At 38.3% G+C, this 144,179-nt stretch overlaps 2 protein-coding genes across 2 annotated transcripts; one reads left to right on the top strand and one right to left on the bottom strand.

Moving 5' to 3' along the window:
• The first annotated feature begins 89,057 nt into the window (after positions 1-89,057).
• GALNT5 (polypeptide N-acetylgalactosaminyltransferase 5) lies at positions 89,058-135,865 on the top strand. The gene is made up of 10 exons (XM_072810852.1): positions 89,058-90,475; positions 103,485-103,651; positions 104,911-105,030; positions 113,734-113,869; positions 114,484-114,603; positions 116,895-117,012; positions 118,002-118,325; positions 123,543-123,623; positions 126,664-126,825; positions 129,933-135,865. The coding sequence occupies exons 1-10, from the start codon at positions 89,073-89,075 to the stop codon at positions 130,071-130,073; spliced, it is 2,772 nt and encodes a 923-aa protein (XP_072666953.1). The 5' UTR covers positions 89,058-89,072; the 3' UTR covers positions 130,074-135,865.
• A 117-nt stretch (positions 135,866-135,982) lies between these two features.
• On the bottom strand, positions 135,983-143,646 carry ERMN (ermin). Its single transcript, XM_072811469.1, has 3 exons — positions 143,173-143,646; positions 142,410-142,502; positions 135,983-139,106 (listed from the first exon to the last, which is right to left on the bottom strand). The coding sequence occupies exons 1-3, from the start codon at positions 143,411-143,413 to the stop codon at positions 138,589-138,591; spliced, it is 852 nt and encodes a 283-aa protein (XP_072667570.1). The 5' UTR covers positions 143,414-143,646; the 3' UTR covers positions 135,983-138,588.
• Between the last annotated feature and the right edge of the window lie 533 nt (positions 143,647-144,179).

Genomic DNA, 144,179 nt, shown 5'->3' with positions numbered 1-144,179 from the left:
AATAGAGAAGTGCCTTCTTTTTCTTTGTGTTCTGTTCCTTGAGAAATCCTTACAGTCCTTCATCCCAGGGATGTGAATGATAGCTACATTTCTTGTGTTAAATACATGTCTGGCACTTTTCTAAGTGTTTTAGATATATTGACACATTTCATCTTTACAAAAGTTCTCTAATATAGATATAATTATCTCCACTCTGCAGCTGACAAGAGGAAAACACACAGAAGCAATTTACTCAAAGATACCAGGCTATTAAGTGGCAGTGATGGGATTTGAACCCAGGCAGTTTAGCTCTGAAACCTGGACTCCCAAACACTACAGTACTCTACAGGAGCTTGGAATATCATGGGTTTCTTAAAGGTCACATGTTCTTCCCCTTTATCTCCCAGGGCCTGTTGGTGACTCTGGCATTTCTGGTTAGTTATCATTTCCCCATGGAAGGATTTTTTAACTAGGGATTTTCAATCAAACCTCTATAATTCAGCTCCTCATCTCAATTGAACCAAGGTGACAGGCATTCTTGTATGCCATCTGTTGTGAGATCAGAATTCAAGATCTTTCTCAAGAAGATGTTAGCCCCATATAAACTAAAAGATGTCACTAGGTAGTGAAGAAGGGTTGCCTAACTCACCGGCATTGCTTAGCCTAACTAGTCTCTGGATCAAGAACCTCCTCCTACTTGTTGACTACTAGGATTCATCAAATGAACTGTGACATCTCCCAGAGTTGTCTTTGTCTTCTATGTACTTGCAGCCATACATAACACATAGTAAGTACTCAATAAAAGTTAAATGGATACAAATGGATATAAATAAATTAGTTGGATCTTTTAGTTGTAATCTAAGTGTTAAGTAAATCTAGAGTTTCAGTTCAAGGCCTAAAGGGATAGGTTAAATGTCTACTAATAGATGTGCAAATATTTACTGTAATACCATTAATGCCTAGAACTCACACAACTGGCTTTGAGACTCTTCTAAGCAGATGTTAGGTAAAACATCATAATCATAAAATTGTTGAACCAACAATGGAATAAGAATTCAAAAATGAGTGTACAAGGAAATGATCAAGACTTTATTACTTATTATTGATTTTTTTTTCACATTTCTATTATTATGGGAGAAATCAGTTCTGGTAACAAGTTTGACTTTTTTAACAATTTAAAATATTTACTATTAATCTATAATTGCCACTCTGTTACCAACAGTAAAACGACAATCTACAAATTACTGTCCTAGACTATACACAAGAGTAGTTACTAGCAACAAGCCCTCCATGAAAAACACTCCCCCAGGAAGTCCTGCTGTTTATACTTGAAAGCCATCAATAGACATGCATAGAGAGTGCATGGGGCATAGGCCTTCTCAAGAATACATGGATGGATATTTGCATCTGCTCCCAAGACTTCAAAAAGTTCATCTCTGACAATATAAATCCATGCTGTAGGTTTTTTTTCTGTTATATCCTTCTAATGTGACTTCCTTTTGTTGATACTTGGTGTATTACTTTTCCATTGCTGCAGCAACAAATTACCATAAACAATAGCTTAAAACAACACAAATTTATTATCTTACAGTGCTGTAGGTTCACAGTTCGGTCCAGGTCTCACCAGGTATCAGCATTCCTTGCTGGAGGATCCAGGAGAGGACCTGTTTCCTACTTAGGGGCACCGTTGGGAGAAGTCAGTTTCTTGTCATTGCAGGACCAAGGTCTATGCATTCTTGCTGCCTATAAACTGAGGGTCACTTCCAAGTTCTAGAAGACACTGCATTACCTGGCTCATGGCTTTTTCCCCTATCTTCAAAGCCAAAAATGGTGGTTTAGTCATTCTCATGTCATATGTCTCTGACCAAATCTTCTGCCTTCCTCTTCCACTTTTAAGAACTTGTGATCAGATCACGTTCACTTACTTAACCCAGGATAATCGATCCATTTTAAGGTCCTTAACTGTACTCACATCTGCATAGTCCTTCCTTTTTCCATGGAAGGTGACAAATTCACAGGTTCTGGGGATTAGAGCATAGACATTTTGCAGGGGCTGGGGGGCTGCATGAATCTGCCTCTCATACTTGGGTTACCAAGGATGCTTGGTACGAACAGTCATTCTCTCCATCTACAGTATCAGAATGCTACCACCATCACATCTCCATGTAATTGTTTTGCACATTTCCCTATAATCGAGAAATGCATTTGTGTTCATACATAGTTTTACTTAAAGGCCAGAATTACGTGATATCCTTCCCTGGGACACTCTACAGTTTAGCATTTGCAGATTTACTTTGGCTCCTAAGGCATGGAGAAGACATTTTTATTCATCAATGTGTTTGAGATTGTGATCTTTAAGTGGAACTGTGCAAACAACCACGAAGTCCTAATATCACCCTGGAAATGCAAAAAGTTGATCTTTATTTTCAGACTTCAAATTGCTTATCAGACTCTATGAAAGACAAAGTAAAGACCATAAAAACAAACATATGGCATTTTTATCTGCGGATGGAAAACTAGGAGAAAAGAAAATCACAACACAATTTTGTCAGCAAACATTACTCCGAAATTCATTTATGGACTCATTTTTGAGTGCTTACCTTCTTCTTTCACTGCTAGGTCCTATTTCACTACACAAACCATTAATTTAGAAATATAAATAAGGCTTTGAAAGTCATTCTTAAAGCATCAGAGAAAAACAGGATATAATAAAGAAAACCAAAACGAAATCTGCTTAGATAATTACAATAGGCAGGTCATGAATTAAGAATGGTAGTACTGCAAACAAAAATATGGATTCCAGTGCACAGCATTATTCCAGAGTATTTATTCTAGGTTATATTTTTGTTATCAATCAATAAATTCTATTTCTTATCAGGCTGTCTGTGATCATGAAATGCTCCCTAAAGTGAGTATTTGTCTATGCTTGCATTATGGTAAGATTTTCCAATCTGACTCTTGTGTAGTATTTTGTGTAAATACTACTGCTCCATGCCATGTAACTAGGGACTTCTTTTCTAAGAAACACAACAATAGGGAAACTCAGTATATCTCAAATTTACTGAACCACAACACTTTTTTAAAAAAATAAATAAAATGAATAGACACAGGACTATTGGATATGGTGGAAGGTAACAATTTGTTTGAATAAGAGAGTGACATGATGAAAGTGGAGTTTATGGTAGATTAATCTAGTAAATGTGTGGGGTAGAGAGGAAGCAAGAGGCTTGATTCAAGGAGGGCAGATAGGAGAATGATGCAGTTAATATACAAGGGCTTGATTTAAGAGAAAAGACATAAAAATTAAGCACATTGCCATGAATCTAAAAGGCCCATATCCACAGTGGGCTGTTTCTGTCACTAAATCAGGTTTCCTTCATTTTTTCTTTTAGCTATGTCAGGGCTTACTAGGCTCTGTATTATCTGTATTGTCATGTCTTTCCAGGTAGATGATTATAGATAGACATAGACATAGATCTAGACAGATACCCTCCAGGCTAACTTTGATCTAAGTCATATAAAACTCAATCAAATGGTAGTAGTACTTCCTATACTGAAAAGAATTTTGAGACCTGGAAGGGGCTCAGTTTGAAAAGAGTGCTTTGGTCAACTACCAAGTTCTGCCATAATACAGAGGATTGGACGGACCTAAGGTAGTGGCCGTACATGCACCCAACATCCCTTTTATGAATTGCTTTCTCTTGATGAGACTAGAGCATTGTGATAAATCATTAGTTTTGGACCTCAGCAATAATATTAGCTGCTTTCCTTTACAAATGTCTTTGAAAGTCCTCCAGAGAAGTCTAGATTTGATGCTGAGCGAATTAGGATTCATGAAGACTGTGGGGCAGAAAAATTCTCTTCTTTCCCTCTCTGTGTGTACATTTTCCCTCTTTATGTTCTAAAAGAATAGCATGACAGCATGTCCTCATATTTTTTTTCTCTTCCTTGTGGTCTCCTGGCCAAATAGTGTGTTTTTTCTGTCATCGAGCATCTGTGGAATGAACAACTGTAATTACTGTTCACTTGAACCAAGAAGTCTAACATTTGCTATAAGATAAAAATTCTACAGTTTTTGGATATCTCTAGACAAAGCTGCTTCCAAATCAGGCTGTTATTGAAGTAAGAGTTGAAAACAATGAAAATTAATACCGACCACTATATATACATTTTGCTTGGCATAATTACGTTTAAAAAAACTTGGATGTGAATATATTTAGAATATATGCTTTCTGTTTCACCGTAGTCTTCAGCATTCCCTAAACATTTAGCTTTAATCACTGAATTGCTTCAATGACTACATTTATCTGCCTAACCATTTACCTCATAAATAGTAAGTTCTGCTTGAAGTCTCAAGTGATCTTTCTTCTTCTTCTTCTTCTTCTTCTTCTTCTTCTTCTTCTTCTTCTTCTTCTTCTTCTTCTTCTTCTTCAAGATATTTATTTATTTATTTATTTATTTATTTATTTATTTATTTGAGAGAGGGAGAGAGAGTGGTGGGGGAAAGGGCAGAGGGAAAGAAAGAATCTCATGCAGACTTCCCACTGAACACAGAGTCCTACAAGGGGCTCAGTCTCAACCCTGAGATCATGATCTGAGCCAAAACCAAGAGTTAGATGTTCAACTGACTGTACCACCGGGTGTCCCATGATCTTTCTTCTTCCTTACATTTAATCTCTTTAAAAACAGTTTATTGGGTACAAAATAGTTAGAAACAAGCAAACAAACATGCTGCTAGACATATAGCAGAATATAATGAGGATAAAACTTAGGTCTTGTCTTAAGAAAACACTACCTTATAGAACTTTATTAAACTATTTTTTAAACATTGCTGTTCTGTGGTGTAAAGTGAACTCTGCTTAGAACAGAGACTTGGGTTTGAGACTTTACTTTGACATTTATTACTCAAGCAACTTTAGTTAATCACAATTGTGCTTAATCTTCACAAATAATGCTTTCATCAGTCATGCAACAGATGCTTAACAAGCAGTTTAAAGTGTTGAGGAAAAGCAAATGTGAGACTGACGGGGAAACTGGGCCAGAGCTGCTGGTGCCCCTTGGCAATGACAAAGCATCAGAACTGATAGTAAAGGCAGAGAAGAGCCACTGTGATGTAAATGAAGCCCTGTGAGAGGACAAAAGGATTCTGGAGTCTGTGGGGAGGGGCAGAAAGTAAGGGAGAGAAACATTAAGGCAGGCAGAGGTAAGGAATTTTTTTTTTTTTTCAAAGATTTTTTTTTTACTCTTGAGAGACACAGAGGCTGAGACACAGGCAGAGGGAGAAGCAGGCTCCATGCAGGGAACTCTATATTGGGATCCAAGGATCCTGACCTCAGCCAAAGGCAGACCCTCAACCACTGAGCCACCCAGGTGCCCCAGGAAGTTTTAAAATAAATTGTGGAGCAGCTAGAGATTGGAAAGACTACAAGAGAGCAGTAATAGGAAGACAGTGACAGTGAAAACTAGGAAGAAGTGTTCGGGCATATTAAATGCTCCCCTGCAGTCAAACAAGAAAAGGAACAGGAAGTTACATCCTACTGAGAAGACAGTGGTGATGAGATCCAGGTAATGCAGGATGAAGATGGGATTGAATTAAAGGCAACAAAAATATAGGAAGTCTCACCAAAATCCAATAAGAAAAGGGAGAAAGATAAAAAGCTGTTGCAAGAAATGTGGGTTTGTAAAAGGTTTACTTAATGGAAGAAATTATATACATATAATTTTGTAGACAAAACTCAAAACATTTTCCTCCCTTATTCTCATACTCACAGTACTTCTGACACCAGATGTTCAGGTTTTCCACACCAAGCAATTCTGACAGTAACAACTGGGAGTTAGTATAGGGCCCAGACTTGAAGGGCTCAGGCCCCCCACTTCAGACACTAATCTTAAGTAGTAGGTCCTTAGATTACACACAACCTCTGTCTGACTTGGCTGTAGATGAGAGGTTCCCACACCCATTCACTTGCTAGAACAATTTACAGAACTTTGAGAAACATGTTTACCAGTTTATCATATAATAGATGATGTGATAAAAGATACAGATGGATGTCCCTGTGGAGTTGGGGTGGGCCACACTCCTAGCACATAGATATGTGCACTAACCCAGAACCCCTCTAAATTTTACATTTCAGAGATTTTTATGGAGGCTTCATCATTAACTCAGCCTCCCGCATCCTCCCGACCCCCACCCCCACCTCCACCTCTTCATGGAGAATAGGGAGTGATGAAAAAAAGGTTGAGGCTTCTACTTATAGTTTGGTTTTTCTGGGAGCCAATGTACATCCTAAAGCTATCCTGGAACTCACAGAGAGTCACCTCATTAGAATAAAGACTCCTATCTCTTAGTAAATACCAAGGGTTTTAGGAGCTTTCTACTAGGAACTGGGGGCAGAAAGCAGTATGTGTATCTTCTGTTATTTCACAATAGTTTAACAAGGATGAAGAAGAGTGTTCAGAAAGGAAAGTTTGAAGATGAGGAGAAAGGGAGGATAACTGGCAAATGGAGGTGCATCCAGAGCACTGGTGCACACAGACTGAGTCTACATTGAAAGAGATATTATTTCCATTCTAGCAGAAACCAACAAGGCAAGTATGGATTTAGACTCAACTAAATTTGTAGCAGGAGCACAGAAAGTTAAAGACATTCTCAGTGATTCAGAAGAATAAATATTCCACTGAGTGTGAACCAAAACAGAGTAAGAGTCAAAGCTTACTAAAGAAATGAAGACTGATCTACACAACGATACAAGGCCACAAATTGGTAGTGGCAGGCATAACTATGTGATATTTTCCAGGAAAGTTTGCAAAAATGAAGAAGGTAAAATATTGTATTAACTCATGGTTGGAATTTTGACAGTTGATTTGGATGGAATGACAAAAGGGCCATTGATGAAAGAATAGGGAAAGGATTAATTAAATCCTAAATAATGTTCCAGATGGATCTAATCTGGTGAGTGAAGTTAAACGGGACATGAGGAGGCTGATAGTTTGGTTTAAGAGACTGGAAAACCTAAAGTGTCAGTAAAGAGTGCAAAGGAAGTAATTGAGTTAGGATTCTGGAAGCATAAAAACATAGGAAGTAATAAGAGAGCCAAATATTTAAATTTAAAACTTTCCAAGGTGAAGCAGTTGTGAATATTATCTCATGGTTTTTATTAAAGTGGATTTAAGATTAGGGGTGCCTGGGTGGCTCAGCTGATTAAGCATCTAACTCTTGGTTTTGGCTTCGCTCATGATCTCATGGGTCATGAGATAGAGCTCCCACAGCAGGCTCTGAGCTCAGCTGGGAGTTTCCGCCTGAAGATTCTCTCCCCAGTCCCCTCCTCCAACTCAGGTGTGTGTGTGCATGTTCGCACTCTCTCTCTCACTCTCTTTCAAATAAATAAATAACTCTTTAAAGTGGATTTAAGATCTCAAGTGAAGTAGAGGGAGTGAAGTAGTTGAAACAGAAACTAGGTTTTAGGGTTTTGTTTTGTTTTGGGTGGCTTTTTAGGATGAAGGAAATCCTCCAGAATAATAAAAACACTTAAGGGTTGAGGGAAAACAGCCTCGTTCCACATTTTCCAGTATGTTAAGGAGGAATACCTAAGAGATAGCAGGTGACAGAAATTGGGAATGAACCAAGTGTGATATATCCAAGTAACCTTAAGGCCAAAAGAGCAGAGAGTTTTACAAGTGGCACTGGGAAGCACATGGACTCCAGTCTCAACTCCTACATCTAAGGATGTTAAAAATGACCCACAGATCTATTATACCTATACATGGATAAGCAAGCTTCAATTAAGATACAAAATTGAAAGAATTCTGGATGGTGATGGTAAGGAGGGCACTTGTGATGAGCACTGGGTATGTAGGTGATAAATCACTAAATTCTACACCAAAACTAATATTACACTTTATGTTAACTAACTGGAATTTATTTTTTCTTTTTTTATAGATTTTATTTATTTATTCATGAGAGAGACAGAGAGAGAGAGAGAGAGAGAGAGAGAGAGAGGAAGAGGGAGAAGCAGGCTCCATGCAGGGAATCCAACATGGGACTCGATCCTGAATCTCCAGGATCATACCCTGGGCAGAAGGCAGGTGCCAAACTGCTGAACCACCTAGGGATCCCATTAACTGGAATTTAAATTAAAAAGCGAAACTAAAACAGATAATAATAATTTTAAAATATTTTTAAAAGAGCAAACTTCTATTGAGTGATCACTATGAAACAAGTGTATAGTAGGCATTTCAAAAAATAATTTTATCCTTCCAAAGACCCTTTGAGATACATACTGGTATTATATCCATTTTACAGTTGAGAATAGTAAAACTCAGAGAGATCACATAAAGACCCCAAAGTGCCTAAGTTGTGGAACAAACATTTGAAACTGAGCAGTTTAAGTCCAAAGTGTACACACTAAACCTTTTTCCTATGCTGATTTCCAAGCTAAGAATAACAAAAAGGAGTTCATCTGTTTTGAAATGAGGGTTCCAAGAGACAAAGAGGAACAACTTGGAAACTATGTAAGTTTGGTTATGCTGTGATAACGATCCCCAAATCTCAAGAAGCCCACAAAATTTTATTTCTCCTTCCCATTATATGTTGCCTAGGGATTCATTTCCCATGAGTGGGCTCATGGGTCTGCCAATCTCTAGAATATTGTTCTCTGATGTTGCAGAGGAACCATTTTTGGAACAACTTGCATCTTCAGTGAATTGCTTTCCCCCAAGAAGAAACACATGTTCCTTCTCCTCACATTTCATTGGTCATCAACAGTCATATGACTAATAACAAGAGAGTAAAAAGTACAAACATGTTATGTGTCATGAAGGCAAATAACTGCAAATACTAAGAAATATGTAATAATGGTTACTGCAGGAATTAAGAGAGCGGTATTAACTACTCTCCATTACTTCCTGCTTGAAACAAAAAATAATGAATAAGTTGACATCAGGAGAAGTCTATGAGAAGGAAGAAATACTTGAAATAACTTACTCTTTTGGTGGTAATCAAAGACAACAGAAACTCAGCTGTCTAGAAGGAATTAGCCTTTGGTGAAAATTAAGTGCATTCATAAACATAAAATCAAATCACACCTGGCACATAGTCAAAGGCTCAGCCAATATTGTCAATTATTGATAAATTGCTAAGTGACAAGCAAATTACTATGTTTTTAAATAAATATTTATACTCAAGTATTTTTTTAATAAGTAAGATTGGTAACTTCTCATCAAGAACTTAGAACAGTTCACTATTACAACGAGTTTATTGTTACATATTAATTAATAACTACAGGACATATTTTTCTCTTTATCATCACAGCCAAGCTTCTTTTAAGAGCTGTCAATGTTCACATTCCACTTCTTTTCACTGTTCAACAGTTTGTACTCTAGCTTCCTCTTCTTATCTTCACTGATGGTATTATCAGTGACTTCCTAGCCAGAACCAAAGCCAATGGCTACTTTTAGCTCTTTCCTAATTTTATCTCCATCTTTAAAAAGCCAAGTTGTTTTTCCCATAATAGCACATTCTCTTAGTTTATCTCATGCTTCTCTGGCTCCTTTATAGGCCCTTCTTCATTTTCTCATTCTTATATTGGTAGTTGTTGGATTTCATCCTTAGCCTGCCATCCTCCTTATTCTACACAATTCCTTTATACATTCTGTGTCTTCAATTGCAATTTGTATAAAACTAAAGCCCAAGCACATAGTTCCAGCCCACATTTCCCTTCTTTACAAAACTGTCTATCAGATATCTTCCTTGAAATATTCCACAGGCTCTTCAAATTTAGGATGTCTAAAAGTAAACTCACCATTTTCCTCTGTAATTCTACTTCACCTATTCTCTGCATCTGGACTGGAAGATGTGCAAAGTGTCAATGGAGGCTGAAAGGAAAGAACCAGATAATAAAAGATCTATTACATTAGATTGAGCCATATGAAATCACTGAATTCATAATTTTTTTGATCTGTAAAAATAGCATCTTCAGGGTACCTGGGTGTCTCAGTGGATTAAGCCTCTGACTCTTGACTTCAGCTCAGGTCATGATCTCAGGGTCATGAGATCAAGCTCTGCATTGGGCTCGGTGCTGGGCTTGGAGTGTGTTTAATATTCTCTCTCCCTCTCCCCATTCTCCCCACTTTGTGCTCTATCTCACAATAAGAAAAAAGAAAAGATTCTCCTTCTCCTTCTGCCCGCCCCCACCCCCGTTTACATGCTCTCTCTCTTACTTAAAAAAAAAAAAAAAGGCATCTTTTTCAACAGAGAAACTGTACTTTATTCCAAAGGCAATGTGAATTCATTGAATCATTTTTGTGTGAGAGTGATCTTATCTGATTTACATTTTAGAGAGACACCTCTGGTGTCAGTGTGAAGAACAATTTGGGGAAGTAAGGCCAAGGGAAATAATATCAGCTAAGAAACTGTGGAGTAATCCAGACAGGTATGGCTACGGTTATTGAGAGAAATGAAAATTTTGAAGATGTTTGGGAGGAAGAATTGACAGAGGTTGGCAGTTAGCCATGGAAGGGGAAAGAGGGAAAGAGAATATGTGAGAATGATGGAAGATTAATGCATTCAGCAACTAAACATTGAAGATCATAAAGTTCATTATTAGGTATGATGGATTTGAAGTGGAGATATTTATTAAGGGGTTGGATATAAGGATCTGAATTTAGATCCAGAGAGCTAAAACCTGAGATCTATATGATTATTACTGAGCCATTCACTGAAATTAGAACAAATCCTGTTTTGTTTTGTCTTTAATGCAACAGTGACTGAGAATGCAAGGTGAGCCCACTTTGCCTGTAGGATTCATTTTGCCTCGACCAAAGATGGTCAAGTAGATTCAAATATTACAAGACAGAAAGAACCATGTTGTCTTTGCTGCAATGCAATCATCCTGCCCCTGGTCATTGGGCGTCCCCTAATGATTTCATCATTCCAATAAGTGATTTCTCCATCCATGGGGATAGAGAGAGTTCTTCTCTGCAATATTGGGCTTTCGTGGGTCATAAAAAGGACATGTCTATCCCTTATTGAAATATAACAGAGGCAATTAAGTGTCTTCTCTCAATAGTGTGATTACTTCCCTTCCCTGGGAGATTCCAAGTGGCTTAAAGGCAGTGATCTCATCTAAATCCTTGCAGCTTGGAAGTTAGAATACATTAAATAAAAAGTTGCTGGATTATGTTAATCCCACAAATGATGTAACATATTCAGGTAAATACTGAATACTTATTTTACAAATGGGAAGGGGTAATTTCAACAGCGATTAGAAGTAGATAGATGAACTCATTTTTTCTGTTTTCAGGATGTATATAAAATTTGAGTTAAAAAAGTGTCACATTTGTTGCCTTTTTGCTGCCAGATCTTTTTCTTATCCTTTCCCTGCTCATCCTCATAGCACATGGTATGCTATTTCAGGTTCTCATGGCAACTGGTTTCTAGTAGATTCAACTCATGAGAGGAACTGGTGGAAGATTGGGGGACAGGAGTACAAGTTGGGGTGCTTCTTTTTCTTCTGAGTCTTTGTCTTCATTCTGTCTCCCTCCCCTCACTCCTCTCTGCTGTTGATGATATCCCTGGTGTAGACACTTTTCTTCCATGGCTCTAAGACCATGACTCCAATTCCTCTTGAATAGTCCCTCCCATGGTGCCTCTATCTTCTACCAGGTAGACTCAGATCTTGGACTCTGTTACACTATCTCCTATTTTTGTCTCCCCAGCCTTACACATACACAGAAGCTTCCTCGTGTGGCTAATGTCTAGGTTGTCTCTCCTTATTTTTTTAACTTATGCATTACCTGTGTAACCAATTATTTCTATCAGATTTTCTGTTTAAAATATCTAGGGCAGTTTCTGATTTTCTCTTGATATTTTAACTAACAAAAAGTCTAAATCAATCTGAGGAATACTGATAGATTTATGAAATTAGAGAGACTAGATTAAGAGAAGTTGCAGTCCCAGTGTTTTGTAGTGATCCAACCACAACTAGATTCTTTGGTTTGGTTCATTTTAAGAAGAATATATTGAAGCAGAGTGTCCAGAATAGGACTGACTCTGTTAGTGAGAGATATAGACCTCACCGAATGAAGCAGAATAAAGGTCTTGGGGCACAGATACAAGAATCATTTTGACTATTGAAGGTGTAGTCACACTGAAAAAAAAAACAAATATACTTTATATTGTTCTATGATGAGAAATAAAAAGGATCAGATTATGAATGAACACAAAAGAATAATCTTCTAATAAACAAAAATGAATAGACTGCCTCAGTGTCAGTCACTGAAAATGGCCAAGCATAGGCTGTAGGGCTATTTTCAAGAGAGTCCTGTATTAGTGTGAGGCTGTACTGGATGATATATAAAATATTTTCTAAATTAGAAGGTACATGGCACACAACACCAAAGACATGACCCACGAAAGAAAGAAGTGATATGCTGCAGTTTATTAAAATGTTTTTAACTTCTGAGAAAGACAAAGTCAAGAGAATGAGAAGATACAGACTGGAAGAAAATATTTGCAAAAGACACTTCCGACAAAGGACTATCCACAATATACAAAGAACTCTCAAAAATTAACAGTAGGAAAATGGACTACATGATTTAAAAATCGGCCAAAGACCTTAATAGACACGTCACCAAAAAAGATACACAGATTGCAAATAAGCATATCAAAAGATGTTCCACATCATATGTCATCAGGGAAATGCACACCTAAGCAATAATAAAATACTATTACACACCCACTACAATTGCCAAAATCCAAACTACTGACATTAAATGCTACAACACCAAGTGAGAAAGTGAAGTAATAGGAATTCTCATTTATTGCTGGTAGGAACGGAAAATAACATGGCTACTTTGGAAGACAAGTCAGTTATTTCTTAAAACTAAACATACTCTTACTATATGATCCAGCAAGTACACTTCCTGGTATCTACCCAAAGGAGTTGAAAACTTACATCCATAAAAATACTTGCACATTTTTTCATAATTGGAAAAACTTGGAACCAGTGAAGAGGTTCTTGAGTAGGTGAATACATAAATGAACTGTGGTCCATATAAACAATGAAGTATTTTCAGCATACATTTGTCCAGACCCATCGAATATATAATATCCAGTAAGTCCTAATGTAACCTATGGACTTTCAATGATGATAATGTGCCAATGCAGGTTCATGAATTGTAACAAATGTACCACTCTGGTGGGAGATGTTGTTAATGAGAGAAGCTATGCATATGTAGGGTTAGGATATATACAGAAAGTCTCTGGACCTTTTAATTTTGCTGTGAACCTAAAACTACTCAAAAAAATTAAAGTCTTTAAAGAAAAAATACATGGCTTACCCAGGTCTCTGCAATCACTCCAGCTAAAGTAGCCCAATGAGATCACAGTATCTGTAAATTAAGGAAGGCCTCAAATTTCCTCAGCATCCTCAGATGCTCATTTAAGCCAATAAAATTCAAGGCCATCTACCTGTTTCCAAAGTGCCTCACAGTTGGCAATTTACATTTGCAAGACTAAGATATGCCTCATTTTATATCATGTTCCTCTCAAAATAGGCTCTGACTATTGGTGGCATGTTATTTGTGTAGAAATTATCAAGAAGGAAAAAAAAAAAGAAATTATCAAGAAGGAAAAAAAAAAGAAATTATCAAGAAGGCTGCTATTTCAATAGAATTGATACTTGCCCATCTGGGTAAATCCATATCACAACAGTTCGCTGACAGACATATTTTTATGTAAAACCTAAATCTTGTTTTACCTCTACAGATTTTCTTCACCTCGCTTTCTCCTTGATTTATCCCAAGTATTCTGAGAATGATCCAATTTTGACATCAATCCAATTGCGGAGAACTCTAGCATAAAATGAAGAAAGACACATGAAAAGAACAGCATTAACCATATAAAACATATTCATGCCACATTTATAAGGCAATCAGAGAAAACATGCTTATATACCCAAGATATACAGTCTTACGTGTATAACAATCCATCTGATAAAAAAATAAATCTTTCACTATACATACTGACCAACAAATTGTATATTTTCTTGTTAACAAAGCTAACATTCAGATGCCATTTAATTGCTATATTTTTCCATGCTTGAAACAAACAAAAAATTCATTAAGTATCAGTTGTAATGTACATATTTATATCTATTTTTCTCAATACTCTTATATTATAAATATCTTTCTTCTTTGGGCCCAACCCATATACAAGTAAAGTATTTCTATCTGCTGCAATAACATTGGATGATAAAACCATCCCTAGAGCTCAGTGGCTTAAAATAATAAGCATGTACTCAGCTTGCAAACCTTCAACTGAGTTTATCAGCTCAAACTAGTCTGGGTTGGGCTGGGTTGGGCTCACTCATATCTGATGGTTAGTCACATAGCTGTGACTAGGCCATTTGTCTTCCATCATTCAAGAAGGTAGCTTGAGCATATTCTAAGGGCAAAAGCAGAGAAGAAAGAAAGAAAATAGAAATCTGCAAATGCCTTTTCAAAAAGTCCCTTGGTTTAAGTTTGCTACCAATCCATTGGCCAAAAAAAGTCACATGGCCTATCACAAAAGCAACCAGTGGCTGTGGGGACAATGTGGCTGAATAAATGGGGGCTGCTGATGTCACATAAAACAAGGAAAAATCTATAAGCGAACAGCTCATACCATTATACATGTGTAGTAATAATACTGCATATGTAGTATATAATAAAGGGATCAATCCCTTTATCTGTGCTGATCCATAGCTAAATGTTTCTACTGAGCAAAAAAATTAAAAACTTAGATGCCATCTATTTACAGTATTTTTCTTGACTTAAACTTTAAAATAGTCCATGGTGATCATTTGCTGGTGAATTTAGGTATTTACATTTGCTCTACCTGATTTCTTGACTCTAAGAGTCTTTTCACTTCCAGTCCAATGAATAAATAAAACCACAAACCCCTTCCTGGTGTGCTGGTGTGTTGGTTTGCAGGAGAGCTTCTGTCCTGGACTTGAGGTGCTGACTGTTTATTTCCATGAGTCTAAAAGCAAAATTTAAACATATCAAATTGTCCATAGCCCATGGTTGGACCTTTAGCAAACATAATGCAGCAATTTAAAGATGTTTATGGAAATAATTATTCCTGGCTGAAAACAGAGAAATATTTATCATCAGCTCTTGCTTTCCATTTTTTATCTCTTTCTCAGGAGTAAGAGATCACCATTAAGTGGCCATATCTTAAAAAATTAGTAGTTATAAGCCCTGACTCTTTTACCAAATAAGTTTTTAAAAATATTTTTTTAAAATTATAGAACAAACAAGTTGCTTTTGTCCTCTATTGAACCATAATTTTATTAAGGGTTTGTATAAACCTGTGCCTTCTCAAAGCCTGAAATAATTGAATAGGTTATATTACAAAAATAGGCAAATATTATTAAAGGTCTTTTTTTTCCTCTTCAAAGAGGCTCTTCAGAGAAGATGCTAGCTACTGTAGTAGATAGAAACCAAAAGACTATTTCATGTGAAATTTCCCTTTTGCTTTATTTTCCTGGATTCAAAAGGACACTCATATATTGGCATGAATATCACTTGTCTCATTACAAGTACGTATCCAAACAAATGAGCACATTTTAAAACAACAAAGAGTGTATAAAAGTTCAGTCTTCTGGAAAATGTTTGAAAGATATTGTGGATTTTTCCATTTACAGAAGCCTTATTGTTATTTTCCTTTCCACATCTGCAATTCATTTGAATGACTTCCCGACAATTCAGTGAGTAAAGGTGCCAAAATGTTGCTATTAATAATTCTCTAGCAGCGTCTTCCTTTGCTTTTAAATAAAAGATCTTTAGTACATAGAAAGGTACTTACTTTCACGTGAACCTGTGTTCAGATTTCTAACTACAAATCCTTAGTTTTGGTGAACAGATTTTGTGAAATACGATGCACTGGCATTACAGGAATTGAAGTGCAGGAGCGTTTAGTTTGTATTCTTTGATTAATTAAATGCAAGAAACTAGGATCAGTTCAACCTGGGTCTCACAAAGATTACTGTGAAAACTTGGCAACTTTTCTAAGCCCCAACTTCCTTATCTGCTTATCACTTTTATAACTGTAGCTATGACATAAATGTCCCAAAGAAGCTTACTTAAGAAAAAAAAATAAAGTCCGTAGAAAATCATTCAGTAAAGGACAGTATTCTGTGATTTAAACCCCCAATCTCCTTTTGTAAATGTAGATTTTTGCATTTCGAATTCCCTAAAAGGTGGCACACCTATATTTCTAGAATAAACAACCACAGAACTTCCTTAGTTGGGGGCCGAAAATATAAAAGTAAAGGTGTTTTTGTCCCACTGGCACAGATGCTTGAAGCTTTAAAAGAACCTCCTATTTCCTAATCCCTCTCTCCATCTTCTTGCCAAGCTCTCTGGAAATCGGAGTTTTGGACACCCTCCAATACCACATCTCATCCATATGCCTGCCCCAGAGGAAGACATTCCGCAGGCTCTTTCCTTCACTCTATGAATGATTCATGTGTTAAGATCTTAAATACTAGCTGAAGCAAGGACCTTAATGGCTTAAAAACCTGATCTGACGTCAAGGAAATGTGCTGTTTTAGTGACATGCTCCTAAGGCTGGTTGTTTATCCTTGTTCAATCCAATCAGAGAGTCCTTTATTGGGCAAGAAGAAGGCTTGACCATGTCCCTTCTTGAGATCTTTTCTGAAGCATTTCTGATGAGCCCGTCAGTTTTGATATCTAAGTTGGGGAATGGACCCTTGTTGACAACAATAAATTTAAGTATACACCAGAAAAAGTAAGTGGAAAGTTAATTCAATTATTTCCCTCCAAGAAAAATAAGCAATAATGAAAAGTCACGTTCACCACCTACAGCAAGATCACAAATTAAAATGCCTCCAGAGAGAAGATGCTAACTAAAATAAGCTGGCAGACAAGTGGAGATGGTCAAACAAGAGTGCATGTCCAGAGGGAAAGGAGGCCGCTCCTAAGAGACACAGTTGGAGGGTTTTTAAGTGAGCACACAGAATCAGAGTTGCTGAAACCTCCAGACCTTGCATAGAAACCAGAAATCTGTGTTCTTATGTGAAATCTCCTGATTTTAAACACTGGCAATTAATTCAGACAAATATAAATACTGGATGAGCCAAACATACACATTGGTAAGCCAGATTTGGCCTATACTAACAAGTTTGCAGTACTTCCCATTATTTTATTTAAAAGTTTAAAAAATTTGGAGAAAAATAAAATGGAGTTCAGATTCTTTAAAATATCAGCAGCACTCTGTCACAAGACAATAAAATGGCAAGAAAATAATTTCACTTTATGGAATGGGGAAAGAGTATGGGCCTTTAGCTGGTTATGAGTTAAAATCTTGGCTCAACCATCTCCTAGTTGTGGGAACTAGAGGATGTCATCTAAACTCCCCAAACCTCATTTTGTGAAATGGTGATGATAATATTCACTTTATGCAGTTGTTAGAAGATAGTGTGCTGTTTACATGAGTTTCATAATTACATAGTTCCTAGCACATAGTAAGTTCTATTCATATCAGTACAATTTTGATGATCATTTACATAATTAAGCTACTTAGGTTATTTAGGAAACTAATTACATTAGCGGATATTACCAAACCAAATAATGGGCACAGTTCAAGTTTTAATATTTTTCATCATTAAAGCAATCCTATGAAGTAGGTTCTATTTTCAACTCCACTTTACACATAAGGAAACAGGACAGGTATGGCTGATTAACACACTCAAGATCACACAAATAATAAACGGATAGTTGGAGACAGGGTGGGATTACACAAAGGTGCCTGACTCTGACCCCTGGAGTCTTAACCATCACACTAAATTTAAGAAGTATCTTATGCTCAAATTAATTTTTGAAATTGTTCAGTTCAAAAACACATAGGAAAACAGACAACAGGTCCAAAATGCAGTCACTTGTGCTAAGACCCACATCACCAAACAAGGATTTTATACGTAACTGAATTATAGCCTCAGCCTCCCTCAGGAATGGAATCTTAAACCAGTCAGGCTGGAGTTACCTGGTCGGCACGAGTGAGGCTATGGGCTTGATAGACCCCCTGGTGCCTTCTAAAGAAAGGTGATCTTGCCACAAACAATCAGCTCTTTGCTAGGAACTACTGAGTTCCACCCCCTTCTGCCTATAAAAATTTCATTTTGTACAGCTCTTTGGAGCTCCTTTCTTCCCATAGATGGGATGCTATCCAATTTGTGAATTGTTGAATAAAGCCAATAAGATCTGTCAAATTTACTCAGTTGAATTTTGTTTTTTAACAGTTCGAAGCTATAAAGGTCTTGGAATTGGGAAAGGCATTTCAAGAAAGAGGAGATGCACTCTTTTCTGACTGCAAAAGACCACCCCAAGAAATGCAATGTAGACATTTCTTTTTTAAACTTGGAAGAAAAATCCAGATTTATTTTAAACAGTGCATGGTAACCTCTGGAAGTTACACAAATCTCTCTCCCCTCCCCCCCTCCTGTTTCTATGACTTTAAATCTCTTGCCTTGGTGTAAATTGAATCATTCTTTATATGAGTAATTTGTAATTAATTAATAGGAGTTCTTTGATAGTTTTATTTAGAAAAAGTACATGAGCCCGAAAAAAGTGTAGATTATATGTTTATTGAAGGCAGAAAAAAAGTCTTTTTCACTTTAACTTACATCATTTAACACTTTGAAAAGTTTGAGTGGACTAGCCAGCTTCCATTTCCTCTCTTTCGGCTATCAGAAACTCATCCCCACCTTTTCCTATCATGAAAGGGAAGGTGAGTTCATTCCCAGCTCCAGAGATAGATCTTGGTTTGTCCACAAATGGCTCTTCCCTGGAGCCCGTGACCTGAGTTGGCCCAATCATCCGAATGTTGAAGACTTGCCTTCAGTGCTTGACGTAAAAGATTTGTCTCTCTGGCTCTTGCTGCTGGGAACAAGGCCTGTAGGGTCAATTGACATAGCAAACCAACTTCCTCTTGCAACTACAAGAACCAGATTCAGAATAAGGTCAACACTTAATACAGCAGAGTAGAAGTTCAGAAAGAAGTAAGGTTTTTCATGAAATTATTGGATTAGAATCCACAGATCATCTTCTTTTTTTAGTTTTGTGTGATAGTAAATCATGTTATTATTAGGGGGTTTTGTTACTTACAGTGAAAACCATTCTAAATGATAAACTATAGTTTTCACATACCATATAATTAGTAAATATTTGTATAATTTTAAGTCATTCAATGTATTTGTTTATTCTACTAACTCTGCCTGTGGGAGACCAAGGAACTCAGATCTCATGGCTATACCCCCAATACCACCATCTTTCTCATGGTCAGATGTTGTCCTGGTATCTAAAGAGAGACTAGGCAGCCTCTGCCAAGTTAAGCTACTAACCTTAGCCAGTGACATGAAGATTCTCTCCATTCAAACTGATATGCCCAGCATTGAAGCTAATATCGTCTTTTTTGTGGAGGCCAAAATATTTATCTCTGTTAATTAGTAAGTTCCATGAAGTCAGAAATCACATTTGTAAATATTTGTCAAGTGCAATTAATGCTTTCTCACTCCCATTTAGCTGAGATCAGAAACTAGATACATTTTCTTAATCTTGTGCAAAATAAAGAAAAGAGATATCTAACCAGAAGGTGTATTAATAATTTTTTCAGTTTAATCATGGCTCTTGCCCTTAGAAAGAACAACAGAATTACATGTGGAGCTTTTAAAAAATATCTCTGCCTTCTCCCCATCCCCAGAATTTTATTTTCCATTGGCCTGAGGTGGGACTTAGAGGTAAGTAGAGTATTGAAGTTCCCAGGTGATTTTAATTGCAGCCCAGGTTATAACACAGCAGTTTAATTACCAAAGTAGAAAGCTCAAAGCTATATTACTCTTTCTTCTTCAGATGGACCTTCAGCAGAGGTGTCATGTACAGATAACATATTTCTATTCTCTGTAAGCATTTTTTAAAAGACTCAAAAATTCTTGGTATAACCGGAACACATTCAAATGATTATAATATCTGAGATATTGAATGGTTATTTAAACATCAAAACTTTTTTCAATTTTGTAAGCATAGAAGAAATCCAGAGATTTTATGAAGATTTTTTTTGTCTACAACTATGTGATTTATTAAAAGAAATGCTTTGCTCATATTCCTGACAAAAATTCAGGAAAACACTTTCAATGTAAGTAAGTTACTCAAGTAAGTGGAAGTGCAGATTGGCCTTTGAGATCATCTCCTTCGGGATTTCTCAAAGCGTGGTCTTCAGCCCACTTTTATCAGGTGCTTATAAAAATGTGGTTTGGGGGCCCTATTCTAGATCTACTGAATCAGAAGTTCTGGGGCTGAAGCCCAAGACATTTCTTTTATTTTTTTTTTAAGATTTTATTTATTTATTCATGAGAGACACGCACACACAGAGAGAGAGAGAGAGAGAGAGAGAGAGAGAAAGAGACAGGCAGAGGGAGAAGCAGGCTTCACGCAGGGAGCTCGATGTGGGACTTGATCCTGGGATTCCAGGATCAGGCCCTGGGCCCAAGGCAGCGCTAAACTGCTGAGCCACCCAGGGATCCCAAGAATGACATTTCCAATGAGACCACAGGTGATTGTTTTTACTGTACACTGATGAACTATAAACTTTGAGAATCACTAATCCCTATTCAAGAAATTCTTAAAATCTTTCATCTTTTTACATACTCCCTTTTGGCCCATTGGGACTCTTACATTTGATTAGTTGAAGAAGAAGGGGGGGGTTGCAAAAAGAAAGAAAAGAATAGAAAAAAAAGAAAATCCCTTAATCTTCCCTAGCTTGGCAGGGATTTGGATAACCTACTTTTTGTGACATCCTCATTTAACCACATTTACTACACATTTACTACACAAATATTTTTGGATTAGTTCCTCAGGAAGCAGCCACTTCTGAAAAAGAAGACACACAAATACTCAGATCACAAGGTTGACATTTGTTTCTTTGAATGTATAATATACATGCAACCTCTCAAAAGCATTAAAAACTTATCAAAAACCCTAACATGGTAAAATAAACTCTTTCAAACTAATCACTAGCATTATGTGATCACACACTTTTCAACTTATAAAGCACTATATAAATCATCGCACAACATCCCAGAAGTAAATGTTAGTTTTAGATTGGTGACGTGACTTGTCTCAAATCATGGGGCCAGTGTGTAGCAGAGGTGGGGATCTGCATGTTCAGGCTTCCTGATGACTACTCTACTCAAAAGCATGTATTTTCTCTCTAATCTCTTGTCCAGCTGCCAAAGGATTCATTCTCTTCCCACTATGATAACTTGTCCCTCTCCCTCAGTACCATATAACTAAACTTTCCTTGTTATGGGTTTCTCAAAAGCAGGAGTAATAATCACAACCCTCTGTCATTCAAACAGAGGGACATTTCCTACTTTTCCCAAAGGACTTTTGGTACAACAGGGATGTTTCATGTACAGCAAAGATAAGGGTCCATCTCTGGATCTAGCAGACATTTTGTGACCCCCGCCCCCACCCAAGAATTCACTCTTTTCTGTCACTGCTACCCCATCACCAGAGACCAGCTTTTGACCCCTATGTCAGGAACTCCCTGCCAAATAATTGTACAGTTGAGCCATTGCACTCCACATAAGGCATCAGCCAGGAGGGTACCAGGGCCATGGGAAATTTAGCCCAGGCTCCTCTCAGTCAGCCTTGAGTCAACCTAAGACAGGAACATCTTTTTGCAATTGATATGCCCATAAAGGGATACCTTTTCAGCATTTGTCCACATAGGAGAAGCACCTTTTCCTAAATTGCATGAAGACACTGTATATGGCCCTGGTGTCCCTGCCTATGTGCATATCAGAAAGGGGAAGAAAGAAAGAAAGAAAAGAAAGAGAGAAAGAAAGAAAGAAAGAAAGAAAGAAAGAAAGAAAGAAAGAAAGAAAGAAAGAAAGAAAAAGAAAGAAAGAAAGAAAGAAAGAAAGAAAGAAAGAAAGAAAGAAAGAAAGAAAGAAAGAAAGAAAGAAAGAAAGAAAGAAAGAAAGAAAGAAGAAAGAAAGAAAGAAAGAAGAAAAAAAAGCTAGTGCTTTATGAGGCTAAGTTTTATTTTGTTTTGCATACCAGAGACAGTCACACTATAGTTTGTGCAGAACTGGAAGTCTATATTCAAAATCACATCCAGTTTCTTATTTATTGCCCAGTCTAAGCTCGTGATGTAATTGCTTCTTCATTCACTACATTTCACGTTAGGGATAACAAAATCAGCCTTTACCCAACTTCAGGCAGCCATAAAACTGAGATTTGCAGCTACCACTGAAAGTCAGTGGGTGTTACAAGAGCCATGGATGAGAACAGGAGTAAAGAATCTATGTAAGAATAGGAAGCTCCAGGGCTGTGTTTCCCAGATCTTGGTGCCACATAATCCCCACCTGGGCAGCTTATGGAAAATGCTGATTCCTGGACACCCCAGATATCCTGATTTGGATCTGGGGTACGGCCAGCTCCATCTCCAGAATTCTGTGAAGGGTAGGGCTTAGGGGAGGCCATCTGGTTGGAAGAGGAAGCTGGGAGCTTTGCCATCAGGCTATGTTTGCAAAGCAAGCACACTCTTTTTAACTTGGTGTGTATGTTACAGAGCAATATCGATATTAAAGTTTCCTAAATACACTTTTCTTCACACTTTATGTAAGAATGATTAAATTGGCCATATTAAAAGTAATATTTTTATTTGAGAATGGAGGGGGCCAGTGGAGATCAGGGTGGCTACAACCCTGAGCACTAACTCTGAATGGAGCCCAGCCATCAGCTGTTTCAGCCATCACCCTAAAAGAGCCTTGTTTTTGGACTTATTCATTCACCAAAACGTTACCTGAGTTACCAGTATGTGTCTATGTGGCAGGCATTGTTCTAGGTAGGGTCTTGGGACACAGCAATAGTACTACTCTTACTACTACTAATAATAACAACTGGTAAAAATTCTTCCCTGTGGATTATATTTTAGTTAAGGAAAATAGGCGATGAACAATAAACATAAGATACCAGAGAGTCTTATGGTATTTTAAAAGGTATTTCTCATCTCTGAGAAACATGATCTTAGGAAGCAATACATTCCTTACTAAGACACCCCCCGAATATATATATTTAGACCGTTACTAGGGCATTCTCCTAGGAAGCCAAGTTACTAGAGCTAGAGGCCAACTGGATGTGCCTCCCTAGGCTTCAAAGTGAAAAATGCTTATCTTGTGTGGGTTTGGAGGGGACACGTGTGTACACACCCAGGTACAAGTTTCAGCACCTTGTAGACGGCCATCAGATCTCACCTACGTCTCTTTAGACGCTAACTCCTGTATTGTTTGCACCTACAATGCTGCCTTTCAAGCAGTGAAGCAAGCCTTGTGAGCTCTATGAGGGGACGGCTGTGAATGGAGCGGCTCCGTGCCTGAACACTTACAAAGTTACCAAACACCCATATACAAATGGATATAAGGATAAAAATAGCTCAATCATTCCTTTTCTTATATAGGAAGATGTGCGATTCATTTAGAAAGCTAAGGAGAGATAAAATGACTTTATACTAATTCCCTTAATTTAATCACACCAAATGTCAGGACAATGTCATTTAAAAGCCTTTAATGATTTTAAAACAAATGGTCCCTGTAGCAGGAAAATAGTTGAACTAACATTGCTAAAATTAATTTAATTTCTTCGGAATTGAAATACTAAACGAGCCCATTCTATCCCATTTACTTTTCAAATAGTGGGAGAGAATACCTGAGGACCTCTGAGCAAAATCTAACGGAATCCTTCGGTCTGTTCATCAATTCAGCGCAACTGTAATTGTACGTGAGTTTAGTCTTCAGTCAGTTCTATTCGATACATAGAAAAGAGTCTATTATCACTATGTATGTCTCTCTACAACCTTCCTTTGTGAAGATTCCAGACTCGATTTATCAACACCAGAAACTTACTTAGCATGGTTGTGTATTCTATATATATTTTTTCCAACGTTAATGTGAGTCATCATAGCATATCTCCTTAACCATATGTGCTAGAGCTAAGGACAGACAGTTATTTTAATATTCCTGGCCTAGAATCCTTCCCACAACAAACACATTTGATGCTCATACATGGTCCCTTTCTTGCCGACACTCACGCCTGTCAAAATGGCATGGTGCCTACTCAACATATGGACTGCTAGCTTTTCTCACTGGGGCACAGTTGCCAAAGAAAGATGGGTTAAGCTGGGCACCCTGCGTAGCAAAGCAGGTGACAGCTCTCCCATCCTCCATCATGTGGCTGCAAACCCCTCTAGCCACATGCCACTCTCCAACCTCTCTTTGACAGGAAAAGGAAAAGGAGAGCGAGCTTTAACAGTATACCTTTTACGTTCAGACAGTTTCTACTCACTGTCTTTGATCTCACTACCTTTTACTCAAAGTGAGGAAATCTATCCTCTGCCAAAAACACACTAAAATTTAAAAATCATTTGGAAGCACAAAGTTGTAGGAGAAGTTGATAGCCAGCAAAGGCACTAAGTATATGTGTGTGCATGCATGTAAGCACACACATACATACATATACACACATGCTCGCACGTGCTTCACACACACACACACACACAGGAAATGTTTGTGCTTTCCTCCCCCTGCTTCTCACTTTCCACCTCGAATAGACCAAAGCAGGGCAGCAACAGCAGCACTAAGTATTGCAGAAAGAACGTAGTGATTGTTTAAGTCTTGCACAAATAGAGCTATCTCATTACGTTAATCCAGTGAATCATTTCCTCCCTAACCAGGCTGCATCCTGTTTGGTTTGCAATTTTTATTCTAAAATTTCCAAATCAATTTTTATTTGTCCAAATGAGTTTGTTTTGGCAATCACAAAAAGTATCAAGTTTCCCCAAACAAAGGCTTTCACTTCATGTCTTTGTGTCTTCGTCATTCTGCAGGAAACCCAAATAAGGTATTTGATCTGAATCTGGCTGCTGAGTCCAGAGACCACGGGGACTTTTGCCAAACAATGTCACCCAAGTAGACCATGAACTCAAAGATATCAGATTGAAATTGTAGCCTGGAGTTGTGGGACGTGGATTAGCCAATTAATAATGATGAATGCCGGCCCTGCACCAGACACCTTTCTAGAAATTATTTCATTTCACCGTGTCTACATCCCTGCAATGTAGGAGCCATCATTATTTCCATTTTAGAGATACACAGAAATTTGATCAATAATTGCAGCACACAGCTATTTGGCACTGTTCCCTAATGATAAAAATAGTTACCAGTAAGGAAACTGTTCTAAACACCGTATGCCTATTAGTTCATCTCCAAAGTCACGAGGTAATCTCTGTCAGGACCCATGCTTTATGGCTAAGGAAAGGGAACATTAAAAAGAACTGGTTTATCTAAGGTCACAGGTGGTAGGTGCTGATGCCAGAATTGACACCTGGCTAGTATTCCTACAGAACTATCATTCCTGACCACTGCTCTGACTCTAGTAGGCGATCGTAACAGACACTCAGATAAATTCTTTAGTATTGTCCTAATACCTTAAGGACTAAGACTCATGTTTCCTTTCTTTAAAGCACTCATTTCATCTTGCATATCCTCTGATCAGAGTCTCCTACAGCTCTGCATCTCCAAAAGAATGAAAACCCAGATTGTCATCTTGACGTTCAATAGACCCCAAATAGATCCTGGCTTCTATCAAATCCTCCAACCTGAATCTTGCAATTTGACCATTTTACACATTTTACTCATGTGTTTTACTGTGTTTCCCAATCTAAGATGTCCTTGCTATTTTGCTGTATCCATGCAAAGCCTACCCTTCAAACACATCTCAGGTTCTACTTCTACCCTGAGTATCTGCTCCATCTAGCTCAACCCATTGCCATTTCTCTAACCACTAAATGTCTGGAATGCTTGTCAATATACCACTTGTTCATAATGCTCAGCAACATTGTCATCACAGGCTTGCTCAGAATATTTAGAACCTGCTATGTACTATTTTCAGGTACGTATGTGTAACCTCCTCAGATAACCTAAGAACTCTTCGAGGAGATGGATCATGCCTTGCATTTTTCCTAGTATATTATAATAATGATATTTACCTGCCATACTGGTTGAGTGATACTTGTTTTGATCAGTCTCCAGTCTTTTTTTTTTTTTTTTTTTTGGCCATTACTACATTCTGTACTCCTTGTGAGTGACTCTTCTTAAGAGTGTAGACTGTAGAAAGCCCCCAAAGTTGGGGCTTTATAGTTAGAGTTGGGTGTGATTACTTTATAAAAGGTTACTTTCTAACCAGTACCAACTATTTGTATCATTCTGAAAGGTCAGCATCAATTGAAGGTAAAATAATTTCATTTCAATAATAGACCTCTCAGAGATGAATTCCTCCCAGACATCATATTTTACAAAAGAGCAAAAGTTGTTTTTATTTCTTAATAGTTTGGTGACTTATGCCAAGACATGGAAAGCCATTATTAAGCTTATTTCATCTTTTTAGCTTCATAGTACCTGTCATTTGTGTGAATGAATATGTTACCAAAACTGGTAACTTGTATTATCCTAAGCACTTAAGTTTGTGCATTCAATTTTCAATTTTTAACAGTCAATTGTTACTTAGAATTAATGTAAAAGTTCATTTAGTCATATGTGAGCAAAATGTTAGTGGTATTCCTGGACTGGGTTTTTTGCAATCATGCCAAGAGTCGAGAAAATTGCCTAGTTGACTTCTCAAGTCTATTTCAACTCACTAATTCTGAGAATCCAGGATTCTTTGCCTGTCTACCCGCTTCTGGTTAAAGGCAACCACTTTGGTCTCATTCTCTCTCACACATTTTGGAAGGTCTCCAAGTGTAAAATGGTACAACATATGTAGCCTGCAAGCAGGGCAGGCATAAGAAACACCATAAGGATACACTAAAGCAAACTTCAAGCTGTGGAATGCTGGGAAACAATCACAGGCAACACACCAACTTGGCATAAAACAATCAGAGAATGAGGTGGCTCTTTTTGAGCAAAAGCATAATACTGGCTAGGAGGCAAAGAAGGCCACAAGATAGAGATACTGTACCCAGCAGTGCATGCTGCTAGCCGAGGGTGATCTTCAGAGGTACTCGGTGTGAAAGAGCTGATGGCCATTCCTTCTTTCCATTTGCATTCATAGGCCTGAAAATACTACCCCAACAGCAGCCTCTTTGACTAACTGACCTATCCCCAACACTAAGGAAAACTTGTTCTCCCTTTCTAGCCATTCTCTCCCAAGTGAATTCCTACTCATTCAAAGGTCACCTTTTCAGCAACCTCTGACTTCTCCAAGAAGAGTTAACAGCTCCTTCTTCTGCAATCTCTCAGCATTTGGTGGCATTTATACCAATATGCTGTATTTATTTACTTATGGGTCTGTCTTCCCGGATATACTCTAAGCTCCTTCAGAGCAGAGACCATTTTCATTTGTCATTTTTCACTACCATGTCCCAAGTGACCACTATAGTGACCCACACATAGAAAGTACTTCATAAACATTTGTTGGCAAGATAAATGAAGTTACTTATTTTTCTACCATTCATTTATTCATTTAATAAATATTTATCAGTGCCTCTTATGTACATTTTTCCAGACACATGAGACACAGCAATAAACAAGAAACATATACTCTTCCCTCATGGGGGTTATATTATATGGAGAGGAGACAGAAAATTAAAATAAAAACCCGAAATGATCAGATGGTAACTATACTTAGTGTGGTGAGCATTTCACAACATATATAATTGTCGAATCACTATGTTGTATACCTGAAACTAATATAATATTGTATGTTAACTATACTTCAATGAAAAATAAGAAAGATATTGTTGATGTTGCATCATGACAAATAATGGGAAAAGTAACATAAAGCAAGGCAAAGGATAGGGAATCTTAGACTCAGTAAAGACTCAAGGAATTCTGAGATGGTCTCTGAGTTCTTAAGGTGATGTAGTTCCTTATCAACTCAATGAAACTTAAATTCTGTGTATTGCCCTAGTAAATGCAACCATCTTGTTAGGGTGGGTATATGTATTCATAAATAGGGAGGAATCCTTTAGGCCCAGTCAGACCAAATAGGGAAATCTTAGTTTTTCTTCCCAAACAGACCCACCTCTGGACAAGACTTCAGCATGGTCTGGCAAATAGAACTTTTTCCAGTTCACAGGTTTTTCCTAGTTCCTGATTTATGCAGGATTCCCTTCCTCTTTCCCAGTTGTACTAACTCTTTAACCTCCATTCTCGCACTTCCTATTTCTGTCCTTAACTCCCAAATCTTGTGGCCCACCCATCTCTTTACTACCACGGCAAATGCTCTGGACAGACCACCAGAGAACCTGAGACTTACAGCCTAGACTCTGCCCATCAAACTCGGAAATCAACCTCATGGTTTTGGGAATTCTCTTGCTACTCTCACTGACTTAGCCATCCCCAAAGTTTAAAATAGTCAATCCTAGTAGGTAAAGGTCATCCCTTATTTTGCTTCCCTGCTCTTTTAAGCTACTACCTCTGAGGTCCATCTATAATTCTAAATACAAAGTTCTTAGAAAAATAGTAAGTTTTATTTTATATATAAGTTTATTTATTTAAAATAATGTATCTATGATCTTATGGGTGTGAATAAGTTTTTTTGTACCATAATTATACTATAATAAACACCTTAACCTCGCATCATTTGGTAAATATGTGGATTTTCCAGAGGAGAGAGCCTATGGTCTTCATCAAATTCCCAAGTGTGTCAGTTATAAATTTTTTTAAATATTAAAAACTAATAAATATATTTTTTTAAAAATTAATTTACACAGGCCAGAAAGAAAAGACTTTTTGAAATGAAATTTGAGCACGGAAGGTGGCATATATGTATCCAAAGTATAGGTAATGTTGAAAGAGATCACCAATCAACGTTAACTTACATGTTGGCCAATGATCTGTGTCAATTAAAATATCTAAAAATGCCAGCTAGAGAAATAAATATGCATTCTCATTCTTAGCTATGTATTTCTTTGTGAAAGTTTATCTGAAGGAGATGAATCTTGGATATGTGTTATTTACATGGAAGGTTACAACTAATAGCTTTGATGGATAGCAACCTTACCATAGAATTAAAAAACTGTTTGCATACATGCATAGGGATGTAAGTGTATCCTTTAATAGTAGAAAATAGAAATATTAAAAACAGCAATGTAATTGTTTCAGAACACTGGGCTTGTGGGCCTACTTTCTATTCCATCTTTTGCCTGAGGCTCACTCCATGAATCTTAGGAAAATGACTTAGTCCTTATATCTCCATATTTTCCCCCATAAAGTCACAGTCAGCCACTTGTAAATCACTTACTTTTAAATCTATTCAGAGCAAATTTTTAATCTTGAGCCATTTCCATTACTACTCAAGATACTCCATTCAGTACCTCATACGAACCCCATCAGGAGATGCAAATTATTTTCAATATTATCTTAAGAACTGCTAAGTGAAGTCAAAGAATCAATCAGTAAGTCACATAATATATGTCCTACAGACAGATATAAAATAATTTTAAATTATGTTTTTGTTGTAGCAACAATTCCATTAATGTTCTCTGTTAGAATAAAGCAGCATTCAGCAAAGGTGATGCATGAACCTCAGGGTATTATACAAGTGAGTCAATTAAGTTTGAAAAGAAAACAATCAGCCTTGTGTTTATATTTATATTTACTTCCTTATATCATGCTCTTTGTTTTCTATCTGTTGTATATATGGTACCATATAATGTAAACTATATTATTTTATAATATACTAGATACTAGTTTGCACTAGTCTATATAAATATACTAATTTTAATATGCTATGTTAATTATACTACTACTATATTTTTTCTAAATAGTTAATATAATATGAAATATATAGTATAGTGCTGCAATGTGATGATTAAGGATTCACTCAACAGACAGGTAAAACTCTTAATGTAGAGAAGCACATTGGGTAAGGATAATGTTTGTTGCAATTACTGTTGATACCTGTGAAGTGGAATTTTAACACAGCATATTGTAGGGTAGTTAACAGAGAAGATTATGCTGGTTAGCATATGGGTGGAAGCTGTTTCTTTAAAAAGAGCATGGAACACTCAAAAGTGTCCGGCTGAGAAGAGAGAAATAGCAAGGGGGCGCCTGGGTGGCTCAGTCTGTTAAGCTTCTGTCTTTGGCTCGAGCCATGATCTCAAGTTCCTGGGATCCAGCCCCTCCTACAGAGCCTTTGGGCACTCTGAGCCTGCTCCTCCCTCTTCCTTTGCCTACCACTCCCCCTGGTTGTGCTCTCTCTCTCTCTCTCTCTGTGTCAAATAAATAAATTTTTTTTTTTTTTTTTTTTTTAGAAAAGAAAAATTGCAGGGGTGCCTGTCTCTCTCTGAAGTAGCTTGCTAACCTACTTCTCTTGGGCAGTTTGTAATTAAGAGCCACCAGTTTCCACTGAACATGTAAACTGGATTTTGATTGGGACTGGGATAAAGAGATTATACATATCAAATAGAGGTCACACGTCACAGTGCCTGTAGTTCCTGGGAATGAGGAACAACAAAAAACCCACTTCAACATACCAGTGAGCGCCCCATGACCCTGACCACAAAAAGTGAGAATTGAGAGGCATATTGTATCTTGTTTCCGTTTCAGGATTTTTCAGAAAATAAATCAGAGCAATGATTTTTTTTTCTAAATGTTGTCTAAACTATGTATGAAATTCGCTTATTTTTGAGTTGAAATAGAATGAAAATTCCAGGTTTTGCCTTTGAGGACAAGGAAGTGAGGTTGGGTCAGACAAGTTTTAGTTGCAGAAGGTAAACCATATTGTTCCTATCTAAGGAAACAACTCAATGACTAATACTCTAACAGAACACAGCAGAGGAAGAAAGGATCTGCAAAGGACTTGGTGTTCCGTGGCTGACAGGCGCTGCTCAAATCCTAGTACTTCCTACACGACCCATGTTTGTGTTACTCTAGTAACGTTCAAAAATTATGGCATTCCAATTGGGGACAGGAACAATAATGCCCAACCTCACCGGAGATATGAATATGGCTCAGATTTTAGAAAATAGATGTGGAACTCAAGAGTTCTTTAGCTTTCTTCAATTTCCTGGAATTTTTTAAACTCCATAGTTGTTGGTGAGTCAGTCCACACACCCGTCCTCACCTCCCCACCCCCACATTCCTGGGGATGCTCTGGGACATTCTCTGATGCGCACTGACGCCCCAGTAGATGGTTCGTGCTTGCCTCCGTGTTTTTCTCTCTCCTTCAGCTGTCATTCCTTCTCAGTTTATCATCATCATCGATAAAGCCTAGAGGTAACTTGTCTGCCATAAATACTTATCTGATAAAGAAGGGAAAAAGCCTTTTGGAACATGACTAGGTGGCCTGTCTTGTCCTTTATTTGCCTGGGGAAATGTGAGAATTTGTAATCCCTATTGCTAGAGATTTCTGGTCATTTTGAAGCACCATTAAAATGATTATCAAAGCTTTAAATTCAGCAATGAAACACATGATTCTCTTAATGACAAGGTCAACTTAATTGGGTGTCTGTCCTAAGTGAAATATTGCTCATAGCTTGCATCCCCCAATGCAGTTTAACATAAAATAATATAAGTTGGAATTTTTAAAAAGGCAGTGTATAGAAAATGAAACTAGAAAATATATCTCCACGCTTGAGTTTTCTAGTGGAAAGTACAAGAAAATATAACTAATCAACAATCCGTATCAATTAAACATATTTTAATTAATTCATGCTAGTAGGCAGATCTGACTCATATCATTCCCCAGCCCCATCTTTTAAGAAAGACTTGTTTTAAAAAAAACAAAAAAGAAAGACTTGTTTAAAATATGTTAACTTGACTTCTCATTTACTTTCATTACTAGCAAGATGCTATGACCTTGCACCTCTTAAGTCTTGTGATTATGTTTACTGATAAAAATGTTAATATGCGACCAAATTCTCAGTCCAATCCATGCATTTAACCTCGATTTACAGATTTGTAATGCGTTTGTACCTCGTCTTAATTATTTTCCAATATTCACTGGGCTAAGAATTTTTAAAACTGCCTAATGTGAAACCACATTTTCACCTACTCTCTTTCTAAAAATTGTAAATACATGGCACAGCAGAAGCCCTCCCTCCCTCCCTGACCTCAGGGAAACTGAATTAAATAGCACTTGGCACCAAGTGTTCAACGTGTATAATCATTATGGTAGGCCCTGTGCCAATCCCAGTTATGCACAACCTTCAGTATGCAGTATTAAGGAACAACAAGGATGGCAAGCATCCCGTTGAAGAATTAATTAGCGGACCGCCTGGACTCATCAGAATGGTAAATAATTATCCTCTGACAAACTTAGTCAGATGTTAGAAGAAATTGCAGTTTGAATTGCTGTCAATGGTCACAATTCATTATATAAAAGCTACCAAGGGCTACATTTTTACATAGGACTTGAAAGATGCCCCAGTCAGATGGTGAGACATCAATATTATGCTCTCCTGTCTACAGACCTCCCCAGCTATCCTGCCTTCCCCATCTCACCCCCAGATTCTTGAGCCAGCTTTTCCTTTTCTTTGAACTGAGTCCTGAGACCACACTTCCATGCCTACGTGTTGGATTAATTCAAGATTCTGACCTACCTTGTTCAGCACGATTTTAATCCTATGACTTCAAAATGCAAGGACAGCTTCTTCCTATTCCCATCCTTGGCAAGAGAAGAGATCTCACGGGTGTTGTTCATCCTCTTCCTTTGGTACGATTGTTAATTTTGGTCAGGTGGTAATGCTGGAGAACTAAATGACTGACCCTTGGGCAATCTACTGAAGTTACAGGTACGAGGACTACCTAGAAGTGTTACTTTTTTCATGCTCTAAGTCGGATAAGAAATGTAGTTCGATGTCCCCCCAGAGAGTAGGCATCCTTAAATTATACAAACTGTAAACTGGGCCACTTGAAGTAACTTGAGAGTAAAAAGAAAAAGACAAATCTGGTCATGTTATAGACTGCGCACACTGACTACCATACTCAGAATCACTCTCTCATCCTCGCATCAAAACACCTCATATACTCATGAGGAGAGTGTAGGATACTTTCCTATCAAAATATAATGTGACATCCATAAAAATGTATTTTACAGCATGACAGATATTCCCTTCTCAATTTTTTTAAAAGATTTTATTCATTCATTCAGGAAAGACACAGAGATATAGGCAGAGGGAGAAGCAGGCTCCCTGGAGGGAGCCTAAGATGGGACTCAGTCCCAGGACCCCGATCATGCCCTGAGCAGAAGGCAGATGCTCAACCACTGTGTCACCTAGGCGTCCCCCTCTTCTCAATTTTAACAGGACAATGGTTGTCTAGACCTGGAAAAGAAAAGTCATCTGAATTATTTTTACCTCAGCGCCGTGTGCCAAATAGTCCATTTATCTCCTCAAGCAGCTAGACACAAAAGCAGACACTCACTGACAGGTCGCCCTAAGTAGTTCATGCACTTTAGGCGTTACTAACCCAAGATGGGTGCACATCACAAGTCAAGTTTCCTTTACTAACACCACCCCCCCCCCCCGAAAAAAAAAAAGCATTCCTTTTTCACAAATAGGAGTGCTCTGACTGTTCAATCTTCTCTTAGGAGTAAAGAATTCAAGAAATAATGTCACTCAAGATGGTGGTAATCCTAGCAAGGCGGGATCCCTGGGTGGCCCAGCGGTTTAGCCCCTGCCTTCGGCCCAGGCTGTGACCCCGGGTCCCGGGATTGAGTCCCACATCAGGCTCCCTGCATGGAGCCTGCTTCTCCCTCTGCCTGTGTCTCTGCCTCACTCTCTCTCTCTCTCTCTCTGTGTGTCTCTCATGAATAAATAAATAAAATCTTAAAAAAAAATCACAGCAAGGTAACATAATTCTTGAGTCAGGAATTGTAACTGTGACTTCTCCTGCCCCACTTTTAGATTACTAAGGATTTTTTGGTACTACACAGGAACCACATGGCTTGATACAACTTTAATACACAGCAACAGAAAAACCCGTCTCAACTCTTCACCCTTGGGAACAAGAAAATCAGTTGCTTAGTAGATGTGGTTTTTAACAAAAGGTCAAATGAAATTGTTTTGGAGACTTTGGGAGACTTTAAATAGCTGCTTAAGACAGAGAACCACTTGCAGAGGTGAGTCCTTTATGCAGGTGTCTCCTTGGTGCTTCCATGTAAATTAAGTAATGCTGCACCTTCTTCCTTGGCCTTCCCTTCCCTCTGCTTCACTCCCCTTCAATCTACAACCCCACTCACACACAAAAGCTTAAGAGAAGTAGAGATATGTAAGAGCTTACCAATTTAGTGAACATTTTTATTTGAAAATTTAAAATAATAGGGGCTTCTGGGTGGCTCAGTCAGTTAAGCATCTGTCAGGGTCCTGTGATTAGGCCCCACCTCCGGCTCCACACTTGACAGGGTGTCTGCTTGTCTCCCTCTCCCTCTGCCCTTCCACCCGCCCCCTCTCTGAAATGAATAAATAAATCTTTAAAATGTAAAATAATGATTACTGAATGGAAAAAAGACTATGCTTCACAAAGACAACATTCATTCTTGTGTCCTGCTATTGGGATTAATCAAAAGTCTAGCAGGTGGAAAAAGAAACATCTAATCAGTTTGAGATTGAAATTTGAAATTAGGTGAAAGCCTAGTCCTAGGTGAAAACTCTGAATGTATTTTATAATTTTTCCTTAAAGCTTTATGAAAAATTTTGGGATGTAATACCTCCAAAAACTCTACTGGGCAGGCAAGTGATGAATCTTTCTTCAAACATAATTTGCTTTAATTCCTTACATTTCAAAAGACAAGATATAGTAAAACTATGAGCTATCTGATCTTCAGGAAACTCTCTTAAGGCAGCAAAGTCTGACACAGGGTTAGCAGATTAAAAAATAATAATAATAATAAGCAGAGCATTTGACAAGAAGGGGGGTAAAAAAGCCATCACAGAAAGGTTCTTGTTGGTGGGATAACAACTGGAATAATCAAGAGATGATATACAAAGAATGCCTTCTTTGGCAAAGTTTGAATGAAAGGTATTTACAGGCTTTTTAACTCCCAAATGTAAGAAGTCCATGACTGTCTTGTGGAAGGAATAAATTCAGTATGGTATTATCCAAGAAATCCTTCTGGATAAAAAGAGAAAAGAATGAAACAATGGCATATATGAAAAGGAAAGCAAAGCATCTTGGATATGAAGCTCATGACATCCATTTGTGGAGGACTCTCTCTTTTTACCTTCTCAGTTTTGGACTTGACCACATTGACAGAACCACATACCATGACTAGCATTTCAGAAACTCTGGTTTGGGCATCTTAATAAATGGGTTTCTGCTATGTCAGGGATTATACAGTAATATACTTGGAGGGACTTCCCTCAGTTATGAACAGAAATAACAAACACTCTAAGAGTCACAACCCTGCTTAAAAAGAGATAAAATGAATTATCCCAAAGGATTAAAAAAATGCTTTTCATTTTCACCTTCATATTAACATTTCTTACCCAAGGGTGTAGTGAGGAATGTTTTTTGGAAATGATAGCAAGCGCTTTGAACTCTAATGATTCTTATAAAATTAAAGTCTTTTGTCAACCATTTTAAAGATATTTTACTTTCTCAATGGAGATACAGAGTGCAAAAGCACCATCTTGTGGCTGAAAAGAAAATATATTTCAACGCAAGCCAATCTGAATCACAAATAACTTTTTTTCACACATATTTTTTATGAAATATTTGTCAAGTTTAATTTTAAGCACTTGGTAACTTTCTCTGTAACAGATGGCTAACTGGCTTAATACAATTTAGAATTGAATATACCTTTAATACATTTGATACAGATAGGATTCATGATTACAAATCCCAGTACATAATAACCATATAAGACTTAAATACAATACCATGGGCAAATTTGAAACAAAAATAAAATTTAGTTATAATAAACAAAAGCTTAGTCTTTGTAATTTATTGATAAAACTTTTTCTATCCATCATTTTAAATTAGAAATATAGTCAGTAATTTGTCCATTAGGAAGTAACATTTTTTTCCCACAGAATTAATACAAATAGAATCAATTTTTTTAAATATTGGCATTTGTATGTGGCGAATTTCATTCACCGGGAAAAGAGAAGGATTGAGATAAGAATGATTCAAACAACAATAGATATGCTGAAAGAATTTGGTAGACAATAGGCACAGAACCACAGGATATTTTTCTCTTTTAGCAATACTGAATATCATCTGTCTTCTTTTATATTGCAACTTTATTACTGTTTTCCATTGCTTCCACTTTAGGTTTGGAATAACCGATGACGTATGGAGAGGTAAAGTAATTTGCACAAATTCACAGCACCGGGAGAAAGCCGAAGCAGAACTTGAACCCAGCATTCAGGGTTCCCTTCCTTATTTTTTAGTGGCTTCTAAACTTCAGGTGTAGCTGAACTGGCTGCCCCAGAATTACCAAGGATGTGCTTCCAATCCTGGAGATTCTAAACTGTAGATTGGCTCTGAAGTCCAAGAATCTATGTTTTAAAAACTTCCTGGGGTCCTAGTAAAATAAATCACCTTATTTAAGCTGAAAATAACAGGCATGATGATTAAACAAAGACAAAATTGAACATCAGGGACTCTCTTCATTTTAGCTATTGGTCTTAGACTACCTTAATCCATAACTTCACTTCTTCAGTCTACTCCAAAGTGCACCTACTGTAAAGGGTTCCCTGAAGAATCCAACTCCTCAATTTCTCCTTCATTAAAGCTACATTAAAAGTAACTAACTAAAGGTAACATCATCAACCATCAACCATCAACCATCATCTATGCAACACATATCACGCAAGATGTTCTAGGCATTTTATCAAGCTTAATGATAAAGTATAAAATAATTTTTTATTGTAAATTCTTTATAACCAACTCTTTCTCACAGAATGCTTTCATTGATGTTTATCCATCTCTTTATCTGTAGCCAACGTACAGGTGCAAGTGAGAAACAAATGTAGTTCTGACATGAATGTAATTGATACTTTATTTGGGTTAATGAGTAAGACAAAAATGAAAAAACACATGTTGGATTGCATTCATTCATCAGCAAGTGATTATTTTGCTGAATTGGATAATTGTTTTCAAATACTAGAAGAATATATCCTCAGTTTTTTGTGCTATTCACAATGTAGCATGTACAAAAACAATACTCTTATAAACTTAATCCACGATAATAACATTCATCACCACTTTCTTAATTCTAGAAATCAATGAAATGATAAAACATGATCTATATGGTTGTCAATTTGTGTACAGTATATACAAATGTGTTATTTCTACCCTATAAGTCTATCATTGACATAAATAAGTTCAAAAGCTTATGTCATACTAAAATGTAGCAAAATAACTAGGAACTCTTGAGTTTTGAGCCTGTTACCTTTGAGTTTAACATAATTTATTTAATTAAAGGTTTATATAATTTAATTTTTTAATAATGACAATTTTAATAATTGGATTTCCAAATTCCCTAAAATGTAACAATTGGCTTTTGCAAGCCACTGTGAGTAGGCTTCAGCACACCTCTGATTATTAATCCAAGTGATTGATATATCCTGTCTTAAAGGAAATAAAGTGCAAGTCATAATTCAAACCCAGATCTCTTCAATTCCAGTTAGTATTCTTGACCTCAGTATTACCTACCTACCCAGTTCATCTGTACAATAGTAATGATATCTTATATATTGCTAAAAATATTTTTCAATCATTTATGTGTGAAGTTTCATTCTTTAATCTGAATTTTGTGTCGTTTTCATTCAAAATCTCCTTTAACATCTGGGTTGTTCTCAAAATTTTGTTACCTGGCAAAAAGAAATTAAATTAATTTAAAGCTAACTGGTGTCTAACTTCAAGCTAAAGTTTAGAAATTAATTTAAAGTTAGCTTTCGGTCTCCCACAGAAAAAATGCTTTCTTTGAGGTGCATTCTAATTCTAGAATTCCCTTTTGGAGTTATATATTAACTATTTTTCTAAATGGAGAGCAAGATTATATAACCTAGAACAAAAGTCACTTAACAAAACAATATACCCTGTCATCAAAAAATTAATTCCAACAATAGAAGAGGGAAATGAATAGTGAGAGAAATGAAAACAAACAAAAAAGTGATGTAAAAGAGAATTCAGTTTTTTCTCAACTAAAAGGAATTTAATTCATATTTTTCTAAAGTTCTTGTGAATTTTAAAAATAACAAAATTTTCAGGTAAAAAACATTTAAGCCTTACTTATCCAATTTTGTTTTCTTTCTCACTTATTTGACATGAAAAATAAAAACTCTAAATGGTAATAGCAAATGTAAATTTTATTTACACTTTTAACTAGTTGTGGAAATTTATTTTGGTAAATATATTGCAAAGTTAAATTAAAAAAATAATGGGCAATATTTTGGCAGCTACTTTGAAGGAAACTAACCAGGAAGTATTCTTAGCAGTGTTTGATGGATAGCAAAAGGAACTAAATTACAGCACACCAATATAATCGTGACTCATTTGAACTATAATTTGATTACTTCTGCCTCTTAAAATTAGAAATATTTGAGACAGCATGGATGGACCTAGAGGGTAGTATGCTAAGTAAAATAAGTCAGACTGAAAAAAGACAAATACCGTGTAATTCCACTCATACGTGGCATTTTTTTGTTTTTGTTTTTTTAAATAAATGAAATCTTTAAAATGAATAAACACACAAAAAGCAGAATCAGAACTATAAATATGAAGAACAAACTTATGGTTGCCAGGACGGTGGGGGGATTGGGCACAATGGGTAAAGGAGAAAAGGAGATACTGGCTTCCAATTATGGAATGAATAAGTCATGGGAATAAAAAGCAGAGCATAAGGAGCACAGTCAACGATATCGTAATGATGTAATGGGACAGATGGTAGCTATACTTGTGGTGAACATAGCTTAATGTGTAAACTTGTCAAATCGCTAAGTTGTACACCTGAAACTAATGTAACATTGAGTGTCAACTATACTCAAATAAAAATAAATATATTTTAAAAAATAAATACTGAACAATAACTAAATATTGAAGTGAGTGGGATTAAAAGTGACCCTAAATATTAGGAGATTACATGTTGTATATAATATTATGAGAGAAACACTGGAAGTTTCCCATTCATCATTTTAATATATCCCTAGTCATCAGCAGTCTACCACAGTTGCCTAAATTCTCTTATTAGCCTTGTAGGTATTTCAAAAAATGGAACTTCCACATCTACCAAATTGTTATTATCCATTAACATCTCACAGAAATTACTTTATCATATTAGCTAGTCACTTTCAAAAAACTATTTAGGAAACTCAAGTTATGAAGTAATTAGAGTAAAGTTAGATTTGTGAAAATTTGCCAGCATTAATGAAAACCCAGAGTAAGGGGATATAGGAGACTCACAACACAATAAGTGGTCCAAATAAAAATGGAGCAATACCAAAATGGTACTAATGTGCTAAGATACATATCTTTTGTAGAAATTTTGTTTCCCTGGAAAGAAATAGTTAACAAAAGAAAAAGTTTAGGTCTTTTACAGTTTTCATTGCATTCAATTTAAGTAAAATGATGTTAGTTCATAACTCAATTGCTTAAAATTTTATTATTATTCAGCTAGAGATTTTTATCTAATTTTTGTTTTGTCAAATGAGTGTACTTGAGATTATGGAAATATAAAACATCCTATTTTCAAGTTCCGGAATAAAAATCAGCAATTAATTTTAGTTTCAGGTTAGCTATTACCTGAACTTGATCACAATGAATAAGGTCCTTAGTCCCCCTGAATTTGTCCCTTTGTCTAGAAAATGAAGATTTTTTTACTAAATAAACTCTATGATACTTTTCTATTATGGATTATGATCAGCAAATTTCAGGCATAATTTCATTTCAATAATAAATACTTCAACACATACCTCTAAAAAAAAGGTTTTTTTTTCACACCTAATTGCGATGCAATTATCACAATAAAGTCTCAACACTGTCTAATATCCAATTAACATCCAACTTTCCCCTATTGTCTCATAATTTATTGTTTATAGTTGATTTATTTTTTTCAAATTGAAATCCAATAAACACCACAGAGTGCAAAAGCTATTAGGTCTTTTCTGAAACTATGTATCATCCCATCTCCCTATTTTCTTTCTTTTTTTCCCCCCAATGCACTTGCTTAAGAAGCAGAGTTTTCTCAGTAGAATTTTTCATACTCTGGCTTTTGCTGGTGGGATCTCCTTGGTGTCATCTAGCAAGTCTCTATCTTCTTTCCCATGAGCTGATAATAAGGTCTTGAAGCTTGATACAAATAATGTTTAAAAATTTTTTAAAGATTTTATTTATTTACTCATGAGAGACACAGAGAGAGAGAGAGAGACAGAGACAGAGACAGAGACACAGACACAGACACAGACACAGACACAGACACAGACACAGACACAGACACAGACAGAAGGAGAAGCAGGCTTCCATACAGGGAGCCCGACGTGGGACTTGATCCCATGTCTCCAGGATCCCAACCAGGCCTGAAGGCGGCACTAAACTGCTGAGCCACCTGGGCTGCCCAATGTTCAATATTTTGACAAGATTACCTCACAAGTGGCAATGTGTACTTTCTATTGTGCATACTGTTTTGACTGTTAAAACTGATCAAGGTGTTATTCTGAATTGTTCATTTAAAAATTCCCATCAGCTTTTCACTGTTGACCATTGTTCCCTGGATACAATATTTTATTAGAGATAGTAAAAGGATGATATCCTGATTTTATCATTTTCCCAAACTTACTAGTTGGAATCCTTCCTTAAAGAAAAGCTCCCAACTTCCAGTTTCTGGTCCAACATTAAAAGAGCTTAGAAGTCAGCACTCCAAACTATCAACAAGTAAAAAACTAAACAGACTGAAAATCAACAACTCCTCTTGGATCTAGTACAGAAGTGAGGTTATACAGCAAACTTCTGTCCTTAAAATTGGAGAGACAGACAGATGGATACAGAGAACCACTACTTATGAAAGCAGAAACCCACAAGCAGAAAAGTCTGTGGGAATCAGTGACAAAGTAGGAAAATCTGAACTGTAATTTGACAAATTATTGGCAGCTAAGCAGGGACAACTCTGAGAGTTAAAAACTCCAAAAGGTTCCAGTCATGGCAGGGGGTGGGCTAGGAGGAGGACCACACTTTTCTGAGTTTTACCTCCAGGAGCTCTAGAAGATTCTCATGAAAATCAGAGAAAAAAAAAATCCCCTCATGCTCTAGCAAGAGGAGAGGAAAAAAACCATTTTGAAATATACCAGAATATTACATTTTTGTTAACAAGGCTTGCCCCCAGGAGACACTATTTTACTAGAGTCTAAACTGCTGGGACTTTACCAGAGCTTAACCAGCCTGGGAGAATAGAAATATCTAACTCCAACCCACTCCAGGCCATTCTTTCTCACTAAGGGCTCATAGTGGGGAGAAGCACTGATGATGTTTACAGTCCAAGTGCACAGCCTCACTAAAAGAGACTTAATCAAAGGACTACAAAACATTTTCCCTGCCCCCAAAACTTCCCACTACATTAGGGCTATTTACCCAGTTTCTTTTACTCAGGACATCATGTCCACCTTTACAACAACAAAAATCACAAGGCATCCCTAAAGCCAAACAGAGCCAAGACAAAAACAATTTGAAGGGATGGCATCAGAAGCATTCAAACCACAGTCAGATACGGCAGAAATGCTGGAATTATCTGCCCAGAAAATTTTAAAACTATGAGTAGTATTCTCTGGACTTTAAGAAATAGACAATATGCAAAAGCAGATGGATAATATAAGCAGAAAGACGGGATTTCTAAGAATCAAAAAGAAATGCTGGAAAAAAACCCCACTGTAACAGAAATGAAGAATGCCTTTGATGGGCTCATTAGTAGACTGGACACAGATGAGGAAAGAATTTCTGAGTTTCAGGATTTAACAATAGAAATTTCAAAAAGTGAAAACAAACACAAATAAAGACTAAAAAGAACCACATAATATCAAGAACTGTTGGAAAACTAGCTAACCTGACAGATAAAAGTTCTATCAAAATAATAAAAACAATCTATTTGAATATGTATGCTTATATATATATATATATACACACATATATACTTTTATACTCACCTATGATTACATATACTTGTGTGTAAGTGAAATGACAGCAATGATGCAAGAGATGAGTGGGAGGAATTAAGAATTTTTATTACTACAAGGTACTTTCACTACGCTTGAAGAAATACGGTGTTCTTTGAAAATGGACTTGGATTAGTCATAAATATATATTGTAAACTATAGTCTAGCCACTGAAAAAGTGGAAGGAAAAAAGTATAACTGATATGCTTAAGAAAGGCGGGAAAATGGAATTGTATAAAATGCTCAGTTAAAACCACAAAAACCAGAACAAAGTAGAAGGCAAAGATAGGAACAAAGAAAAAGGGCAACACATAGAATACTAACAAATATGGTAGATATTAATCCAAGTATATCAATAATCACTTTAACATCAATGGTCTTAATACACCAATTAAAAGACAGATGGTCAGAATGGCCAAAAAACAAGATTCAACGGGGGCGCCTTGGTGGCAGTCAGTTAAGCACTGGACTCTTGATTTTGGCTCAGGTAATGATCTAAGGGTTGTGATCTCAAGGTCATGAGATCACGCCTTGTATCTACCTCTGCACTCTGCATAGAGTCTCCTTAAGATTCTCTCGCCCTCTCCTTCTGCCCCTCCCCAGCTCTCTCTAAAATAAATAAATAAATCTTTTTAAAAAAAAAGATTTAACTTTATGTTGTCTACAAGAAACCCACTTTATTTTTTTTAATTTTAGTTATTTATTCATGAAAGACACAGAGAGAGGGGCAGACACATAGGCAGAGAAAGAAGCAGGCTCCCTGCAGAGAGCCCAGTGTGGGACTTGACCCTGGACCCTGTGATCATACCCTGAGCCAAAGGCAGATACTCAACTGCTAAGCCACCTAGGTGTCCTGAAACCCACTTTAAATATAAAAACAAATATAGATTAAAAATTAAGGGATAAATAAATACCATAAAAGGCTAATCAAAAGAACACAGGAGTGTCTATATGTATTCCAAACAGAGCAGATTTCAGGGCAAGGGAAGTTATCAGAGATAAAAAGGGACAATATATAATGATAAACAGATAAGTACTCTAAGAAGACAACAATTTTTAACGTGTATGGACCTAACATCACAACATTAAAATATGTGAGACAAAAACATAGAATGAGAAGAAGAAATGGGTGAATCTATTATCATTTTTAGAAACTTTAACACCTTATATCAGAAATGGGCATTTCCAGCACATAAAAATTCAGTAAGACATAATTGAATCCAACAATATTATCAATCAATCAAGTCAATTGTTTGATTATCAAACAATCAAATTTGTTCAACAGTAACAAATTATTCTTCTCAAGGTCACATAGAATATCCACCAAGATAGAACGCACTCTGGGCCATAAACCCACCTTAACAAATTTAAAAATAGAAATTATACGATGTCTGTTCCCTCACCACAATAGAATTAAACTGGAAATGAATAACAGAAAAACAGTTGGCAAGTCCCCAAATAGTTGCAGATTAAACAACACACATCTAAATAGTACATAAGTAAAAGAAGAAATCTCAAGATAAATTTTAAAGTATTTTTAGTTAAATGAAAAAGAAAGTATAACTATCAAAATTTGTAGGATGTAGAAAAAGGCATACTTGGAGGAAAATTTTTTAGTATTGAATACATTTATGAGAAAAGAAAGAAAGAAAGAGAAAAAAAGAAAGAAAGAAAGTGAAAGCAGAATTCAATTAAATTAAAAGCAGAAATCAATAGAGAAAAATCAACAAAGCAAAAATCTGATGCTTTCATGTGATTAATAAAGTAAATAAACCTCTAGCCAGGCTAACAAAGAAAAAAAGAGAAATGACACAAATTAGAGCATCAGAAATAAAGAGGATACATCAGTAAAAATCATATGGTCATTAAAAGGATAATAAGAGAATACTATGAACATCTTTATGCCCAGAATTTGTAACCTAGTCAAAATGAACTAATTCCTTGAAAAACAAAATCTGGCAAAAATCACACAGGAAGAAATAGTCTGGGAATCTATATCTATTAAAGAAATTGAATCAACAATTAATAGCCTTCTAAAACAGAAAGCACCAAGAAAGCCAGCATTACCTTAATATCAAACTTAGACAAAGACATTACAAAAAACCTATAGGCCAATATCTCTTATAAACACTGATACAATAGTTCTCAACAAAATATTAGCAAGTAAATCCAATAATATCTAAAAAGAATTATATATCACAACTAGATGGAATTTATTCCAGGTATGCAAGTCTGGCTCAACATTTTAAAATCAATTGATGTAATCGCATCTATAGGCTAAAAGAGAAAAAACTGCATGGCCATATTAGTAGAAGTAGAAAATGCATTTCACAAAATCCAACATCCATTCATGATAAAAACTCTCACCAAACTAGGAATAGATGGGAACTTCCTCAATTTGATAAAGGACATCTATAAATACTGACAGCTAACATCACATCAATGGTGAGAAACTTCAAACTTTCAACTAACTGCTTTTCAATATCATACTGGAAGTCCGAGATAATGCGATAAGGTAAGAAAATAAAATAAAAGGTTTAGAGAGTGGGAAGAAGGAAATCAAATTCTTTTTGTTTACAGATTACATAATTGCCTAGGTAGAAACTCTGAAAGAATTAATTTCAAAAGTCCTGGAACCAATAAGCAATAATAGCAAGATTGCAGGACACAAGGTTAACATACAAAAGTCAATCACTTTCCTATATACCATCAATGAACAACTGGAATTTGAAATTAAAAATACATTACCACTTACATTAGCACTCCTCCTGCCCCCCAAAAAATTATTGAGAAGATCTATATGAGAAAAATTACAAAACAATAATGAAAGCTTTCAAAGGTAACTAAACAAATGAAGTGATATTCCATGTTTATGAAAACAAAGACTCAATAATGTCAAGATGTCAGTTTTTCCCAACATGACCTATAAATTCAATGCAATCTCAATCAAAATACCAGCAAGTTATTTTGTGGATATTAACGAACTGATCTAAAGTTTATATGGAGAGGCAGATGACCCAGAATAGCCAACTTGAGATTGAAAAAGAATAAAGTCATAGAATTGACAGTATCTAGTTTTAAGACTTACTAAAAAAAAAAAAAAAAAACTTACTACAAAGCCATAATAAACAAGACAGCATGACGCTGGTGAAAGAAGAGATGAATAATAGATGAATGGAACAGAAGAGAGAGTCCAGAAATAGACCCACCTGAATATAGTCAACATCACTGACTAAACAACAAAGGCAATACAATGAAGCAAAGATAGTTTTTTCCAATAAATGATGCTAGAACAGCTGGGCATCTAATGAAAAGAAGAAGGAAGAAGAGGAAGAAGAAGAAGAAGAAGAAGAAGAAGAAGAAGAAGAAGAAGAAGAAGAAGAAGAAGGAGAAGGAGAAGGAGAAGGAGAAGGAGAAGGAGAAGGAGAAGGAGAAGGAGAAGGAGAAGAAGAAAGAAGAAGAAAGAAGAAGAAGAAAGAAGAAGAAAGAAGAAGAAGAAAGAAGAAAGAAGAAGAAGAAGAAGAAGAAGAAGAAGAAGAAGAAGAAGAAAGAAGAAGAAGAAGAAGAAAGAAGAAGAAGGAGAAGAAAGAAGAAGAAGAAGAAAGAAGAAGAAGAAGAAAGAAGAAGGAGAAGAAGAATCTAAATACAAAGCTTACAACCTTAACAAAAATTAACTCAAAATGTATCACAGACCTAAATGTAAAATGCAAAAGTATAAAACCCCTAGAAGATAACATAGGAGAAAACCTAAATGTCCATGGGTACAGCAGTGAGTTTTCAAATACAACACCAAAGGTACAATCCATGAAAGAAATAATTGATAGCCTGGACCTTATGAAAATTAAGAACTTCTGCTCCATAAAAGACAATGTCAAGAGAATGAGAAAACAAGCCACAGACTGGTAGAAAATATTTGCAAAATACACATCTGATAAAGAACTGTTATCCAAAATGCAGAAAGAACTTTTTAAACTCAACAATAAGAAAATGAACAACCCAATTTAAAAATGGGCAAGAGACTTGAACAGATACCTCACCAATGACACCAAGTAAGTATGTGGAAAGATACTCAACATCACATGCCATTAGGAAATACAAATTACAATGACAGTAGGACACCACAACATACCTATTAGAATGGCAAAAATCCAGAACAATGACAACACCAGATGCTGAAAAGGATATGCAGCAACATGAGCTCTCTCATTTATTCCTGTTTGGAACGCAAAAATTCTAGTATACTATAATTTTATACTTTGGAGAACAGTTCAATAGTTTCTTATGAAACTAAGCATACTTGTACCATATGATCCCACAATCATGTTTCTTGACATTTATCCAAAATAGCTAAAAACTCATGTCCACACAAAAACCTGCACACAGATGTTTACAAGCAGCTTTATGCATAACTGCCAAAACTTGGAAGAAGGCAGGATGTCCTTCAGTAGATGAATGGATAAATAGAGCACATCCAGACAATGGAATTTTATTCAGTACTAAAAGGAAATGAATTCCTAAGCCATGAAAAGACATGAAGGAATCTTACATTCATATTATTAAATGAAAGAGGCCAATCTGAAAAGACAACAATACTGTATGATTCCAAGTGTACGATATTCTGGAAAAGGCAAAACTATCAGGACAGTAAAAAAATCAAGTGTCTCCCAGGGATTATGGGAGAGAGAGAGATAATTAGATAGAGAACAGAGGATTTTTTAGGGCAATGAAACTATTCTGTATGATAAGACAATGTTGGCTACATGTCATTATAATATTTGTCAAAACCCATAGACAGTACCATACAAAAATGAACCTTCATGGAAACTGTGAACTTTGAGTGAGGGTGCATTAATGTCGGTTCATCAATTGAAAAAAATGTACCACTGTCGTGTGGAATCCTGATAGTGGGAGAAGTTTGGCAGGGTGACAGGGGTGGAGGATGGTAAAAGAAACTCTGTACTTTCCGCTCAATTTTGCTATGAACCTAAAACTACTCTAAAAAATAAAGTTTATTAATTTTTAAAAAGATATATACCAAAAATAAAGCAAAGAAAACTCCCCTTCATCAACTATTCAGTTACCCTGAGATAGAATTCATGCAAAAAGTCAAGATGGCAAGACGGCAAAAGACATAAACAAGACATTTCTCCAAAAAAGACAAATGACCAGCAAACACATGAAAAAATGCGCACTATCACTATCAGGGAAATACAAATCAAAACCAGAATGAGATAGGACTTCAGACCAGTTGGATGGTTAAAATTAACAAGTTAGGAAACAACAGTGGAGAAAGGGGAATCCTCTTACACTGTTGAAGGCAAGCTGGTGCAGCCACTCTGGAAAATAGTATTGAGGTTCCTCAAGAAGCTAAAAATAGAGCTACTCTACAACTCAGCAATTGCACTACTAGGTGTTTACCCCAAAGATACAAATGTAATGATCCCAAGGGGCACCTGCACCCCAATGTTTATAGCAGCAATGTCATAATAGCCAAACTGTGGAAAGAGCCAAGATGTCCATTGGCATATGAACGGATAAAGATGTGATATGTATATATATACACACAACATTGCTCAGCCATCAGAAAGGATGAAATCTTACCATTTACGTCAACATGGATGTAACTGTATTATGCTGAGTGAAATAAGTCAATCGGAGAAAGACAATTATATGATTTCACTCATATGACGAGCATAAGAAACAGTGCAGAAGATCATAGGGGAAGGGAGAGAAAGGCAGAATGGGAAGAAATCAAAGAGAGAGACAAATCATGAGAGATTTTAACTATAGAAAAGAAACAGGCTTGCTGGAGGGGATGTGGGTAGGGGGATGGGGTAACTGGGTAATGGACATTAAAGAGGGCATGTGATATGATGAGCACTGGGTGTTATATGCAATGGATGAATTACTGAACTCTACATCTGAAATTAATGATGTTCTATGTGTTGGCTAATTGAATTGAAATTAAAAAAAAAAAAAGTCAAGATAAGCAAACGTGTTATTTTCCATTACTTACCAGTTAGAATAATGAGAGATTCTCTTGCATTTTCCAAAGGTTCACTGACCTTTAAATATTAACTAAATATTGAAAAATAGGAGCAAGAATATATAATATAGTCCATATCTTTACTTTGCAACCAGGTACATAAAACCTTTTAAAAATCATAATAATCTTTTACAATTATAGTTTAGAGCAATTTGGTATATGTATGCAAAGCAATTGATAGAAGGATGCAGTGAGGTAGAATATGTTAGGAGTCAAAACACCTACATTTAAAATGCTAATAGCATTACCTGGTCAGGAAACCTTGAGATGGTGTTCAACCTCCCTTCACTTCACTTCCTCCATATGTAAGTGGCAAAATAATACCTACTGTGTTGTGATAAAGACTAGACACAATGCATCTAAAATGTTGGTGGTTGACCAAAAAAAAATATATATATATATATGTATTATCAAATAAGACTTTCATTTATGATGCAAATCGTGGAACAATCTACTTTATTTTCCTGCCTCTGGGAAAACAACTTTTTTGATCAGAACTGTCTTTGTGGTCCCATGAAACTTCCTCTAGTTTTCAATTATCTGAAAATGCAAGTAATAAAAGCCTAAGTATTAAGTTCTTTTGAACCTTTATAATCACATTTACATACCTCATTGTTCTACTGTTAGCAATTTGTTATAGTAGTAACAATACTATGAACACTAAATATGTTCAAATTGAATTATTTCTCTAGACATTAAATATAATAATTATGTTCAAATTGAATTATTTCTCTAGACATTAAATATAATAATTAGAAATAAGATTATGGTGCAAAATCTTTCAAATAATCACTTTAAATAGAAAATCATAAAATTTTCATGCTATATTTTGACAAGCTTTTTTTTTTTAATTTTTATTTCTTTATGATAGTCACAGAGAGAGAGAGAGAGAGAGAGAGAGAGAGAGGCAGAGACACAGGCAGAGGGAGAAGCAGGCTCCACGCACCGGGAGCCCGACATGGGATTCGAACCCGGGTCTCCAGGGTCGCGCCCTGGGCCAGAGGCAGGCGCCAAACCGCTGCGCCACCCAGGGATCCCTATATTTTGACAAGCTTTTAAGAGATAAATTGAAGATTACAAAAATCAATCAGTTCCCCATAAGACATCAGCAAACATACAGTCTTCAAGCAAGGACCTTCTAGGAACCCTAAAAATAATACCTCTTCTTTTAGTCTAGACCCACCTAGAAGACCCCATGGAGACCTCGACCTTTTGTCACCTTATACACCAGGAGTGACAAGTCTGGTCTGAATAAAAACTTATTTTGACTAAACTTGCAGCAAGCTGTTCACCAGAATTTCTAACAAATTAGCCCTTCTGCTCACTTATTAGAGTCATAATCAACAAGGAGCCAAAATAAAAATGCTGTTAATCCGTTAGGTTCTTTAATCACTGAAGAAAGATCGGGTTACTCATCTGGCAAAGTATTCACCGATGGCTTAAATTGGGGCATATAACAAAAAGCAAAAATTTTTTTTTCTAAAAATCAATTTCTAATATCACGCTATGTGGTTATACATTTTAACATTCATGTCAAAGATAAACTTATACACAGGCTGTTGTTTATGGCTTTGTCATGACAGAAAATGACTTCTAGTAGGAAAAAACACATTTAAATTAACATTTCCCATAATTCAGTTTGTTAGACTTATTAACTATTAATATTTACTCAATATAAATTCATCCTCATTGACCAATTATAAGGAGGCATCAAAGCAATCTAAATCTATCCGTTTGATAGATTTGAGAAAGTCAGGGAGAAGGAAGAAAAAAGATCAGAAGAAATGGATTTCAAATGCACTTTGACTCATTTTCTAGTGACCACACCCTCCAAAATGACTATACCTACGAAGGAAGAAAAAAAAATATAAGTTCTACCATAAATTTTCTTTCTGATCTTTGCAGGAACTGTTTAGATACTTATAAGCATTTCCTATCGACAAGATAAGCTTTTGTAAGCAAGAAAATTCTTGAAGAGAATCATCCTGCTTTAGATGTCACTGTTAATATTACTGCTAATAGAAACAGTAATTACAAATAGTTACCACTAATTTCAGCAGCTACTACATGCTTCATGACATATTAATGAAGGTGGGATTGTTATCTGTCTATAGATAAGAAAAACGAGAGCCATATTAAGCAGGTAACTTTTTCAAAGTCACATAGTATGTATGCTCAAATTGTTTTCCTTTCATGATTCATGGTGTGTGTGTGTGTGTGTGTGTGTGTGTGTGTGTGTGTCCCATCTGAGAAATCTCTGCCAAAGGTAGAGAGGTAGAAAGATTTTTCTCTATGTTTTCTTATGGAGATCATTTTAGCTTTAGATCTTACATTTTAGATCAATAATCCCTCTTTTTTTGTTCAGAGACAGAGTGTACAAGTGGGGGGAGGGGGTTGGCAGAGGGGGAGGGAGAGAGAGAATCCCAAGCAGGTGCTACACGGTGCATGGAGTCCAACATGGGGCCTGATATCACGACCCTGGGATCACGACCTTGGGATCACGACCTGAGCCAAAATCAAGAGTCAGACCCTTAAATGACTGAGCCGCCCAGGCACCCTGAGCCAATTTTTTACATCATCTGAGATAGGAATTGAATTTCATTATTTTCATTTAGATCTGAAGTTTTTCAATCTCACATGTTAAAAAGTCTATTCATTCCTATTAACTTACCTTGGTACTTTTGTCAAAATCCAATTGACCAAGGGACATCTGGGTGGCTCAGCAGTTGAGCGTCTGCTTTTGGTGCAGGATGTGATCTTGGGTCTGGGGATCAAGGCTCCCCATGGCGAGCCTGCTTCATCCTCTGCCTATGCCTTTTTCTCTATGTGTCTCTCATGAATAAATGAATTAAATATATTTTTTAAAAAATACAATTGACCATATATGTGTAGGTCTATTTATAGATTCACTTCTGTTTCATAATTCAATTTGTCTATCCTTAAATTAATACTGCACTGTTTCATTTCGTGTAACTTTATGGTAAGTTTTAACATCAACTAATGTGAATCGTCCAAATTTTCGGATGTTTTAAATTGTTTGGGGTAATCTAAGTCTTTTTAATTCCCATATAAATTTTGAAATCAGCTTGTCAATGTCAACCAAAAAAATCACCTCCTGGGATTTTGATGAGAATTGACATTTTATCAAAATTGAGTCTTCTGAGCCATAAACACGGTATTGTTTTCTGGTTTTTATATCTTTATTAATTTCTCTCAATAATGTTTTATAGTTTTTCTCAGTAATGGTCTTGCACATATATTTTAAAAATTTATTTCTAAGTATTTGATATATTTTTTGCTATATGAATGACTTTTTTTTCACTTCAATTTCCAATTGTTTGTTGCTTGAAGTACAATTGATTCTTATATGTTGACTTTGTATCCTTTTCTATGTTCATTAACATAATGCTATGACCATTTCCTTTTTTAGGAAAGGAATCTTCCTTCTTTTAATATAATAAGATACATCAATGTTGTTTAAAAGGTTTAGGCAACCTCAACCTGGGATTAATCCAAGATGGCAATTATGTTCTATTATTTTTCTATATTGCTAGATTTGATTTACTAATATTTTGTTAATGATTTTTCTGTCTATAATTATGAGATATATTGGTTTGTAATTTCTTATCTTGTAGTGTCTTTCTATAATTTTTGTATCAAGATATGAAGGTAATATTGACTTGATAAAATGAGTTTAGAAGATGATTCTCTTATTTTTCTGGAAGGATTTGTAAAATGTTGCTATAATTTCTTTACTAAAATGTTTAGTAGAATTTACCAGTGAAGTCGAGCAGTCTTGGAAGTTTCTTTGTTAAAAGATTTTTAACTACAAACACTATAAATTCAATGGTTTTAATAAATACAGCACCATTCAGATTATATATTCCTTCTTGCATGACATTTGGCAGTTTCTATCTTCTAAGAATTTTTTTTCCTGTATCTAAGTTGTCAAATTAATACCATAAAACTGCTCATAATATTTCGTTATTTTCTTTTTAAATGTCCTTTTAGGGTCGGTAGTAATGTAAGCTTTTTCATTCCTGATATCTGTAATTTCCATATCCTCTTCTTTTTCTTTAGTCTGGGTAATACACTCTCATTTTATTAATCTTTTCAAAGAGCCAGCTTTGGGGTTCATTTCCATTATTAGCTTTATTTTTTCTATTTCATTGATTTGTCATTACTTTTATATTTCCTTCCTTCTTTCCTTTATGTTTAATTTTCTTTTGTTTTTATCGAGTCTTAACTGGAAGCTTAGATTATTGGATTTAGCCCCCTCTTTCCTTGTCTTCTCTTTTTTAGACCCAGCCTTATTGAAATATAATTGAATATAACATTTTGTAACTTTAAGGTACATAGTGTGATGGTTTGATACACATATACAATATGAATACCATAATAAGGTACATTGACACATCCTTTACCTCATATTATTAATATTTTGTTATTATTGTGAGAACATCAAAGCTCTACTCTTAACAACTCTCAAATATACAACATTATATTGATAACTATAGTCACCATAGTGTACATTCTATTCCCAGAAATATCCTTTGTATCCTTTGGCCAACATTTCCTTATTATTCCCACCCTTCATTTTCTTTATTGCCCATCAGAGGACACTAGGCCATTTTCATGTCTTGGCTATTATAAAGAATGCCACAATAAACATAGATATACAGATCTCTCTTCAAAATAATGATTCATCTTCCCTAGGTATAGTCTCAAAAATGTGATTGCTGGGTCATATGGTAGCTGTATCTCTAATTTTTTGAGGAAACTCCATACTGTTTTTCACACTAGATATACCGACTTACATTTCTATCACCAGTGCACAAGGGTTCCCTTTTCTCCATGTCCTTGCCAGCATATGTTATCTCTTGTCTTTTCGATAATAGCCATTCTAGTAGATTGTGGCTTTGATTTGCATATTTCTAATGGTTCATGATGTTGAGCACCTTTTCATGTACAACCTATTTTGATGTCTTCTTTGGAAAACATGTCTGTTTAGTTCTGTCTATTTTTTATTCACATTGTTTGGGTTTTCTGCTGTTGAGTTGTTGGATTCTTTTTATATTTTGGATATAGCCCCTTAACAAAAATATTTTTTTTGTTTGCAAATATTTCCTTCACTATATAGTTTGACTTTTCATTTTGTTGATTGTTCTTTTTGCAGTGCAGAAGATTTTTAGTTTGATATAGTCCCACTTGATAATTTTTTGTTCTGTTGCTTATCCTTTTAGTGTTGTATCCAAAAAAACAAATCATTGTCTCCTTTTTCTAATATAAGCATTTGATGCTATATATTTGCAATGCAGCAACTCTTTGGGTGCATCTTCCCAAATTTAATACATCATATTTTTATTATCATTCAAGTCAAAGGATTTTCTAATATATCTGTAATTTATTTTTTGACCTATGGGATATTTGGAAGTATATTGTTTAATTTCCAAATATTTAGGGATTTTCCAAGTATTTTTCTGCTACTAAATTATAATTTAATTTATTTTGGTCTAAACATCATAAATTATATGGTTTTATTTCTTTATCACTGTGGCATTTTGAATGGTTCAGAAAATATTCTTCATTAATGTTCCATATGCATTTAAAAAAGATGTATATTTTACTATTGTTTGTTGAAATAATCTATAAATGTCAGTGTGATAAAGATGTTTAATAGCACTGTTCAAGTCTTCTTACTGATTTTTTTTAAGATTTTATTTATCCATGAGAGACACAGAGAGAGAGAGAGGTAGAGACACAGACAGAAGGAGAAGCAGGCTCGATTCAGGGAGCCCCACATGGGACTCGATCCTGGGTCTCCAGGATCACACCCTGGGCCAAAGGCAGCGTTAAACTGCTGAGCCACCTGGGCTGACCCCGATTTTTTTTTCTCTGTGAGCCATTTATAAACAGAGAAATATTGAAATATTCAATTGTAATTGTGGATGTCTCTATTCTTTCAGTTTTATCATTTTTTGTCATACATTTTGAAGCTTTAATTTTAAAGAATACATATTTAGGATTGTTAAAGTTCCTGGATTAAATTATTACTTTATCACTATGTAATGTCCCTTTATATCTCTTGTAATGTTTCTCATTCTAAAGTCCATATTGTCTAATGCTAATATAACTACTTCAACTTTATTTGACTAGTGCTTATATATCTTTTTCCATCACTTAATTTTGAATCTATCTATATCCTTATTTTAAAGTGGAATTTTTGCAGACAGATCATGGGTGAATATTGCTCTTGTTAATCCGGTCTAATAGTATTTAGTTTTTATTTATCTATTTATTCCTTTTTTTTTTTTTGAGAGAGAGAGAGAGAGAGAAAGAGCAAGTGGGGGGCAAAGGCAGATGGAGAGGAATTGAGAGAATCTTTAGCAGACTCCACACTCAGCACAGAGCCCAATGCAGAGCTTGATCTCATGATGCTGACATCATGACCTGAGCTGTAACCAAGAGTCAGATTGAACCACTTAGGAGCCCCAATAATATCTGGCTTTTAAATGACACGTTTGTACCACTTACATTTAATATAATTATCAATAGAGTTTATTTAAATCTACCTTTTCCTTCTTTTTCCTTTTCTAAAATTTATTTATTTATTTTAGAGAGAGATAAAAAGAGAGCAAGTCAAGGGGGAAGAGCAGGGGAGAAAGAATCTCAGGCAGACTCCATGCTGAGCACAGAGCCTGACACAGGGCTGGATCCCAGGACCCTGAGATCACAAGCCGAAACTAACAGTCAGACACTTAAATGACTGTGGCACCCAGGCCCCAAATCTACATTTTTACTATTTGCTTTCTAAATGTGCAATATATTCCTTGTTTTCTTTTTTTCTGCCTTCTTTTGGATTAAATGAGTATTTATCTGACTCAATTATACTCCACCATTGGCCTATTAGTTATAGCTTTTTGTTTCACTTTTTAGTGGCTTTCTGTAGGATTTACAATAAACATCTTTAACTCCTCGCCACATGTTTTCCTAAAATATATCATTTCAGTATGTTTTAAGAACCAAGAAATATTATCTCCTCCCACTAATTCCTTGCCTTTGTTGTTGTATTTTTTACTCTTATGCCATAAAGACCACAATATAGTGTTACTATTTTCACTTTAGAAACTCAATTACCCTTTTAAAGTGTTTTAAAAACAGAAAAAAATGTTTTATATTCTCACCTTTTTCATTCACACCATTATTCAATCTCATAGATCCAAATATCCATCTTGTATCATACTTCTTCTACCTGAAATTCTTCCTTTAACATTTCTTATGGTGCAAATTTATTGTTGATGAATTTTTTTGTCTTTTGTTTGCTTTGGTGAACAAGTCCTATGTTTTATTTTCATTGTTTAAAACCATTTTTGCTTGCTTCAAAATCATGAGTTAAAGCTTTTTTTTTTTTCTTTTCAGCACTTTAAAGATACTTGTCCATTATCATCTGCCTTGTTTAGTCTCTGATAAGAAGCCTACTGCCATTCTAATCTTTGGTTTTCTGTATGTAATATTTTTCCCTCCCCAATCCAGATGCTTTTAAGATTTTTTTTTTCATATTTGGTATTAAGAAATTTGGCTATCATGTGCCTAAGTGTGTTTTTTCTTTTAACTTGTTGTGCTTTAGAGTTTCTAGCATCTTTGACCTGTTTGTGGTCTTTCATTTATTTTAGAAAACAATTGGTCTTTATCTCTTTGAATGTTAATTCTGTGGTATAGTCTCTATCTTCTCATGAAACTATATTCATATATGTGTTTTAAATATTTTATATTATCCTGTTGTTATTAAATACCCTATTCTGTTATTATTTTTTCTTCTTTTTAGTTTGTTCTCTTTTGTTTTAGTTCAGATAATTTCTATTGGTCCAATTTTAAATTCACCAATTTTTTCCACTGCTACATCCAGACTTCTGCTAAGCCCATCAATTGAAAGTTTCTTCTTTTTAGCATATTTTTCATTTCCACCATTCTCATTACATTTTTTAAATCTCCATATGCCTGTTGAGATTTCCCACCTGTTCATGCATGTGTTCCTCCTTTCTTCTATACACTTTAACATATTTAACATCATTATTTCAAAGTACTTCATATTTCTCAATCAGGGTCATATCTTGGTTTGGGTCTGTTGACTGTTTATCTATTGTTGTTTATATCAATAATTGGTTATTGTTCTGCTGCTGCTTTTTTGTATATTATATGATATTTGATCAGATGCAGGTGTTGTATATAAAAGAATAACAGCGAATTTAAAACAGGAAATGGGTACATTTCTTCTTCTGTCAGTTCATTAGTGTGAAAGTTGGGTAAATCTAAGAAGGTTAACCTCAGTTGCATTTGGTTATTGCTCTAATTACTTTTGTTCACCATAAGCTTCAAACTCCTCCAGTGGTTGACTGTTACTATCTTGTGCTTAGTGTGAGATCTAGAGTTCTGGAGGATTTTTTTTTTATCAGTATTTGTGCTCCATCCTGATCTTTCAACAAACTCTGCATGCCTGTGCCACAGAGGAGATCTCTCTCCAGAATCTTTACCCTCCCCCAGAGATAAGCTATCTGCTTTAGTGTCTTACTAAGTGTAAGACTAACGTGGATGCCTTATTCTATATCTTGTTCTAGCTTTTTCAGTATTCCTTCACCTGCTATAATGGCAGCCAAAATCTCCCCTGTCCCAGTTGAGTGTCTTGTGCAAAATTGAATTTCATGGTCCTATCCTGTAGCAGAACTCTGATGTTATCAAGATCTTGGGCTCAAATAAGTTTCCTATTCCACTTCCTATTGGCAAACAACTTTTTTCATTCCTTCTACCCCCAATCACAACCAAACTTTGTCTGGTTTCGGGGTGAGGCTATAAAGAGTTATCTACCCTTCACCCAGTGGCAAGCACTTTTTGATTTATTTAGGTAAGAAAAGTATTCAGAATAGGACCAGATATTTGCACCTTTTCCTCTGTAGTAGCCATTCACCATCCACATGCCTGCACTGCTGAAGAGTTTCCCAGGTGTCCTACTATGCCTCCAATCCTATTCATGAGTACCCAGCTAGTGCCTGAATAAGCATTGGTGAATACTTGCAGACTTTCCTTTGCCTAAGGTTTCCAAGGGTTCTAAACTGTCATATTGGCCCATATTTTATTTTTAGGAATTTATTAAATTTTTAGTTTACATAGGTCAGAGTTCTCCATAGAACCAGAACCGATAGGCTGTGTATGTGTATGTATAAAAAAATTTATTATAATGAAATAGCTCACATAATTATAAAAGTGAAGAAGTCCAGATCCAGGAGAGCTGAAAGTATCTTTTTAGTTTGAGTCTGAAGGTCTGAGAATTCAGAGAACCAATGGTAGAAGTTTCAGTCCAAGTTCAAATCTGAAGGCAGAGAGACCAATGTTCTAGCACAAAGACAGGCAGAAAGGAAGAATTCTTTCTTACTCAGATTATTATTCTATTCCAGCCTTCATGATTGGATGAGACCCACCCACAATAAGAAGGTCAATTTGCATCCAGGTGGCTAACAGACACATGAAAAGATGTTCAACATCATGTCATCACGGAAATACAATTCAAAACCACAATGAGATACTACCTCACACTTGTCAGAATGGGTGAAATTAACACCACCAGAAACAACAGGTGTTGCCAAGGATAGAGAAAAAAGGGAACCCTCTTCCACTGTTGGTGGGAAGGCAAACTGATGCATATACTCTGGAAAAAATTATGGAGTTTCCCTAAAAAGTTAAAAATAGAACCTACATCACCCAGCAATTGCACTACTAAGCATTGACCCAAAGGATGCAAACATGCTAATTCAAAGGGGTACAGGCACCTCGATGTTTACAGCAGCATTATCAACAGTAGCCAAACTATGGAAAGAGCACAAAATGTCCATTACTGATGAATGGATAAAGAAAATGTGGAGCATTACTCAGCCATGAAAAAGAATGAAATCTTGCCATTTGCAATGACATGGATGGAGCTAGAGCTTTGTATTATGCTAAGCAAAATAAGTCAGTCAGACAAAGACAAATATATGATTTCAGTCATATATGGAATTTAAGAAAGAAAGTAGGTGAACACATGGGAGCAGGGAAGTAAAGAAAAAAAGAGAGATAAAACTATACTTTTATCTCTAGATTTTTCACGTGCAGAATATTTGTAATAACTTTGTCTTGTTATTTGTCATCATTTATAAGCTTAAATTAAGCTTCTTTATTCTTTACATAATCATTCTAGGCTTCCTAAATTTTATTCCTAAATTTTAATAAGCTAGCATCATGCTTAACATCTTCTTGTCCTTTCTGAAGAGTATTAGAATTAATGGCTAAAATGTGATGGCGTTCAACCCATAGTAAAGATGCACCTTGTTCTCTCTGTTGAAAAAAAGCATGGAAATAAGAAGGTAGTTTGTCATATTGACTACATTTTATGTTAAAATTTTCCTCATTACAAACACAAAAATGAACTCACTTCCCACAATAAATATTATTTATATCTTACTGTTGAAGAGCTTAGTAAAATAGCAATTGATTACCTTCTTTTTTTAATTACATGTTTTAAATGGGTAAAAACTTATCAGTTTCAATGTTGGTTTCATATTATAAAAATAAGTTTTTAAAGTTTAGGATGCAAATATTCTCTAGAACCTTAAAAAATTCAAAGGTTCTTGGCACAGTGCCTGTAATGTATTATAAATAAAATAATCTTACCCCTACTTCTTTTCCTGAGTCCATGGGTGGTAATAAAGGCAGGGAAGATGACAAAGGCCAAAGCGTTAATATCAGCAGCTCTGTAGTTTGTAAATCAAACAATTTATAAACTAAAACTAGCAGAAAGAAACATACTTTGTATCCTAATGGGGTAAAGGGAACTGTGCCATTAGTGGATCAGATATGTTTATAGTTATTCAGGTTCATATGAGCAAACACATGAAAAAAGAAAGTGCTTAAAAGAAAACACAGGAAAACATTCCTGTGGGAAGGGATAATAAATTGTTTCAAAATTGCATAAATCTCAGCAGGTATAAACCACGTAATATTCCCATCACATTTGGAGAATTCCCTTAAATAATTCAGATCATATTTTCTCCAATAAATGAACCATGTTTCCATCCAACATGTTCACTCCACACCATCTTCAACTGTTTATTGTCCATGTTATGGGTGCTGCTGCCAAATTCAAATCTATAAGAATTAACCAAATCTAAGTACCTAAAAAAAATTATTCTTCCATCCCATCCCCAGCTATATAGCCAAGAATGACCTGAGCATGAAAATTATTACAATTTCAAAGCCTTAGAATTTTCTGGAATCTCATGAAAGATGAATTTGTTTTATAAGATTTTTATTCCAAAAATCTATTTCAGATTCTCTAAGAATTATTCATTAAGAAGTAACAGCATCAGGGCACCGGGGTGGCTCAGTAGTTGAGCACCTGCCTTCAGCTCAGGTCATGATCCTGGGGTCCTGGGATCGAGTCCCATGTTGGGCTCTTGCAGGGAGCCTGCTTCTCCCTCTGCCTGTGTCTCTGCCTCTCTCTGTGTCCCATGAATAAATAAATGAAATCTTAAAAAAAAAAAAAAAAAAAAGAAGAAGAAGAAGAAGAAGTAACAGCATCAGGGAAATTTTGTGGGCAGTGGCCAACTTCCATTTGCTCTTCTCCCTCTGTTTTCCCTGTTAACAGGCAGTGGAAAGATGTCAGTGCAATTGGTATTCCCTAATGGGAAAATTTCCCACTCATTCTACACTGTTCAGCCGGCTCAGTACAGAACAAATTCATGGTCATGGGTCAGTGCCCACAATTCTTTGCTGTTTGTCTTGTTATTTTTAAAACTATGATATATGATAATGGTCCTCCGAATTTCAATTTTTTGAAGACAATATTACAAATTTATTTCCACTATTCTGATGTAGAAAGCTAATTAAGTAAACTAGTTCAGCAACTGATCACATTTCACTAATTTCAACCATCTGCCTCAACATTTGTTCCTATGTGCACCAGCTTTCATAGCTTCGTTCTTCTAATAGCAATTAATGAAACTGTTAATAAGCTACGTATATCATACAATGTTGTAACAATTTACAAAAGGATAACATTATGAGATAAATTATATTTAACAATTATAGAAAAATGACTCTGATTATCAAATTTTGTACATCAACTAGTTTTCTCCTTAACTCATGCTTCTCAATTAATTATCTAATTAATTTAAAACACAGATTATGTATAATTTGTAATTTTAAATTCTTGGTCAGATATGCCTTCTATTTTTACATACTGTCTGCCTGTATGAGACACATATTGATGAAACACAACCTCTGCACAAATTACTAAGCTTTGATTTTATTTTCATTTACATTGTGAAGTTCACTTTTTTTTTTTTTAAGAATTACTTTCAATCATTGTGGAAGGCACAAAAAGGCAAACTCTACTATTACCCAAGATTTGTCCTATATTCAAAGAATGGTACATGCACAAGTGCACATTTATTTTAGGATTATAATTTTTTAAATGAGATTACTTTGTAAATACCTGAATAAAACAGTGCATTGAGAAACAAAACATTAATGGTTTGGAAAAAATAAGCCTTATCAAGCTAATTTTATCTTTTACAATAGCTTGACAGCTCTAGTAACATTTGTACAAATAAAAAAAAACAAAATATCATTTGAGTTTGCCAAAGATTTGGGGTTTATTTTCATAGCAATTCAGGAAAAAATTAAGAAAAATATATTAACATGTCTTTAGTATGTTTTCACGAAACACACAATAAATGCTGAAAGTTCACCTCATAGATACTAAGCAGCCCTATATTTAGCCACTACTCTCAAATATACACCCATACTCATGTACTCAAAACTGCACTCTTCTTGATGGTGACCAACACCTTCTGTTCCATACCCAAAATTAAAATACTGTTAAAGAGTGAAAAAACCCTGGATATCATATCCTGTACAAGACATTTTTACAAAGCCACAAAGTGTAGATGACTTTACCCATTTCTCCTCCAATGTTGGATCTTACACCAAAGCCTGAAATTTTCAAGATATTTTTTATCAATTTTTAGTGAATGATATGAACAAGAAAATATATCTGAAATCATAATGATAAAAATATATAGCAAGTTTCCAAATGAACTAAGTAAAAAGACAGTTTGGAATCTTAATGAATCATAACATGGATATATTTATAGAATTATTCCCATTCTATGCTAAGCTACGCTCACCCTATGACTCAGGCACAACAAGACTGGATATAACTAAAGGACCAATTAAGTAGACTTCTCAAATGTCTGTTTACAAGAAGGACATGTTTACATAACAGACATAAAAAGGACATATTAACTCATGAGAAGATTAATGTTTAAAGAATTTTTGGTTAATATCATAAAAGTCGAAGTATGACCATTAAGTTATATAGCTACTTGACTAGAGACATAACTAGTATTGTCTGTACACAGTTCATCAGTTGTTCATTACTCCTTCCCTGCTCTTCACTTAGCTTGCAGATTATGTTTGTCCTTCCCTGCCCCAAACTTAACCAACCTACTAAGAACACTTATACATACATCTTACGAAAAGTTACTTTTTTGATTTTGCTTGATATTATCATTTTTAGAGATAAACAAGTACATGGATATAGTTAAGTTTGGAATAAGTGTCGAAGGACTATAATGTGGTGCTAAGTAGTCTTGTATTTCCTACGTTTTGCCTATTTATATAAAACTTAGCAATTATTATGGAAACTACTGCTATTTCACAGTTGGTATATAGAAAGAATTTAAAGAACTCAGAGAAGAAGAATAGAAATAGTTCAAAAATAGGAACTTGATTCTTGGAAGAATGATGATAAGAAATTTGGAACCATACTAGAAAGATTAAGCTCAAAATGCTAATAAAGGTAGTCTGGCTTCCTTTAAATTTGAGCACTTTTATTACATAAATATATGTTATTTTAAAGTTGCTTGCTTAATTAAAATAATCAGGTGAAAATCCTCTAAACTGAAGAGGCAGTGGAACTGACGAGCACTACCCTTTCATTTCCTAGGAGAATAATCTCACCTCAGTCTAGGGTTCACTGAAATACTTCATCAGTTGTGTCCATATTAATTTAATTCTTTAAAATAAAAAAATCCATTTATATTTTGCATTTCATCCTAAGAAACATTCACTCTGATGTCTTGTGCCTACTATGCCAAAAGCAAGACATACCAATCACAATCCTGTAATTTCTAAATAACAGAACTAAAATTATATACCATGCCCCAGTGAAGGAATCTGTGCATGGGAGAAAGACAAATTCTCTCCCTTGTGTAAAAGGAAAGAAAGGAAAGAAGGAAGGGAGGGAAGGAGGAAGGAGAAAATATTTCATGATTATATATTATGAAAATATCACACCCAAAGTCAAAACCCAAATAATCTGCATTTCACTAGGGATCATGTCAAAGAAGAATAAGTGAGAGAAGAAGTGTGCCCAGTTCAAGGCAATATCACCACAGACAAGCCACAATGCATCTCATGGATTGATTATTATGACCTAGGGCAATTTGTGTTTCAAAGGGGATAGCTCAGGTGCCTTCAATATTTATTCAACACATAGGAGAGCTTTTACGTTTCATTTGCCATTTCTTAACATTGTTGTTCACCATCCCTATCGCTCTATTGTTTGAAATATTCCACCTTTTTTTCTTTCCTTTCTCTTTTGGAATTTTTCTCCCTTTTTAACGCTTCTTTCTATTACAAGAAGCCTATGGAATCCTTCACGTTAATTTTCCATCAAAATTTACTATAAAAAACACATATTAGAAGACATAGAAGCAACCCATTAAGACCACCACAATAAAAGGGAAAAAAATAAGCAATATGGTACAACCTGAAATAGTTGTAATTTTTTTTAATGTGGCAAAAAGTGGCTGCCATATTTCAACACCAAGTTTAGCTGTGAACTCTCTTGCAACCAAGGCAAAAATAAGATGAAAATATTGATTCTACTGCTCTCACGATTCAGTCTTATGAAGGAGCCTCTTGTGGTGAGGAGCAGAATACAGGCAGCACCAGCAGTCATGATAAAAGACCCCCAAATTAGCTGATCCTCTAGACATAACTGAGGCCTAAATTCATTCTGGCTCCATTCCTCTTTCCTAAACTACCTCTTAATCCTGACCTCTGTAACCTGGGCAGTGGATAAAAATGGAGACCCACACTGCAAAACTCAGCAAGTACCACTCATTGATTGGCAATGAGAAATCGGGTTTTAAAGATTTCATAGATCAATATCGAACGATGCAGGCTTGCAATGAGTAAAGGCCTCAGACCCTACCTCTTCCCTTTACCACCATTCCAAACACAGCCCCTTAGCAGTCATATTTCTTTGTGTTGGTGAGACAGGCATTCCAAATTAATGACTTTCCTCATTAGCAATCTGCCAGTTATTTCCCAACCAAGCCTTCAAATATTCAAATGTATCATCTGGATACAAAATAGTAGCAAAATCTAATATGCCTAGCATTATCAAGAAGATCAACTATTTAGCATGGATTTTAGAAGCAAATCCTTTTAACAATAAAACTCTTTAAAAACCACCTTTTTAAAGAAAATATTTAAACTTCTGTAATGATAATTTTAGGGTTATCATTTTGATTATGATTTACTGAACCTAGGAACTCAGGAGACATGTAAGGTGCCTTGTTCTGGGTAAATTGTCTCTAATCAGCTTCTCCTTTACACAAGGAGTCCTCTAGCCTTCTTCGAAATCAGCTGTTATTTCTCATGGTTGTCATTGTGTTACCATTTTTCATCTGCTCTCTGTTTATACACAATTGTATAGATTTTGAAAATGTGCCAAACTCTTTTCTGGAAAAAGTTCTGAACTATCATTTATCATTTAGAGGGTTTTTTCATTTATTCCCTTGTTTATAATTTGGTTTCAGATTGTGGACTAAAATCTGCCTTCTGGACTCAAAGGTCACGATATTGTATATATTATTGTTGTTTTCCCAGATAGCATCATATGTTTAAAATAGATTGGCTTAAGTAACCATAAGTAAGAAATAAGAACTTGCCAGGAGCTTAATATATAGCCTACTAGCCTTAAAGATATGTAAGGAGCCTTGAAGTTTCATTGTCATAGGCATCTTGGGTTTCCAACTGAAAAATCCACTTAAATAACAAAAAGTGTATTCATTTCTATTATGGTCAGCTCCAGCTCTTTAAACCAAGTCAATTCAAATACATGCACATACCACAAGCCGTTAACACAAACTTTAAATATCCACAAAGGTTAGCAGCTTTCCTCATTAGCCTCCTCTTACTTATTCCCCATCAATTCCCTCAGTTCACCTTTACTAAGCCCCAGTCTTCTGGATCTGTGACTCTCAACTTTCTTTCTGCTTCTGATATTTGAGTTTCAGCTTTTCCAGTGAGCTTGGATGTTCTTCTGGCTTTTGACTCCATGGGTAATTTCTGGTAGAAAGAAATTGCTTGCTATGGCTCCATGGTTTCTTTTAACATGTATTTCAAGCACTTCACGGTATTGAGTTTGCAGAAATTTAGTTAGAAACATGTAAAAAAAAATAGTAATTGCTTAATAAGAAGATTTAGCTCTTTTCAAAACCATGGAAATTGCCAACCAGCTGACTACTCTATAAGGGAATGCAACAGAACATTGAGGGAATTTTTCCTATTGTTGTAGAAAATCTGCTGAAACTCCCATAATGAAAATCTTAGGCAAGAAGTATATTCACCTCCCAAAAAAACAATCTGACATATACCTACGCTAGATTTTAAATGGCAGAAACGATGTAACGACTTTATCACTCACAATGAGCAACTTCCTGCTTCTATAGAGTAGAAATAAATTGGAAAGGGCATTTGAGATGGACCATCAAATAGAGAGCACTGCGTCATTCATTTCCTTTCCCCAACATGTAAGGAAGAGAAAGGAACTGCTTCCCACTCTTGAGCAAAAAACGATTGGAGTGCCTGAAATTCAGACAGACATTTCATTTTCCAGCTAAATATTTGCTAAATTAAGAAGATTTTAGGGAACCAGAAGGGAGTGAAGTGATGAGGTGATTGGAGAGTTTGCAAAGTGTCCCATGGAGACCGAGAACATCAATGAACAGAGATTAGAATCTGTTTCATGCTTGGAAAATTTTGAATGCAAGGATCTGGGTGGCTTGTAAGAGGAGACAGTTCAGCTATGAGATCAACCGGTCTTTTTCAGCAGTTGATGTGCTTAGAAAGCCTAAGTCTCTGTAGGCCAAATGATCACTACTTAAAGTAGGTGGGTTCAAAGCAAGTCCGTGGGATTCTGTCCAAGACGGCCACCTCCTGGGCTGAGGAACCCCATCAGCAGTGGCTAAGTGAAGTCCCCTCGCTCAGGAAGTAAAGGAGCTCAGGCAGCGTCATTGCTGTGTCACAGAACCAGGCAGGCTCGGGACAGAGCCAGCCATTCCCTATGATCCTGACCTGGCCAAACCATCCTGTGTTCTGGTCAAGGGCCAGATGACCATTTGCCAAAGGAGTTTAGGAATTTAGTATATTTAGCATGAATTTCAGATGTTAGATCATAATTAATTCTAAAATATAAGTCTTAAAAAATCCATAATGGACTATGCTGCAGAAACAGGTTTATGCTTAAAATAACACCAAAAATCATGTGTTGGAGCATTCTGGCACATTTTGTACTATCAATATTCTGTGCCTGATATGGTTCTGAAGGCTGTACAGTGAAACGAAAGAGAGAAATCTGAGTATGAAAGCCCTAAGTCATTTTTAACATAATGAAGTGGGGCCTTGGTTTACTGTTAACAAATAGAGATATTTCAAGTAATATCTAAGATAGTTGAAAACAGATACAGAGGAGGGTTTCTAGAGAACAGTGTGGTAAACTTGGCAATACCCTCAAATTGGTGGGCTATCGCAACTAAAAGGCAAGGGCACAGCAGAAGTGGCCACCCTCACTTCTCCACTGACACAGAGCGGAAAGCTTGGGATTTATGCCAGGATCAATCGAAATACTAAATATGAATCCTTCTCTCCTTTCTAAAAATAACCATCTGATTTAACACAGCAAACCCACTGAATACATGAAAAGACAATCCAAATCTGATATTTTTAAGCAAAAATTAAAAACAATGCTTCTGAAGCGAGAATTGTATTCAGCTCCAAACCTGAAAACAGGAAGATAGAGATCAAAACGTACATCATTTAAAAGAAGGGGAGAGATTTTAAACTTAAACAAGTGATTTGATCATGTGGTGAAATCTTCCATTATGAACCACATGTCTTCCAATACATTCAAAATCTACTGTTTCTTTTCTAGGCACAATTCTGCTAAGTTTAGATCCAATTTTCAAATGTCACAATTTTGATTTCTAAAATGATCTTGTTTAGATATAGCAAGCTGCATCTTCTTGTGTTCGGTTTTTTAAGCTTATTTGAACTACTGTAATGATCTTTTGAAATAATACCCAGAATATCAGAAAAAGTGTCCAGATTATGAAATTCACCTTAGATTCAACATTTTGGGGAAAAAAGAGGGAATGACATAGGTTACACATTTGGAGTTTTTTGTTTTTCTTCAAGATTTAACTGAACAGAGGATCTTTCCAAACCCTAAATGTAGGGAGTTTCCTATTCTTCCTGGTAAAAGAAGATATTTTTTTTAAAGAAAATTTTAAATTGTAATCATATTCTCATTTTCTTCTGTCCTATTCTTCATCTGTCTACTAAACCTACAGAGGATTGCTAGTCAATTAAAACATGCTTATATTTTCTGAGTCCCAGGAGCCACTTTAAAAATGTTGCAATGTTACAGGCAAATAATGTCAACCACATCTTTAAATTTACATAAGAGTGGAAAGTAAATGCTGTGATTATAGGTCCAGATTCTATTCAGGCATGTCTTGTCTTTCTGCCCTGCTTGCCAGTGTGGTAGGTGAGTGTGGCCCAGCTGTAGAAACACAGTGAAGCATGACTGGGATAAAAATGAACTGCAGGATGTAGGGCTGGTGTGGTTTCTTTCCTCTCCAAAGATCAAGCAGGATATATCACACAGGTGAGGTTCAGAGGATAGCCCCAGGAGCCAACTCTCTCTCTGAATCCTTTATAACTAAGGAATGATTACTTTTCTACCATTGTGTCCAAAGGATACAAGAAAAATACAAAAAAAAAAAAATTCTTGCATGTGTTAGGTACCACCTACATCTGCCTACAGATCTTCATGACGCAGATTGAAAACAACCTGCATATGTCACTAGACAGAGGGGGTTGGAGTTCATAGCACGAATCCCATTGGCAAGGATTATTTTAGTGGGTTGAAATACACCCAGCTGACAAACAACATTTGGGATCACCGCAGGGAGGGCTTGGAAAGAGAGAGCTTGCTCACGAGGAGATACCGACACCTGGGAAGAGGCAGGGAGGACGTGTGACAGAACTAAACCCCATTTAACTATTGGTGATGGCTTCTCTGGCATGAGGCTTGGCTGTCCACTGCCATCTTGGAGGAAGTGGTGCAGGTATTAATATGCCCAGGTAAAAGAAAAATAGGCTCCCGCTTCAAATAACTTCTTTCACTTAAAGTTATTCTTCAAATAACTCACAATGCCACACACTTATAGGATTCTACTGCAAAAGGACTGTTTTTTTTTTAAAAAAAAAAAAAAACTTTAGAGGATTTTAAAGCCATTTGGGATAAAATCTTTTTTTGCAATTTCAGTTGGATTAAAACTAATTCCACTTCTGAGTCTGTCTAAAATTTTGCAGTTGGCTAGGTGAGTTAGCTAACATTTATCTTTGAAGTTTATTTCAACTCTGATAGCATGTCATATAGATGAATGCAACTGACATTTTTTCAGTTGGCCTCTTACACAGCAATCTTGCAAAATTAACTTACAAATTCTAATAATTTACCAACAGATGCCTCTAATTTTTTTTTTTTTGCTTATGCGACCAGATCATCTTAAATATAATGGCAATTGCATTTCTTTCCAATTATCATGGATACTGTGGATGAACAAATAAGAAATGATAGAAAGGAAGGAAGAGTCTCCAATTACTTGAGGATCATGAAATGGTCTCCTGATATAAAATTCTTCTCTTCTTGAGTGGGGGAATGCACAGAGACTAGAGGCTTAAAACTGGATTCAATACAGTATCTTGAATATCCTGACATTAAAGAAGATAGCTATTTCTATACTAAAATGAAATAAGAAACTCTCTTTAAAAGGAAATAAACGTATATTTCTTCCAGTTATAAAGTAAATTAAATTTCCAATAGCAATTTGTCTTTTTCATTAAAAAAAATTATGATGTTTGGGCAGCCCCGGTGGCTTAGCGATTTAGCTCCACCTTCGCCCAGGGTGTGATCCTAGAGTCCCAGGATCAAGTCCCACGTCGGGCTCCCTGCATGGGGCCTGCTTCTCCCTCTGCCTGTGTCTCTGCCCCTCTCTCTCTCTCTGTATCTCTCATGAATAAATAAATAAAATCTTTAAAAAATAAATTTAAAAAATTACGATGTTTGAAAGAGGTGGAGGAAGTTTTTGAGAAAATGATGTCTGTTATTTGATAAGACTCAGTTGGATAGCTGATCATTCATAGTTTCTCATAAGGAACCCCCAAGATACCCTCTATGCTTTTAAATTTTGTGCTCTTGGCCTCAACTCTGAAAAATATTTCTATTAGCCTGGCCAAACATTCCCACTGCAAGCACTATAGACTCAGTTTCTTTACAAATACAACATATATTCCTGTCTATTTGAATAACATTTCCTCTCTTGAGAAAACAGTCTTCTCTGTATGGATAAATTGATTGGTTAAGTCCATCATACTCCAATTTTAAAGTAGCATGAAAAGCTCTAGTTCAACGCTCAAGGATGAGAAGCTTCTTAGGTTAGTGAAATAGTCTTCAAGGTAGTAACAAAAGCAGAACAAGACAAATACTCTGTATGACTAGAAAGCTCCTCCAGCTAATGATTAAAAGAAAATAAAAAAATGATGACCCAAAATCTCATATAACATAAGGAAAACGGGATCCCTGGGTGGCGCAGCGGTTTAGCGCCTGCCTTTGGCCTAGGGCGCGATCCTGGAGACCCGGGATCGAATCCCACGTCAGGCTCCCGGTGCATGGAGCCTGCTTCTCCCTCTGCCTGTGTCTCTGCCTCTCTCTCTCTCTGTGTGTGACTATCATAAAAAAAAAAAAAAAAAAAAAAACCATAAGGAAAACAACAAAAGAGAAACCAAGTCTATTTGAGGGATTTGTGATCTTTGGGGGTTATGCTGATACATTGTCCATATAAATGTCTATGTACAAATTGTCTGACTGCAAGGTGGGCTACTGTGCTCAAAAAACTTTTTTAAAAGTATTATGGGTAATTTTTAATCTACATTTAAAATTTATTTTTGCTGCAAGTGGAAGCATGTACTCAGGGCAAGGTATCAAAGAACAAATAATCATGGCACTTTCTACCCACTCCACTCAACACCTTAGAACTCAGTGCTGAGACTAGCCTTAAGTCAAGAACAAGAAGATCTCATTTTATTTTACTTATTACGGACAATGTTATTGCGGTTTGTCAGAAAATTGAGCTGAACAGGATGTATGAATAGATAGTGAAAAGCATAGCTTAAGGAAAAATGGAGTAACAATCAAGCTGAAAGCAGATAAATATTATGTGCTTACATACCACGCAAAAGTATTACACAACTGCAAGGGCACCATTTTCAAAGAATAAAATAGTGGTGCTTGCCAAAATCATGCAATGGCATTTCCTCCAGGAACTTGCCTGATGATGATATATGAAATCATGGTCAAGACAGTAAATGTTGCATCTGATAAGAAAAACGGCTTGATTAGCGAGAAAGTCCAGAGTTCGATGATTATAGTTGCTGTCCAAAGTAGATCAGAATCTTGCCAGACTGCAGTAGGTATTGATGATTTGTCTAGTGCAATTGTGGCTTTTGTAATTCTTTTAAGTTGATCACTAAAATTTATAGCAAACTCTGAAATTGAAAAGAATGAGAACCCACTGAATTTTAGCAAGGAAATTCTTCAGTGTAGCAAAATCAGTGATCTCCCTGGGTTGAGTGATTTAAGAAAAGGCCAAAGCCCCCTCTGCTCAGAGTATCTCCCAAGTCAGCCTACTGTGATACCACTCCACCCATGGAAGTCTGTCTTCAGTTTCAACTTTTGATCTTTTGTAGTAAACAATGATCTTTTGTAGTAAAGGTATTTCTTTCTCCCCATTTTTTATTTAATTCAACAGCCTTATGTTTTTAAGGAAAAATTTGAAAATGATTTATACTTACACAAGAACCTGCACACAGATGTTTACAGTAGCTTTATTCATAATTGCCAAAACTTGGAAGCAACTAAGATATTCTTCAGTAGGTGAATAGATAATAAATTGTGATACATCCAGTCAATGGAACATTATTCAGCACTAAAAAAATGTCAGCTATCAAACCATAAAAAGACATGGAGGAAGCTTGAATCCATATTGCTAAGTGAAAGAAGCCTATCTGAAAATGCTGCATATGGTATATTTCAACTATATTTGACTTTCTGGAAAAGGGAAAACTATGGAGACAGTAAAAAAATCAATAATTATCAGGGGGTACATGGAAGGAAGGATAAATAGGTGGAGCATAGAGGTTTTAGGGCAGTGAAAATATGATATTGTGGTATCATGACTCTGTATGATTCTACGGTGATGGATACTTGTCTTTTTACACCTGTCCAAACCCACAGAATGTAAAACCTCAAGAATGAACAGTAATGCAAACAATGACAATGATCTTTGAGTGATTATGATGTGTAGATGTAGGTTCATCATATACACATTTTAGACACATAGAGTAGTATTTATGTATCTTGTCCCTAAGTCTGTGGCCATTATGTTCTGGGACCTATGGGCTTTCTGCCTGCTGACAAAACAGCAAATTATTGGGCCAATCTCCAATCTTTTTGTTGTTGTTATTGCTGCTACAGGCACTACCCCATAGTGTCATAATTGAAGACAGGTGATAATACTTTAATAATACTCATTTATCAAAAATTTTAACATAAAGATAATAATACCAACTGCCTTCTTTTTCGTATGTCTGTTAAGCCATTTGTATATCAACAGCCGTTGGTCACTACCAGTTGGAGAAATGTCTGTTCATGTCTTCTGCCCATTTCTTGATTGGATTATTTGGTTTTTGGGTGTTGAGTTTGATAAGCTCTTTATAAATCTTGGATATTAGCCCTTCCCTTGATGTGTCATTTGCAAATATCTTCTCCCATTCGGTCAGTTGTCTTTTGGTTTTGTTGACTGTTTCCTTTGCTGTGAAAGAGCTTTTTATTTTGATGAAGTCCCAATAGTTCATTTTTGCCTTTGTTTCCCTTTCCTTTGGAGATGTGTCTAACAAGAAGTTGCTGTGGTTAAGATTGAAGAGGTTGCTGCCTGTGTTCTCCTCTAGGATTTTGATGGTTCCTGTCGCACATTTAGATATTCCACCCATGTTGAGTTTATCTTTGTGTATGGTGTGAGGAAATGGTCCAGTTTCATTTTTCTGCATGTGGCTGTCCAATTTTCCCAACATCATTTGTTGAAGAGACTGTCCCTTTTCCAGTGGGTGTTCTTTCCTGCTTTGTCAAAGATTAGTTGACTATATAGCTGTGGGTCCATTTCTGGGTTCTCTATTCTGTTCCCTTGATCTATGTGTTTGTTTTTGTGCCAGTACCACACTGTCTTGATGATTACAGGCTTGTAATACAGCTGAAAGTCTGGAATTGTGATGCCTCCAGCTTTCGTTTTCTTTTTCAACATTCCTTTAGCTATTCAGTGTCTTTTCTGTTATCATACAAATTTTAGGATTATTTGTTCCAGCTCTGTGAAAAATGTCATTAAAATTTTGATAGGGATTGCATTGAATGTGTAGATTGCTCTTGGTAGCATAGACATTTTAACAATATTTGTTCTTCAGATCTGTGAGTATGGAATGTTTTTCCATTTCATGTCTTCCTTAATTTCTTTCATAAGTGTTCTGTAGTTTTCTGAGTACAAATCCTTTGCCTCTTTGGTTAGGTTTATTCCTGGGTATCTTATGGTTTTGAGTAAAATTATAAATAGGATCCATTCCTTAATTTCTCTTACTTCTTTCTCATTGTTAGTGTATAGAAATGCAACTGATTTTTGTGCATTGATTTTATATTCTGAAACTTAGCTGAATTCCTTTATGAGATCTAGCAATTTTGGGGTGGAGTCTTTTGAGTGTTCCACATAAAGTAGCATTTCATCTGCAAAGAGGGAGAGTTTGACTTCCTCCTTGCTAATTTGGATTTTTTAAAATTTCTTTTTGTTGTCTGATTGCTGAAGATAGGACTTCTAGTACTATGTTGAACAACAGTGGTCAGAGTGGACATCCCTGTCATGATCCCTACCTTAAGTGAAAAGCTCTCAGTTTTCCCCCATTGAGAATGATATTCGCTTTGGGCTTTTTGTAGATGGCTTTTATGATATTGAGGTATGTTTCCTCTATCCCTACACTCTGGAGGGTTTTAATCAAGAAAGGATGTTACATTTTGCTAAATGCTTTTTCTGCATCAATTGAGAGGATCATACGGTTCTTGTGCTTTCTTTTATTAATGTGATGTATCACATTGATTGATTTGTGAATGTTGAACCACCCTTGCAGCCCAGGAGTAAATCCCACTTGGTCATGGTGAATAATCTTTTTAATGTATTGTTGGATCTTATTGGCTAGTATCTTGGTGAGGATTTTGGCATCCACATTCATCAGGGATATTGGTCTGTAAATCTCTTTTTTTTGGTGGGGTGTTTGGCTGGTTTGGGGATCAATGTAATGCTGGCCTCATAGAACAAGTACGGAAGTTTTCCTTCCAAAAAATAGAAACAGCTTCAAAAGAACAAGTATTAATTATTCTTTAAATATTTGATAGCATCCACCTGGGAAGTCATCTGGCCCTGGACTCTTTTTTGTTAGGAGTTTTTTGATAACTGCTTCAATTTCTTTGCTGGTTATGGGTCTGCTCAGGATTTCTATTTCTTTCTGTTTCAGTTTTGGTAGCTTATATGTTTCTAGGAATGCATCCATTTCTTCCAGATTGCCTAATTTGTTGGCATATAGTGCTCATAATGTGTTCTTATAATTGTTTGTATTTCTTCAGTGTTGGTTGTAATCTCTCCTCTTTCATTTGTGATTATTTATTTGGATCCTTTCTCTTTTCTTTTTGTTAAGTCTGGCTAGAGGTTTATCAATCTTATTAATTCTTTCAAAGAACCAGCTCCTAGTTTCATTGACCTGTTCTGGTCTTTTGGCTTCTACTTCTTAATTTCTGCTCTAACCTTTATCATTTATCTTCTCATGCTTGGTTGAGGCTTTATTTGCTATTCTTTTTCCACTTCCTTTAAGTGTAAGGTTAGCTTGAGTATTTGAGACTTTTCCTGTTTCTTGAGAAAGGCCTGTATTGCTGTATACTTCCCTCTTAGGACCACCTTTGCAGCATCCCAAAGGTTCTGAACAAATAATCCAGTCAAGAAATGGGCAGAAGACATGAACAGACATTTCTCCACAGAAAACATACAAATATCCAACAGACACATGAAAAAAGTGTTCAATATCACTCGGCATCAGAGAAATATAAATCAAAACCATGAGATACCTACCTCACAGCAGTCAGAATGGCTAAAATTAACAAATTTTGGTGATGATGTGGAGAAAGGGGAACCCTCTTATACTGTTGGTGGGAATGCAAGCTGGTACAGCCACTCTGGAAAAATAGTATAGAGGTTCTTCAAAAAGTTTCAAATAAAGCTACCCTACAACCCAGCAATTGCACTACTAGGTATTTACCTAAAGGATACAAACTTTATGCTCTAAAGGGGCAGCTGCCCTCCAATGTTTATAGCAGCAATGCCCACAATAACCCAACTATGGAAAAAGCTGAGATGTCCATCAATACAATGGATAAAGAAGATGTGAGAGATAGATAGATAGATAGATAGATAGATAATGAAATATTACTCAGCCATCAAAAAGGATGGAACCTTACCATTTATATCAATGTGCATAGAACAGGAGAGTATTATGTTGAGCAAAATAAGTCAATCAGAGAAAGACAATTATCATATGGTTTCACTCATATGTGGAATTTAAGAAACAAAACAGAGAAACATAGTAGAAGGGAGGGAAAAATAAAATAAGACAAAATCAGAGAGGGAAACAAACCATAACAGCCTCTTAACTATATGAAACAAACTGAGAGCTGCTGGAAGGAAGATGGGTAAGGGGATTGGGGTACTGGGTGACGGGCATTAAAGAGGGCACGTGATATAATGAGCACTGGGTGTTATATGCAACAGATGAATTAAGACTAATGATACCCTATATGTTAACTAACTGAATTTAAATACAAGAAGTTAAATTAAAAAATGGCAACTGCCATTAATTCTTACCCTAGCATGTAATAAGCATCTACTACGTGCCAAATACAAGGCCAGTTGTTTTTACTCTGCTTGTATCCAATTTTCACTAGAGCTCTAACAAATAAACATCAAAATCCATAGCTTGCACATGAGGGTTCTGGTGTGGCTAAGCCCCATCATAAGAAAACAACACAGCTGAGATATAAATTCAAGATCCAGTGACCTCAAAATCTATCTGCACTTTACTATATCAGGCTTTCTCCCTAAAAGATTTTTTTTTAAAGAATTTATTTTTTTTTAAGATTTTATTTATTTATTCATGAGAGACATAGAAAGACGCAGAGACATGGGCAGAGGGAGATGCAGGCTCCTGGCAGGGATCCTGATGTGGGACTCAATCCCAGAACCCAGAGATCACTACCTGAGCCAAAGGCAGATGCTCAACCACTGAGCCACCCAGATGCCCCTCTCTAAGAGAATTTTGTACATGTGGTTCTTTATTCAATGTTTTGTTTTTTTACGCAACTAGACCCTTAAGGCACAAAAGCACTGACAAACAGAATAGTAAAGATGAAAGAAAACAAAGCAAATGATACCCAAATCATGGTTGGAGGTATATTATGAAAGAAAAGAAATAATTTGAAGTTTTGGTTTTATAAACCCTAAATTATTCTATTATTATTATTATTATTATTATTATTATTATTATTATTATTTTCTATGTCAATCTTAATCCCAGTAGTCTGTTTGAGCATTTAACAGACTTTATTTTTTTCCAGAAAACTCTATGCCCAATCAACATGGCGGCTTGAACTCATGACCCTAAGATCAACAGCACATGCTCTACTGACTGAGCCAGGCAGGCACCCCAATAGACCTTAGTTTTTAGGGCAGGTTTATTTCCACAGCACAACTGAGCAGAAAGTACATAGAGCTCCCATAAATTTCCTGTCCCCAACATTCACAGCTGCCCTTACCATCAAGATCTTAGAACAGAGTGGTACATAGAGTACTCCTATTTTAATAATTATACAATATTTCCATCCTCTCCATGAAATGTTTTGAGTGCCGATTCATCATGTTCCAGCTCTCTGAAAACTGGTTAAGGCATACAGAAATTCTCATATGGTCAACATGTAAAAGGAATCCAAATAGCTCATTCCAACCATTTCAGAAATACCAAAATTGTAGCTAAAACTTGTTGAATGTCTTGTCTGTGCTTTTCTAACCCTTGACTTGTAAGAAGTCATTTAATCCACATAACCAATAGTGAAAAGTGAGTAGGTATATATATATTTTAATATATTATAAAATGTCTCCATTCTTTCCACGGAATTTGTGGCATCCACACATGCAGGCCACATGTGTCACAGGTAGATCAGCAAATGCATCCAGGAAAGGCAGGGAAAAGTTTAACATTTCTCAATATATATTTATAGAAAAATATAATAGTCATCTCATAGAGGAATAATATGATTCAGACCACATATTGTCATATATACCTGTGTTTCCCCCCAAATAGCCACTCAAAATGGGAAAGAGAATTTACTTAAATAAATAGGGCTAACATCAATTGGAAATATTGTTCATTGTACCCAAATACATAGTATTATGAAGAATCTTGACTCTGTTTGCATAAAATAAATTAAAAGTAAACAAGCTAATGCCAGGGATTTTTTTTTTCTAAAAGGAATTTCTATGTCAGTACAATGTTCTAGCAGATTCTGCTTAATTAAATGTGCCTCCTAGAACTGGTTTATGACAGAATTATCATTAAAGTCCATGATTATGACCTTGGGATATGACAAATCTTGAAATGCCTTCTGAGTCATTCTTTAAAAAGAAAATAATCTTCATTATCAGTGTAGGATTAAAAATGGTCTGTGGTATGAATCACAACCTGTTCAAGCATAAGAATTAAAGAAAAACCTTTTTAAAAATTCTGTTGTCCTGATATGTTGTAAATGTAATTTTGTTTCCACTTACGGAGCAAATATCTAGTGACAAAACCCCTAGGACTTTAAATGAATTCACATTTTATTAATTACAACTGTGTGTGTATGTGTGCGTTAGGGAAATGGTTAGGGATGTTTTGCATATGTGCAAGAAGGAAAAGAGAGACTAATTTTATCTTGCAGATGCTTAGTGCATCTGTATCCATGGTGGTGTTCCAGCCACTTCACAACTTGAAGGGTCCATAGGCCTCACTTTCTTACGTACTGGTTCATTATGTTCTACTTCCCTGAAAACTGATTAAAGCATGTAGAACCTCACATATACTCAACGTGTAAAATGAGTCCAAATAGCCCATTCCTGGCCATTTCGGAAAAATAAAAATCATTGCTGACCTTTGTTGAGTGTATTTTCTTTGTCTGTGTTCCTCTGACCAGGGGACTTGTTAATCCATTGCCTCTTCACAACAGCCTTATTACCCTCCATAGTACAGATGGCAAAAATGAAAGCTCAGAAAAGTTAAAGTACTTGTCCAAGATCACAAAACCAAAAAATGATAATCTCTCTCCAAAGTCTTTGCCTACGGGGTGAATGAGACTCTATCCTCACTGTTGGAAGCAGAATACGTGATTAGATGAGACAGACTGTCCCCACCCATTTTAAGACCCTGAGCATTCCTTCCCTTCTCCCATTAAATGCTAGTCATCACGCCAGGCATTATGATGATTAAAAGTGGTTTTTAACCCCCAGCTCTTCCAAACATCCACTTGGGAGAGAAATAGTCTAGGTTAAAAACACTATGAGCCTTATTCCCCAAGCAATGGCACAGCTCACTGAGGATTTACACACACACACGTACACATACACATACTCACGTACTCATACATAGGCAGAATTTGAAGTGAAAATAAAAGTTGAGCTAAGCATCTTTCTTCCTCATTTTACTTTCTCAACAAACACTGCCTTTACTCCATCCCTCACGTCTAGAGGGCCCAAGCAGGATGAGGGAAAGACAAGGGAAAAAAGAACAGAAAATAAAAAATGCAAGGCGGAGAAGAGAAATCAAATAGAAGGAAAGAATACTGCTAATCTGTGGGATCTACTGAGATAGGAGGGAGAGGCTCACAAGTCATTGAACAAGATAAAAGCAGTCATAAAGCCAAAACCATTCTCTGACTTGACTTGCCTCAAAATATGTTTATATATTTTCAAAAAGCATTGAATTTCAGAATGGGGATGGCCCAGCAAATGACTGCAGTCCCAACGCCCACCAAATGGAAGAGTGCCCCCGACAACTTTTGTGACAGATGGCCATGCAGCCTCTGCCACATGTCATTTCCAAGAGCAAGGCAGATCATTATCTACTTTTAGAAAGAATCTATGTCTCTTTTGTATGGTACTAATTGTTAGAAAGTCTTTCTCACTCAGAATAGAAATCTGCTACGCCTCAGCCTCATTTCTACCCGCTGAAACCATATGGAATAAGCCGCTTTCTTCTTCCACATGATATTGCTCCCAAATTTTGAAGTAGTTGTAATGTTGCCCCTGAGTTTTCTTTTACCCAAAATAAACATATGCAAAACATATGAGATGTCCTCCACAAACCAGAATAGCTGGTAGTATGATCAATGTCTTTCGAAGTCTTGTTTCATTTCTTTCTCAATAGTATTTTTTTCTTACAGAGCTCCAAATTGGCACATCTGGTGTGTATTTGTTTGGGTGTGCTCTGTAAATTCGATACATGCATATGCATGTAACTCTGAATATGTGCACACAAACATAAACTGCATGTGGAGTTTGCGTGTTTGCAGGGAAATGTATGGACACATAGGTGTGCACACATGTAAAATCTACATGTTGTTCATCTTTCCTTCTCAAGCATTCCTTCTTTGCATGGCTCCAGTCCATCCACAGTACGTGGGGGAGAATTCACCTAATTCCAGACATATTTCCTCCTCCTTGAAATTGGTGGTGGTGGGAGGTGCTTAGAGCTGTCTTTACCTCTCCTAATTCAACCGTGAATGGGTACTTGCATACGCCTATCTCCTGTGTGTTCAGCCTTGAGTAATTAATTCATTCTCATCTTCCAGAGGTGAAGAAAACACTTAGACCATAAGAAGGGCCAAGTAACTCTGAAATGTGATAATGTAAGGTATATTATGAAAGAAAATTCAGATCCTGTGATAAATTACAAGCCTCACATTAATCTGAACCTATTTGTCTTTTCCTTTCTTGGCTTCATTTCCAATGAGATATTGTTTCCACTATTTTTCAGATAGTATATCCCTGTCCCTTTGCTATCCTGCTTTTCAGATTTAAAAAATCTGCTTTGATGTTGAGGGAAATGTCCAAAGAGCCCTGAGTTCAAATCTCTTTCATTTCTCACATTGGGATTTGAGTTTCACAGTTCACTATTTCAGCAAGCCTCAAATGAAAGGGTTGTTTCCAGGTTATGATAACGTAATTGGATCCAAAGTCATTGTCAGCATTTCATCCCACAGAAAGTTATTTTGATCTTTCTCCTGGGGGCAGAAGTTGAGTTGGTGGGGGGAGAGTGGGGGAAAAGAAGAAACAGCATCTTGCTGTATTTGAAAGGCTTTAATTTCATCCCACTTTTTCACAGCACAGGAAAAGTGCCCTCGAATGCCCTTCCTAGCTCCTGCTATCTGCTCTTCCCATGACATTTCTTTTTCTACTCCTCTTCTCTTTGCTAAAATGAAGGTCACAGAACAGGAAGTTTCCAGAATAGGAAGGATGGGAAAAGAAAGAAGTGTCTGGATATGTCCTGAGAGCAGTATTTGTGTAGGCACCTGGAATCCCACAGGTGGCCCAAGCTGGGCATGTGGAGCTCCCTGGGGGTCAGGGCAAGGATTGGGTACCAAGCGCTCATTTCCTTTCACCTGGCAATTTTGCTCTGGCCAAAAAAGACTTGCCCACATCTTTGCTCTCTTTACTGAAGCTCTGCATATGAGTCACTGAAACTTTTAAGTGAGTGGTGTCAAAGAGCAGCTGAAGATTAATCCAGTTTCTGCCAAAAGTGACAGAAGAATGTTTATATCATTAGTGATATATTTTCAAAGGCTAAATCTCCTGCACACCTGTTGTCATTATGTCTCCTTCCACCCAAAAAGCAAACAGCAACCCTAGCACCTACCTCCTATTCTAACCTGTACAGATTTTATGAATGCCTTAAGACCCAACCATTCCACTTCCTATGAAAGATAAGAAGTGTTCTGTGACATCTGGCTTCCCACCAAGCTGGTCAAAAATCACCACTGGGTTGGGGAGGGGCCGGTAAGCCTCTAACCCTTGACCTCAGCTCACGTCTTGACCTCAAGGTTGTGAGTTCAAGCCCTGCTGATGGGCTAGAAGCCTGGCAAAGAGACTACAAAGAAAAGAAGAAAGAGGGGCAGCCCCAGTGGCTCAGCGGGTTAGCATCGCCTTCAGCCCAGGGTCCTGGGATCGAGTCCCGCATCGGGTTCCCTGCATGGAGCCTGCCTCTCCCTCTGCCTCTCCCTCTGCCTGTGTCTCTGCCTCTCTGTGTCTTTCGTGAATAAATAAATAAATAATCTTTAAAAATTTGTCTATCTTTCATAAGAAAGAAAGGAGATCCTGTTTCTGCTTCCCCATCACCATCTGTCAGTTTGCGTCATGAATGCTATGTGACTGTCCAGATCCCTACTCTGTTCTACTGTCACTCAGAATGTTTTCCCCTGGATTAGAGACATTGGTTTAAATGTCAGTGGGACTCTCAAAGTTCTCTAACAATTCTTACCCTTGTTCTGAGTTAGCTGCATTTCTCTCTCTTCATAACAAATGACTCCCACCTTTTACCAAGTTGACTCCCTTCTCATTGGCTCCCAACTTGTCATGTCTGCCTTGTACTTATTTCACACAATCTGAAGCCTTTGGGCACAAAATCCCTCAACTTCCCTTGCTCCCATATCTACTCATCCTTATCTGCCCTGGAACAGGTACAATTTCAAAATGAAACACGCCTCCAGTCTTTTCTAATGAATTGAATAATCCACCTGGGTTCTTAAGCCTATTTTCTGTCTCCTCTAGGCCTTCCCTTTTATCTGATAAGGGTTTATCTACTCTCTATCTTCAGTCTTACCATCTTTCTGCCTTATTCTTGAAAAACATTCAGGTCTTCTCTATCTTCAAATCAAAAGGCAGTCTCATCAAGTCATTGACTTATCCTTTTTATTCTCTTATTTGTAAGAAAATTTTACAATAAAAGTGTTTATTTAAAAAACATTACTTAGGGGCACCTGGGCGGCTCAGTTGGTTAAGCATTTGCTTTCGGCTCAAATCCTAATCCCAGAGTCCTGGGATCAACTTCCACATCAGGCTCCCTACTCAGTCCCTGCTTGGGCTCTTTCTCTCTCTCTGTCTCTTAAATAAATAAAATCCTAAAAAAAAAGGCATTATTTACAAGAAAAAAGTAAATATGTATGTATACATATTTACTTAATATGTAATAAATACATACATATTTATGTATACATATATATTTACTTAATATGTAAATATTAAGTAAATTATATTTATTAAGCGAATATGTATACATACATGTATATATGTATGTATGTATGTATTCATAAGATTTGTTTACAAGGAATTTTACCATGAGTTATGTGTTTGTGAGAGGCATTACAGTTCAGTGGGTGCATTCTTTTCTCAGTAAAGTTGTATTGCCCTTAAGGGGGTAAAAATTGGTTCTTTGGAGTCAAAAAATTCTACAATATTACAATTGTTACGCTCCCACTTCTACCCATTCCCCACACCCCAGGCTTGTCATTTTATGGTGGACAGTTTTACCTTAATGTTCATTGTTCTTTGTTGGCAAAATAAAAGTGCCTTAAGTTAAAAGTTTGTTTGGAGATCAATTAACGAAATCATTATCAGTCATATTGCATTTATTTACAAGTCTTTTTTTTTTTTATTTTGCATGTCCATGATAAATTTAATATTGTAAATGTACTCAAATTCATTTACATGCCTCTGGCTGCCTTTGATTAAACTTCTTCAAAAAATTTAAAAAAAAAAATTTCAAGTCTTGGCTCTTTCTGCTTTCTTCACCTCAAATCTCTTCTCCTGGATGTATTATGGGTCACTCCCTCACTTGGTTCAGGTCTCTGCTTAGATATTATCTCTTTAAAGAAGTATACCTGGTTTATATCCTTATTCATCTCTCTGTATCCTTTTTATTTCTCTCTCTAGCATGCATCAATACCTAAAATTGTACCTTTTGCCAGGTTTTTTACTTGTGTATCTCCAACTAGAGTGTGAACTATAGGACGATGGAACCTTCTCTGGTTTAGTCACTCTTGTATTCTTAGTGCCCAGAACATTGTGAAAAGGTCACATGTTGTATGATTCCATTTACATGAAATATCCAGAAGAGGTAGACACGGAAAGTAAAGTGGGTTTGCCATGGACTGCTTAATAAGATGGGGTGTCCTTTGGGGATGATGAACATTTTTGGAGCTAGATAGAGGTGGTGCTTGTACAACCCTGTAAATATATTAAGTAGCACTGAATTGTTCACTTTAAAATAATTTTGTTATATGGATTTCACCTCAATAAAAGCAGACTCACTGAAGGCCACTGAAGAACTGTTAACTGGCAAATCTAAGGGACTATTTTTGGAATACATTTGGCTTAACTTCTAAGAAGCCTCTGACTCTGTTGACTGTCTTCCATTCTCTCTTCTCTCCTCTTTGGGATCTCCTGACATTATTCTTGTCCAGCCTTCCTGCTCTCTATTCTTTCTCATTCTTTTATATTATACATTTCTTCAACCTTCTTTATACGAGTTTCCCAGCCATTTTCATGTTTCTGCCATTGTAGAGTAACCTTACGCATATAATATTACATACATGCTTATGATTCCACAGAGGCCTTGAGCCCTGTCTTCTTTCCTAAAATCCAAGCCTTTCTTTCTTTCTTCTCTTTCTTTCTTTCTTTCTTTCTTTCTTTCTTTCTTTCTTTCTTTCTCTCTCTCTCTTCTTTCTTTCTTTGTTTCTTTCTTTCTTTGTTTCTTTTTTCTTTCTTTCTTTCAAGAGCGTCTCTAACCAAATATCCATTTGCATTTGAAACTCAACATACCAGTCAAAGTCATCATCATCCTCCACATACCTATTTCTCTACACTCCTCATTCTCAGAAAAAAAGCCAATGTTTCTCAAAGTGTGGTCACCTGACTAGCACAATGAGCCTTATTAGAGAATTTGTTATAAATTACAAGTAAATTCTGGAACTCATCGCAAACCCACTCAATTGGAATCTCTGAGAGTAGAGCTGCTAGTCTTCTGGGTGATTCTGGTTCCTGCTAAAGTTGGGGAACCACTGGACAAAAATATAATATTCAGCCAGTCACTCAGGTGATTTGAGTTCATTCTATATGCCCTGGGTTTACTCCATATTCCTTGTCTCACAGACTGAGAAATTATAATTGATTACCAAACACTCCTAAGCCTTGAGTTCTGGTCCCCCACCCCTCCCACCCATCCTCCCTTGCACCCTCTTCATACACTTCTAAGCCTTCATCACTCTTGGGAAGGGTCCCTGGCACAATCTCCACTCTGAGTCTGGGTCTGGAATCCCTCTCTATCCATAAGGTGATTTCACATACAATCGATGTGGGATTTCGTTTTCTTTGGTGTCCATGGTTCTTGGTCATGCTGCTTTTTAAGAATGAAGAGGTAGACCAGATGAAGAGTGTTGGGCAGCAAAGTAGTTTATTGACCGATAGTACAAAGCTCTTGAAAAGGGAAGGGACCTGAGAAGGTCCTGAGTTTCTAAGTCTAGGGGGTTTTATGGGGTTGTTGGCAGGCTTTCTTAATCCAATTAACTCTCCATGTGCCTGTTACCCTATCAGATTTTTGTCAACTACCTATCACTCGGGAAAGGGTGAAGGGCTCCATCCAGGGTGGTGGAAAATCCTCTTATGGGGGCTTTCCTCTTAGGGTGGGGCCTCTTGTCCCCGCCTGCCTTTCTTCTATTTTTCATTACAATCATCACCACCAGAAGCTTTCTCAACCACCCTAATCAATCAGCTGCTTGTTTCACTTTTTAAACTTAATATTAATATATTTGCCTCTGCCATTGAACCATTGAGAATCAAAGTATGGTTCTTGGTTCATCTGCATCAGAATCATCCAATAATCTAATTAAAAATCTAGATCCCAAATCCTTCATCTGACCGTAAAATCTCTGAGAGTAGAACATGGGAATCTATATTTTAACAATCCTTCCCCATGAGCTTTATGATGTACAAAAAAATTGAGAATAATACACTAAACTATGAGTTTCAGTTTCTTTGTTTTCCCAGAATGTAGCACACGGTAGGTACTTAATAAATATTTGTTATACACACACACACACACACACATACACACACAGAGTTATATATATATATATACTATTTATATATATTCACACATACTATTCATGTAAAATTAATATACGATATTATATTAGTTTCAGGTATACAATATAATCATTTAACAATTCTGTACATTTCTCAGTGCTCATCAAGATAACTGTACTCTTAATCTCTTTATCTTTTACTCATCCCCTACCCACCTTCCCTCTGGCAACCACCAATTTGTTCTCTGTATTTAAGAATCTTCTGAAAAATAAGATAAAGACAGAGAGAGAGGCAAATCATTAGAGACAGCTAACTATAGGGAACAAACTGAAAGTTGCTGGATGGAAAGATAGGTGGGGGGATGAGACAATTGGGTGATGGGCATTAGGAGGGCACTTAACGTACTGGAGGGCACTGGGTGTCATATGAAACTGATAAGACACTAAACTCTACCCCTGAAACTAATACAACACTATATGTGAACTAACTTGAATGTAAATAAATGTTGAAAGAAAAAAAATAAGTCTTTTTTTTCTTTGTTCATTCATTTTGTTTCTTAAATTCCACATGTGAGTGAGATCACGTGGTATTTGTCCTTCTCTCACTGGTGTTTCACTTAGCATTATACTCTCTAAAACCATCCATGTGTTGCAAATGGCAAGATTTTCCTTTTTATGGCTGTGTAATATTCGTGTGTGTGTGTGTGACATTATCTTTATCCATTCACCTATCAATGGACATTCGGGTTTGCTTCTATATTTTGGCTATTGTAAATGATGCTGTAGTAAACATAAAAGTGCATATATCTTTCTAAATCAGCATTTTTGTTTTATTTGGGTAAACACCCAGTAGTGGAATTACTGGGTCATAGAGTAATTCTATTGTTAAGTTTTCTGAGGAATTCTCAAACTCTTTTCTTTTTTCTTTTTAGAAGATTTTATTTATTTATCCTATTTGACACAGAGAGAAAGAAAGAGTGTGCAAGCAGGGAAAACAGCAGAAAGAGAAGGAGAAGCAGGCTGCCGCTGAGCAGGGAGGCTCTATCCTAGGACCCCAGGATCCTTTGACCAGCTAAACCTACCATTTGGAATAACAGCCAGAAGTAATTAGTCAGCCCACCTATATATTTAGTTTTCTGGTGGTAACATGGAAATTAATACAAGTAAAGTAAAAAACAACACTATTTACCTATATGAAAGTTCATCTGTTGGATAATGTATATATTACCTTATATTAAGTGTATATACAGTTTTATTAAGTGTATAATTTCCTTGTTTTCTATTTATTTTTATCCACACTGTGTCATTGGTGTAGTATCATGTGTCTAGAGAGGAGAGGAAAAAAGAGGAGATATGTATAGCTACTGAGGGCCACCAGAAATTATTGCTGAGTTCCTGAAGATCCATAACATCGGGTCTATAATGAAACTTACAACTAACTTTTGTCATTCCTACAGATTCTTATAGAAACCGGGGCGGAAAATGGGCAAGTGGTCCTAAGAGGCCTTTAGAGGAGCTCTTTCACGTGTAACATATCCATGATCATGTCTGTTAACAGTCCAGTCAGTACTTTAGACCAAGCCTATCAATCCACTCCTGTTGCAAGGAACTAAGCTGTTTCTCTCCTTTCTCATATACTCCTCATATTCTGTATTCTACATCAGCTAGAACTTAATACTAAGCCAGGGTTAATAAATAACTTTACCTTGGTAGATAAGCCGAGGCTCTCCTTTTATTTTCTTAACAACTTTCCCTCCTGTTGCAAATGCCTTATGTTTTGATTTGTACGGACAGACCAGAGAGACAGACAGACAGAGAGAAAGATATCATTATTCTCAGATCAAATACATATAGCAGACTCGGGATATTTTTCAAGTGGTGTTTTAAAGCTGTCAAGATTAGTAAGGATGTGATAAGTGTTGACTTTTCTAACAGGAGTTTGAGTCATTCCAGCTGCCATTGGGGTGGGGATGTGGTTGGACAAGACCTAAATCTTGGATAGTAAAATATTTCAAAGCAGCCTATTTTCATTTTTAAAGCAATATCATAATGTAAACCACATATTCATGATATGAAAAACAATTTCACTTTATTTTGGAACTTGGATCCCAAGTAGTTGTGCTACGTTTTATGAGGAAGGTGTTCTTCTATTCAATAGTTTTAAAGTCATGAGGGGAGGAAACAATGTTACCTACTTCAATGTTTTGGGCTTATAGTGAGTTCTCAGTGAACAACTGTTCATTGATTGGATCCAAAGTAAAGGAATTAGAAATAGCAAACCAATAATAAAATACTCAAATATCCTTCTTGCCCTGTTGCCAAAATCATGTTAGTCATCAGTCACCTTATTTGTTTTTCGAGAAGAGCTGGTATGCTGTCTCCCACACGCACCCCACACTCCTATCATACAAAATATCAGTATCGGTATTAGAGGCAGCGATTATCGTTCAACATAACAAGAACTTTAAAATTTTTTCTCTAATCCTTATATTCACCTACAAGGCAGAAGTTACTTTCTTTTTTTAATCACAGAGTAAACACACAAAATTAACTAGCTTACAAGATTATACAGCTAGAGAAGCAGTACCGTACGGCATTTAAGTTCATGGACTGTAGCATCAATCACACAGTCATATATTTGAAATCTAAATCCTCTTTTTCCACTGTAAGTTGTTTCACCCCTCTAAGCTTTTTATCTTCCCTTTTGAGTTGTTTGGAGATTGAGTGAGATACTCAATGGAAAGACATTATTAAGTCTTTTTACTTTACTAATGGGGGGGACATATCGGGTGCAACCCCCCCTCCCCCACATACACACACACTCATGACCATTATGGCAAAGCCTGTTATCGCAATCATATTGTTCTCAGACATTTATGCTTCCCCTTGAGTACTATAGTCTCTCTACACTTCTCTGGTTTTGCTTATTTATCTGCCTTTCACCATCCAACTAATGTTTCTTTTCTCACACCATAATATGAGCAGAAATAATTATGTTCTCATTCACCCTGCAAGTCAAAGGATAGTTTCTTCAAAAATTATTCCTGCATCTCGAAACTAAGCTAGGTCCCTGTAGAATCCAATATATTATTCTCTTGTATTACTTACCATGTCCTGTAAATGTGCCTACCTGTCTGTGTCTGCCAACAGAGTGTGAGATCTCAAAGATAAGGACTATGCCCTTTTATTCAATATCCCTCAACCCCTAACACAGGACCAGAGTCATGAAACATAACAAATATTAGAAAAGTGGATGAATCACAGAGAGCTACCAATGCTGTCATCCATGTGGACATTCCAAATTGGAGTGAGCTGGCACTGAATAAGAAGGTGAACCAGGGATTCAAGAAACATGTTGCCATTGCTGCAATTATGTGGTTTTTCCCCTTTGGGGCGAGGTGCAAATTTAAAGGCCAAATGCTACCAAAGGAAATGCATAAGTGCAGAGAATTCAGAATTATTCCCTCTTTCCTTCCGAAGTCTTTGGGAGCCTAAATTTACCCGACAGCAGAGACGCTAGGCCCCTCCTAACACTAGAGTAGTAAGTGGCATTGCCATCCACAGGTCACTGGAAGTTCCTCGGAGAACAGAGCTCCTGGGAAGTGCTTCTCAAACTTTATGGACAAAGTTTATAACAGGTGATGTTCAAATGCAGGCTTTGATTCAGTTGTACTCTGTCTGGGAGGGAATTTCACAAAAGTTATGAACAGTGTTTAAAAGCAAACAAACAAACAAAAAAGGGGACGCCTGGCTGGCTCAGTCAGTTAAGCATCTGCCTTCTGCTCAGGTCATGATCCCGGTCCCAGGATGGAGCCTCGGGGCCTCGGGTCAGGCACCTGCTCTCCCTCTGCCACCCCCCCTGTTTGTGCTCTCTCTCTATCAAATAAATAAATAAAATATTTTTTTAAAAAAATAAGAGGCATTTTATTCCAGATCAGCGTTTCTCAGCTTTGGCTGTGCATCATAAAGACCTGGGAGCTTCTTAAAAGTAGGACAGCAGACCAACTGCGGTGGCTGCCCCCACCCCCGTCTGTCACTGAAAACTGGGCGGGGGGGGGGGGGCGTGTACTTCTTTGGGGTGATCCTGACGCGCCGTCTGTGTGGGGACCACTGCTGGCCGGTCTCCGTGCCTCTGCAAGTCTGGCCCAACCCCTGGGACAAAGTGTCTGCCACTGATCCGCGACAAGATACCGACCCAAGCTGAGAGTAAGCCTTTAGGAGCTTTTGCAGCAATATGACAAATCAAGTTTCTATCCAGTGACTCTAATGATGAAAAGAGATGGAGTCACCTGGAAAAACCACTGACATCTCAAGCAGCCTTTTGATTGCCGCTGGAGGAAAACTTCTGAATAACCAACGCCCACGGCTGGCGTGGGGCTCCGCGGCCCGTGGGCAGGCCGGGTGGGCAGGCCGTGGACGGGCGCATCCCGGGCGCGGCGGCCGCGGTCGGCGCAGGCGGGGGGCGGGCTGGGGGCGGCTCGGGGGGGCTCGGGGCGGGGGCTCAGCCCGCAAGCTCCCTTCCCTCCAGCTGCCCAGACACGCACAGTCTCGCGTAGCACAGCAGGTGCGGGCCCCACGGAGCGCGCGGGGGGGGGGGGGGCGCCAGGCGACCCGGGGCCGCGGGGGTCACGGGGGCGACTGGGCGGAGGCGGGGGCCCTTCCCGGACCCCGAGGGCGGCCGCGCGGGGCGACCCTGAGCTGCGGGGTGACGGGGCGGAGGCGGCCCCCCCTTCCCGGGCCCCGAGGGCGGCCTTGGAGGGCGCCAGGGGGCTGCGGGGCGGCGGGGGTCGCGGGGGTGACGGGGCGGAGGCGGCCCCCCCTTCCCGGGCCCCGAGGGCGGCCGCGCGGGGCGCCAGGGAGCCGCGGGGCGGGGGCGGGGGCGGGGTCAGCCGGTGTCGCGGGCGCCCGCGGGGCCGGCCCGGGTCTCCCTCCGCCGCCAGGCGCCACGCAGGCAGCCGCGGCCCGGCCGTCGCAGCAGCGCCCCCAGCCCGCGGCGAGCTGCGGGGCGACGGGGCGGCCGGCGGGCGCGGGGCCGGGCCGGCGGGCGCGGGGAGCGGAGCGGCGGGCGGCGCCCCTGCACCATGAACAGGCTGCGCAAGTTCTTCCGAGGCAGCGGGCGGGCCCTGGCGTTCGTGTTCGCGGCGTCCGTCCTCTGGCTGCTCTTCGACATGGCAGCGCTGCGCCTGTCCTTCAGCGACGCCGGCTCCCGGCTGCTCCAGGCGCGCGGCGTCCGCAGGGAGCCGGTCGGATTCCAGGCGCGGCCCGGCCCGGCCCAGGCGGCGCCCCCGCACGGCGGCGGGGAGGGCGGGAGGCCCCCGGCGAGGCCGCGCGGGCGGGACCCGGGGCCCCGGGAGCGCCCTCGGGGGGCGGCGGGCACCGCGCTGCGGGCTGACGCCGCCCCGGCCGCGGCCCCGACGGACGGGAGGACGCGCCGCGCGGGAGGCCGGGTCGCCGCTCGGCGGCCCCCTGCGCCTCTGCAGCCCCGGGCGGGGGCTCGCGCCGGGCCGCGCACCGCCCAGCGGGACCTCGGGCCCGCGGCCGCGGGGGGCACGGCTCGGGGCACGGCCCGGGGCACGGCTCGGGGCACGGCTCCGGGCACGGCTCGGGGCACGGCTCGCGGGGCTCCGCGCGCCGCCCCCGCAGCCGCGCCCGGAGGCCGAGCGGCCGCGACCTCTGCGCGCGCGGGCCCCGTGGGCGCACCCGCCGAGGCCCCGACGGCTCCCGGGCTCCGCGCTGGCCCGCGGGCGCCGGCGGCCGGGCGAGCCCCGGGGGAGGGCGGCGGCCCCGGGGGGGGCGCGCGGCCCGGCAGCCCAGCGGTGCCCGAGCCCCGGGGAGCCGGCGCCCTCGACGCAACGGGGCCTCCGAGCCGAGACCTAGCCGCGAACCGAGGCGCAGCCGGCGAGACCCTCGCCGTTTCCCAGCCCGGGGCCAGTTCGGGAGGCCCCCGGGGGCGGCCAGCCGGGGAACCCGGGCGGGGAGCGGGGCCGGCGGGGGGCGCGGCCACAGCGGCTGCCGGGGGGGCGCCCGGCTCCTCCGCAGGCCACGTTGTGATCGTGAGCAAGGAGGAGCAGCCAAGGCCGGAGCCCAGGCAGGTGCCTGGAACAGAGGCGGGAACCGAGGCCGAGCCCCCCGCTGCCCTGGGGGACAAAGCCACCTCCGGGAAGGGAAGCCAGGCCGCCGCCGCCGCCGCCGCCGCCCCCGCCCCGGCCGAGCCCCCGCGCGCAGGAGCGCCCCCTGCAGGCCTCCGCCCAGGTCGCCGAGGAGCGCCGTCACCTGCACAGCCCGCCGTGCGCCGGGTGTCGGGGATCGACGCCACACTTTCTCCCAGGGACCCCGAAGCCCCGGGCCAGTTTGGACGGCCCGTGGTCGTTCCCCGTGGGAAGGAGAAGGAGGCAGAAAGAAGGTGGAAAGAGGGAAACTTCAACGTCTACCTCAGCGACTTGATCCCCGTGGACAGAGCCATTGAAGATACAAGACCTGCTGGGTAAGATCCGTTCCTCTTCTCTTTCCTCCACCTGCAGTACTTGGGCCTTTATGTAGAGGAGAAGATTCGTGTCTAGATAACGTTGCGTGATTGTTGGTCACCTGGACAACTAGAGCAACACCACTCGCTGCACACGTCCAGGTAGTCCGCGGAGAAAACTTGCGACCTCGCATACCCGCCGTGTTCCCCCTGCACCTCACTTCCCCGACACTTGGGCTCTCACCCCTACTAGCTCAGGTTCCATTCCTTTCCTCTACTGAAAACCTATTAAAATTATTAGGCGGGCTTCATTCCTAATGAGGTATATATAAATGGCGGAGCTTAACATGCCATCCCATTAAAATAGTGACAATGAAGCGAATTCTCAATTTCGGGACTTTACATCATTAGCGAGTTTGGCAGGGATCTATTTGGGAAATGAGCACAGAGCAGGTGCCTTCTAGGCCTCCCCGGAATGGTAGCGTATGATGAGTGATCACCATAATGGCAAGTGAAGAAAGGACTCCAGTCCCTAAAATTTAATACCCTTTGTAGGGGGGATGGTAGACATTTCAGGAGTTCAGTCATAGAGGAAAAATAATGTTGGTACAAGTCAATCAATTCCTAAACTGCGACACCGACGGGATGTATGAGAGGACATAAGTCACCACTTGTATGTTTAGAACTTCACCGTTTACAAAGAGCCTGCTTACACATCACACGAACCTCGTAAGAGCCCCGGAAGGGAGCCAGCAGATATTAGGGGTTCGAATTACTAGATGAGGGCACTCAGAAACTGTATCACTTTCCTAGCTGTCTCCTCTGAAGGTGCTCAGTGAGCCTTTCGTGAACCAGTTCATCAATGAACCAAACTCCTGTGACCACATGACCAGGAGGTGGCTCAAATCACAAATATCTCATCTGATTCTAACGTAGTTTGGTTCCTGGTTCTTTTTGGCCCACTCATAAGAGAGGGTACCTTGCAGCCATATGTTTACTATCCATTAGTTGATAATACAGTTCCCCGCATGCCCTGATATTCAATTCCTGAGCCAAACAATATTTGCCTAGAAGTTGGAATTAGGTAATGTCAAGATTTGAACTTAGCACCTGTGGGGTGCAGGCCAATGGCCTTGTCTGGCCTCTGTGGCAAACTCTTGTTTGTGGTCTGTGTGGTCAGCGTCACCGGGTGGAAGGCAGATGCAGATGTGCCTGTCCTGTTAGTGACAGGAGCCTCTTCACTGCGATGTCAGCTAAGGGAAGCCGTTTTCAGCTCTCTCCGTCATCGGCAGGCGGCTACCAGCTAAGCACCGTGCCACTCATGTCCCTTACCCTGATAAAACTCATAACCCGGGAGAACACAAATATGCCCAACATTAAGATGATGAAACTGAGGCCCTGGGAAGTGATAGTGTCGGTGGTCCTAGAGCAGTGAACGTAAAGGCGTTACTGAAATCCATGCTCAGAATTGTGCTGTGCTCTTTATCTCTGGCTGATTGCCCGTCAGAGGGACCCGAAAAGTTACATTGGACCAGCTCCGATTGAAATCCTGCACATCACATGTCACACCTATATTTACGTGTGCACACAGAAATCTGCCAGCTTTGCACACGAAATGCCAGAGAACGAAGCGGGGGTCATGGAGCTTCATTCCTGCTGCCTCCGGTGGCCTGGCCCACTGCTCAGGAGCCCGGGGAACAGTCAGCCACTGCCCAGGAGCACGGGCCGCGGTTCCAGGGCCCACAAAGGGCGACGTGTGAGGGCCAGCCACCAGAATAATGATGCGAGTTCTGGAAGGCTCGACGCTGCCCAGGGCCTACTAGCTTCTGAAAATTGGTCTGTGGAAGATGAAGGTGGCAGGAACGGCACAGTCAGGCTCTGTCTTCTGAAGGAGGCTGTCCCGACTGAGGAGAAAGTGACACGTGTGCTTGAGAGAATGAGTCAGACAGCATGTGGCCAGGCCCCCTCCCTCTTATCACACAACCCACCTTGGCTAAACATAGGCGCTCTCGGCAAGCTGCCTCCCTGATGCTCCACGCCACCAGGATGGAGGTGACACTGTGGCCACCAGGGATCCTATGCACAGGCCCCGCTGAAGCATGTACAGCCCTGTGCGCCACTCTTCCTTGAGAGGGGGTAAATTAATTTTCTTTTCTTTTCCCCAAATCCTCTGACTCTAAATACATGCAAATTATGTATTCATATGGGTAAAGGTTGGGAGAAAAGGCAAATGAAAAACATTTGATTCATCAGGTTGGCACAATTTGAAGTTTCCTTACTTTGATTTTATTTATTTTCAGCCTTGCGCAAAAAGTAAATGAAATGCCTTCAAGAATGCACACTATAAGGTTTAAGAGTCAGCACGAGGGGGAGATTATCATAGAATATAATAACAGAACATGTGAGAGAGAGAGACGGGGAGAGACCGAGAGATCTATAAGAACACAGGCGGACAGGAGGGCTTGCCTTAAAATTAGCTACAGCAGCAGCCCACGAAAGCCCTTAAATTTTGAGAGTTCTGGGGCTATCTCCCTCACTGCTAGTTACATTTCCCAAAAATGCTCCACTATGGAATGATTAGCGCAGTAACTGGCATATGGCAACTGCTTATTGAATATACATTGAACCCCCAAAAAGACAAAAACCATAGATGTGCTAGTATGTTTATTTAAATTCAATTCCTGTGAGTAAAGATCTTAACTAGTTACCAGTTGATCTTCTTAGGAATGATTTAACCGGTAACACTAGGACGAGGTTGGCCCTGAGAAGGAGGGGCTCCGGGCATCAGGCCCAAGACCCTTTCACCTGCCCTGGTTCCAAAATCAAACACTTTTTTCTGAAACTGCTCTTCCCTCCTTTTCTCCTGAGCCCCAGAGAACCATTTCTAACTTCTGGAGGTGCAATCGTGGCCTCTGCCAAAAGCACAAGGACCCCTGGCTGTCATCCTTATTCTCACTCTCCTTTGCAATGCAACCCTAAGTCTCTGTCCCTAGCAGCGTAGCTGGAGCTTTCTGCATATGACATTCTCTCTACTGTGGCCCCTTTGCATTAAGAAAGTATCTCATTGGGACGCCGGGGTGCCTCAGCAGTGGAGCATCTGCCTTCGGCTCAGGGGGTGATCCCAGGGTCCTGGGATCTAGTCCCGCACCAGGCTCCCTACAGGGAGCCTGCTTCTCCCTCTGCCTGTGTCTCTGCCTCTCTCTCTCTGTGTCTCTCATGAGTAAATAAATAAAAAAAAAAAAAAAAAAGAAAGAAAGAATCTCATTACCCGTTCCTGTACATCATGTTTGGTACCATCCACTGATGTTCCTCTTAACTGGTGCCTTCCCACTGGCCCCACCATCCTGCCCTGCAGAATCCTCACCCTTTTCTCCCACACGTACTGGCCTGGCATTACTCAAAATCCAGCTGCAGCTTATCTCCTCCGGGACCATGATTCAACCGTGACCTCTCAATTCCAACAACCTTTAATGTGCTCACGGCTACTGAAACACTCCCCGTCGTGTGCTCTTCCTTCACCAGCGCCTCACGAATCTGTTTTGTGTCCTCAGTATCAGCTTCTCAGGAAACTCTTTTCATTGTTTGCCCCCCGTTGCACTAAGCAATATGGCCTTAAAAGGTATGTTTCTCAGACATGCATTTTGAAAATCGATACTATTTTAAAACAGTAAATGAGAGGTAGCTATTCAAATATGGCATGCAGTAAGTCTTTTTATAAATTAGTAATGACTTCCTTATTTTTCATTTTGAATATATACAGTAGAATGGTATCTCGTGTAGGGTAAATACACCCTAACACTGTGATCTGTTCATTGATTCATACTTGTTCTTTAGTTCATTGTTTTGTTGCTTAGTTTTTCATTTTCATGTTTTGACTTTCAAGGGAGGAAAAATCTCATTTTATTTATAACAATGTTGGATGTCAGTAAGTAAAATACAGTTTTGCCTCTAAAATATGCTTCAAATACAAATTTTTATAGTCATTTTGAAGTTCCATATTTAATCTCTTTTCTTTATAAAAAGCTAATCCTTACACTTCTTGCTCTTACTTATCGAACTCTGCTGCAGCCAGCAATAATCCATCAATATACACAGAGTTTGCTAAACCATGGTCCTAGCTATGGAAAATGCAGGGCCAGGGCGTGCTACGGAAGGGAGTCCGTCTCCTGGCCTGCCGCTATCTAGGGAAGATGAAACTCCAAAAATGAACTTATTTTAAGAGTGCACTTCTGGAATCTGTTTTAGAGAAAAATGACTCAAAAAATTTTTCACTGCCAGCATTTAGTTTTTAAAGTACAATGAGAGTTACAGCATGCTATTCCACCACTGCTGCGTTGTCGTGAGGCTACTCGACTGCTTAATTTAATGCTTGGCTTTTCCTACAGAACTCTGGCAAGAGCCTCTCTAAAGCAATGAAAACCGATCTTTACTCTCTTGGCCCAGAGCTGGGGCTGTCAACCAATAATTTGATTCCTTCCTACACAGAGAGTTTTCTTCTGGCACATATGAAAAGCAAAGGAGAGCACCGTGCATTTGCCACAAACCAGTCTAAATTACCGAGGGGAAAGAAAAAACTTTGTAGGACCTTCATTTCCACCCCCTCCACCCCTCCCAATCCTACTGAGGTCAAAAACCATAACTAGTAAATTACTAGAGGAGGAGGAGGAGGAGTCAGGAGAGAAAAAATAAACTGACCACGTATCTTTCTGAAGTTCAGGCTCCTGAAAGTTTATCCGGCTGGGAGAAAAGAGAAACTTGAAAGTTAAATGAAGTTCAAATTATTTTGACACAGGACGGGTATTTCAATTGATGAAATGAGATGGCTTTTGTGACTAACAGTGAAGAGGGAGATTTATCTAAAACTGACCCAGAGGAGCTAGCTCCCTGGGAAACGGAACGGGAGCAGGAAAGAAATATCTGACAGGATGACCTAAAAAGGTTCTTTCTGGTGCTTCTGAATCATCTGTGTGTGCGTGTGTGTGTGTGCGCGTGTGCATGCACATTTGTGCGTCTGTGTGTGTTAGAGCACAGTGTGCTTTTTCACTGAAAAGTCACATCGGCGAGCAGGAAATAAAAAGCAAAATTTGTTTAGAAGGTACAGGCTAGGGCAGCCCCGGTGGCTCAGTGGTTTAGCGCCGCCTTCAGCCCAGGGCCTGATCCTGGAGACCGGGATCGAGTCCCCCGTCGGGCTCCCTGTGTGGAGCCTGCTCCTCCCTCTGTCTGTGTCTCTGCCTCTCTCTCTGTGTCTCTCTCTCTCTCTCTCTGTTTCTCCTGAATAAATAAATAAATAAAAAATAAAATAAAAAAGAAGGCACAGGCTAGCCCGTAGCGGAACAAAGGTTATATGTGGCCAAAAGATGACACAGAGCCTTCCAATAGGTTAGTTGACCGCAGTCTCCCCATCACTCGAGAGTAACGAGGAGGAAGATGATCAGAGGACATAAAGCACATTTCTGCTACTAACTCAAAGGGGAGAAAACAATTAAACAGGGTCTGCTTAATGTAAAACTGAGAAATGTTAAAGCAGGTCAGTGACTTTTTCTCGTGAATGCCCCCGAAGACCTAGAAATGTCTCTGGGACAGAGGAGTGAGTAAACGGAGGAATCGAAAACCTATGTTTGCTTCTCGTTTGCTCATCTAATCCCTGTGCTCATTTAACCGCCCGCCCAATTTGATCAAACCCTTGCTGCAGGGTTGCCCCGGGTCCCTTGGCCCCCACAGTAACTACCTGCGGGCCGGCCCGGGCCACCCACCGGGAGCTGCGCTTCTCAAGAAGGGAAACAGGGTTTGCTCGAGGGTCAGAAAATTGCGGATAAAGAACAGTGTGGGAAGCTGTGTTTTGTTGTTTGCTTTCAAAATGAAAGGAGCTTTGAGAGTCCCCTCTATGTTTAAAAAAAGTCTACATTATTCCAAACTAAGTCATCTCCTCCGCTGGCCCCGCTGCGAAATGCTGGTGCTGGTGTGGACGTGCGCGAGGGAGCGGGTCGGGAGCTCCGCCTTCGGAGCCCGGGGATGGGGGGCCGCAGCGCCCCGTGCCCCTCGGCCTCCTGTTGCTTGTCGCCCACGCGGGCCGGTCCCTCCGGGTGCCCCCCCCCGCCCCCCTCGTGGGCCCCGGCGCAGGAGGCCTGGCCGGCGGGCCCGTGTGCGCCCCAGGAACCCCAAGTGCGTGCGTGTGTAGTGTCGGGTGTACACGAGCTCCTGCACGAGCTCCTGCTCGAACCCGTCCTCGCGGCAGCAGCATGAGGGACCCGCTGTCGCTCTCTAGTTTGCAGCCAGGCTCGGAAGAGCAAGTGACCCGTCCGCTGTCCCCGCAGGCCGAAGCCGAGCTGTGGATTCCAAGGAAGGTTCCCGACTCCTCATTCCAGGCCCCTCTGCCCAGGCTGCGGCTCCTCCTTCCTTCCCCTCTGCTCCCTCACAGGCATTCAACTTCGCCAGAAATTAAAACCTCTCTCTCTTCCTTGCCCAGGGGCCAGCGGTCTGCGGAAGGCATTAGTTTTGCACTTGACGGGGTGCCTGGGCCGTGGTTTCCTATGTGGCGCTGAGCAGAGGGGAGCCTGAAATGCCGACCCCGCAGCTCCGGGGGAGCCAGGCCGAGCCCCCAGCCGGGTGTGGTGCCAGGGCCAGGGCCCTGGCTGCAGGGCCAGATCAGCAGGGTGTCCTGTGGGAGCACAGGGTACCCCCGGGGCAGGGAAGGGGGACCCCAGCCCTTTTCTGAGAGAAGGCCTGGACCTGATGGGTAGGGAGTCAGAGAAGTAGGGAGAAAGGGTAAAAACAAAATTGATCCACTAAGAAACTGAAGGAAATCCGACATGGGGTGGGGGGGGGACCAGGCCCGGGAGAGTCAGCAGAACCCGGACCCCTCAGGACCTGGTCGTGCCTCTTCTGAGGACCAGTGAGGGAATGTGGAAAGGTGTAAAGCCATAGGGAAAAAAAAATTAATTCACCTTTTCTCAAAGGTCTCATGATCCGGAGGGAAGCACTCATGGGTGAACCAGACTCAAGCTGCGTAGACAACACGAACGTTAGTACTAGATGAGGCGTCCATGTCCATCTAATCCAGTCCTTACACTACAGAGAAATCCGAGAAGGGAAGTGATTTGCTCCAGGTCAGAGCTACCCCCCAGGTGCCCTATCACCAGCCCAGAACCACTTCGGCCACATTACACCACCCCTGCTCTTTTCCCTTTCATCCTGACTTCGCTCTGACACCTGCCTACTCAAAATAGGCAGCTGGTCAAGTGGGGAATGTTGATCCTGGGCCCGGGAGCTTTGATGGCTATAGGGTGACCTCAGGACCCCCAGCCTCCGCTGGCTGAGCCCTTGGGATAGAGGGGGTGAGTGTGACTCAGGGTTGTCTACCCTAGAAAGAGCAAAACATAAAAGTAAACTTTTTGTACAGCTGTGCCCTGTTATCAGGGAAAGGCAAAGAAGCCCCAATATATTGAAAGTCTTGGAGAAAAGAATACAATTCTGGACGGAGCTCCGGCACTGGATTCTTGATTCCCCTTCTGATCCTCCCGAAGATAGCAGAGCTTGGGGAGGGTAGGCCCCTGAAGGCTCACCTCCAAGCACTCGTTGAATTGCAAATCGAGGTTGAGAAATAGTCTCCTCGACCTTCTGTTCACACCTGAGAAAACTGAGACTTGATCCACATAGTACATTTTGATGGTTTTGGAATAAAATGAAAAATTCATAAAAATGAGAGAATGTTATCATTCCCCAAATCTTATGATTTGAACCCTTCTTTACTGGATTAGACGACATTCAAATCAGGTGGGTGGCTGAGCATTCAGCACACACGAGCCAAAAAGGCGAAATGCATCGCTCCCTAAGTCTCTTGGTAAATGATGAGCCCTCGATAGATCTGAATTAAAGGGTTGCCTGAGGAAAGGTCAGTCCGCCCAGTCTAAACGTATGTGCTTGCATTGTGGATGACCGCAGGTCCTCACATGGGTTTTTACTATGGAACTTATGCGGTATTTTTATGCCCGTTATCATGTCAAATCTTCACAGACATTCTGCGATGAAGGCATTGTAATCTTGACCCTAAAAGTAAAACTGCAAGGTGTGCACGGTTACTCATGGTCACTCAGACACTAAGTGTCAGACAGGAATCAAAACTCAGTCCCTTGTCATCTTTCTCAAGTCTAGAGGAAGTCCAGAAAGCTGTTCCATGGCAGTGGCATCAACCGTGTGCCGGACGGTGGACCTCAAGACAGTCCCCGTTTGTGTTTAGTACTTGGATTGGCTGTCATGTCAGTCCAGGCTTTCCCCCAAACAAAACAGAACGGGTTTCATTTTTAGGTATAGCGTGGAGTCTGTGGACTCTAACCACCTAACTTATGGAATGGATGAGCATATAGAATAAAAATATGATTTCTTAACCTCAAAAAAGATTACAAACCCTGAAATAGCTTGCATTTAAATGAGACTTTATTTGAGCTGCAACTCCTCCCCTCCATCCAGCAGAAAGCAGGGTTTCCCATAGGCAAATTGGAAAAAAGGAAATTTGCTTTTAGTTGGGTCAGTGGAGGATAACTTGAAAAAATTTTTACAACCTGTAGTAATTAGATGACTGTCAGTACGTAAGAAGGGTGCAAAAGTGAACGTGGAAAGCCTTTCTGGTCTGATGCATGTCGCCTTCCAACAAAGCAAGCTTGCTAGTTCTTCTAGACACCTGGAAACATGTCTAACCTGCTTAGCTGTTCAGGAAACTAGATACATATAAATGTCACAGTGGCCTGACATCTCAGCCACCCAGAGCAAGGCACGCTCTGCAACTTCATATTTCAAGCCTCTCTCACCTCCTTCTGTGCCCCTCTTCCCCATCCTTCAATGCTGCCCCTTTTTCCAGTGTGACCCGTATGATATAACCTGCCACAGAGTTGTCTTCAATGGATTATTTAAATGCATCTGAAATCCATGTCTGCCAATAAGTGGCACAGGTGCTGCTTATTTCTTGGGACACTGGCATCTAGTGGAATCCTTTGTGACCCTACCCATAAGGTAGGTACAACTAAGGCACGACAGGATGGGGAGGGTGGATGCTCAGCTATTTGGCGGAGCTTGGAACTTACCTCTAAAAGAGACCAAAAACCTACTCATTTATTATTATATAAGAAGATTCATCTGCATTAGCCCGCTTGGTTGACTCTCCAGTGCATTCTTGTTTGTAACTAGATTTTCGAAAGTCGACCAAATTTTAACAATAAAGTAATTCCCAGGACTTCACAGCAAGGCTTGTTGGTTCAGGTGACTCAGGCAGAATTTGAGGGGCTGACCCTTCCTTTTTAGAATTGGTTTATTTTTCTCAGCACCAAATAGTGTAAGGAATATTTGAGCATAAAGTGTGCATTTTCCATCCACTTATGTTATAAAGTTAGAGATGAGGAAGTCATAGGAAGTCACTGATGTCTTCATCAGGCTATTAAACTCCTCTTAGTTTTACTTTCTCTCTCCCACATACAGCCCACGATGGAACCTTTACCCATTTTATACCAGTATCTTTAAAATCCTCTACCATTTTTCTTTCCCTTTTGTTTGTTCTAACAACCCCTAGACTTGGATTAATTTACCAATCTGCTTTTATCTCCCCCTTTGCCCAAGCTGGCAGATCCTGGTAGAGCAAATCACACTGGTACTTTGACTAAAATTTTGAGATCTCCAAATTCAGTGAAGTACTTAGCGCCCCTCAGAAATCCTTTTATGTGTAGTTGGCCAGTTCTCTCCCCCATTACCCATGTGTCCGTTCCGGATATTATCTATTCTTCTCAAAGCCCCAGCCTATCACATTAACAAACAAACTTTCCTCCAATATGAGCTACAAATTATTTCAACTTCTCTGTGCACAAACTCATCTGTATATATTATCACCTTTTTTCTTTCTATCTGAAAGAAAAATATCTCTTCTTCCACCATTAATCTTTTGATTAAGCTTCATTCCATTTCCATTTTTTATCTACCCATTTAATACATATTTATCAAATATTAGTTATGTGCAACTGTGCTAGAAACTTGTGGCACATTGTACGAAGCAGGAGATTCTGGATGCAGCAGAAAAGAAATAAAATCAATAAATTAATGCTATGGCCTCCAGAACTGAGAAAGAAAGTTTCTGTTGTTTTAAGCCATAAAATTTGTTATGGTAGCTGCAGAAAACTAATATAATTTTGGTTTCAAGGAGTGGGTTGCTGCTGTAACAAATACCTAACAATGTGCCGGTATTATCCAAGTAATATTCAAAGAACTGAATGATAGATAAAATCTGGGAGAATTTTGAGAAGCATGATTGGCAAAGCCTAAGTTGCCCTGAAGAAACTGTTGGTAGAAACATGCATGTTAAAGATGCTACAGGTAAGGGCTTAGAAGAAAGTGAGAAGTACAGAAAAGAAAGCTTCTGTCCCCTTTAAGCATATATATGTCGTCTTGAACAGAATGTTGGTAAAAATAGGAGCATTGTGAGGGCTCAGAAGGAAATGCAGAACACATTAGTGGGAATTGGAGGGAAAATGATCCTCCAAGATAGTGGCAGAAACCTTGACGAAATTATGTCTGACAGCTGTATGGAAAGCAGAACTTGCAAGCCATCAACTTAGGTAGCTGAAGAGAATTTCAAGCCGACTGGTAAAGGTGTGGCCTGGTATTTCCTTTCTGTTCATAGTAAAATGTGAGAAAAAATAAATAAATTGAAGAAGAAACTGATAAGCAGTTTTTCTGGGTTTTATTTGTTTGGTTTTTGTAATTTGTTATAGTAGCCACAGGAAACTAATACAGACCCTAGTGAAGTCAGGGATATCTCATATTATTTACAAATGCCGATTTATGTTTCTAAACATGAATCTCTACTGTAGAATCAGATTAGTTTAGGCTGCCTGCTAGTTAACGTTAACAGGAAAATGTGTCATTTTGATTTTACATCAGGACATGTTCCTGTCAGCCCCCAATTTATCTATTTATTTTTTTAGGATTATCCACCAACGGTAAAAATAATTAAATCCATTTTGTCTTAGAGCTCAAGTTCCCAAACTGGCCTAATAACAACTTGTGGGTTGTCTTTTTGTTTGTAGAGTTTTATTTCTGTTGTTCGTTTTTTAAGACACAGATTCTCAGGGTCTATTCAGAATTGCTGAATTGATTTTCTGGGGCCGGTAATTGGATATGTATATTTTCATAAGGCTTTGCAGGTTGCTATCATAACCACCCACTTCAGGGAACCATTGAAATTACAGCTGGGTTTGCCTACCTTTTCTTAAGTATCTGCTTGTGTCTCAGATATATAGTAGGTGAGTTTTAGAAAATATTTGCATCTAATCTTACAATAAACTGATTCTTAATCTCTGCTAGGAGGCTCTTAATCTCTGGCAAACTGAGGTTCAAAGAAGTTACACACCTTACCTAAGCCAGTAGTTAGGGAATCTGGTATTTGACCACATATATATCTGATTCCAAAACCCATGCTTTCAGTGCAGAAAAATCAGCCTAGTGCAATGGAATGCCAACTGTTTGTTCACATTTCCATACATACCCTTTCTGGGTGAATCATGTTGAATAAGTCGTCTAACTTCTCCAGTTTTCAGTGTGCTCTATTATGATAGAGAAGAGGGTAATAATGTGGATCCCCAGCAGTCGTTACTACACAGTAGTAATTTATTAAGTACTGTTGGTAAATGGTGAACGTATGGAAGTGTGGTTTTGCTATGGGTTTGGCTCTTATCTATTTCTTTTTTTACAGACTAAGTGAAGTGTAGCTATATTGTCTAGCACAAGTGCCTGCTCCCACAAAATGCTACATATGCTGCCAGATTCTTTTATTCTTGAGAACTTAAGGCTTCCTGCATGGCTATTTCTGGAGCCAGACCGGACCAGAGTTTGAGTCCCAACCAACTCTGCCATTTACCAACAGTGTAATCCTGAACTAGCCTTGCCATGATTTGAATTATTCATCCTTAAAAGGGGAAGAGATGTTGTTGGCTTAAATTGAAATAATACAGAGTGCCTATAATATTTATTTATGATCACTGTAATTTAATTATGACATTACTAACAGTAGCTGTGTAGGAAGGATGGCAAATAGTCTTTGTGAAGTTACACTGGGCCTCCTCCTATGAAAAGTAACACAGACAGGGGATGGAAGGATGCCAGCAGTGAGGCAGTACATATTGCAGGGCATGGAAAAAAACCAAGACCAATTCCAACCCACCTGAATACCAACTCCCACTGTAGCCTTATCCTCCTCTCTATGCCTGAAAAATTATTTCAACTGTGGTTACTCTGTAGCACAGAGAGTCCCAGCAAGTAACCCCTAAATAGATAGGGAAGATGAAGAGTTTAATTATACATCTCCACATATATCCATAAATACACTCACATGTAGAGTGGGAGAAAGAATATTTCCTTTGGCACTTGGCAGGAGGCTAGTTGCAAGGGCAATCATAAACTACCTGGTAACGTTAAATAAGTCAGAGAGTTCTCTTGTGGCAAATGGTCTAATTAAGATAGCAATAACTACCATTTGGTGAATTCCTATGCCAGGAGCTGTGCTAGACATTTTATGTGCATTCTCACTAGGCTGTAAAGCTTTGTTAAATAAGAACCTTTACCTACTTTTAAAGATGAAGAACTGGAGACACAGAGAGATTAAGTATGGTATCAATGGATAAAGATCTGAAAAATATTGTGGTGAGATTCAAAATAGTGTCTAACCATCTGCAAAGCTTATGCCCTGTCTGCTACAGGAACTTCTCATGCCTTGCATCGCTAGTCCTTTTATAGCAGCTACTCTTACTGGCCATTTTTTTCTCTGCTTGTTTATGTTGCTTATACCCTTTCCTCAAGAAAAACACATGATAAAATCAGCGCTGATATATGTAGTAGATGATGGATGGATGGGTGGGTGGATAAACAGATGACACATGGACAGATAGAGCAGTGAGGATATGTGTATATACATACAATTGCACTCAGTGATTTTTAAAACCATCTCGTGGCTCTTTTTAGCACATCACTATGTCCTGCTTGTGTCCCGGCCCAGGTGTGCAGAGCAGCTCGTTCACAATAACCTCCCAACCACCAGTGTCATCATGTGCTTTGTGGATGAAGTGTGGTCTACTCTCCTGAGGTCTGTTCACAGTGTCCTTAATCGCTCTCCTCCGCACCTCATCAAGGAGATTCTGCTGGTGGATGACTTCAGTACCAAAGGTAAGGAAACCACGCCTGGAAAATTAAAGTTTGATGTGAGTCAATAGCAGGTTGGGTGGATGGCAAAAATGTCAAATCATTGTTTCACGTGGCCCTTTAGAGGCATAAAAGCAAGTATCTACAGGATGTAGAAAGTGAGCTGTATCTTCAGTCAGCTGTCTCAGACTTCCCTTCAGCTGTCCTCTCTCTGCCATGCAGAAATGATTTTCTAACCATAGCTTCTTGGAGCAATGGAGCACTCTGAAGTTCCAGAGACCAGAAGATGTTCAACCATTTTATAAAATCCAATAAGCAGAAATAGAAGGCCAACGGTTTCTTCTTTAAGAGCAAAGCACATTATGTGTTAAGTGTTGAGAAGACAAATTGCCAATAGAACTAGAGAGATGAGGATTCCACAGAGTGCAAAGGTGGAAGATTCTTCACTTCTCTTAGACCATGTGCTCCAAGAAGTGGCCTTGAAAGCATAAATAGAAATAGTATCCAGGCACCTAGCAAATAATAATCTTTTTATTTTAATTTTTTTAAAGATTTGATTATTTATACATGAAAGACACACATACAGGCAGGGAGAGAAAGGGGGGGGGGGGCAGAGATACAAGCCAAGGGAGAAGCAGGCTCCAGGCAGGGAGCCCGACGAGGAACTTGATCCGGGGTCTCCAGAATCACACCCTGGGCTGAAGGCAGCACTAAACCGCTGAGCCACCCAGGCTGCCCTAATAATCTTTTTATGCATGGGAGATCTAGGGACTTGAAAGACCCTTTGGAGGGACCTGAAGCTTATATCGTCTTCAGAGCCCTTTTTAAGAAAAAAAAAAAAAAAAAAAAACCCAAATCAGTAGGAAAGTGAGCAGCAGAAGTACTTCTGGGAGCCATTCCTATCTGATATACCTGACAATATCTTAATTACACATAGAAATGACTGCAAGTCATGTAAATATAACCCATAAAATATTTATTTTGAGGTATATTTGCCCCTGTCCTGATAAATACTCAGAAAAGCTGATCCCTCCTCTGTGTCACTTGGCAACACTGAAAAGAAGGATTTGGAACTTGAGAAACAGATACTTTGGAGTATTGAATACAGACAAAAATCCATCCAAGAAAATAAACCAGAAAATAAAATCATGGCCCAAGGAATAAAATTTAGTGACTACAGTAAATATCATAGTTTTTGGAATTTGATGTTGAGGAGTCACTGTTAGTATTACCCAGATCTAGTTACTTAAAGTGTTTCCTCATCTATTCTTATTCTGATATAGACTACCTAAAAGATGATTTGGATAAATACATGTCTCAGTTTCCAAAAGTTCGGATTCTTCGCCTCAAAGAGAGACATGGCTTAATAAGAGCCAGGCTGGCGGGAGCACAGAATGCAACAGGTAAGAAGCTGCTCAGTTTTTGTTTTAGTTATATTTTTGTTTTCATTCGTTTTCAAATACATATAATAAATTTGAAATAATACTGAAGTGAACACCCACAGAGCCATCATCATTCCACCAATTTTTAACTTTTTGCAAAATATCATCACACACATACACAGATGTTTAAATGTACACACTTTTGTCCTCAACTTTTGAACTTACAGACATGATGACACAACAACTCTGTGTACCTTAGTAGACATCTCTACAAAATACAGACATTCTCTTAGATTAGCACACTTTCATATTTAAATATCATCCGGTTTATGCTCTTTTCAGACTTCCTCATTGCTCTTAAAATGTTTCTAATAGCCGCTTCTCTCTGTTGAAATTTGAGATCTAATTAAGTTCCATGCACTGCATTTGGTTGTTTAGTCTCCTTAGTTCCTCAATCTAAAGTAGACAACACACTATTACCATTGACTGGTTTGGTTTTTTAGAGTATGGGTTATTTATTTTGTACATGTGACCACATTCTGAAATTTTCTCATTGTTTCCTCATGTTACACACAGAATAAATGTTTCCGGCGTGAGTAGTGTATAGTATTCTCCTACATAGGTGGTAGGAATTACATAATGTTTATGGCTTCAAATCAAGTGACACATGATGTCCAGTTGTCCCACTGTGGGTGATAGTAATTTTGAGCATTTGGTTAGAATGTTGACACCCAGATTTTTCTTTTGGGAGTAAGAATTAATTTGTGATGTGATACTTTGATCCATATAAATACTCTATTTTCCTTACATTTTACCCACTGGTTTTGCACCATTAATGATCTTTGCTTGAATCAGTTATTCCATTGAGAACTATCTCTCTGTCCTTCCCTCCCTCTTCTTTTTCTTCCTCCCTTCTTCTCCCTCCTTCCTCTTCCCTTCTTATGCCCCCATCACTACGGATTTATGCCCTAAAAAATTCAATGTGTCTATTATTAACTTCCTTCCTTCCATCTCTCCTTCATCTCTTTCTTTCTTTCTTTCTTTCTTTTTTCACTCAAATATTTCTAAATTTGACTACTTGGAGCCCTTTCAAACCTATGCCTTTTTTTGACCTGAATCCCATCAGTATTTGAGGACTTAGAATGGTTTACTTGTCTCTTCCTTGACCTATGGGTATGTCTGCTCTTCTCTCTTCCCAAAAAGCAATATACTTTCTTTTCTTCACCTCTTTTTAGTGTGTGGGTTTTGGTGAGTGAATGGGGGGATACAAATCTTTTCTGTCCATGAGAACTCTAAGAATAACGTCAAACATATTGGTTTATTTTTACACCTTTCTGTGGAAGGACCTGTACCCCATAATTGCTGAACTTACTTATGTACCAGGTTCCATTCTAAATACTGTCTACAGTAATTGATTTAATCCTCACAATAACTCTAGGAGTTAGGTACAATAATTCTCCTCATTTTCCAGATGAAAATATGGAGGCACTGTGAGGTTATGGCTTGCCCGAGTTCTCTCAGCAAATAAGTGCTACACAGAAGGATTGGAACCCAGAAACCTTGGTTCTGAATCTTCACTCTTATCTGCTACACTTTACTGCCCCTAGACATTTAGCCACCATTCTTCCCTATGAGCCATGGCATTGCAGATCTCTACCAGCTTGAATTTAAGTATTGTCTTATGGTAAATTATCTGCTTACGTAAGTTCATATCCTTATAACCAGACCCAAAATTCCAAACTTTTCTTATCCCATTGGTTTGATACCAAATTTCTTTAGCCTGTAATACAAATTTAAAATTTTCACACATTACACCAAAATTGACATTGTGGTGATAGCTAAGATTCTTAATAATAGACTGCATTTGGAACTTTTTTTTTTTTTTTTAGCATTTTTTTTTAAATTTTTATTTATTTATGATAGGCACACAGTGAGAGAGAGAGAGGCAGAGACACAGGCAGAGGGAGAAGCAGGCTCCATGCACCGGGAGCCTGACATGGGATTTGATCCTGGATCTCCAGGATCGCGCCCTGGGCCAAAGGCAGGCGCTAAACCGCTGCGCCACCCAGGGATCCCTGCATTTGGAACATTAAGTAAAAATCCATGTTTGATTTCTTTTGGGAAGTAATTACACACAAATGATACCAAAGTACTACTTTGGAAACAGTCCAAGTAGGCAAGTTTAGGATTAAGATCTAGATGAAGAACATTCCCAGGCAAGTGGAACAATAAGTGCAAGGTCCTGATGCAGAAATATGTTCTGTATATTAAAGTTAAGGAAAGAAGTTGGCTGATGGGTCTGACCATGGAGACAGTGGTATGAGATTCTTCTGGGGGCCAAGGCAAAGGAAGGCTTTTGTAAAGTCTTATGAGTCATTCAAGGAGTGCAGGCATTATTTTTGGTATAATATGAAACCAATGAAGTATGTGAAAGAGGAGAATAAAATTGTCTAACTTAATTCAAAGCTCATTCTGGCTGCCTTGTAGAGAATGGGTATTAGAGAGATGAGAGGAAATGGGCAGGCCAATTAGGAGTTTATCAAAGGGCCACCTGCGGGGCTCAGTTAATAGCATCCAACTCCTGGTTTTGGTTTAGGTCATGATCTCAGGTTCATGGGATTGAGCCCCGAGGCTGGCTCTGTACTCAGCAGGGAGTCTGTTTGAAGATTCTCTCTTCCTCTGTACTCCCCCTACTCATACACACTCTCTCTCTCTCAAATAAATAAATAAATCTCTTTAAAAAAAAAAAAAAGGAGGCTATTAGAGTTGTCCAAGTACCAGGGAAGTACTAGGGCAGATGGAGGAAGGGGTCAGAGTAAGAATATATTGTGGACATGGAGAGCACAGTACTTGTCATCAGATAGGATATGAAGAGAGTAATTATGAGAGGAGTCCAAAAAAAAAAAAAAACCACCTCAAAAACCAAAACAAAAAAACCCCTAGAATTGGCATCTGAGCAACTTGGTGGGCGGTGGGGCCATAACCAGAAGAACAGATTTGGGATTACAGTTGAGTTCCGATTTTGTCCATGTAAATTTAAGATGAAAATGAGACATCCATGCAGAGAAAGCTGACAAGTGCAGAACCAAAAATGTACTGCTTATAAAAAAACTTCTCTCTGCTTGCATGGAGCACAAAGCATGCTGGTGATGATCTCCAGAATAGTCTAAACTGTTAGACAACACGGGAGGCCTCTTGAGACTAAGTGCAATGAACTTGCTCAAAAAGTTGCCTAATTGGCCTGCTCAAGTACTTGCGGTTACACAGCCATAAAATAAACTCTTTGAATTTAGAAAATCCAAATGTAAAAATGTAAATTTGGCTCTCAGTCAGTCATTAACACCTTGAGCACATTAGCTCAGTTTTAGTTTGGTAACTCTCAAACTATTTTGACCATGACCCATTTAAGAAATAAATTTTACATCATAACCCAGTGTATACATATGATACACACATAACTACAGTGGACATCTAATGAAATAATATATGCAGTAGATTCTAATGCTTTATTTTTATTTGTTTTTTTAGATCCTGGCCAATCCCACTACATTGTTGTAATGACTTGCTAAGGGTCACAACTTTAGTCTGGAAAGGCCAGTTAGGTGCATCTTAATTGCTTGAGTTGCTTCTCAAACTATCATAGAAGAACTTTCTTTTTCCCATTTTCCAAATTTTGTGGACCTACCCTTTTTGTAAATTATAATAAAGATAAACTACCTAAGAAAGAAATGGGAAAAAATATAGATATATACACAATTATATATGCATACATCTATATTGTAGGTATATACATACAATGTGCATAATTTTATTATGTGTAATATACATGTATATGTGTGTATGTATATATATGTATGTGTTTATATATATATATACACACATATATATAACATAGATAAGATACAGATAACATAAATAATGATATATAGGACACCTGAGTGGCTCAGTGGTTGATCATCTGCCTTTGGCTCAGGGTGTGATCCCGGGGTCCTGGGATCATGTCCCACATCAATAAAATCTTAAAAAAAAAAAATTACATATATGTCATATGCATACACATATATAAAATAGAGAACAAATTAATAAATTACTCCAGCAAACTGCTAGAGTTTTAAAGCATTCATTTTCAAGTTCTCTTTTTTAAAGATTTTATTTATTTACTCATGAAAGTCACAGAGAGAGAGTCAGAGACATGGGCAGAGGGAGAAGCAGGCTCCATGCAGGGAGCCTGATGCAGGACTCAATCCCAGGACCCTGGGATCACAACCTGAGCCAAAAGCAGATGCTCAACCACTGAGTCACCTAGGCGTCCCTCATTTTCAATTTCTGTTCCTATATCTGATGGCTGGGTCTAGGACCCACACTTTGAGCAGCATTAGTGGAAAGCCAGTTGCCTGAATTTGGAAAGAAGCTGAAAAGTGTGTTCTGTTGGGGTTAGTAACAGCCTTATCTAAGGGTACATCCAGAGGCCCTGAAGTGCACCTGACTCTTGTGGGAAGCTCAAAGGGATTCAGAAGCCTGTACCAGCTTTTGCTGAGGAAATCATTCAAGGACCATTCAGCTACGGTCCTAAGGGGGCGGCTGGCCAGCCTGTTAGTTCTCCAGGTCTCCTGCATCACAAGTAGAGCAAGGCAGGAGACATTCTGGGCCTGAGAAGTCTCTGTTTTCAGAGATCAGCAAAGATAGCAGAGCAGACATTTTCTTTAGATTGCCTCTGCCAAACAAAGAGACGAAAGACAAGAATCTGAATTCAGAATCTGACAGGCCTTGACACCTATGGTTTCCTAAAGATTTACCCTTTAGGATTCAGGGAAAAGGGACGGGAAGCCACAGGCAAGGATGAGATCAAAGATCCAAGGACCTGCAGAAATTGGTGAAGTGGCTTCATTTTGGTTCCAGGATATTATTAGACTCTCTGAAAGTATGTAATACGAAATAATAAGGGCAAAACAGTGACTCCTTGACTACTAACAAAGTTCACTACATATTCAGTTTCCAGGGTATAATAGGTTTTTCATCTGGATATGATTCAGGCAAAAAGATCGAGGCCAATCAGTTGTTTCCTGAGAATGAAGAGATAGGTCAAGTGGGATTTAAAAATTCCAAGGGAAGGCCACAATCAATGGATCTCTAGGGAAAGTGTCCTATATGAAGCCAACAGAAGTAAAAGGAGATGCAGTAATTGAGGTACAAAGTGAACAAACCGACCACCCGGATGTCATGCTAGTATTGAACAAAAGAGCAAGTTATTTCCCTCCCAAGAGGAGTCTGCAGTCGGGCAGGTTCAATGGTACACTCTAGAGAGTCAGAGTAGAGATCAGATTCTTATTTCCTTTATAGAAAGGACATTTAGCAAAATATGTGGCATTGCTGTGAGTATTCCAAAGAATCAGTTGGCTAACTTTAAGTACGTGGACTAAAATGACATCTAACTCCTGGACAACTCTGAAGTTTCCTGAAAAACGATAGTCCTTCTGTAAATGTCTATAACTTGTTTCTGTTGCAGTTAAAACAGGTGGTTTCCTGAACATCACTTATAAATTACTATGTAAAATTCAATGGCCAGCCAGGTCCACATCCCTTAAGGAACCCTAAACACAACACACCAACACTAATTGGTGCTGGCACCAATATCCCAAGCTGGTTGGCTAAATATAAATCAGGGTCTGTACTCAACAAGGAGCCAAAGCTTTTTGGCACATGGAGCATCTTTGGGCTGGTCAAAAAGTCAATAAATAAATAAATTACAATCAAACCCATCTACAAACTATCCAGCATTGCTGGGACCTACTCTTAGGAAAGCCTGTCAGGTAGCCATCGAGATAGGATTATTCTGAGATCTAGCTTAAACACTCATTGAAAAACAGTAACAACACCAGCCATTTATAAGGAATTTAGGTATTAGGTAGATCTTAGAAATATCCTTGTAAGGTAAATCCTAGAGAGGTTAAGTCATTTATCCAGTGTGGCTCAGGAAAGCAAAGCTGTGTGGCTTCGATCCTATGTTCATTTCACCATGACTCTTGGGGTTAGGAACAGTTTTTGAAATGTCCACAGACTATACCCATTACAAGTAGAAGTCCTAACAGGAGTCAGCTACATAAACAGCATCCTGGTCTAGTTCCTGAGATCTTATTTTAAATTAAAGTATCTGAAAGTAGAGCAATGACATTCATGCATGGGAGGATTCTCTTCTCACCCAGAATAAAACAGTATAAAATTCCGGTCTATGTTTTGGGCAGAAGCTGCTTCCTTTGGGTCCTGGCAACAAGTGAATGAAAATCTGTATGGGGATCTGGTCCAGGTAGGAAGTGAATATAGGATCAGGGCATCCATCCTGATGCCACCAGGGATTGAGAAAGTCAACTGAGGCCCCTTTGACCCTATAAGCTTACTCTAGGGATATGGAGAGGTGGTCCAGTAGAGATTGCTCTTTGGTTGAATGGACCAGCAGTGGAAGTAGTGAGAAAAAGGAGGTTGTCTTCTGTACATGCTATTCACTAGCCAAGTGGGACCTTAGCAGGCCATGCTTAAGTATCCTACATACCCACATAATCCCTGTGAATCTTACCACACAGGGAGCAGGCTGGGCAAAAGGACACCTTTTGGAGGTAATGACCTTTCATTATCAAACAAGCCATGATCTCTGAAAATAGGACTTCACTAGCATGATCAGGAATTGTAACCACTGTTTTCCAAGAGTTGGGAATAAGTGAGTGATGGGGCTTCAGTCTAGCACAGCCTGGTTCTGCCTAGAGACTTCACAAGAACATTCCTCACCAAGACGTTGGCTAAGGTCAGTTTCTTCACTCTCATGCAAAAGTTCCATTGTCGATTGTTGAATCAATAATATACTGAACCATTAATTAAGAGGAAGTTCAGTTTCTAGTGGATAATGATCTGTCACCCAGGTACATAACTTTACCTTGTCCTTTGACTCCTGCTGTCTTCTGCTTTTACTCTAAGCCTTCCCATTCTCAAAGCCTTGCCTCTTTCTAACCATTTCTTCTTTCCTTTTTTTTTTTCTTTTCTTTTTATTCTTTTTTTTTTTTTTAAGGCAATGGAATAAACTGCGTTTTCTACTATCAGTCTGCCACTTAGCTGGACCAACTTGAAAAAGTTGCTTAAGTTCTTTGTTTCTCTTATATGGGAATAAAACTCAGACTTATACTTCAGGTTTGTTGTGTGGGTTGAACAAGACAACCACACAGAATGCTTAGAACAGTGTCTGGCACAGAGTAAGCACTCAATAGAAGGTAATTGATGTTACAGGTTTGTCAAGAGCTGAGGGGAGAAACCCATTGTCAGAGTGGTCGATTCAGACAATAAGCCAAAATGAAAGTAACGTTCAAGTCTTTAATCATTTCCTCTAATAATATGAGTAAGAAAAATAAGTAAGAATTGAAATAGAAGAAAGTGCTGACTCCCTGATTGTTCCATTTTTCCTTGTTGAGAAATGGGCTAGTGGATTGGGCAGATGTGAGGATCATCTCACTGCCTAAGGAGCCCAGAACAAAAGGCTCCTCCTGGTTTACAGGTGAGAGCTATGGTGAGGAAAATGTCTTGGAGACCTACCCACTTCCCATAAGGTGAGACCGAGGTCTTGGCCTGGAGGAGGCCTCCTAATGGAGGAACCTGAGCTAGGAATGAAGCTATGCTGAGAGCATGTCCACTGGCGGCGGGGGGAGGGGGGCTGAGCTCTTGCCTGCAACTCCCTTCAGAGGCTGTGGTACACTGGCTGCAGACCATGTCTGGTGTGAAAGGGCAGCCTTCCGCCATGACGACCTGTCAGGGAAAGCCTTTGCAATTTGCCTATGGTTGGGCCCAATAGGATTTTGGCCATAACCCAGATTCCTTGGGTTATTATTAATCTTACAAGCACACACACACACACACACACACACACACACACTCCATTTGTATAAAATCATTTGGAACAATGTAGAACCTACTGAGATTTTTATTGGGAAGAAAGTGTTACTTCCAGAAACTAACAGAAAAAATAATTTTTAATAAATATTTTTTGGCCTCCAAGTTTCTTTTTCTCTTGCAGATCTTTTATTTTTATTGTGGTAAAATACACAACATAAAATTTACCATCTTAATTATTTCTTCAGTACACAGTCCAGTACTCTGAAGTATGTTCACACAGTTGTTCAACCAATCTCCAGAATGCTTCTCATCTTGCAAAACTAAAGATCTTTATTCATTAAACTATTCCCTATTCTCCCTCATCCATCCCAGGAATCTTTTTTACACTACCTTTTAGGCTTGCTGATTCTTCCTCTTTTATTTGTCCCCTCCCACCCCCCGTTATACAGAATGATTTCTCATCTTCATCATTCCCAAGACTGTCTTGGAATATCAAACTGCCTGGCCCACACAGCCCCACCCCAGGTCAATGAGATGCACTCTCCTTGAGGAGACAGGGCAGCCACCTTTACTACTACAGATTCCCTTTAACGTCTTGGCTATCCATTCATCCTATATCGCTTATCAGTCTTTCCACAAACAAAGATGATGCTTGCCCCACAGGACTTCTAGAAACAAAATTGATTTTATTTCATTATAAAATGAAATTATAGGGACCAGGAACTCAATGAGAAGACTACTGCCCTTATAATCATCCTTCTGGAACAATTCCCAAGACCTTTGACCATGAAGCACACACACTCAGTATATATATAGCATTTTCAAATAATTTTTTTTTTTCTGGCTCTCTAGGTGATGTGTTGACATTCTTAGATTCTCACGTGGAATGTAACGTTGGTTGGTTGGAACCTCTTCTGGAAAGAGTTTATTTAAGTAGAAAGAAAGTAGCCTGTCCAGTAATTGAAGTCATCAATGATAAGGATATGAGGTAATACTGTCATATTCTACAAGATACTTATAAGTGAGTCTTTAACAGCATTAGAAAATACTGGTCATATTCCTATATGCAGATTTTTGCAAATCTAAGAAATCCACAGTTTATCCATTTAAATAAATGAAAACATATAATAGATATCTTGGGATCAGAGGTCAATCAAATAGTTTATTTGATCATCAAAATTCTTAACTCTTAATACCAATAAATCATAACACTCATTATCCAGTTCTTTCCTCTTTCTATTCAGCTGTGCCTAAACCCAGAAAATATTTATCTTCCTTAAGATTAGCTCATCTTTTTATGGGAAATATACATATGGTCCTAAATTGTTTTTTTTTTCCCTCAAAAACTGTCAGAACATTATTAAAAGAAAAGTATAAGTTAAAAACTAGCAATCCAGCCAATTAGTCACTAATGCAAGTTGTACTCATAAAGTTGCTTGAAATGTCATTAAAAAGTTTGTGATAAAAAAAAAGTTTGTGATAATCTACAAACATTTGTATAAACACTTTATGTCATTTATTTGAACAAGACATGATATCGGGTTGATTAAGTATCTGTGAATGATCATCTCAGGTAGCACTTTTGTTTTTGTCCTGGATTAGTTACATGACAGTGGACAACTTTCAAAGAGGCATCTTTGTGTGGCCCATGAACTTTGGTTGGAGAACAATTCCTCCAGACGTTGTTGCAAAAAACAGAATTAAAGAAACAGATATAATAAGGTAAGTGTATGAAATTCAAGATTAGAGAGCAATCGTGGATCTTTTGATAAAGCTGTAGGAAGCAATTCCACAAATCAGATATTTCCTGTCATTCTGTAGACCATCAAGAATTATAGCTTTAACCAATAGTTGATCAAAAGCAAGCAAAGTTTTCCTAAGATATTACTTTTCCACTACCAAAACTCATTTTTAAATGGTTAATTGCACTTTATTCAGCCCCAAACCCAGAGAAATTCACTAATACTATTCCTGCTCTCTGGGATTTACAACCTAAGAAATAGAAACTAATTGAATATGCTGCATAAATGTTATATAAACACACATAACGTTAAAGCCAACATGAGTAAAAATTAGAAGAGTAAATAATAGTAATAAAAATATTGTAATAATAGCTACTGTTAGGATTTTCTTTTCAATTCTAATCCTACCCCTTCCATGGGAGGGGTGCCAAATTCTATGAATGAACTGAGAAATAGACACAGAAGGCGGATACGAATTAAAAGTGGGGATATATTGCTGGAGAAGCTGAATTGAAGAACACAGCTTAGACCTAAAGCCAAGGTGGGGGCTTCTGAACACTTCTCCCAGTCTAGACCTGCAGGACAAGCACACAGCCAGCCTCAGGCAGAGCAACAGGAGTCCCAAAGCCTTCCCAGTGGGAGAGAGAACTTGAGCAGACAAGTGCTAAGAGAAAGCCCCAGCCCAGACTATGCACTGTAGCATTTTCTCAGAACTTAACCCTCAATAAAGCACGCCTTATCGCTTGCTAGGTGTGGTGGCTCCAGAATTGATATTCCTAGCAAGTCAGGTAGGAATGCTATCATTTATTTAGCACTATGCATTTAACCCTCTCTGTAACCCTAGGAGAGAGGTGGTATAATATTCCGATAGTAGAGATGAGGAAATTGAGCCTAAAAGAGTTAATCTACCCAGGGATATACAGCTTGTAAAATAACAAATTGGAATTCAAACCGGTATCTGCCTGAATTTAACACGCTTGCTCTGATCCCACACCTGGAGAACCTCTTTGTCTTTTTTTCAGACTCCCATTTTGAGGGTCAGTGCAATGATTGAGTTTAGATTATATTCCGCATGACATTCCAGACTGCATCTGGATGGACTAGAAAAGACATTTGGCATTCAGACGGCATATGTGTTTAAATGGTGGGAGAAGGGAAGTAGGTGTGGGGCAGGAGTTAGCTACCCTTGAGATTGCTTTATACCCTAAACACAAGACAGGCTCTCCACACAAACCTCTTTCGCCTGGCTCAATGGTAACCACCATGGAAAGTGACTCAAGTATAGCTGCTGATTGTCTTGGCTAGCTGCTGATGCAAGTGTAGTTCCTATCCCCCATACTCTATAACAGTCATGGAGGCTCTGGGGTCAGACTCTTTGGATTTAGATCTCAACTCTATGGTTGGCTGGTGGCTTAGTGGTTGAATGTCTGCCTTAGGTTCAACTCCTGATTTCAGAATCCTGAGATTCTGAGGACTCCCTGTAGGGAGCTTGCTTCTCTTTCTGCCTGTGTCTCTGCCTCTCTTTCTGTGTCTCTCATGAATAAATAAATAGTCTTTTAATAAATATAAATATATAAATAAATCTCAACTCCATTACTTCCTAATGATGTGAGCTTTAGAAAGTTACTTAACCTCTTTGGATCTGTTTCTTCATTTTCCCATTAAGACTAATAGAAGGAGCTACTTCTGTTATCTAAGAATTAAATCTGATTACATATCATGCTTTACAAAATGTTTACCACATAATAAGCTGTCCTAAAGTCTGTCTGTAGTTGAGGCGTCTAGGGGAGTGAGAGATCCTCGAGTGAAATTGGACCACCTCAACTGAACCCCTGATGGATATCATACTAATCTGTGACTTTGGGAAAGTTTCTAACCATTTCTGTGCTTCAGTTTCTTAATGGTACATACCCACAGGATTTTGTAAAGTCTGAGCTGTTTATAATATTTACACAGTGCCTGGTACTCCCGTAGCACTATTAAATACGAGTTTAAAAATAATATATCTGGAGAGTTTGTGTCAGAGAGTAAAGGGCAAATAAGAATCCTACTTCCAGGCCCCTCCTTTACTGACCCTAATCAAGCTCTGCCACCATGAACCAGGGGACTGATGACTTCAGTGCTATTTATGACCCCTTTCCAAGACCTCCCCACACATGATAGCTATTTTGAAATGTCTCTTAACTCCATCACAACTGCACAGGGGACCCACTCTGAAAGTTGAATTCCCATGACATGAAAGTTTAAAAAAATAAACATTTCTTTTTGTAGGTGCCCCGTCATGGCAGGTGGATTATTTTCTATTGATAAAAATTACTTTTTTGAACTTGGAACATATGACCCTGGACTTGATGTCTGGGGTGGAGAAAATATGGAGCTCTCATTCAAGGTATTACCAAGTGGTCCTCAAATTCTCTCTACAGTTAAGAGTTTATCATTTGGTTTCATTTTACTAATATAATCAGATATGGGACTGCCTCCGGGAGCAAATTTCACAGAAATTTTAGGGCCTCTGGATTAATGTTTTAATATCCCAGATTAAATTTGGAAGAATCAATAGCTCTCATAAAATTTATTAGAATTCCCTAAAATTTTATGACACTGTTTCTACATGTGGCTATAGGGGAAATAATTGTCCACTATCCTGTATAAGTGCTGTGGGATTCATACTTCATACAAAATATCTCCAGGAACGTTTTTCTAGTATATCAGAAGTAATGAAATCATTCAGTAATGGGTCACCGTAGACAGCACAAGTAACAGAAGTAAGAATAGTACCTTTAGAGCAGGCCATCAACAGGCAATGGTGCAGCAACTTTGGTCATCTCAGACAGTTCTGGGTATTTATAGTTATTGATCAACAGCTAAGAAAACCCTGGCAGCAGTCAGAGTGAAGAGAATCCAAAAGACAACTGCTTTCTTGAGGAGTGGGGTAGTATATAGTAACAGGAGTATTACTTTGAGCTCATTTTCAGTTTGTATTCCATAAATCATACGGATCATCCCAAGATGTGAGAAGGGAAAGTTGAAAAAATGGAAATATATACTCCTTTCCCTGATCCAACTGAAACAGGAGGTCATATTTTATACTTTGGGAGTCAGTGAGAATTTCTTTATAAAATAAAAACATGTACACTGCAGAGTAAGGAAGAAAAAAATATATTTTACAAATCCTAACATGGTCCACAGCCATGTAAAAAACTAAATAAACCTGTTGAGTTCAATTTGAAACTATTGATAAAGATTTGAGAAGTTGAGAGTACTACTTCAAACTGGGGGGAGGAGGCAGTGGTCACCAGGTGGTTCCTTGTCAGTGTTAACTGCCCGTGATTTGTGTACATCATTTGATAATTACTGTTTTTTATCAAACTGTTCCAGGTGTGGATGTGTGGTGGTGAAATTGAGATCATTCCCTGCTCCCGAGTGGGCCACATATTCAGAAATGACAATCCATACTCCTTCCCCAAAGACCGGATGAAGACAGTAGAGCGGAACCTGGTGCGGGTTGCTGAGGTCTGGCTTGATGAGTACAAGGAGCTATTCTATGGCCATGGGGACCACCTCATAGACCAAGGGTTGGATGTCGGAAACCTCACTGAACAACGGGAACTTCGAAAGAAACTAAAGTGCAAAAGTTTCAAATGGTACTTGGAGAATGTTTTTCCTGATTTGAAGGCCCCCATTGTGAGGGCTAATGGTGTGGTAAGTTCAAGCAGCACTCTAAATCCTGACTCCATAAAAATAAATTTGTAAAACTCTTGAAAATATGTGGAAAAGAATGAAAGATTACATTATATGTAAATACCAAGTATGAGTGCAGATGGCACCGAGCATGGTTAAGAGTTAGATACAGGTGGACTTGAGGGAGCCTTTTAGGCAGCCATGTTCATTGATGACTTCATCAAATACCTACTGGTATCAATAAACCAGACAGCATTTCAGAACTGGATTATAGGGTGCTGTATAAAGCAGACTTGATTCCTATTTATGGAGCTTAAAGTTGAGTGGAGAAAATAATATACAACTATGTAACATTTAAGTAAAAAAATAGGATAGCTCTCACTTGGGAAGCGGTCACAGGTGATGAATCCTTCTAAGCTAGAGTATTCAACTCTGAGACGATACTGAAGCCTAGATCTGAAAGACAAGTGTCACCCAAGCTCTAAAGGAGAGAGTCTTAGGCAGAGGACTCCCTTTGTGCAAAAACTCTGAGATAGAGGACCGTCCAGGCACTCAAGAAGATGAATATTGTTAGGGTGTGAAGGAGAGAAGAATGACACCAGATGAGGAGGAGGAGGGAGGAAGAGTCATGTCACATAGGTCCTTGTGGGCAGAGTAAGGATCGATAGTCCGTCCTTCCTTCCTCCCTTCCTCCCTTCCTCCCTTCCTCTCTTCCTCCCTCCCCTCTTTCCTTCCTTCCTTCCTTCCTTCCTTCCTTCCTTCCTTCCTTCCTTCCTTTCTTTCTTTCTTTCTTTCTTTTTCTTTTTTTCTTTCTTCCCTCCCTTCCCTCTACTGATGTAACAGGAAGTTATTGAGTAACATTAAGCAATGAGATAACATGATTTAATTAGATTTTTACAGATCTCAAACATGGGTTAAAAATAAAAGAAAGCATCAGACAATGACAGAGGAAATTCGAGGCACAATATAATGTACCAAAAGGGATGAAACCAAGCTCAACAGGTTGGACAGAGTAGAAAGCTAAGAACTAAAGCAAGAAAGCAGAGAACTTGGTTAAAAGTCATTTCAAACCCATTCTAGGAGACAGGCTTCATTTGAAGAGGATGGCAAGTCATGAAGATATTTACCTTAGAATGGGTTTAGAAGGGATTAGTCAAGCCTTGACCTAGAGTGCTTCCCTAGTCATGAATATTTTTAATATCTTTTATTGTTTTCTCATTTATTTTTTATTTATAAATATTCCTGGCATTATTTCATTTTCTTTCAGTTTCCTTTTTCTTCATGAAAGAGATTCTCAGACTTGACCTCAGTAAGCCTGCCATTTGAGGCCATGTTTGTTCAGTTCTCCCTAGAAAATGAATTGTATGAACCAATCACTGTCTGCCTAGGAAATTTCCTGATGACAAGGACTTAGTAGAGCCTTTCTCCCTAATAGTATAGGGGAGATTCTGGAAGAGTGTAAAAGAGATGAAACACAAAAATTCAACTGAAAAATTAGTATAAGTGACCTGTTTGTATATAACATAATGTTGTATAAAATTGTTGTTTTTTATAGGTCGAAATAAGTAGCAGCTATTTCTGGTGTTTCAACCTGGTATCTTGTTCTAGGTAACTCATTAGGAAGAACACCCTGGATTTATGCACTGTTCAGATAATGTGTCTATAGAACGAACTCACTTTTTTTTTTTAATTCTAACCCCTGAGTAAGAAAAGAAATTCTCACCATAGTAATTTTTTTTCCTGCCCTAACAAATGTCAGCAAGAGCATTACTGAACTCTAACCACCAGAGGGAACTAAAAACCTACCTTTTGTATCCTCTGTGAGGCTAATTTGTATGAGTTCCCATGAAATTTTTGTAGCGCTGTCCTGTAACAGCCTTCTGCTGATGACTGAACTAGAATATATTAAAATGCAAAAAAAGATTTTTAAATTATTTTTTAAAATTCTATTTGTTGCCTTCCTTAGATAAATTATAACCAAAGATGCTGTTTGCTCTCTTCTGAAATAACCAGTAGGGAGCATTATTACCATTTAAAAAAAAAAAAAAAAGATCGTTTTCAGACACTTCAGACTAAGATTAACTAGACCATTATTTTAGACAGACAATTTTGAAAAGTCCCGAGAAAATAAACTACAACATTTTGTTAGTTGCTCCTCATTTTCCTTTCTTTCAACCTATTTAGGAATTTAAATCCAGTGTAAGGTTTTTGTTTTCTTTTCTTTTTATAAGAACATATCGTATCATATTGAACCAAAAATATTTAAAGAATGAAACAACTGCACTAATAATTAGTCTTTATATTGCATTTTATGCTTAGCAAACAGCCTATAGCTCAATGTTCTGCAGTTCTGTGATAAACTGGGGGAACTCCACCTCCTAAATTGGAAAGTGAAATAATTCAAAATGGATAATTTAAAACTTATATACTGCCTGATTTTTTTTAAAGATTGAAATCATTTACAATAAAGGCATAAATACAATTCCTTACAAATCAATTTTTAAAACCATTCATAATGAGATAAAGAATAACAACTGTTTAGGACTTCATAAATCAGTTCTGTGTGAAGAAAAGCAGTTTTTCCAGAAATTTTATTTTAAAGATTTTATTTGAGAGAGAGAGCACAGGCAGGGGGAGCAGCAGGCAGAGGGAGAAGCAGGCGCCCCGCTGAGCAGGGATCCTAATGCGGGGCTGGATCCCAGGACCCTGAGATCATGACCTGGGCCTAAGCCAGGTCAACTGAGCCACCCAGAAGCCCCCAGAAATTTCTGACTGGAAGGAAGGGAAACAAATCTTAGAGAAAGCAGGGGAGTGGGAAGCAAGGGAAAGAAAAATGTTCTCCTTCCATCTCATGCTTTTCTATGCTTGGCAGAAGGGACTGTACAAAATAAACACAAAGCAAACAGTTAAACCAGGGGTTCCCATACACTGTGCTGCCAGAAATAGGATCCCAGGGCCAAATGTATTTGGCAAACACTCCCACTGCATTCCCTCGTGTAGAGGAGAGCTAAACATTAACGTCCTGGAGGTTCTGTGAGGTTCTGGAGCAGTACAACCTGTTCAGCTGTATTGAGGCCAGAGTTTTCCAAGCCCGTGGGAAGATAGAATATTTTCTGAGTAGTCCACAAACACAGAAATTTATATTTATCTCTGTTAAAATCCAGAGAACAATTGGAGCACATTTCCTTTCTTTAATCTCCAGGATTATCCTGCTTTCATGCATGTCTATTAAATCTCTGAAGTTGATTTGTTCTGTGCGTCCTGACTGCTCCATTTACTAGCGGTGGTCGTCTCTTCCCATATTTGTCACTTTACATTGTGAACAGAGCTTTCTTTGAAGATTTCTTTTTTTTTTTTTTAAAGATTTTATTTTATTTATTCATGAGAGGCGCAGAGAGAGAGAGCGAGGCAGAGACACAGGCAGAGGGAGAAGCAGGCTCCATACAGGGAGCCCGACGTGGGCCTTGATCCCTGGACCCCAGGATCATGCCCTGGGCTGAAGGTGGCACCAAACCGCTGGGCCACCGGGGCTGCCTAAAGATTTCTGATGGAAATTCTGTCCTTCTAGAGTAGTTTTACATGCCAGCCACCCCAGAAGTAATCACCCTGGTACTAGTTTTGGTTTTGTTTTGTTTTGTTTTGTTTTTTTAAGATTTTATTTATTTATTTGAAGGAGAGAGAGGGAGAGAGAGCATGAGCTGGGGGGCAGGGGAAGGGCAGAGGGAGAGGGAGAAGGACTTTCCACTGAGCAAGGAGCCCCACAGGGGGCCGGATCCCAGGACCCTGAGACATGTCCTGAGCCAAAGGCAGAGGTTTAACCACCTGAGCCACCCAGGCACCAACAACCTGGTGCTATTTTTATGTCGGTCTCAGTTCCTATCCAATGCAGGTACTGTAACCTTGCATCTCAAACCCAAATGAAGGTCCATGTAAAGGTCAGATTCCCAAGGGAGACTCTAGCTTCCTTGTTGTCTCCCTGTGCTACTGGGTAAGTTGTTTTTCCCAGGACACCATTCTGTTGAGGGTCTAATTCTTTAGTTGTCCATCTTTATACAGAAGACTGCCTGCCGTTCCAACTCTCTGGCTTATCCATACCCACATTTTTTCTCTTGTCCTTACAATCAATGTTGGTCCCTTGCCTACAAGTAGTTGCAATTTTTCCACTTGCTAAAGGGCTTTGTATTGTCTGATTTTGTTTCGTTTCCTGCATTTTTCTGGTCCCTGAAGATGCCCCTTACTTTCTTGCAAGCTAAGCTACGCATGTAAAAGTGAGGACCAACCCACTGAGCACCCTGTTATGAAGGCTTACAGCTCTGAGCCACGCAGCTGCATCATATACCATCCCAGAGTTAGAGCTCTGTGTTAGGCACCATGGAACAGGAAGGAGCACAAATAGTGTCCCTGCCAACAAAGACTTTACCACATCCCAGCTTGGAAGGCTTTCCTGAGGGTAGACTTGACTCTACGCAGCTCTTCTAGAAATCTAAGAAGTCTAAATTGCACTATTAACTCACCATCTCGTTAGCCTTGCCCAAGATGTCAAAGGGGGCAAGGGAATCAACATTTTTCTGCATTAAATGGTGACTTATAGAAAGCTGCCTCCATATTTGACCCTGCAAATCCATTAAAAACCTGGGGACCTGCCAGATAGTGCCTTTAAGGTTGGCTCTGTATTAGCTTTCATGACTTTCCTATAATGAATTGTAGCTTGCCTGAGTCATTAGGAAGATTCTGACAGGGAATCAGCCGGAATCTGCTGTTCTTTGAAGGACTCAATTTATCTATGATTCAGTGCCTAGGCACTGAAATCGCTTGAAGGGGTCAGCCAGGGAACAGAGCCCATAACTGTTGGTTTGATTAAATTGCAAGTCTGTGCATTGACTTTTAAAGTATGCATCAGGAAAACGTGAGACAAGAAAATAACTACTTTTCATGCTACCTTTTGCTCATTCCCTATTCAGCATTCCAGGCAAGGGTTAATTAAAAGCTTCTGTTTGTTGGCTCTGTGGCTGAATCATAGGCCTAAATTGACAGATTGAAGCTGTACTTTAGCAAGATTACATTATGTCTCTGTTAGAGATAGCAACCAATAAAATCGTACAGTGCTAAGTAATGCTAAGCTATCAACTTAACTATCTTTTAACCTTATTAGAGTTTTATAGTCTGTGTTTTCTGAATGTCTTGTTCTACTTTAAAGTATGTTTTCCCTTAATGCATATTTTATATTTTGTTTCCTAGCTTATTAACGTGGCCTTGGGCAAATGCATTTCCATTGAAAACACCACAGCCACTTTGGAAGACTGCGATGGGAGCAGCGAGGTACGCCGGGCTGGGTTTTCTCTCTCATCATGGGCGCAGTTGATAGATGATGCAGGTGTACCTGAGAAGTGCAGAGTATGGCACATTTACCGCTCACTTGAGAAATTTATTTTTGCTGTACAAACAATAATCAACTTATAAATTTCTGCATGATCATAAGGTTGGTGATAAGAGGGCCTGCTGCCACTGAATGTAAAGATGGTGACCAAGGGAGAAAAAATGTGAGTACTGAAGTCAACCCACCAGGGACCCAGTTCTGGCTTCATCACTTTCAAAAGTGTGTTAACTTTGCCAATCCTTTAACCTTTAGGTAAATACCAGTTATAACAGTACTTACCCCAAAATCAGGTTTTAGGATCAAATTATGTAATACAGATGAAGCATGTAGAACAATATTTAACACTTAGTGCTCCACAAATGTTCACTGTTACAATAAGAAAGACAAAAAAAAAGTGAAAAATAAAAAATTACATCTAAAGATAAAATAAAGGAAATACAGGCAGAGCATATTTTTAAATAATCTAAGGGAGCAATTTTATTCTGATTCAGCCCCCTCCTCCCCTCTCTCCTACATGTTGAGGGAGTAATGCAAATTACATAATCCGTGATCCATGGTGGAAAACCCTTCAGCAAATCTCTGACAGACTCAGAACACAAGGGTTAGGGGTGTAAGGAAGGCCAGAGAGAACAGGGGAGACTCAGCAGTGCTGGAGGTGAGCTCAGAGTGATGGTACCACTCTCTTCAGCATATGTTCCCCACCCATTCTCATTCTGTGTGGATATTACCGTTTTGGATGCTAAATAAAACTCACAGAAACATCAATCCATGAGTAGACCTCAACTTCCTAAAATTGTAGATCAATCTTTGGTAGAGAAATTATTTTGTTATAAGATTCTAGGCTCCCCAGACTTACCTGTTTGCTTTGACTGGGAGATATTGCCTATATTTCTGAGCACATCCCCTCTCTACCTCTAATTCAAAGCTGAAAAGACATTTTTGTTCTTCTGTTGCTATAATTCAGCTATGGATTGTAAACTTGAGGCTGAGGGAGCTCTTTCTTAATTAGGAAAGAAAGGCAGAGAGGGAAGAGAAAAGTGTCAAGAATCATTTGAAAGATACAACTCACATATTAATAAATATGTGAGGAAATAGTCATAAGTTATAAAATAAAACCACAAGTAATGCAAATTACATGAAAGTAAAATATTATTTCATTCCATCCTTCAAGACTCATTCTTCTAGTGATTTTCTGTGCTGATTAACCACTGTTTTATCCGAAGACCCCAGTTGTGGTCTGGATAACCAGTGAGGCTCTCAAGGGGATGCTGGGAGGTGGAGGTATGAATATGCAGCCCCTACTTTCCATCTCCCTTCTTATCCTGTTGCTCCTTTTAAGCTTGCAGTTCGTTTGAATAGTAAAAAGTAAAGGAACTTGGAGGAAGTTAACTTATTTTGGCAGATTAATGAAGCTTAACACCAAGCCATTTTATAACTTTCATCCAAAAAAGGCTCGAAAGGAATAAAGTCCTATGATTGAACCACCAAGCCTTATCCTTCACCTTACCTAAAAAGTCCCCCAAGCTATTAATTTTTCAACCAGTTGAGATGTCTATTTTAAAGGTAATGTCTAGCTTCTCTTAGTAGCCACATAACTTCTCTGTATTATGACGTAAGACCCATCTTCTCAAATTTTAATGGGCACACAAATCACCTGGAAAGTTTGTTACAATACAGATTTCTGATTCAATAGGTTCATGGTGGAGCTGAGGTTCAGCAGTTCCAACTAGCCCCCAGGTGATGCTGGTGTTGGTCCAGGGACTACCCTTTGAGCGGAGAGGTCTCACCCAAGGACTGACTTGATAACCTAAATTACATCTCAGTTACATTACAAAGGATTCCCTAGGTAAAAGCATTTAGATAGATTTTACCAGCAGTCTTGTGTGTGTGTGTGTGTGTGTGTGTGTGTGTGTGTGTGTGTGTTTGTATTTTTAATGTTCGCATTGGTGCAAAACAAAAAACTTCTTGCAGACCCACAGACTTAGAATAAATTGACCAGGAAGATAGTACTAGGTTGTAAATAACTGGAAAAAGTACTTAGAAAAATTGAAAACATGGTTCCATTACCTGAATCGGAATTTATTTTAGACATTGGCAACTCCCCAAAACGGAACTTCTCCAAGAGTGGTTCTTATTGAATGCTTATGGACGCTAAGAGAGCAGAACCTGATGATTCTTTCTGCTATCAGAAGAAAGTTTTTTAACCTTTCTTATAATGGAAACGTTTTTTAGCCTTAAGAAAGATTTTTAACCTTTCCTGCAAAGCCTCTAGGAGTCCAGTTATCTAGATAGGCTTAAACAAAGAAGCATAATAATTTCCACCAAAGTAATTTAGGACTGTGACCTGGATCTCATAGCCCTAAAGGCTATGAAATGATTTGAATGTTCCCCTACTTAAGCACCAGGCTTGTCTGGGGTTCCGAACGCCTGAAATGACCTCCACTTCCAGATATATACTAACTGTACTAAATAGTTTTTATTTTTATTTCATTTTTTTAAGATTTTATTTATTTATTCATGAGACACACAGAGAGAGAGAGAGAGGCAGAGACATGGGCAGAGGGAGAAGCAGGCTCCATGCAGAAAGCCCGATGTGGGACTCAATCCCACGATTCCAGGATCATGCCCTGAGCCAAAGGGAAATGCTTAACCACTGAGCCACTCAGGTGTCCCCTAAATAATTCTTATTATTGCAACTCACATTTATTGAGGGCTTGCTGTGTGCGGAACACTTACCAGTCATTCCCTCAACTCTCTGAGATACACCGTATTGCTATCCAACTTAAAAATGATAAAAATGAAATGAGATATGGTAGTCATATGCCCATGTGTCAGAACTAAAAGTGCTAATACTAGGATTTGGGTACAAAACATTTGATCAAAGTGCCTATATCCGTCACCATTGCTAACCCAAATGTTTGGCAAAGCCCCTACCTGTACATGCTGTGTGAAGTGACCTTTTCCTTGTTCATTTCCTGACAGCTTCAACAATTTAATTACACCTGGCTAAGACTTATTAAACATGAAGAGTGGTGCTTAGCTCCCATCCCTGATACTGGGGCCCTGAGGCTGCACCCTTGCGATAACAGAAACAAAGGGCTAAAATGGCTACATAAATCAGCGTCAGTCTTTCACCCAGAACTGGTAAGCAAAATATTTGTAACTCTCCTTTATCGCAAATCTAACTTCTGATTAAATGGGACATGAAATTCTCATTGTCTGCGCCCTCAATCAGAAGCTTTAAATGTGTTTGGGACAATAGAGGCAGTGTAAAAGTTCATACAGAAAAAAAAAGTTCATACAGAGAGATAAACGGGTGTTTTTGTAAATTGTCAAGTCCTTTTTTCCTTTTAAAAAATTTATTTCAGATCTGTGATTTTAAACCTAAGTCACCAGGTTTTTTGGTTATATTTCTATCAGCATCTTTGTTTCTGTAAGTCATTTGCTTCAGTCAACTAACAATGCCAAAAATAATGCTTACAGGCTAGAACTGGTTCTCACTGATTACCAGAGAAGCCTGTAGGGAGAGTATATGGGGAAAGCAAGAAGCAGTTTGTTTCCTACGAGCTTTGCACTTTAGTACGAATCTGCTTTTCAGCATTCTGTCTCCTTTCCATAAAGGGAGACTTTTTCTCATCATTGCACCCCCAGCCCCTGATTCCCAGAGACCTGGCCTCTCAACAGGTATTGAAGGCAGTTCCTACCAGCTTATAGGAGCTGATGGTTGCTGCTGGAACTTACCAACATCACATTTGGTGACATCACACTGGTAGCTTGAAACCAGCCATGATGGGAATATTTACAGAAACTCATGCTACTAATCCAGGAGTTTAGCTGTTAATATTTACCAGACCACCCTGCTATATCCTATTCACTCCCAAAATGATAAATATCAAAATCCTGATAGGTTCCCACAATTTTATTTTTACAAGATACAAAGTCATAAGCTTTGGTGTGAGATCTTGGAGGGGCAACAATTTTTTCAGACTGATCTTAAATTTTCTATTATCTCACTAGCAAGTAGTCACCAAATCCACAAAATGCACTGGGTAAATGAAGACTATCATTTTCCTCAGGGTTGTCCCGAAAGTAAGCACGTTTTTCCCCCTGGAGTGCCTCCATTTCTTTTGATGTTGCAGTAAGTGACAACCATGCTTCCTTCACAACATTTTTCTTCCTACTCGGGTCAAAATCAGGGCCTGAGCAATACATTTCCCAATCTTCCTCCCTTTCAATCATCTCTGTTATATTTTAGTTCCTTCTGGACATTTTTTTCTCTTTAGTGATAAAAACTATTATAGAGTTATTTAGAAAAAAATAGGAATTACTAGTGTACAAGTTACTAATTTTATGTTGCATAGTGTTGGAAAAATCCATAAACATCTATCAAATACTACCTTCTGCTTCCTTAATCCTATGCCTAAAAAAGCTGGAGGTGGGACCAGGGGTGAGAAAGGATGGGAATGAGAACACATTTTTCATCTCCAGAAGTGAATCTGTTACCAGGAAAAAAATTAACACTAGTGAGAAGATACTTAGGAGCGCGCAGCCCTTAAATCACACAGGTCTTATTTACAAACTGGGTTGGCCCCACTGAGAACTTAAGCCTTCGTTAGCTGATTTTTATATAGGTTTAATTTCAGTCCCTCTAAATGGTAAGCCAATTTGTAAATAAGGTAATTGAATTAAGATGGCAAAAATTAGATGTTTTCCAACGCTGTCTATGCCTGTGACTTCGTAGCATGTCACATCGCTGCCTTCTGCCTTTTTTTTTTTTTTTTTTTTTTTTTTTTATGATAGTCACACAGAGAGAGAGAGAGGCAGAGACATAGGCAGAGGGAGAAGCAGGCTCCATGCACCGGGAGCCCAATGTGGGATTCGATCCCGGGTCTCCAGGATCGCGCCCTGGGCCAAAGGCAGGCGCTAAACCGCTGCACCACCCAGGGATCCCGCCTTCTGCCTTAAGTTCCTTTATCCATACATCTCTTTCCATGGAGATGAATATCATGACAATAGTCTTCTTTTTTCCAGATTTTGGTAATTTTCTTACTAAGCCTCCGGAGTCCTCCAAAGCATGTTAAGTATTTAAAAATAAAATGGAGAATAAGACTAAATAGCAGGAACATGTCTCTCCCTTTAGCATTAGGAGTTGAGAGCTTCATAGAAGGAAAGAGGGTAATAGTGAGTTTGACCCTGAATACCAATGAATTGTTAAAATTATACATTTCTAATCTGCATTTAGAATATGCTCCAGGCCAGCCCACCCCAAATGCTGTGGATTATAGACACCTAAAAGAAAATCGTTTCTAGGTACTGGAATGACCCTCTACCACTGTTCCCCTCATCAAGCGTCTAGTTTGGGAACAAGTTATCCAGTCACCTCTTTACAATCCACTCACAGAACACTGTAGATAATCTAGGATGATTTTGTTCAAGGCCAACTCCTTTACAAAATCTTTAGCATACTCAAGCATCATATTTCCAAAGTCCTACAAGGATGACCATGTTTTTATAGGAACATCTTTAAAATAAACTATAACAAAGTCACCACTGTTTGGTGTATTTTTTTAAAAATATTCCAAAACAATATACATATAATTAAGATTATCTTTGTCATAATCATGGAAAATTGAAAGAATTAATAGGTGAAAAAAATTGTAAAGCCATAAATAAGTTCTAAGTTGGTTATCTATTAGTTCTAAGATACTCAGTAAATATTAACCAGTAACAGAACTCCTCTGAAATACCTTTGACTTTTTTATAATTACATCTGGATTTTCTGGACATCAGGCATTATGTACTTTTGGAGATTGTGGTGGGTAGCTTATAAATAAGTACATCATTTCTAGCACTTTGAAATATAAAAAACGAACTAACTCACTTTTTGTGATGGTTGTTTTTTCATGATCACCATCAATTAGAAAGCCATCATCCATCAAATATAGTAACCATATGGAATTATTTCCTTTAAATAATACAGTTATCAGACCTATCATCAGAAAATAAATTTTTTGTTTCCTTCCTGAGGAAGTCGTAAAAGTCTTAAAAAGCCTTGTAGCTTGAATAAGTAAGAAGTTAGATTGAGATGGAGACAAATTTATTAGTCCAAAGTTCATGTTTGTTAATCTAGTTCAGAAGAATTTCTAAGGAATCAAAAATATAATTATCTTTTTAAAATTAGTTTTTATTTCTTTATACTTTGGTTGTCAGATTCATTCTGTGGCTCATTCCCAGATCCCCTTTCTTTCCAGGTGAATCACATTGTTTTTGGAAATTATCATCAGTTGCTATGCTTAGAAGGAAATGTTTCTCAGAAGACCTTGAAAGTTGCTGCTTGTGATCCAATGAAGCAACACCAAAAGTGGAAATTTGAGAAATATTATGAAGACTAAAGAATAACTAATATTTTAATCTACTAAACCCATTAGACACTGTGAAAATGACAGTGGATGTGGGGACTGTATTTCTCCGTGGTAGTTTACATTTTCAAAATTAATAGCTTTGAACAGGAGATTTAAAAACCCACAATATTTGAGAAACCAAAAGTGAGCTCAGGGAAACAACCTAACGTTGAATTAGAGTCCTTCTTCAGTTCTTTGTGGCCTTATGAATTGCCTGCTTCCTGCCTGTGCTGGAAGGACCTCAGCCTGCAAGCTTCCCCCATGCAATCAAACAGGTAACGGGAAATGAAGCTAAAAGTATTTGAGAAAGTACAGTGATATTCATGATTGAGTTTGATAATAACCAGCTCTTTTGGCCCACAAGTAGGTATAATCAATGGGAACCTATTCTTTTATTTGCTTTTTTTTTTTTAATTAAAAAAGTTACTTGAGTTCCTATGATGAAAAGACCTCAGAAACACACAGCTGTCATCTTGGTGAAGTCCCTCCCAGCTACACACATGTTCACCTAACAGTATGAAAGAGTATCATATTCCTCAATGGTAGAACTTTGATCTGGATGACTACATAATGGTTTTTTGTTTTTGGTTTTTCGCAATCTGAGTCAGTGGAAAAACTTTTAAGTGAGGAAGTCAAATGCTTATTCAGTTCTAGATATGGACATTGTTTCAATTCATTCTGTGCCTTTAAAACTACACTTTAAAGAAACAATCATACTAGTAACTTCCTAGACTTAGGTAGATATTTAAAAAGAAAGAAAAAAAGACAAAGAAAAAGGGGCTGGGTCACAGTGCGCTGTAGTCACCAAAAATACACTTAATTGTTGAACACGCTGCAATGTAAAACAAAGCAGAAATGAACCACTGAAAAAAATTAAAGATTTATATAAAATACTATTTTAGATGTAACAGCATTCACAGGGATGAAGCATACTAAAAATGGCTCTAAAAGATTTCAAAGCAGAAATAAAATGAAGTAAATATGATGAAAGGGGAAGAAAATGAGGTAAACAACCCTCTGGAAGACAGTTAAGAAAAAATTGACCTAGGCTTGACCAGAAAAGAAAAGGAATCTGGTACCTCTATGGGGTGGAGGTGGGGGATAAGGCCATAGATGTGGACCTAATGGTAACACTGATAAATTTGAGGAAGAGTCCATGAGAAAGAGTCCAATATTTCTTCCATCCAAATTGAGTTCCTAATCTTAGGTATGACAATACTTAGGCATATCACAAGAGATTCTAGAAATCCAAATATCCTTTGTATTGATTTTTGATAAGAAAATTCATGCCCAGAAAACACATTACCTGCCTAAGAGTCCCACTCCAGATAGTGAGAGATGAAGATTAGAATTTGGATCTCCAGAGACAGGGCTCATTACACTGCCCCAGGACTCCAGCCTAAACAAATCCGCTCCACAGCATTCTTAAAAAGGAGTTACATAAACCTTGCTGGGATTGGGTCTCTGGAGCCATGCTATACGCTTGTTAATATAAAAAAACAAAGCTTTGTTCAGTTGAGCTGATGGTAAAAGTGGGCATCTTTAGTTTTGACTTCCTATTTAAAATTTAATTTTATCTCCCAATTAATTACACAAAAGCAGAGCTATAACTATGACTCAGAAGGGGAAACAGCTCTGCCTATTTGCATCATACTTAAGATGTTTTATTCAGATAATTGACATTGCAGATGAGATAAGAGAATGACTAGAAAATGAGATAATTCTTTTCAAAACAGAGCCATATGGGGGATAAAACACAAGTCAGTTGCCAAAGGATTAACTGAATTGCTGACCAAACTGAATGTGCTGAGTGCCTCATGCAATTCTTTGTGTAACTGCAAAAATGTTGAAAGGTTTTTTTGCCCCCAGTCTGAAGACTCTTTTTATTCAAAAACAGTTTCCACAAAACACATCAAGTCTGTTCAGAAAAAGATGAGTTATGGTTTGGCTACACGTACCTTTGGGCATACCAATGAAAGAAATTTGAATGTTTTTCACCAAGACCTTCTACAGTCTGTTTATGGTCTTCCTGACTTCACCTTGATATAATATGAAGCTCTCTTGGAATCTATCTTGTCAATGTAGCAAAGGATTGTTTTTGTACATGGTATGTTTGTTCTTGGAAAGAATTTTAAAAACAGCTTTTACCATGTATTTGCTCCATTACCCTAAGATGTGAGGAACAAATCACTAATTAGAAATCTTACAGGCCTAAACTTAAGAGTATTGGCTAATTGTGAAATCTTCTACCAACATTTTTTAAGCATTATCCTCTAAATTTTGTTTTCAGAAGCTGTAATAAAGGTGTAAATGCTACTCTATCTCTCTGGTACTTCTAGTGAGAAATCCCTGAGTGTGACACATTCAGGGTCCTATTCAGCCCTAAATTCTTCAGTAGGAGGCTGTGTTATGGGAGACCTCAGAGTTTTGCCTGGATTGCCTTGAGTCATTGCTTTTTCTTAGACAAGTGTCTGTATATCTTGTTACCTTAAACACAAGCATAGTTTTGATAATATTATGCAGGATCCATGCAATCAAAAACTAACTTACCAGAGCATCTGAGACCTTCTGAACCTTCTGGTTTGCACAGTTCCTTTCCCTTTTTCAACTGTTACCCAGAGCTTCTCCCTGAAGGATGACACAGCTGTTGTTGGTACAACCATGTTTTATCACCAGCATCAAATTTGCTCAGTTCTGCTTGCTGACATTCAATCAGCTGTCATTCACAGGGCCAAAAACCACCATTTGCCATAATCACAATGGATTGTTTCTCCACAGCTAATTTGAAAATATTCTCTTAGACAAAAAACAAAAACAAAAACAAAAACAAAAAAACCTTCCTTATAGTATTACCTTACAGATTGTGGAGGGGCAAAGATACCAGTTAGAGTGCATAAGAATTCAATTTCTCCAGTCAACCTTGAATTTATGAACATCTTAGGATGATTTTCAAGGGGCTCTCACGCAAAAGAGTGGGGTTGAGGCTGGCCAGAGAGTTACCATCTTTATTTAACAACTCTAACTTCTATGTTCAAACACAGAAAATAAATGATGCCTCAGATAAGGATCCCAATATCTGGGATAAAAACAAGAATTTATAGTGAATAAAGGGAAACAGATGAGAATTGATTCTCTTAGAGTACTCACCGTGTGCTAGGTGCTGACAGTGCCCCATCTCACTATTGTGCCCAACTCAGTGAGTTAGGTTCTTACTCTTTCCATTATGCAGACAAGGAGGATGGCTGAGAGGAACTGTCTAAGAGCATTCCACCAGCAAGAGATTAAAATCTAGTTTCCATTCTATCTAGCTGGGAAAAAAAAAAGAAAAAAACGAGTCTCTTTAAAGACAACATGCTGCTATGAATTGTCGGGTTTTTTTTTTTTTTTTTCCCTTTAAGTAGGGCCATCAACTCAGGTGGGCTCAGTTGAAATCCCTTCATTATGAAGTCAAATGTCTTTGGTCTTCCTTGGCTGCTTTATAGATAGATAGGCTATAGAAGCTACACCCTTTCTGCTAACCAACTGAAATGTAGGCTTAAGGTTAGCTATCCCCACAGGTTTTGCAATGGTCTATCTCCTTGACTTCTTGCAGGACATATTCTTTTCCATTTCCTATAACAAATATGAGAAGGAGAAGCAGACATAGAGAAATTGCTTCTCTATAAATGATACTGCCAACTCTTTCTGCCCCCAACCGTTAATCAAAGCCAATAGATTGCCCAACTTGAACAGAGTTGGGAAGTAAAACATTGAAGACTCCTTTAATTTAAAATACAAACTAAAACTCCTTTTACTTAATTTTGTAGATTGTCACCATGGTGCTTTCCCAACAACTTTTGTGTAGGTTATTCAAAAATTGCTATGAGCCACATGACGAAGTGAGAAAAGGAAACCAACCAAAGTTAATGTACAAAATATTTATTTTTCATAAACAGCCATTCCACGGACAAGTTTGAGTAAGCAATGTAAAGTGTTAAATACTCCTGATGAGGTTTAATGGATGGTATTTCAGGTGTTGGTGATGCCTGTACCTAAAAGGAAGGAAAAAAATCCCATCACAATAAGCAGATTCAGTGCCTCTGTTTTCAACCTAATGGGTCAACTAGTAGTTACCATTCCAATTAGGGTTTCTTTGCAAGCTTATGTGAACCATTGCTTTGCAAAAACATACAGGAAAGTTCTCATTTTTCAGCAAATACAACTTCTAATACAGCGAGGTTCTAATGATGATAGTTGCCAACAATAAGTAACAAATAATTTCTTTTAAAACAGGCTATTTTATTGCTGATTGATTAGTATTTGCTAGTTCAAGGATATTAGTCAAAAATACCTATATAAAATAAATTGTTTATATAGATACAAACCTAATTTTTTGAAAGCCTAAACTATCTTTACTTGACCAAAAGCAAATTGATCTTCGTAAATATATATGTATATATACATATATATTCATATAGATAAATGTGTGTATATATTCATATATTATGTCTGTATATATAATTATATATGTGAGTCTATATTTTATGCTTTGAAGCAGGAGAGAATAAGACCAAGAGTTTCTACATACAAGTATAAAGAAAACTATGAAATGCTTTTGGATATTTTTAGTTCTTTTAAGTGCACAGCTTTGTCTACATCTGACCTTCTGGACAAAAGTATCTCCAATGGACTTTCACTCTGGGTGTTGTTTTCCATACTTGAAGGGAGTATGCAAGCTCTAAATTATCAAGATATTTGTTATTCACTTAGGATTATGCACATGCCTTAATTCTCTTCCTTCAAACAACTGCTCAAATGTTGCTAGTTTTATACAAATTAGCTGTAAGAAACGGACAGAAAAAGAAGAGAAGGCAAAGGTCAAATTAGTGAGTTTTCTTATTAATTACCTAAAAACTTCTGTTGATGGGAGAACAAGATTGGAACTATGGAATTTAAAGGGATTTGGAGTTAATTTGAACATTTTGAAGTACCCAATTTTTCTGCCTCTCCCAACTTAAGTTATTGTAAAGAAGGACTCAAATATGTAATTTTAAGTTGCTAACTAAAAATTCAGATTACTTTCCAAATTCATCTCCAAAATTCTCCCACACTGGCAGTTAATTACTAGGTATTGTCCTTTGGTTTTGTACTTTGCCATGTATCTGTTGGGTCATTTCTGCTGTTGATCACTACCCGTGTCGCTGTGTTTATGTGGATTGTATGGCTTAGTCACTCGTGTTCCTCATGAGCTGTATACACATTTTGGTATTCATATTTACTATGTTACTGTCTGATATTTTAATATTGGCAAATGTTTGCTATAACTTTTGACATTACTTTTTATAGCCTTCTTGTTTTTATAGAGCAATGAAAGTTAAGCCTTTAAAAGTAGTTGCCTTTTACATGTGGTCAAACATATTTCTTCTTTATGATACTCTGGTGCTTCATCTTTTTCCATAATTCTCTATTATTACTTATTTTAAATGTTTTTCCTATCACTCTGAAAAACTTAAATGTCCGTTCTTCATTTGAAAATGCGCCAGAAGTACTACCCCATGTAAATATGCAGAAACAATTATTATAAAAGTGTCACCATGGTTTAAATGGCTATAAAGACATATATATTTTTATCAAGTTGTTGGAGTTAAGATGTATCTAAAACAAGAGCTCAGTTCCTATAAAAATATTACAAATTTTTCATGAACATTACATATCTACCTGCCAGAAATCTTTTTTTTGCAATGGTGTACATAATCATTTTAAGACCTTTTTGAAATAAAAAATGCCTTTTTGAATTTAAATAAGGTGTTCTCTTGATTTCTGAAGCCACATTTACTAATGGTCTTTAATAGCTGCTGATAGGCAAGGGTTCTTCCTAAATTTTAAAGTGCAGTGAAAGAGAATAAATTCTAGACACCAAAAACAAGGACACAAACCTTTATTGAGAGCAAGTCAGACATAGCAGTTCTTTATTTAAATTGTAGACAGATGATAGATAGATTCTGACATATTCCATGTCTTCAAATGTAGCATTATATGAAAGGTAAATTTTATATTGACAAAGAAATAGAGCTTTTATTAATTCCTGTTCACCCCAAAACCAAGAAAAATTAAAAGTCATGTAAGAAATATCAACATTCTCACAATAAATCAATTCTCCCTCCTACCAGGTACCAGAGCCTTTCTTCTACCCCGACCCTGGAATCGTAAAAGCAGCGAATCTTCCAGTATGGTTACCAATTTGTGTTCTAACTTGTCCTATAGGAGGGTCTAATATGTTAAATATCCCTCATGAAATTAGAACCATTCCCTTGCCTTTCCTAGGTTACAAAAAATCAGTCACCTAACCTCATCGTGTTACTTATGATCACTTAACTCTGTGGCCTTAGTGTAAGATGGCAGCCCAGGGCAATGGGAATTAATGTCAAAGAGTAGTTTCAGTGCTCTTCTGTAGCTACACTGCCTCATCCCCTAAGCACTAGGCATTGACTCATTGAACATACCCCAAAAAAGTCATGGTTGACAAAATCTTTCATGGTTGGTTAACTATATGGTAAGAGCCACAAAACTGACAAGGCCGGGGTTACTATGTGTTGGATCCCCATTAGAGCCAGTTGCTTGGCCATATGACATGGCAGACTGTGGCCACAGACCACCCAGTCACTCAACCTCCACAGGAATTCAGTGCTTCTGCTGGAACAATTAAAAATGCAGGCACTGCTGATGGCAGGCCAACTGTTCCATGACAGGTAACACAACACCGTGTTTTGAAGTTAGGTAGAAAATCGTAGGGGTCATCAGTAATCCAGAAAAGAAAATAGGCTGTCCAGGTGAAATGATTTAGAGGATTTAAATAAATAGGAAATTGTCATAATGCACCAATCTTTTACCTAAATTTATCAGTAGACACCTGATTTCCCTAGCTTTATTCTGAAAACTTGCATGATCAAGAATGAAATCTATAGGTTCCGCAGATGAAGAGTGACAGACCTTTTATAGGATCAAGTTGCAAAATATCTGTTTGAAAGAATAAAAGGAGTGCTTTAATCTTGAATTCAAAATTGAGTCTTGTAAACAGTAAATAATAGTATATGATACCATGGAAATATATTATATGACCAGGAGGAACTGAAGAACTTTCTATTAGAATGTGTGGGATTTGTTACACATAAATAAGCAATAATCTAAGAAGGCCTAACCCGGGTTTTTTTCACAAAATGAAAAAAGAAATAAACAAAGGGTTGAATAGTACAATGAAGACTGTATTACATTCAGACAATAAGGAATTGTCTTTTTATTTGCAGAGCCAAAAATATCCTTATTGGTGGTGACAGAAAGTTCAGGGTGATATATATGGAAGCCTGAAATGAAAAATTATGAAACTATCTAAGAATATAAATATAGACTCTCCCTTTCATAAATATTCAATAGATTATTTGACATACTGGCTTGAGTGAAGCTCCACAGGCACAATTTTAAGCATCTTGATTTGGGCTGAGGTCCAGTAAATTATATATTCTCAACCACTATCAGAGCTTTCTTACTAAAAATACATGCTCACACTCTACTTTGAAAATATCCTAAGATAATTATTTCCATTTTCATAGTAACTAGTATAGTTATGACTAGAGTCGTCTTGGGCTTCTAAGGAAACAAAATTATTCTGAGATACTGTTAATAAGAGAAAGGGTGGTAATAGGGATATTTTCTTAAAATTGTGCTAAAGCTGTCATTTTTGCTTTTAATGACTTTAACTGTGCTAGACGAGGTTTATATTTTCAGTCACAGAAATAAACTATCTGACTCTTTAGTCTATTGCCCACCAATCTTCTAGCCCCTCCCTGTATCAACCTCACAATGGATTTTATTCATCTTGAGCACATAAAGCCAACAATTAGTCAACAGAATTTTCCTGACAATTGCTCAGCCCCTCTAGTGAGAAAATTCAGTGAATGGTAACACCTAGGAAGGAGGCCTATACAGACTTTTCACTCTGTACATGCCAAGGAAAACCACTTAAAATCTTTTTCTGAAGATAATAGGAAAGGCAAAGCATTTTGGACAGCTTATTGCCAAGGTCTATAAAAACATGTTTAAAAGAAAGAGAGGTTTAATACCAGACTTTTAGCACCCTCAGTGTACAAGAAGAAAGACACCAGAAGAAATACAGGTCACTTCTAATAGTCCTCTTTCATTTAATGACTGTATTTCCCAGTGTTGCGACTTTTAAAGCTAAATCATGCCAGATTCTCCAGGGGTGCTTGCTGTTTGCTGTTTAGTGCTTATCACACAAGGCTGTATTAGTGAAATTTTAAAAAGCAAATGCCCACGAATGAATCTAAAGCTTTTTGATTACCAGACTGAATTTTGTCTAGGATTATTTCCATATTATTCTGCAGTGAAACAGAGATTAAGCTTTCACGTCTTTAAAGGGGACGACTCAAATAAGACCTGCAAAGACGCATTTCGGGAAAATAGAATTAGCTTTTGCTTTAGTGGGCAGGAGAATTTCTCAGTTCCATTTAGTTTATAAGTGCATCATAGACTCGAATTCATCAATTCTTTGCTTCGTGTTCCCCTTCCTGATTTTTCGATAGGATATTGTATTGTATCTTGAATAAGCATTTCTAGAGATATCACCCTTCTTCCCAAAGGTTGGCTGCTCCTCAGGTGTCACAGGCTGGGAATTGGGGCTGCTCAGTGGGGAGTCCTCATTTGCATCACCTTCCTCTTTTAATTGAGAACCCTCTTCATTTTTTTTCTTAAATTCTATCACTCGAACTTCATCTTCATCATCATTGCAATCGTCATCATCATCATTAATTTCTTCATCCCAAACCTCTTGCTCCTCCTCATGTTTGGAATGGAACACCTCAACCTGGCTAGGTTTCCGAAATCCCAACCATTCAATTTCAGTTGCCTGGTCAGCTTTGTTCTTCCCATCCTCCTCTTCTTTCTCTTCTAGAGGTTGTTCAGCAATCCTTTCTTTTTTTCTACTTATTTCCTGGTTACTGATACTCAGAGGAATCTTCTCCCATTGGTGGCCTGTAGCAAAATCAAATTGGTAATTGAGATACCCAACTCTTATTTTTTAATTATTTTTCTGGACAATCATTTTCCCACACATGATTTATAGGCTATTATTCTGTGGGTTAATAATATGTTCCGTCTACACAATAAAATGGATTTGTACTATCAAATTAGTTTGTAAAATACTGCACTAAACACAGTTAAGTAAGCTTCAGAATTTACCCAACTCTTTAAAATGCCAATGAGGGCAGCCCCAGTTGCTCAGCAGTTTAGTGCCGCCTTCAGCCCAGGGCATGATCCTGGAGATCCGGGATCGAGTCCCGTCAGGCTCCCTGCATGGAGCCTGCTTCTCCCTCTGCCTAGGTCTCTGCCTCTCTCTCTCTCTGTGTCTCTCATGAATAAATAAATAAAATCTTTTAAAAAATAAAATAAAATAAAATGCCAATGAATATTGTAAACCTCAAAGAAGTTGACGCCTCAACCTCATTTGACCATGCAATTTTTTTGTCATTGTTGTAGACTATTGTATCTTAGTGAAACTGGTATTCCTTAGGCAGACTTTTAAAAATCCTGTCTAACCTGTGGTGACTGGAAATGTGAACATAGAAAATAAAATATATTTGGACCTATCTCTTACACACACACACACACACATTCCCCAAGAAAAAATTTTAAAATATCTCACAGGAGAAAAAAGGCTTTCTTCTAGTAGTTAAAACAATGACTTCCCACATCTGGGCATGCTCAGAGTAACACAGTCAGTTTTTGCCACCAAGGTTTTGCCACCAAGCTTCTCAGAGTTGTGCTAAAGTACCAGTTACAGAAAGAGGAGCTGGAAGCCATGGGTGGAAGCCAGGTGTCATACGCTGGGCTAACTGTGACACCAAGCCCGCCAAAGCACCGACAATGTAGTCTAAGACTTGTCATTGAGCCAACCTTTAAAAATCATGCTGAGGTCACTGCTATAGGGCTAGATTAGCTGTCACATTAGACATACCCCTAATAACAACTAATTAACTCAAGTTGTTTGACACCATGTGGTGACTTTTACAAGGCTTAATTCATTTCAAATTTTACTTTTCAAATAGATCACATCAGCATATCCTTAACAATATTTATTGAGCATGCTAAAAAGAATTAATCAGAGTGAGGTTGTTCTCTGGGCTTTCGCCTCTAAAGAGACTTCTGTGGGAAGCTTTAGTCTATGCGTGACTCCAAAATATTGTCTAGATTGTATCCTTTGTCACTATTCCTTTTCAACACCGTAAGAGTCTTTAAATAAAATGAGAGGCCATGTTCCTCTTTGTCTTTCCCCACCAGTTTTCTACTTTCACTGAAAGTATCCACAAGTCCATTTCCAGTCAAGATTTTTCATTCTCTTTTCATTTTTTTTTTTTGTTTTCCCAGCTACAGGAATCAGATTGTAAACTTAGAAAAAGAGATAGAGGCAAGGATGGACTATTATTCCTAGCTAGTTGTACCAGTTCCTATCTGCTTGTTGGTACCCGGTTAATGTTCTTTACATTATAAATAAATGTATGTTAGAATATTTTCCATAATTATAAGCTTTCTTTTATTCTTATTTTTCCATAAGAACCAAAGAAGCTGATCTTTTTGCTCACATCATGACTCAGGCATGGAGTTGTCATGCATAAAATTACATCTTGAATTTAAATTATAGCTTTCCCTCAATATTTTTAGCATCTTGCTATTTTTCAACCCAGGAGTATTCTCTTTGGAGACTTTATAGCTGTTTGTCATTGTGAAAACAGAAGACACCAACATGTGTCTTACAGGAAAAACATATGTTCCACCAAACACAAAAGGATTCATTCAGGGAAAAATTCACCCTGACACCATCTACTTAGAAAATCCAGACTGCTTTCATTCTCTATTTGATAAAAAATGAAAGATCCTAGCAAACTGGTGTCTCCAGTGGACTTGCTGATTGGAAATTTGAAAGGGTCTCAGGGTGCCTAGGTGACTCAGTTGGTGAAGTGTCTGACTTTTGGTTTCAGCTCAGGTTGTGATCTCCGGGTCATGAGGTGGAGCCCCAGGCAGGCTCTGCATCCAGCCCAGAGTTTGCTTGAGACTCCCTCTCCCTCTACCTGCCCTTCCTCCTGCTCTCTCTCTCTCTCTCTGTCTCTCTCTCAAATAAATAAATCCTAAAAAAAGAATTTGAAAGAGTCTCTAGATGGACTTGGAGATCTCTGTCTCTGAGAACTTGCTACATTGGAAACAGAAAGACTAGGGCAAAGCAGTTATTCAGTTCATTTCATGGGACTTAAGGCTTAAGTTTTATAAATTACCTGTGATAATGTAAAAGCTTAATAATGGTTGTTCCTTATGACATTACTACAATAATGGCTGTTCTATCACTACGTAGGGACAGCAGGTAGTCTTAGAGGTGTCCAGGCACAGTGGACAAACCCAAGAAACTGCCATTCACATCTCTGTCTCCCTTGGCATCTACTATTTTATGTGATGTTCTAATACTTTTTTAAAAAATAATCCCTTCCATATTTCGCCTATTAAGGTCCTAACTAAGCTAAATTGCTCAGGTCTAATGAACCGACTTCAATTTTGAGATAAGATGTTTATGGTTGCAAAAGAGGAAATGAGTGATTAATTAATACATGTTTATCCTGCACTTGATTTGGAAATTGCTTCAACATAGATAACTTCTTAGAAGTGAAATCTAAAAGATCTTGTGTTTCTTAATCTCTTGAGTTTATTTAAAATATAAGTCACTTAAAAATCAATGTTCCTTTTATTCCCTCATTTTCTAAAAGAACAGAATTAAAATTAGCTTCATGACCTGGGAGATTTCTTTAACAAGAATTAGGTAACCATTTTCTGCTTACATCAGAGGCCTAGAATTTTTCTATAGGTCAAATAAATGTTTAATATTATTTTAAAATGTACGTAAATGGTCAGCTTTTAGGATAAACCCATTTTTGAAACATTCACATTTCACAAATGCCTGACACAGATTTAAAGATGCTAAACAAATTTTACAAATGGATTGATTTAGTGGCCTAACTCATTAAGAGGCTGATATCATATTGTCATGTCAAGGCTTGCCAATCAGTTATACCAATCCATGCAGTCTCAGGCTTGATGCTTCTGGAATACATTTTAAGGTGAAACCTACAGATAATCAGGACGACTCCCTTATCTGCCTATAGCAGCTTTAAGCTTTTGAAGGCATTGCCTGGATTGCTTTTTCAACATCACGCTCACACAACATCCCATGTAAAAACTGCCATCCGTATTCAGTCAGACAGTGTCTGTGTACAAAATGGAAGTTCCTCTTACCTTCTCTGAATGTCATTTCATCAATACTTGTTTCTTGGAGAGAAAGATCGGTGATAGCCTTATGAACAATAAAGAGATTCTCTTCTGGTTTTTCTGGGGGGGAAAACCCACAAGATTGACACTGTAATATTTAAGCAGTTTGAGTTTAAATAAATTATCAATTTAGATTCCAGCTAGGTAGATCTATTTGATTTGCAATTGTGATCACTAAAATCAACTATTTCATGCTCCCAACTCATTTCTTCATTGGTTCCCATTTATAAACATAAGTATAATATCTCTTTTTCCATCTATATAAGATATAGAACCATGAATTCAGATACATTTAGATATATTTCAGAAGGAAAACCTGAAATGCTGAATTCCCTTTGCTTAAATAATAATGGGGCTGTTCATCATCATCATCATCATCATCATCAATAGTAGTTAACATTTAAGAAACACTTAGTAATCCTCATGACAACCCTACAAATGTCAGCACCAATATTTCCATCTCCTGCTAACTGAGAAAGCTAAGGCTTTAGGAAACTCGGGAAGTTGTCCAGGGTCATAAATCTATCAAATAAATAAGCCTGGATTTGACCTGAGGCAGAGGTTTGGTCCTTAGCTATCCAGCCCCTTAGAATAAGAGGCCACATTTGGCCAGGGACAGACAGAGGTGAGAGGATGGACAGCACATTCCTGTCATAACAGTTTATCAAAAGAATCACACGTGAGTTTACAAATTAAATTAAGCAAATCAAAGAGAAGGAAAATATTTTACCTTTTAGAATCTTCTCATCGGTGGACCAGTTGACTAGCGTGTTCCCTTGTAATTTCTCACTTTTCTCCTGATTTCCCTCTGTGGGTAGGTCTTCAAGATGGGGCTCTACCCTGTAGTATGGTCGGGTACCAGCCACATCACTGGCTCCCTCATTTGTTTTAGTGATGGGTTGTTGACCATTCTCAGGTGGTGTATCCCCATTGCACTCCGCCTGGCTGAGTGTCCCTGGAACATCTGTCATGCTGTACAGTTGAGTCCGAAGACGCGGAGACAGCTTTGGGGAAACTGAGCAAAAAGATCCTTGATAAGTATGTTCTTACCCCTTCAGGTTCTACTGTTCCAACTCCTACTCTAAGAATACAAAGTATCTACTTCAGTACATAATAACAAGCTGCGTTTCCCAAAGGTGTCCAGATAGAGCTTACAACAAAAGCAATAGGATTTGTCAGATTTGCCAGGAGCAAAGCACCCAGCCAATCACCACCTTCTTTGTCACTGGGCAGCTCCATTGGTTGAATTAATGGCAGCCTTTTGATTTACATAAACAAACAATCTGAGGCAATCAGGCTTTTGTGTTGGCAAGGCGAGGGGGACTTTCAGCTTGTCAGTCCCCCTCTGGGAACAGAGATTTTTGTCCATTTTCATAATGGCCCTTTGTCATTTTCCTTGTAACAGGAGACACAATTGTTCCACAGCTTTAATCCAGAGAGAATGACCACCTTGAGGCATATTAGTTCTGTGTAACCAGCTTAACGCTTCCAAACGGATTTTGTTCAAGTAAAACCCCAGCTATTTTGTAAGGGATAATGGCATCGTTTCTTATTCATTAAAGAATAAACAGCGTATCAAAAAACCTGTAAATAGGACAACTTTATTGTAAGTGGTTCTGGCAGCAGATTCCACGGTGTATTTTCAGAAGCCCAGAGAAAAGACCTAAGGAAAAATTCAACAACAACAACAAAAATGCTTCCATCTTGCTAATACCAAAAATTTTCATTTTAGAATAA

Source organism: Canis lupus, chromosome 34 (assembly GCF_048164855.1).
Source record: "Canis lupus baileyi chromosome 34, mCanLup2.hap1, whole genome shotgun sequence".
Lineage (NCBI taxonomy): Eukaryota > Metazoa > Chordata > Mammalia > Carnivora > Canidae > Canis > Canis lupus.
This window is presented reverse-complemented; position numbering and strand designations above follow the sequence as displayed.

What these genes read in the sequence shown, in the direction of transcription:
- GALNT5 (XM_072810852.1), top strand. Translation starts at nt 89,073, where the DNA reads ATGAACAGGCTGCGCAAGTTCTTCCGAGGCAGCGGGCGGGCCCTGGCG. An exon ending in GGGAGCACAGAATGCAACAG is followed by an intron (nt 105,031 to 113,733) that starts GTAAGAAGCTGC and finishes CTGGCTCTCTAG; the next exon opens with GTGATGTGTTGACATTCTTA. An exon ending in ATCAATGATAAGGATATGAG is followed by an intron (nt 113,870 to 114,483) that starts GTAATACTGTCA and finishes GTCCTGGATTAG; the next exon opens with TTACATGACAGTGGACAACT.
- ERMN (XM_072811469.1), bottom strand. Translation starts at nt 143,413, where the DNA reads ATGACAGATGTTCCAGGGACACTCAGCCAGGCGGAGTGCAATGGGGAT. An exon ending in CGATGAGAAGATTCTAAAAG is followed by an intron (nt 142,503 to 143,172) that starts GTAAAATATTTT and finishes TTTCCCCCCCAG; the next exon opens with AAAAACCAGAAGAGAATCTC. An exon ending in TGAAATGACATTCAGAGAAG is followed by an intron (nt 139,107 to 142,409) that starts GTAAGAGGAACT and finishes ATTTTGCTACAG; the next exon opens with GCCACCAATGGGAGAAGATT.